We start from the raw sequence: 105,202 nt of genomic DNA, 5'->3' as shown, positions 1-105,202 counted from the left end.
TTTATTTCCATTTGAAAGCTATTAGACTGTGTGTCCCCTCCCCCCCTTACATTATACTTGGAAACCATTATTTGTACTAAATAGTAAATTACTTATATTACACTTTTCTAATTTGTTACAGGTCCCAAAGTATTTAATAGTCAAAGTCCCATTCTCCCATTCACACACACATTTACACACTGATGGTGTGTGAACACACCAACACTGGCATCAACCTGTAACCAACAAGAGCAGTGTGGAGTTCAGCGTCTTGCCCTGGGACACGTCAACGCATGGGTATGCAGAGCATACAACATTCATGTGAATATATGTAGTGGTGCTAACTTGCCCCCTCAATAGGTCACACGTGTTTGCCGTGCGTGCATTTAAAGGGGTGACTGGATTTAAAGGAAGCTAAAGAAAAAGCCTTCCTGCTAGAAATGTTATAGCTTGTAAAATCCTTTGACCGGAGCTACTTAATGTTCGGATCTACAGATGTCATTGCCTCAACCTTTCCTCACCTACAATAATCCTCATCTGTCTGCCATTTTGAGGGATTTCTTCTTTGCTCATCTCCTTCCTACCTCTTCCCATCTCTTTTCCACTCCTTTACGTTTAGCATTTTTTTTTCTGTTTTTATCCCCTCTGACATGCAGTCCTTTTGCTCTCTTCTTTCATCTTCCCCTCGGTTTCTCTCATGTTTGCCCTCTTTTTACACTCTTATCAGCTATTTATTTGCCAGTTTCTTCTTTTTCTTCTCAGCCTGCATGTACTCACTCTCATAGCAGCTTTCCTTCATCGTCCCCCTCCTTCTCTTGCAAGTTTTCCTTTTCTACAGTTGGACAGACAAGAGAAGATAAAATGAAAAAGAAACCTGCTTTGACTTGTGAGGGCATCGCTATTTACAACCAAAGTGTCAGTGTAACCCTTGATGGTAAGCATGCATACACTCCAGAAAAGCAGCATATGTCAAAGAGGATTTATCGCTCTGCACTTTCTCAGCATTAAGACTCTGAAACAGCTGCTTAGCATTCTTGTGCATGTTGCTGCTGAAAGTCAAAAGTCCTTACACTGTTACGGTCCAGATAAACACAAACAAGAAGACCAGTCTGCGCAGAAAACACTTGCAAGTGTTTCATCACAAACTAAGAAAATCACGATCCTGCTCTAATTTACCCCGCTAAATGTGATGCATGGCTGGACACCCCATGAACGCCCCCACACGTTCATGTCTCAGTGGGACAATAGGACAGCACATCAAGCTCATCTGAATAATGTTCCCTCATTATGCTGTACTTCCTGTGTGTAACTTGCTAGAGTGGGTGGAAACAGCTGTAAAAATGATAAAAAGAAGAAAAAAAGCACTACGTCTCCTGACTCGCTTTCTTTCATAAAAGATGTAATATCCAGCCATTTTCATCTTTACAAGAGCAGCAGTGATCATAATGCAATTAAAAGCTCATTATGACAGTATCCTCATTAAATGTAAGGCTGTGAAAATCATAAAAACCAAGTGGGTAGAAAAGGCAAGCACGTGTTACTGCAGCGAAATGCCATACAGCACAGCAGCCGTCATCATTTATGTTTCATAGGTTTAGAACTCTTTGACCATCTAGCATAGCAAAAGACCCACTCTGATGACAATTGTGTTTTTGGTGTTTTTAACATCTCATGCAGGAGGACATAAATTTTAAGAAAATTAAAACTGCATTTATGAGTATTTCTTTATATAACAGACGTAAAATGCAGTTGGTGAAAGCTTGTGGCTGGGACGAAGAAGTAACTACGGCAAGCCGCAAGCTCCCTGCTCCGGTCCATTTGGATGCATCTTCTGGCAGGCAAATAGATGTACGTCTTTGTTTTCTTCGCCTGAACTGGAATTTGACTCCAAACTGGACAGCTGGATAGCTCTGACATTGCTCGCAATTTTTGTTGCTACGGTAATGTTAGGTTGGGAATGAGCTCTGCTGCAGAGGATAAGTTCATCCGAGTCACCAGCCTCAGAAATCACAGGTCAACAGCAGCTTAGATTAGAGAGCAGGTCAATGGCACACAGAGTTCTAGCAGCAGACACATCTCTACAACAACTGTTAAAAGGAGACGGTGTGAATCAGACCTTCATGGTAGAATATCTGCTAGTAAACCACTGCTAAAGAAAGGCAACAAGCAGAAGAGACTTGTTTGGGCTAAAGAACACAAGGAATGGACATTAGACCAGTGGAAATCTGGGCTTTGGTCTGATGAGCCCAAATTTTAGATTTTTGGTTCAAACCACCGTGTCTTTGTGCCAAGCAGAAAAGGTTAACGGATGGACTCTACATGCCTGGTCCCCACCATGAAGCATGGAGGAGGAGGTGTGATAGTGTGGGGGTGCTTTACTGGTGACAATGTTGGGGATTTATTCCAAATTGAAGGCATACTGAACCAGCATGGCTACCACAGCATCTTGCAGCGGCATGCTATTCCATCTGGTTTGCGTTTAGTTGGACCATCATTTATTTTTCAACAGGACAATGACCCCAAACACACCTGCAGGCTGTGTAAGAGCTATTTGACCAAGAAGGAGAGTGATGGGGTGCTGTGCCAGATGACCTGGCCTCCACAGTCACCGGACCTGAACCCAATGGAGATGGTTTGAAGTGAGCTGGACCGCAGAGTGAAGGCAAGAGGGCCAACAAGTGCCTAGCATCTCTGGGAACTCCTTCAAGACTGTTGGAAGACCATTTCAGGTGACTACCTGTTGAAGCTCATCAAGAGAATGCCAAGAGTGTGCAAAGCAGTAATCAAAGCAAAAGGTGGCTACTTTGAAGAACCTAGAATAGGACATGTTTTCAGTTGTTTATCACTTTCATGTTATGTATGTAATTCCACATGTGTTAATTCATAGTTCTGATGCCTTCAGTGTGAATGTACAATTTTCATAGTCATGAAAATAAAGAAAACTCTTTGAATGAGAAGGTGTGTCCAAACCCTTGGTCTTTACTGTATGTTCTAACACAAGGTTTTTTCTGCCTAAAAACAGCAAAATCATCATTAAAAGACCACTGGCAAGGCTTCCACTATAAAGTAAAAGATGTTTCTGAATCTGTTTCAATGTTTGAGTCTGTCTTAGCATTTACATGTCTCTCCTCAGTCATTTTTTTCCTGTTCAGTTCCACAGCTGACATGTTACCAGCTTGCATCTGTAGCTATGGGCACATGTGACTTAATCACCTTCTTCCCCGCTTCATTAGCTGGTACTTTGCTCATCCGATTAAATCAGAAACCTATTTCCTGTAAACCCGACGGCAGTTAAAAACCTTTCAGGTAACAAAAGTAACGCATAAGATCAACCGGTGACAGGCTGAAATGGTTACCTGTTGTCTCTCAAAGGGGAAAATAGGAGCATAAAAATGAAGCACAAACAGATTAAAAAAAATGGATAGATTTTTGCTGTAATCCCACTGCAATACAGTAAAAATTAGCATGTTAACATTAAGAATCTTAATATATGCTTTGTTTTTCGTTGTCATCTGTAGAGGCGTTTCCATTATCTATAGAAATGCGCAAATTGGATTTGCGATAAGAAATTTGCTTAATAGGAACACAACAATTTTGAAAAAAAAACTCACATTTTTCGAAAAAAGTTTTTTTCCGCTTTGAGTAGGTGGTTTTTACAACGCAGTTTTAGGGCCACCAAAAAAAAAAAGTACAATTAAGAGATTTTAAGTCGTAAATTAATGAGAAAAAAAACTCTAAATTTACGAGATTACAGTGGAAGTGAGCATACAGTACAGCAGCAAGTGAACGCCGCGCAGCAGCAGAGCAGACCAACTAAACTCAATTGAACAGGTGAGCTGAATGTTTATTGATAACATTACAAATGTTTGGAAGCTCATTTGTCTGATTTACGATTTATTAAGGTTTTATTTATTGATGGTTGGTTTGCAAGATCTCTGCAGCCCAGTGAAGCCATCGGTATGCCTGCAGGCAGCTGTCCACTTCAATCCTTTCTTCTTCCATGAAAGACAAGATCTCTAAGTCTGTGGAGGAGTAGTTTTTGGCATTTTCAACGTTCTAATGCTATTATAACAGACTATTTTCATTCCTATTTATTGTTTTATGTTGAAACAGGACGTTTCATCTGGAGGAGGGGGGCGTATGTAACACTGTTTACTTCCGCATTGGTGTTTGGATGACAGGTTCATGACGTAAGGTGACAGATGGACTTCAGGGTGTGTGAATGAAAGGAAAAATAAAGGCTGCAACGGTCCTCTACACCCAAACGTGTCTCTGAGCTCCTTATTTTTCATATGAAACTCCGCTTTACCGACACCGAACCCCAGAAAGCCGGCTACACTGACAATAATCGGATTTTGAGTCACAAAAAGGTTCAGAATCTCTTTGTTTATTAAACATATCCAAAAATAAAGCTTCACAAAAAGGCTCCACATATTTCATCTTCACGCTAGGCTCCGATAAACGGAAAACTTTGGTGTTTTTTCCTCGTTAATCTAAGAATTTTTCCTCGTAAATTTACGAGATTTTAAATTGTAAATTAATGAGATATAATCTCGTAAATTTACGAGATAAAATCTCATAATTTAACAGTTATGACTTTGTTTCTCGTAAATTTACGACTTAAAAGTCGTAATTAAAAAAAAAATTTTTTTGGGTAAACTGGCCCTAAAATTTCGTCGTAGGTTTTTGGGGTGTCTCGAAATGGACAAAACTGCAGTGGAGGCATTTTTATTGAATTAAATGGCAGGAGCTGGTTGCCCTGAACCCCGCACAGCGGGCGCCACAAGAGGTTTCACAGCATCACACAGCTCAAAGCTGCGTGTCATGCGGAATTGTTGGAACCACAACTCCTCTGTAAAATCACCAACCATGATTTCCCAAAATGACTTCATCTGTAGCCACTCCCTCATGTAAGGAGCTTGCCGCTCCATGGCCTAAATAAGACGCTGACGTCTCCTTTGGTAGATGATCATGAGCGCTAGTGCCGTGGCAGAACGTTTATTTTTTAATACCGCTGAACAGGCTTCTCACATGCTTCTCTATATATAGAGACCGCCAATGGTCTAGCACGCATGATACTGCTGTGATGTCACCCAAATGCTCCTTTCTGGGATTTAACTTGAATACTTGTTCTCATCCATCCCAATGGTTTAGAATGACCTATCAGCGAGTTGGTTTGTGTTTATTCGCACATTTAGGATTGAATAGAAACAGTATAAATGCAAAATTGTGTTTTTCCAACATTTCTAGAGTTTAAAAAAGGTTTTGGGTATATATGTAATGGAAACACTGCTTTTTTCTTTTCACCACTAGGAGGCACTGGTTTGGAGGTAAACCTTATGCAGGGGTTCTTAACCCTTGTGTTATTCTATGGGGTCCAGATGACCCCACCCTTACATGTACGTGTTCTCCCTACCATGACAAAGGCGGATAAAGGTGGAGAGGATTTCATGTAATCCATGGACACCAGTGAAGATCACAAATCATTGAAGAAAAAAGGTTCAGAGCACTGTCTAGTGGGTCTAGATGACCCCACTCCCAATGTTAAAGTGCCTTGGATAGCACAAGGGTTAACCTGAGACTCCAGAGCCACAGATGGTTTTTTAACCCCTCTATTGTGGCTCTCTGGCTGAAGAAAAATCAACTGGTGGGAATAAAAATTAAAAATGCATTAGTGAGTTGGCCGTAATTATGTTATAATTAGATTTATGATTTTCCTTATAACAGTAATATTAAACTGTGTAAAAGCCTTTGACATCACTGCTGACATTACGCTAAATCAAGAGGCCTTTGTAAAAAACATGGTCTTCTAAGCTCTGTTTTGCTTTTGTGTGCCCCTTTATTTCTCTATTCAACATGTAACTTTTTAACATGAAGAACAAATGTTGCTTTTATATAAATCTTCAAGTTTTAAAGTGTTTTTTGTACAAACATGAAAACAATATAGTTTTCTTTTCGTTTTGAATTAATCAAGAAGGAATTTCATTACTTCTATACATTTCTTTAAGGGTAGCATTTTTTATTTTAAATAGATTTTTTTAACCAAAGGTTTTGGGAGGACACCACATTTCAGTAAAGCGGGAAGCAAACACTAATATTCTTGTGACTGAGCTGCACGTGGAGCAGTGGTTAGCACTCTAGCATTACACAAAATCCCTCCCTTTGTGTGGGAGGGTTTGTGTGCCCTGTTGTTCGACTGGCAACCTGTCCAGTGTGCACCCCACCTTCGCCCAACAGCAGCGGTAACTCCGTGACCCCAAATGAGACATAGCAGGTTGAGAAAATGGATGGATTTTTGCGTCATCCTAAAACCTTTGGTTAAAAAATTTTACTTAGAATCAAAAACATTTGGGTTTGCTTTTTTTCCGCAACGAAAGATAAGAGTTCTCTAGGACACAAGCCTTAGAACTCACAGTTACAGTTTTTATTTTTACAAATAAAAGCCTTAAAACACATTTAGGATTTTGTCAGGAAACTTTCCCTTGAGAGAACTTGCTCTGGAAGAGTAAAATAATCCTGAATTTCAAACGTTTTGTTTGATTTTTCAATACGGTGTCCCCTAAGAAAGAAGAATACGACGTTTTCTATCACCACAGCTTGATAGAAGTACCTGCAATGACAGCAACTAAAAGAAAAAAAGGGGGTTAACCTTACTCGTGTGTTTTCAAAAGCACATGAAGCTCTGTTTACATATTTTAGGGTAGCTATGCATACATGAGATTGCTGGAAGGTGAAATAGTCTGTAAACACACTGCAGTCCTGGCTTCTTTGATTGTACTCTAATTACCATGAATCAAATTTGTTGCAAACGTTTTTTCTAATCCTGGTATTTTTAAATTGATTTTAGAGTCTGACTAACTCAGGGTTTAGTACTTTTATGGTAAATGGCGTATACTTATATAGCGCTTTCTACCCTCTTTCAAAGGCCCAAAGCGCTTTACAGTTACAGACCCATTCAGTCACACACACATTCACACACTGATGGCGGCTCCGCAGCCGAACACTGGCACCAACCTCCCACCATGTTATCTCAGGGTTTATTAGAGATTTTTTTTACATATTTTTCCCTTCAAATGTTTTCAAGTGCATGGATTGACCCACTGCTCATTATTTGAGTTACCTAAAACTTCGCACAACATTGGTTGAAACACAATACATTTCTTTTGCAGATTACAAGTTTAAAAACATGTAGTTTGGAGGTGGAGCTGTGTTATCTGGCCTTTGTGCAATTCATCTTACTATTTCATTTGAGTTATGGCAGCTGCTCCCTGTAAGTGAGCTAGTAATTGCACCACAGAGAACATTTAAAGAAGAGTGTGGCTCCTACAACAATAACTGCTAAGTGTTCGTCCACAGGTAACATGTGAGTTCCCCGGAGACGTGTGACGGGCCTTCCGTGTGTTAAACTTTATGACAATAAATCTTAGTTGTCGTGGACACTAAAACTACACTAGAAACGCCAAGATGAGAACTAAAGCGTGTGACAAATGTAAATTTGATTTATGGTGATTATGTTGCAATCAGGCAGTCGGGGCTGCAGCGTGGATGCCGGCAAATTCAACCTGGAAACAAGCTCATGCATACAAATGAAGCCATCTTATATAAACAAAGATTTCCTCACCATTGAAACTGATGAGGCAATATTGCAATTGTGTGTGTGTGCTTAAAGTCAATTATGTGAATACATACATACACTCTCACTTGGAATATATTGCATGTCTATATTAAACCACAATTACAACTATGAGTTTAAACAGCTCACAAGATAACTTCATTCTCTCAAAGCATTATGGGAGAAATCATGCAGTAGAGTCGGGATTTAATTATTTTAAAAATGACTTGGCATAAAAATTTGTGTAAGCCAAAAAAAGCTATCTCATTTGTGGTCATGTAGATGCATGTGCAAACCATAGATGTGTGTGGATAGATTACTTTTCAAATCCAGCCAAAAGAAGGAAACTATGAGATGAAAACAAGTTGTAAACATCAAATGAACGCATTGTAGCAGGAGATCCTTACAGTGGTGCGCTTTAATCAGAGTGCATTTTGTTTTCTCTCAAATCTCCTTCATGACCAGCACGGTTCTAATTCATCTTCATAAGAAAGCAGAGGAAGAAGAGCCAGCTTCCTTAATAGCACACTGATTTACATGATGAGTGTTTAGTCCCATAGAAAATCCTTGAAATAGGGTTAAAAAAACCACCTTTTGTTTGCTTTCTTTAACACACATGCAGGATTTTGATTTGTTTTGATATTCTGTAAAACAAAAAAACGAATACACAAGCACCCCCAAACACAAAGAACAAACAATGTAGACCTTGCAATAAACCCATGAGTTAGCACTCACACTGCTCCTTGCTTGTTTAGCGTGTAACTCAATTTGAAATGCTAACACTGCCCTGCGCTCAGGGGTGTGCAGCAGCGAGCCTGCCCACTTTCTTGTAATTTAACACCACTCTTTCAAAACAATGCCGCTGAGCGGCGGCCAGATATTTTACACACAGTGCATAAAATTAATTGGGAATTGCTGGGCACACCTCATTTTCATGCTTGACTCACTTTGAATCGTAGATGAAGAGCGGGAAGATGGCAGGTTGTTGTAATGTGCCGCGGCATATTGTCTGAGATGGATACATGTTTGTAAATGTGCTGTAAGTGAATGATAATGACCTGTAGCGCCATCATTAGAATTCATTATCAGTCAGAGATGCGCTAGGTTTGGAGAGCAGGTGATAATGAAAGGGATGAAGCACAAGAAGAATGGCGCACATGAAATCAGAGCAGACGTGTTACGAAAACTGGATAAACACATTGAAATGCCAGCATGTTATTATGTAGATCATGCATATGCTTGTATTAAAGGATGGTATGTGTTATAACTTCAGAAAACTATTCACATGACTAATTTCTGGAATACACGTTACTAAGTACTTCAGTGCTCTAAAGCTATTCAACCAATTTATTAGGAGAGCTTGGAGATGCAATTAGTGATTGCTCCACAGGAATTCTCGATTCAATTAAAAGAAGGAAGTTCTGCAGGGCCGACAACTGCGCATTTAGGTTTGCTGGCTGTTGACAATAACAGGTGGAACTCACAGCGAAGGCTGCAATTAAAATTTAGAATTAACCTGCCTGGTTATAATTGCTTTTCCAACTCCACATTATGCGTGCTCGTCTGTGAAGTTGGTGCTAAATATAATGACATCTAATCTCAACAGATTGTTAAGGCAATTAAACGAGTTACCTGCAATCACTCTGTTAATCGAGTTTGATATAATTTTAGGTGATCTTTACAGCTGTGCAATAGCACACAGACTAAGGGCCTACCTACAGCACACCATTTGGGTTGTGCTGTGTTGACAGTGACGCCGGGGGGTTGTTTCCTTACGAGCTCAACTGATCAGTTGGATCAGTATTAATGACTGTGTATAATGGAACTGGGCTGAGTGAGTGTGACATCACCTCCAAACGAAGGTGAGAGCTCCAACCAAATGAAGTCAGTTCAGTCGCCTTTTTTTCCATGTTGGAACCAGAAATCATCAGGAAGCAGTGATTGGTCCGAGTTTACATTTGTATGACAAACACTCTCACCAATCAGGAGTGAGCTTGTTGGAATTACACACCCCTTCAACTGAAAGCAGTCTATGCAAGATCTCTCAATCAAACGTTTTGAATGTTGGACGTGGGGGCCAGCAGGCACCACCTACTTTTATTGAGGCACCGGATTGGCCAGTTTTGAACTTGAGTACACAAAAATGTGCTAACAAGGTAACAGAGCAATAATGGTTATTCTGAAAAATAGAATGCCTAAAAGCTGTTTATTTCTTAATAGAAGTCTATGGGATTTTGGCATCTTGGAACCAGTCCAGTTCTCATAAAGTTCTCATCAGTGCCCAGGCATGGCTAAAACGTATGCCTATAGGGTGCCGTGGTTGGTTATCAGAGACATCACAGCTCACATTCTTTAAGGGCTGATGCTGTAGCACACCTAGGCGAAGAAGGCACCAGAGCAAACGGAGCTACCAAAAGAGCCTTTGGGCCCATACGGACTATGGCACGCCCCAACAGCTGCATTGTAATTGGGCCCCGACTGCGGTTCCTATTTCTGTGAGTGCAAGCTCATGGGAAAACATGTCTTATTTCTAGGATACTTTGTGCTGCCGCAGAGATTAGATTGAGTTCCCAGACCCATCAATATCTATGACTCCTGTATTCCTCACAAACTCGCATAAACACAATGATGGAGTGAGAGGAACAGACCTGACACTCTCACTCACTGGTGAGTAGCTGCTCTGATGGACTGAGGCTATTTAGAGTCTCACACACGCACACTCAGATGCTGATGAAGTGAAGCCTTTCCCTCTCCTCACCTCATGCCCAGTAACTGGCTGAGAGCCCAGTCAAGATCTGCCAATTGGTCCTTCTACCGAAGCCGCCCCACAAACTTTCCTGACAAGCTCAATGCAGTACACACCAATTCTCTTTCAGCCACTTTCCCTGAGAGCTTAGAGCTGGCTTTATTGATTCTTTCACCCGGAGAGACAGAGTTCGCACCTGTTATACAGTTCACACTTCCCAAGTTGGTTGTTTATAAGATGTTCAGTTCTTTGTCATTTTACTTGTCCGTGGGCTAACACATTTCCTCTCCTATCTACATTTATCATTTTCATCCTCCTTCAAGAGCTATTCTGCAGATTAGTGGTACATCATTCCTCTGATGCGCATTTGATGTCATTCATTTTTCATTTAACTACAAGAAACGCTGCTTGTCATTTTTTCTTTACCACATGAAATCAGAATGTAGTGAATCAAAAAAGGCTCCAGATTATCAATTAAATATTCATGCAAACATGAGAAATACAAGACTTTGTTTGTTTGGTATGTGAACAGTGATATGAGAGAATTCCGTAATACAAGTCCAAGAACGGTCTCAACGTTTTAAAACTCATGTTTCAATGAATGTTTTATTTACACATTTTTATTACAGGACTTTAAAACCACCGGTGGGGAAACAGAAACAGGCATGTACTGTGTCACACTACAGCAATAAAAAATCAAGAAGCAATTCAAAGCAATTCGTTCATCTTTGCACGATTTAAACCCTGAGGATTCATCTTTGCCTTTAAAGAAGAAAAATATTTGATTAGAGACAACTTCTCAGCAAAGCACCCATGCTGTTCAAGTTTACTTTACAAAAGCCTTTGATGGAAAAAATTAAAAAAATAAAAACCATTTAAAACTTTAAGACCAAAGCTGTCACTGGTGTCATTTAACACAACCTTTAACTTTCCATAACTCTTTGACAGAAAACGTGAACAATGAAGCAAAGGACAGAAAAAGCCCAAATGCAACTTTATCTTTGTGTTTTATTTTACCTTTTATTTGCACCATTCTTTTTAAAATATGGCTCTTCATTTTAATTTTTAATGGGATTTTGCTCTTCAAAACAATTGTTTTACAATTCGTAATTCCTATTTTTACAGCTCAAGCTGTTATTTTGTTTGTCTTAAGGCTTTGTCCTAACTGGAAGCTAATTTTTATTCCCTTCCCTGAATCTAATTAATTTGTTTCATATTTTTCTTCCATAAATCTAGTTCATTGGTCCTACTGTAAAGCTAAATCCTATTTTTCTGCCCTAAATCTAATTATTTTGTCCTACTAGAAAGCTAAATTTATTTACTTTTTAATTATCCTTTTTTGTCTAAATGCAGCCACACATGTGAAGACCTCTGTGTGCGACGGGGGTTGTGGGCAGAAATGTGAAGCTGTTCCCCAATATGCTGCATGCAGTTGGCCCTTATTCTGTGCTGTGTGTTTGGTCAAACTTGGCAGAAAGTGCGTTTTTGGAAGTGTTTTTGGACTTGCCATGTGTGTGTTTTGGTTGTCCAGAACGCCAAAGTTTCTTGCCTTGGGGAAAGAAATGTCTTCTGCCTTTCTATGTCTTTTTTCAAGCAAAGGGATTTTGTCTTGTGTTTCCTTCCTGGGGTAGATACAAGGAAAACGACTCCCCAAAGGCAGAGGGTTTACATTTTCATGACTCTGCTTTATGAATAGAGTGTCCTTTGTCACTTTCCCTTTAATAGGACCTCTACTTTCAGTGGCTGGGTCAGATATGTTCTGATAATCTGGACCTCGTCTCTCAAGGAGTTTTATCCGTCTTTGAAGCAGAAGATGCTTGTCCTGGTCCAGCTGTTTTTCAACCTGTTGGCAGAATCTTTTGTCTTCCGCCTTTATTGTCGCTTCTTCTGCACATTTGTGGGAGACCTGTTTGAAATTATATTCATTGACAAACCTTTGCCGTTCCCTTCGGTCCCTCTTTTGTTGAGTCATGTCTTGAAGATGCTCTTCTGACTCTTTGAGCAGGCGCTTGGTTTCTTGGTAAGACAACTGCTTACTTCTTTCCCTTTCCTTAGCTTTCCTTTCAATTTCGGAATGATTTATTTTTTTTACTGACCAAACTGCAGCCATTTGTTTTTCCCTGAGGTCATTTTCTAATTTCAGTTGCTTGGCCTCATCCTCCTTAGCCTTTTGAAGAATCCGCTCATTTTCTATGCGTTCCCTCTCTTGAGCTATTCTCATGTTGCCTGCAACGTATTGACCAACTGATTCGAGGTGACGTATGCGATTTTCCATCCTTTTTTTCTTTTCCCTTTCCATTTGATCAGCCAGTTGCTGTTTTTCTTTGCTGATCTGTTTCGCTTCCAATTCAGTCAACTCGTTCAATCTGAGCCTCATTTCTCTGGCTTCTCTTTTTTCTTGGATGCCATCAAGTTGACTTTTTCGAAGCTCTATTTTGTGGATGGCTTGTCTCTCCCTCTCATCACACAAGTCTTGCTTGTACTGTTCATGGAGGTCGTCTAAGTGTTGCTTATATCTTAGGTCCTCCACTTTAGCTCTTCTTTTCCTTTCCTGTTTCGCTGTGATCATTTCATCATTCACTTGATTCACAGAAAGAGCTTTTTCCCGTTTTCTCCTCACAAGACAAGCCATCTCTTTTTTGTAAAGGCGGAGATTTTGGTCGTCACGTTCCCCCTCCAAAACTTTCTGGTGTCTCTGCAGCTCTTTCTTTTCCGCTTTGGCTTCAATCATTGCATTGATGGATGGCAAAATTTCTTTTTGATGCCATGCTTGCCTAAAGCGGCTTCTTTGAATTAAAGAACTGTCCCAGTCCATCTTTACTGAAAATTTCACTAACACCTCAAGACGCTTGAGCTGAGTTACGAGGGTATATTTATAAACTTTTTCTTTTGCAGTTGAAGATGCCATATGAAGTCATGTGAAAATATTTTCCATCAAATGACAGCTTTTGATGTCATATTGAATCACAATACATTATGCATGACTAAATATGACATCATCTTATGTGGAGAACAGCAGCTAGAGATGATGTCATATGAAGTCATCTGAAAATATTTTCCATTAAATGACAGCTGTAGATATCATATTGAGTCATAATACATTATGCATGACTAAATATGACATCATCTTATGTGGAGAACAGCAGCTTGAGATGATGTCATATTTAGTCATGCAAAATGTGTGCTGACTGCACAGTAATTGACAAATTGTTTCGATGTATTTATTATTTTTTATTTTTTAAATTAAAACCACTAAAACTGGTACTGTCCCATCACTTTTTAAAATGGCAGCTGTTAAACCCATCCTGAAAAAACCTGGTTCAGATCTCAACTTATACAATAATCTCCGTCCAATTTCCAACCTTCCTTTCGTTTAAAAAATTCTAGAGAAAATAGTCGCCTCTCAACTTTATGATCATCTGAAACACAATAATCTTCTGGAACCTTTTCAGTCCGGATTCCGCCCAGATTCCGAAACTGATCTGCTCAAGATCACCAATGATCTTCTCATTGCAGCTGATTCTGGCCTCCTCACTATCATCCTCCTGGACCTGAGTGCAGCCTTTGATACCATTTCTCACTCCATCCTCCTCCAAAGGCTCTCCTCCCTCGGTATCACCTCCACCCCCCTCCGTTGGTTTCAATCCTACCTCGGATTTAAATCTCAGCCTCCCTTTGTCTCTCCTGGTGTCCACCAAGGTTCTGTCCTTGGTCCTCTTCTTTTCATTACTGGACTACTCGAAATTAAACAAACAAAACGAATGTGTTACACAGAACTAAACACAAGTTTGGTTAACAGTTTTTCTGGAGTCTACAGAATGGTGGTCAATGTGCTTAAAGCACCAATTTCACATTTGTCAGGACAAAGAGGCCACAATGCACTCAAACCAAGAGAGATGTTTTTAATCACAGACATGATGAGCAGTGGACATCCTGTGTGGCAACCCCAGTCGGGGCGACAGTGGCTCAGGTGGTTGAGCGGGTCGTCCAATGACCGAAGGGTTGGCAGTTCGATCCCCGCTCCCACCAGCCAAAAATGTCATTGTGTCCTTGGGCAAGACACTTCACCCTCCTTGCCTCCAGTGTGGCTACACTGGTGTGTGAATGTGCATGAATGGTCCCGGTGATGGTCAGAGGGGCCGTAGGCGCGAAATGGCAGCTACGCCTCTGTCAGTCTGCCCCAGGGCAGCTGTGGCTACAACCGTAGCTTACTGTCACCAAGTATGAATGAGGAGTGAATGAATAATGCACACAATGTAAGCGCTTTGAGTGTCTTGAAAAGCACAGATAAATCCAATCCATTATTATTATTAGTACTTATCTTCTTCCCCTTGGCATTATCTTCCGTAAATTGAATGTTAATTTTCACTGTTTTGCGGATGACACCCAGCTCTATGTATCAAGCAAACCTGACTCCTCCTCCCTCCACTCCTGTCTATCTGAAATCAAAAACTGGTTCACCTTAAACCTTCTCAAACTCAATAGTGATAAAACCGAGCTACTTCTGGTCGGTTCCAAATCCACCCTCTCCAAAGCCACAAGTCTTACTCTTTCCATTGATTCATCTTCTGTCTCCCTCTCCCCTCAGGTGAAGAGTCTGGGTGTCATCCTAGAAAGCTCCTTATCTTTTCAGTCCCATATCAATAACATTACTCGGTCAGCCCATTTCCATCTACGTAACATTAATCGTCTACGCCCCTCCCTCACTGTCCCCTCTGCTTCTATCCTGGTTCACAGTCTGTTCACTTCCCGTTTAGATTACTGTAATTCTCTCCTCTTTGGCCTCCCCCAAGAAAACCTCAATAAGCTCCAACTGGTCCAGAACTCAGCTGCCCGCATCATCTCCAGAACCCCCTCCTTCAGTCATATCACACCGGTTCTCCACCAGCTGCACTGGCTTCCAATAAACTCCAGAATCCAATTCAAACTCCTCCTGTTCACCTTTAACGCCCTCCATATCTCTCTGACCTCATCCATATTAAAACCCCTTCTCTGTCATGATCAGCTAAGCATGGAGGACCCAGATGCTGGAACCCAGAGAACGAGACAGGTAAGTGGCGGGTAAGAATGAGGGAGGTCCGGTAGTCCGAGGTGTATCCAGCGACTGTGACTGGTGGCGTGGCGGGAGGTACAAACGCGGTCTTCGTAGGATGAAGTCTCCGGAGGTTTTCCGTTAAGCGGTTCCTGAGTTCCACTGACGTCACTCGTGGCGAAGGTTTCCTGAGGCAGGAGAGCAAGGTAAGTCAAGGGCGAGAAACAAGACAGAGAACTTGACATAACCAGACTTGAGACCAGGCATAGTCACCATAAGGGGTAACGAACTGGCGTTGAACTGATGGAAGAGGTCTCTTTATAAACGGCAGCATTGATGAGGTTGAGTGACAACAGCTGGTGGAGGTTAGGAGAGGAGCAGCTGGAGGAGGGGGAGGAAACTGAACCAGGCACCATGACAGTACCCCCCCCCCCTTAACGACCAGCACGTGATGCTGTAGTATCGCGAGAGCCGACGAGAGGAGTGTGGTGAGTTTACTTGGCGGCGCGTAAGTTGTGAACAAACATTTTTGATTTATTTAATTACACCGCCATATTTAAATAATCCAGAAAGTTTAAAAAATAAAAATCTGAAAAAGTTTGTCAAGCATTTGCCAGCCTGGATGACCTGGAGGACCTGGAGGATCTGGAGAATTACATCGACGAGTGTTTCAATACCTGCCTCATGAAGAAATCCAACACCGCCACTCCGTCCACCAAACGCAACCGTCCCGAAGACTCCCCGGGGGCTGCCTCCTCCCCAGGCAGCAACATGAGTGATATCCTGGATTCAATTGATAAAAGGCTCTCCAGCCTTGATTGCCGTTTAAATCTGCTGGAGATCCTCCATAAGGAATTCCAAGGTCTGCGAGAGTCTCTGGAGTTCAGCCAACAGCAGGTGCAGGAGCTCGCAGCGGAGAACCAGGCCCTCAGAGAGACCGTGAAGATCTTGGGCCACGACACCGCCCGTCTCTCTGAGGAAAACCGATCCATCAAGGAAACCCTCCTGGATCTTCAGGCGAGGAGCATGAGGGACAATCTAGTGTTCGCAGGGATTCCAGAAGAGGCAGGGGAAGTCCCGGAGAACATTGTTAAGTCCTTTATAGAGGTCCACCTGAAACTCCCCAAGGAAGAAGTCCAGAAGATCTCCTTCCACAGGGTTCACCGGCTCGGAGGAAAAAGGCCGGACAATCAGCGTCCCCGTCCTATTGTTGCTAAATTTGAACATTATAAACAAAAGATGCAGGTAAAAAGCAGAGGGCGCGAGCTGAAAGACACACATTATAGCGTGAATGATCAGTTTCCAGGCGAGATCCTCCGCCGTCGGAAAATCCTCTTCCCGCTGAGGAGGAAGCACCTGTCTGCTGGAGCACGCGCGGTGGTTGCCGTTGATAAACTTTTTGTGAATGGCAAGCTGTTCCGGGACCCAGAGGTAACACCCTGGCTGTGCTGAAGGCTTTCAGAGGCGCACTGACATCTGCGCTGCCCAGAAGAAACCCGCAAACTTATTTAACTAGGAAATAATCGGATCATCAATAATCCACACCTCTCAGGAAAAGTGTTTTTTCTTTCTCTCACATTCATGTTTCTGTTGTTGTTTCGTTGTTTTTGTTTTTTGTTCTTTCTCTTTCCCTCTCTCTTTTCTCTTGTCCCCCCCCCTTCCCATGTCCTCATATGTGAATCAGGTAAAGTCAACGCAACCACGGTGAGTATTTATTTATGCACGGAACGGGCGCGCGCGCATACTAGCGCGCATAAGAGCATGCACACGCGATCCCGCACACACACGTTGATAAACTGCAAAAACCTCACTTAGGCTCACACAGGACGCACGTAACATGCAGCTCATAGCCAAGACACGTTCACCCACAACGCATAGCGCTTGTCAGTGTAGCAGGTACGCACAGCGGGCACGCGCACACGGACGGGCACACGCACTATTTAGCCTTGCACTCTCCCGGTTAGAACAGCTATGAGCAGTCTTAACATCGTTAGCTGGAATGTGCGTGGACTTGGTTCTGGGCCAAAGAGATTGAAAGTGTTAAATCACCTGAATGATCTTAAAGCAGATATAGCTCTGCTGCAGGAGACCCATTTATCTTTATCAGCTGGTCATCTCCTGTGCTGTTCCCAGTATCCAGCTATGTATTCTGCCAGTTTCAACTCCAAACAAAGAGGGGTTGCAGTTTTGATTAATAAAAATGTTACATTTACTCATAAGGATACATTTACTGACCCAGAAGGCAGATTTGTAATCATTAATATATCCATTCAGAATAAAGACTTTTGCATCGCCAGCATCTATGGCCCGAATGTTGACGACTCTTCCTTCTTTCACAGATTCTTCACCTCACTCTCAGTTCACTCTGACTCCACAATCATTATAGGAGGAGACGTAAACCTTGTTTTGGACCCTGAACTTGACAGACTCAGCACAGCAGCAAACCAGCGTACATGGCAGTCTGCAAGTATTCTAAAGCAGTACATGAATGATCTGGGTCTCTGCGACGCTTGGCGCTCATGTCATCCAAGCACTAAGGGGTTCACCTTTTTTTCTCCAGTTCACCATTCACAATCTCGTTTAGATTATTTATTAGTCAGTAACTCCCTTTTGAAAGAAATTAAAAGTTCCAACATTCATCCAATTATTATCAGTGACCATGCACCAGTTTCTGTTACTATTTCAAGGGAAGTACCCAGACCCTCGGGTTCAACCTGGAGGTTTAATACGTCTCTGTTAAAAGACCAGGAATTTATTGAATTCTTTAAAAAAGAGTGGGCAACCTTCTTAGAATTCAACGATACTTCTGAAATATCACCAAGTATTCTTTGGGAAGCAGCAAAAGCAGTCATGAGAGGGAAAATCATCTCTTATTCAACGCATAAAAAACGCAAGGAGAAAGCAGATTTATTAGAATTAGGAAATAAAATAAAAACTCTGGAGACTGCTTATGCTGCTTCTGCACAGGAACACATACTGGGCGACCTGAAAAATTTAAAACTGCAGTTAAATGACATCATCAATAAACAAACACAATTCCAGATACAAAGGCTTCGACTGGAAAGATATGAAAACTCAAATAAATCTGGCAAATTTCTAGCTAATCAGCTTAAAATTAATAAAGAAAAATCAACAATCACTTCGATTATGGACCAAACAGGGAATGTCACCCATGACCCGGTAAAAATTAATAATGCGTTTAAAGACTTTTATCAAAACTTATACACTCCACAGATCAATCCATCAGAACAAAGCATCAACTCATTTCTCAACAATATAAACCTGCCCAAGTTAAACGAAGATCAAATCACAAATTTAGACTCTCCGCTCTCGTTGTCTGAGCTTCATGAAGCTCTGTTACTTATGCCTAATGGTAAAGCACCAGGACCTGACGGCTTTCCTGCAGAGTTTTATAAGGAATTCTGGGAACAACTGGCACCAACGTTTTATAAAACGGTAAAATTTATCAATGAAAGCCAATCTCTACCACCTAACATGAACTCTGCCAACATTATCCTTCTTCTAAAACCAGACAAAGACCCCACGAGTCCTTCAAGCTATCGCCCCATTTCTTTAATTAATGCAGATGTAAAAATTATCTGCAAAGCACTAGCACAGAGAATAGAAAAAGTCACTCCTCACATAATTGACTTTGATCAAACTGGATTCATCAAAGGCAGACACTCGGATGACAATGTCCGCAGACTCGTTAACATAATAGACTTTGCCACCATCAAAAACCAGGAAATGACTATACTATCACTGGATGCTGAAAAAGCCTTTGATAGAGTAAATTGGAAGTTCCTCATTGCTGCCCTCCATAAGTTTGGGTTTGGAGAATCATTCATCAATTGGATCAAAATATTATATCACAACCCCAATGCATCAGTTAGAACTAATAAACAGACTTCCAACAGGTTTTTTCTTGGAAGAGGAACTAGACAGGGTTGCCCACTCTCCCCCTCGCTTTTTGCAATATTTATCGAGCCTCTAGCTGCAGCAATAAGACAGAATGAGAGTATTAAAGGAATTAAAACCAAACACAGCCATCATAAAATTAGTCTCTATGCAGATGACATATTACTGTTTTTAAGTAATATACATTCTGTAAATGAAACGGCAACAATCATTAATGAATTCTCTTCTATATCAGACTATTCCATTAATTGGAATAAATCTGTTTTATTACCACTGAACAGTAATGCGGAGCAAGGACTCACAATACCAGTTAAATCAGGCAATATAAAATATCTAGGTATTTATTTTTCCCCCAAAATATCAGAACTGGTGCTGCTAAACTACACCCCATTACTGAAAAACATACAGGACGACCTAACACGCTGGACCAACCTGCCTTTGTCCCTTATGGGCAAGGTAGCCACGGTTAAAATGAAAATCTTACCCAAAGTTAATTATCTCTTCTCAATGATTCCCACACAACCGCCATTAAAATGGTTCAAAACATTAGACTCATCCATATCAAGCTTTCTATGGAACAATAAACCTGCAAGAATTAGTCTAAAAACTTTATAATCTGCAAAAAGCTGTGGAGGATTAGAATTACCTAACTTCCACAATTACTTTCTTGCAAATAGATTACAATACATCTTAAAATGGTTAAAAAATAATCCAGAAACCAACTCATGGTTAGACTTGGAACAGGCGTTATGTGGAAAGATCAACCTGTCAGATCTTCCATTTATTAGTCAAATAGTTAAAAAACAGGATTGTTTCAAAAGTATTAATATAAATGCCACTTTAACAGCCTGGTGGGAATTTCTCAAAATATCAAAATCATCAATTCAACCGTGCAAAATGACACCCATCTGGAACAACCCAGACATCCTCATAAACAAAAAAATTATCCACTTCCCAGCTTGGCAAGCAGGGGGCATAAAACAACTAGAGCACATAATTATTGATAGAAGATTCATAACTCCCCAGGAACTTCAAGACAAACATGGAATATATAACTTCTTGGAATATCAGCAACTTAAATCAATTATTACTAAAAAGTTTAAATACAGAGACAACGATTTAAAGCTACCAGATGTAGTTACCACTCTGATCAATTTCTCAATGAATAAAACTCTCTCCAAAATATACAAACTTTTATGTAATTTAGATAACAATATTTCACTTCCGACAACAAAATGGGATGCGGATTTGAGCATCAGCACAGATGAAAGTTTTTGGTCAGAACTTTGTCTAAACACCTTTAAAATGACAAAAAATCCAAATCTGCAGCTAATCCATTTCAAAACTCTTCACAGAATTTACTACACTGGACAGAGGATGTTCAAGATGGGTCTCAGTAACTCAGACATTTGTCAGCACTGTGACAGTAATCTACCCGACAATTACATGCATGCACTATGGTTCTGCACGCCTGTCCAGGCTCTCTGGCAGCAGGTATGTGCCGATCTATCAGTCTGGCTTAAGGTTTCAATCACAGCTTCACCGTCACTTTGTGTGCTTGGTGACATGAGTGCCATCGATGTAGAAGGAGGATTAGGCTCTATCATTTTCATAACTCTTTGCATTGCTAAAAAAACTATTTTAATAAATTGGAAAAGCAAAAAAAATATAAATATAAGTCAGCACAGAAATCTGCTGCTTGATCATATCAGCTTGGAAAAAATGTCAGCCCAAAGTTCAAGTAACTTTGAAAGAATTCGGTCTCTCTGGTCTCCCATAGCTAACTCCGTGACTTAGGGGGTGGGGGGGGCATGGTCGTCGCTGCTCCTTGCCCTTCTGCCGTGGGCCGGGGTGGGGGTCGGGGCCTCCGGTGCCTGGCCGGGGGTGGTGGGGGCTCCGTTGGTCGGGGGGTCGGGTCCGGCGCCTGGGTGGGGCGGCCTGGGGCGCTGCGTGGTCCTCTGGGCTTGGGTGTGGGGGTGCGTGGTGGGGGGGGTGGGGTGGTGGTCTGGCTTGGCTTGGGGGGGTGGTCCCTTTGCCTGTGCTGGGGGGGGTTGGCGGGGGGCGCTGCTCGGGGGGGGGGGCCCAGCGGCGCTGGATGGGCTTCCCGTCTACACCTGGGGCTGGGATCGGCCCTTCCCTGGCTCTGGGGCGGGACGAGACAACCCTCTTGGGGCCCCCGGTCGCTCTGGGTGTCATCCGCTTCGGCTGCGGGGTCTGGGGGTGGGGTGGGGTGGGGGTCTTGTCGGCCCTGTCCTGTGGGGGGGCATTCTGGGGGAGGGGGGGGCCACTATTGGTACGGGGCAGGGGGGGTTGACGGGTCGGGGTCTCCGCTGAGGCCATCGGCGGTTTCCCCGGCCGGTTGGCTGCCTCGGTCCCGTCGAGGCCTGACCAGAGCTCTTCTAGGGCCGGCGTTTGGGGGTGGGGGCCTGGGCTTGCTCCGGGGGGGGCCGGCGCTTTCTGGCTCCCCTCTCTCTGTGTGGGGGTGGTGGTGCTGGGCCTGGGGTGTCTGCGCCTCCGGGGGTGGGGCCCCGGGGCTGGGTGGGCCTGGCCCCCTTGCTGGGGGGGGGGGGGGGCGGGGGACGGCTGTTTGACCACCGGGGGACAGTCTATCATCTGTCCCCAACTTACCCCCTTCCTCATATAACCTCATAATAGGGTGAGGGGGTGGGGGGCTTAGCCTGCGATGAGCCTTGGGGGGGGGGGGTTTACTAGGCAGTGACCCCCCTCCTGTGGTTGCCGTATGGAGTGGGCCCCCCCTCTTTCGGTTTTATTTGCACCTTAGACATGTAGGGCCCTTGGTAGGGGGGGTGCTTGGACATCACTGCCAGCAAGCAGCGGATGTCCTCCTAGCACCCTACCCGCCAATTTTAACCGCACCTTAGACATTTAGGGCCCCTTGGTGGGGAGGGTGAGGGGACGTCACTGTGAGTAATCAGGAGACGTCCCCTTAGTGCCCTACCCGCCAATTTTAACCGCACCCCCCTTAGTACACACACCCCTCCCCCCTCAATATATACATCCCAACATAAACACACACACATGCACACACACACTCTCTCAAACACACATACACGCACACACATTTTGCAAGGAAGGTGGGACCTAGGACCATCTGTCCCCTGCCTCTTCCCTGGTGGGGGGTACGGGCCCCTTTGCAACGGCGGCTGTGTCCCCGGGGGGCTGGCTTCCTGGGCCCGGCGGTGCTCTCTCCGCGCGGTGGGGGGGTTCACATTACATCTGAGCCGGGGGTGTTCGTGTCCCTGGGGGGTGGGTTCTGGTCCTTGCTCCTGAGTGCTGGGCCCCGCCAAATTTCCAACTGTGGCCGAGCCTGGTCGGGCCATATTTACAACACCCCTTGTGGGCCCTCTTTTTTCCCCGGGGTTCCCCCCTCCTGGGCGGGGGCGGCGGGCCCCTGCCTCGCTCCTCCCTGGACCAACCGTTGGCCGGGCGGATGGCTGCCTGGAGTGCGGAGTGGGTCTCCCTTGGGGGGTCCTGGCCCGTACCTGGGGTTGGGGCGGGGGGATGCCCGGAACTCCTGGGTGGTGGTGGGGTGCTCGTCTGGGGCTGTGGGCGTCCTTCTCCGGTGGGGCCCTGCGTTGGGTTCTCCCGGCGCGGCGGGGGGGCTGCTCTCCTGGTTGGGCTGGGGCGGCGCCCTCTTTCCCTCCGTGCCTCCCTGCTCTCTGGCTCTGGGGGCCTTGCGGCGGCCCTGCTGGCCCTGGCCTGGGTGGCGGGCTTGGTCGCCCGGGCGGCGGTTGTTCCCTGCCGGTTCCCGTGTGGTGTTGGGGGGAATCCGGCTGCCGCTGCTGGTGCGGTGGGGGTCTTGGGGTGGGGATGGCTGGGCACTCTCCCTCCTTCTTTTCACGTTCCACCATCCATTTTAGAAGAACATAAACACTCACCTGAGCACAGGTGTCAGCTCAACAGACTGAATGACTGAAATATTTCACACTAGTTGGTTTTAAGGCATAAGTATGCGTGTGAACACTATCTGTTTTGTGTACATGTCGACAGGTGGACATTTTTGCAACTAACAGGTGTGTTTATAACATTTGAGTGTGTGTGTGGACAGGCTCCGCCCTTTTTTTTTTTGTTTTTTTTTTTTTTTACATTTGAACCTTACCATAATGATTAACAACCAGTAAACTTGTTGCTTTATGCTGCTTCATGGTCTTATCCCCCTTCCCCTCCTATTATCACCCCCTACCCCCCCTCTCTCTAACGTCCCTCTTTCTTCTTCCCCTCTTTCCTTTTCCGTCCGGTCCAACACCAAAGATTTTCAGACATGTTTGAAATTAATAAAGTTTGGCCTCAATTACAAAAGGGGTTTATTCAGACATACCTTTGGTTTGTCTGAAGATTAATAACCCCTCTTGTTAAAGTAAAATATGTCCAACCCAAGAGGCCCTCAGCTCTCATCTGTCTGCCTAGCTGTTGGACAGGACAAGTTAAAAAAAAAAAAAAAAAAAAAAAAAAAAAAAAAAGGTTTCCTGAGGCAGGAGAGCAAGGTAATTCAAGGGCGAGAAACAAGACAGAGAACTTGACATAACCAGACTTGAGACCAGGCATAGTCACCATAAGGGGTAACGAACTGGCGTTGAACTGATGGAAGAGGTCTCTTTATAAACGGCAGCATTGATGAGGTTGAGTGACAACAGCTGGTGGAGGTTAGGAGAGGAGCAGCTGGAGGAGGGGGAGGAAACTGAACCAGGCACCATGACAGTACCCCCCCCCCCCTTAACGACCACCTCCTGGCGGTCCAGGACGCCGATCCGTGTGGGCGAGAAAGAAGTCACAGAGGAGTGTACGGTCCAATATCAGGGAGCGGGAGACCCAGGACCGCTCCTCTGGACTGTAACCCTCCCAGTCCACCAAATACTGATGGCCACGACCCCGGCGTCGAATGTTTAAAACATGACCGACCGTGTAGGTGGGAGCGCCGTCGATGAGCCGGGCGGGTGGCGGGGAAGCAGAAGGCGGGCAAAGCACGCTGTCCATGACAGGCTTGATCTGGGAAATGTGGAAGGTAGGGTGGACCTTCAGGGCCGCTGGGAGCCAAAGACGGATGCATGTGGGATTAAGGATTTTGTCAATGACATACGGTCCAATATAACGGTGGGCTTGTTTACGTGAGGTAGCCTGAATAGGAATATGCCGCGAGGAAAGCCATACCCTCTGACCTGGTTGATAGCTGGGACCCACCACCCTGTGGCGATTGGCGGATCGGCAATTCCTCTCCTTGGTTCGAAGGAGTGCAGCCTTGGTTTGCTGCCAAATGTCCTGGCACCACCGGAGATGATCCTGCACGGAGGGCACAGCCAGATCCAGCTCCTGAGATGGGAACAAGGGTGGTGGGTACCCGAGGGCAGCCTCAAACGGTGCGTTTCAGCAGAGGAGGGATGCGTGTTATGCGCATATTCTGCCCAAACCAGAAACTTGGACCAGTCAGAGGAATTACGATCCGCTAGGCAGCGAAGGGAGGACTCCAGTTCTTGATTGGCCCTTTCAGCCTGCCCGTTAGATTGTGGGTGGTACCCGGAGGTGAGACTGACCGAGGTCGGAAACGATGTCAGACGGGATTCCGTGATGTACCCAGCTGTACATAGCTATGTCTCCCGATGACACAAGACCAATAGAAGCACTTTTTAACTGTATTTTAGATGTGAAATTATGGATGGCAAATAATTTTCTGCAGCTCAACCAGGAAAAAACTGAAATTTTAGTTATCGGTCCTGAGGCCAAGAGAAACAGTTTCTGAAGCTACAGGAACTTTCATTAAGTCATTCAGAGACAGTCAGAAACCTGGGCGTTATTTTTGACTCTAAGCTGACTTTTATCCCCCACATAAAACAGGTGGTTAAAACTGTTTTTTATCATCTTAGAAATCTGGCTAGAGTCCGCCCACTACTCTCTCTTGCTAATATGGAGATGCTAATGCATGCTTTTATCATGAGTAAGATTGATTATTGTAACGCCCTGCTTGCTGGTCTTCCAAAAAACAACATTAGGAACCTTCAGCTGCTCCAAAATTCTGCTGCACGAGTTCTCACCGAGACCAGGAGGTGGGCTCACATCACCCCAATTTTAAAATCCCTGCATTGGCTTCCCATATGCTTCAGGATTGATTTTAAGATACTTCTAAAAGTTTTTAAATGTCTTAACGGTCTTGCGCCTTCTTATCTATCAGATCTTTTAGTAAAGTATGAACCCTCGCGGACCCTGAGATCCTCTGGCACTGGTCTGTTAACCATCCCGACTGTAAAAACCAAAACCTATGGAGAGGCTGCGTTTCAGCACTATGGCCCCCGTTTATGGAACAGTCTGCCAGAGGACCTGAGGGCAGCTGAGAGCATTAATGCTTTTAAGAAAAGGCTCAAGACCCATCTTTTTAATTTAGCTTTTAGCTAATTTTATTTTTATATTTATTTATTTTTACTCCTTTTATTTATCTATTTATTCAGTTATTTATTTATATGTATTAACTTATTTTTATTTATTTATTGATCCATTTTGTTTTGTTTTATGAACTTGCAATAGATTTTTAAAGCGTAATTTTAATTTACCTTATTTCAATTTTTTTATTGTTTTTATCAATATGTTTACTTTTTGATTCTCACTTTTATTTATTTTTCTTTCCAGTGCTTCCTCAGCTGGAACCTCTCCCTCTGGGTCGGCTGCTGTTCAGCCACTGCAGCTCTGGATGGGGACCTGCATCACCGCTTAGCTGTGGTGGAGCGGTCCCCACCTGTGATACTGCATCTGGCTGACTATGCGGCTGTTCACGGAGGGGGAGGTTCCGATTATCAGCGTTTGCAGCATCTTGTTCTTGTGCTCAGCCTATTTCTAATTGTCTTTCCCCATCAGTTTAAGGGTGGGAGGTGTGAAAGGAGTGGGGGGCTAGGTACAGGGATGGGGGCACTATTTATTTATTTATTTATTTATTTAGTAATCATCATGATTTTTTTTTTATATTTTGTTGTGCTTTAATGTAAAGCACTTTTTGTTATATTTTTATATGAAAAGTGCTTTATAAATAAAGTTTGATTTTATTTGATTTGATTTGATTTGATGCCGGAAGACATATTGGACCAGGACCTCTGCAGTTTCTGAGACGGATGGGAGCTTAGACAGGGGAATGAAGTGCACAAACTTGGTGAAACGATCGATGACCGTGAGTATTGCGGAATTACCCTGAGACATTGGCAGTCCGGTGACGAAGTCGACGGCGATGTGCGACCAGGGACGACTAGGAGTGGGCAGAGGATTGAGCCGACCTGAGGGCGGAGAACTGGACGAATTGGAGCAAGCGCAGGTGGAACAGGCAGCTACATACTTCTTAACATCTTTGCCCATGGAGGGCCAGAAGAACCGCCAGCGAAGGAGGTTAAGGGTCCTGGTGACACCCCCGTGGCAGTCAATACGGGAAGCGTGGGCCCAGGTTATGGCTTCGGACCTAAGGGATTCAGGAACATGGTACCAACGGGAGGATTAGGATGGTTAGGTTCCTCACCTTGGGCCTGTATGACCTTGGTCTCAATATCCCAAGTTAGGTTACCAATGATGCAGGTGTCGGGGATGATATTAGCGTCAGTGATGTCATGATCGTCTGTGGAGGAGTACATCCTGGAGAGGGCGTCCGGCTTGACATTGCAACTACCTGGACAGTATGTGATGATGAAGTTGAATCGGTCGAAGAACAGACACCAACGAGCCTGGCGAGAATTTAATCTTTTGGCTGAACGTAGGTAAGCAAGGTTTTTGTGATCTGTCCAGACGACAAAAGGATGGACCGCTCCCTCCAGCCAATGACGCCACCTCCTTAATAGCTAGTTTGATCGCTAGTAGTTCCTGGTTCCCGTCATCATAATTAAGCTCGGCTGGGGTGAGCTTCTTAGAAAAGAAGGCACAGGGTTTTAGTTTGCCTGTCTTTTCTCCACGTTGCGTGAGGACAGCCCCTACACCTGAGTCCGAAGTGTCCACTTCGAGCACCAATTGTCTAGTGGGATCAGGTTGTATGAGGATGGGGGCAGATATAAAAAGTCTTTTGAGAGTTTCGAAAGCGTCCTGAGCAGCGTAGTTCCAAACATAGGACTTGAGTGTAAACGTGAGTTGGGCTCTCTGTTTCTCCGGCCGACTCGTCACCATGGGAAGCCGAGCGTTCAGCTGCTCGGCTCCCAAACTCTGGAGTTCCCTCCCTCCTGATCTCCGTAACATAGACTCTCTGCCTACTTTCAGATCTAAACTCAAAATCCATCTGTTCATTTCTGCCTTCCCATCTTGATTCACTTTTTCATTTTATCTATTATTATGGCCCGCAGCAGCAGTCACTGACTGCAAGGACCATATTGTTTTCGCAGTTGGAACGACGACTTCGCCGCCTTTTTAGCGAGAATTTGACCCCCGCCGCATGCTCGAAAAGTCACCAAAACGTGCACACACCTGGGATAAATTGCAAATGAATTTTCCACAAAGTCAACGTCACCCCCCCCAAGACGATGACATCACGGCCAGCGATCCCGTCAAAAAAATGAATGGGCCGAAAATCGCGTATGGGGCCGAACAAAATGTACTTCAAAATACGGCCGCGAAACCAAGACACACGTGTCGGGGATATCCCAAAGATGTTTTGAAAGCATTATGGGACGGCCACATGACCTACGGCTTGGCGGGCATTTTGTGGCGAACTCTGAGAATTGGCGATTTTCGTGTTTTCCCACAATATGGGGAAAAGACACTTTTGTTTGAACGATTTTGACGCAATTGCACACACTTGCTGCCAGCTCCAGTCTACAAACATCCCAGAAGTGTCGTTGACCTTTGACCTTGGGAAAAGGCCGCCATCTGGAATTTTCTCAAAAAAGCACCTTTAGCACCAGATACAAACGAAAACTCGTCGTTGGAATTTTCATCAATCGTCTCATAACTTTTCGGGCACAAACGGTCAGCTACTCTGGACAAAATGTTGGAATTAGAAGTTGTAGATTTTGAACGGCGTGCGCGTGGCGAGCTAGCAACCGTTGCCATCTTGGCTAGCTCGCACATTTTTCATCGGAATGTCGTGAAGAGGAAATATGCGATTCCTTGGCCCGCGCTGAACAAAACGATGCTACGCACGACAAGATCGATAAAGGAATGTGGGCGTGGTAAGCAAAAAACCGTCGCAAAAAAATGTGCCGACTCGGCAAAAACGAAAAAATTCGGAACTTTTTTTTTGAGAATCGACTAACGAAACCAATATACCCTTGTCGGCGATATCCAAAGGACGTTTTGAAATCATTACGGGATGGTGACACGACCTACGGTTTGGCGGCCATTTTGTGCCAAAATCTGCCATTTTGCGTTTTTCGCGTGTTTCCACAATATGGAAAAATGAACTTTTTTTCGAGCGATTTTCACGAAATTTGACTCACATGTTGCTAGAGCAAGTCCACAACTACCTCTGGAGTTTCGTCCACCTTTGACCTCGGGAAAAGGCCGACATCTTGAATTTTCTATAAAAAACACCTTTATCACCAGATTCAAACGTAAACTTGTCATTGGAATTTTCATCGATTGTCTCGAAACTTTTTGGGCATCAATGGCAGGCTACTGTGGAAAAAATTTTGGAATTAGAAGTTGTAGATTTTGGACGGTGTGCGCGTGGCAAACTAGTAAAGTGGCGCACTGTTATAACTCCCTCGCATTTCAATACAATACAGTGAAAATTGAATGCATGCATTCATGCCTGAAACAGAATACATTGAAAAACACTGGATATGGACGTTTAAGGAATGTGGGCGTGGTTAGCATAAAACCACTGTTGCTAAGGACAACAAAAAGTTTACTTTTACCGATTTGTTTGAAACTGACATCAATCTGTTCGTCCTCCCGAGGGGACCAAAACATAAAATGGTTGCTATGGAGATAAAATCAACAGAAAAGCCGCCATTTTGGAAAAAGTGGGTTTTTTTTATCAACTTATGACATATAGCTCTCACCAATGGAGGAATGTGTTTTACAGAGTTGATTGATGATGCTGATCGCTATGCTAGCACTTTTGGCCAAATTAGCATAGTTAGCATAATAAGCAAAATCAGCCTTGACTAGCTTTTAATTTGTGGGCGGTGAGGGCGGTGAGGGCGGCGGTGGTGCGTAGAGTTCTGCGTAGAAGGCGGGTTGCATCTGCGGGCCATACAACGCCGCTTGCAGCTTTAATTTTTATTGTGCTTTTAATGTCTATTTTTAAACTTTGTTTTGTAAAGTGTCCTTGGGTTTCTTGAAAGGCGCTTTAAATAAAATGGATTGTTATTATTATTATTATGAAAACGTGACAGTGTAAATCCCTGATGGAAGTGCCACTAAATCAAAAAAATTTAAGCCCATTTGGAGTTTAAAAACCTTGTCAACTTTTGTTTAGCAGGAAAAAAGCCTATTGCAATTTGTTGGTACATTGTTGACAACTTTTTTTTTTTCTGTTTTACACCCATTCTTTGTTTCATATTCAACAAACACCTGGAATCTTTGAAACCTTAACCCTTGTGCTATCTTAGATGACCCCACCCTTACTTTGACGTGTTCTCCCTACCATGACAAAGGTGGATAAAGGTGGAAAGATTTCATGTAATCCATGGACACCAGTGAGGTTCACAAATCATTGAAGAAAAAAGGTTCAGCGCACTGTCTAGTGGGCCTAGATGACCCATCTCCAAATGGTAAAGTGCCTAGGATAGCACACAAGGGTTACAGACCCACTCCAATGACAATAATGTTTTTGATGTTTTTATGTCTTTGTGTAGCATTTGTCTCACAATGTAGATAAACATAGATAAAATAATTTGAGATTAGAACTGCATATTCATTCGCAAGATGGCCGACAGTGCAGCAGGTCTGACGTGAGCTCCGATAAAATCTTAGTCTGGTGCTTATAATTACGTGCTTATCTGCTCAACACTTACTTGGGCTGCATACATGCTTGGCTGATTCTTTTTGAATTTGTCTATTGACATTGTGCATTTTGACCACAAGGATTTGGATATGGGTCAACCTGTGACAAACAAAACCTTGGTAGAGACTCGACAGAAGTTTAAGAATGAGATGTTGGTTGTTTATAAGATGTTCAGTTCTTTGTCATTTTACTTGTCCGTGGGCTAACACATTTCCTCTCCTATCTACATTTATCACTTTCATCCTCCTTCAAGAGCTATTCTGCAGATTAGTGGTACATCATTCCTCTGATATGCATTTGATGTCATTCATTTTTCATTTAACTACAAGAAACGCTGCTTGTCATTTTTTCTTAACCACATGAAATCAGAATGTATTCATTCATTAATTCATCCATTTTCTATTCCGTTTTTCCCTTTCGGGGTCACGGGGCTGCCGGAGCCTATCCCGGCCACTTGTGGGCGAAGGCAGGGGACACCCTGAACAGTTTGCCAGTCTGTCGCAGGGTAGAATGTCCTCACACACCCATTCACTCTCACACTCACAACTTGGGACAATTTAGATTAACCAATTAACCCATGAAGCATGTTTTTGGACGGTGGGAGGAAGCCGGAGACCCCGGAGAGAACCCACGCATGCACGGGGAGAACATGCAAACTCCACACAGAAAGGTCCCCCATTGATGTTCTGTTTCAGGTCCCCCAGCCAGGACTTGAACCAGGGGCCTTCTTGCTGTGAGGCAAGAGCGCGGTGGTTTGTTCACTACATTCTTTGTTTCAGAATGTAGTGAAACAAAAAAGGCTCCAGATTATCAATTAAATATTCATACAAACATGAGAAATACAAGACTTTGTTTGTTTGGTATGTGAACAGTGATATGAGAGAATTCCGTAATACAAGTCCAAGAACGGTCTCAACGTTTTAAAACTCATGTTTCAATGAATGTTTTATTTACACATTTTTATTACAGGACTTTAAAACCACCGGTGGGGAAACAGAAACAGGCATGTACTGTGTCACACTACAGCAATAAAAAATCAAGAAGCAATTCAAAGCAATTCGTTCATCTTTGCACGATTTAAACTCTAAAGATTCATCTTTGCCTTTAAAGAAGAAAAATATTTGATTAGAGACACCTTCTCAGCAAAGCACCCATGCTGTTCAAGTTTACTTTACAAATGCCATTGATGGAAAAAATTAAAAAAATAAAAACCATTTAAAACTTTAAGACCAAAGCTGTCACTGGTGTCACTTAACACAACCTTTAACTTTCCATAACTCTTTGACAGAAAACGTGAACAATGAAGCAAAGGACAGAAAAAGCCCAAATGCGACTTTATCTTTGTGTTTTATTTTACCTTTTATTTGCACCATTCTTTTTAAAATATGGCTCTTCATTTTAATTTTTAATGGGATTTTGCTCTTCAAAACAATTGTTTTACAATTCATAATTCCTATTTTTACAGCTCAAGCTGTTATTTTGTTTGTCTTAAGGCTTTGTCCTAACTGGAAGCTAATTTTTATTCCCTTCCCTGAATCTAATTAATTTGTTTCATATTTTTCTTCCATAAATCTAGTTCATTGGTCCTACTGTAAAGCTAAATCCTATTTTTCTGCCCTAAATCTAATTATTTTGTCCTACTAGAAAGCTAAATTTATTTACTTTTTAATTATCCTTTTTTGTCTAAATGCAGCCACACATGTGAAGACCTCTGTGTGCGACGGGGGTTGTGGGCAGAAATGTGAAGCTGTTCCCCAATATGCTGCATGCAGTTGGCCCTTATTCTGTGCTGTGTGTTTGGTCAAACTTGGCAGAAAGTGCGTTTTTGGAAGTGTTTTTGGACTTGCCATGTGTGTGTTTTGGTTGTCCAGAACGCCAAAGTTTCTTGCCTTGGGGAAAGAAATGTCTTCTGCCTTTCTATGTCTTTTTTCAAGCAAAGGGATTTTGTCTTGTGTTTCCTTCCTGGGGTAGATACAAGGAAAACGACTCCCCAAAGGCAGAGGGTTTACATTTTCATGACTCTGCTTTATGAATAGAGTGTCCTTTGTCACTTTCCCTTTAATAGGACCTCTACTTTCAGTGGCTGGGTCAGATATGTTCTGATAATCTGGACCTCGTCTCTCAAGGAGTTTTATCCGTCTTTGAAGCAGAAGATGCTTGTCCTGGTCCAGCTGTTTTTCAACCTGTTGGCAGAATCGTTTGTCTTCCGCCTTTATTGTCGCTTCTTCTGCACATTTGTGGGAGACCTGTTTGAAATTATATTCATTGACAAACCTTTGCCGTTCCCTTCGGTCCCTCTTTTGTTGAGTCATGTCTTGAAGATGCTCTTCTGACTCTTTGAGCAGGCGCTTGGTTTCTTGGTAAGACAACTGCTTACTTCTTTCCCTTTCCTTAGCTTTCCTTTCAATTTCGGAATGATTTATTTTTTTTACTGACCAAACTGCAGCCATTTGTTTTTCCCTGAGGTCATTTTCTAATTTCAGTTGCTTGGCCTCATCCTCCTTAGCCTTTTGAAGAATCCGCTCATTTTCTTTGCGTTCCCTCTCTTGAGCTATTCTCATGTTGCCTGCAACGTATTGACCAACTGATTCGAGGTGACGTATGCGATTTTCCATCCTTTTTTTCTTTTCCCTTTCCATTTGATCAGCCAGTTGCTGTTTTTCTTTGCTGATCTGTTTCGCTTCCAATTCAGTCAACTCGTTCAATCTGAGCCTCATTTCTCTGGCTTCTCTTTTTTCTTGGATGCCATCAAGTTGACTTTTTCGAAGCTCTATTTTGTGGATGGCTTGTCTCTCCCTCTCATCACACAAGTCTTGCTTGTACTGTTCATGGAGGTCGTCTAAGTGTTGCTTAAATCTTATGTCCTCCACTTTAGCTCTTCTTTTCCTTTCCTGTTTTGCTGTGATCATTTCATCATTCACTTGATTCACAGAAAGAGCTTTTTCCCGTTTTCTCCTCACTAGACAAGCCATCTCTTTTTTGTAAAGGCGGAGATTTTGGTCGTCACGTTCCCCCTCCAAAACTTTCTGGTGTCTCTGCAGCTCTTTCTTTTCCGCTTTGGCTTCAATCATTGCATTGATGGATGGCAAAATTTCTTTTTGATGCCATGCTTGCCTAAAGCGGCTTCTTTGAATTAAAGAACTGTCCCAGTCCATCTTTACTGAAAATTTCACTAACACCTCAAGACGCTTGAGCTGAGTTACGAGGGTATATTTATAAACTTTTTCTTTTGCAGTTGAAGATGTCATATGAAGTCATGTGAAAATATTTTCCATCAAATGACAGCTTTTGATGTCATATTGAATCACAATACATTATGCATGACTAAATATGACATCATCCTATGTGGAGAACAGCAGCTTGAGATGATGTCATATTTATTCTAGCAAAATGTGTGCTGACTACACAGTTAATTGCTTTGATGTATTTATTTATTATTTTTTATTTTTGGTTGGTTGTTAGAGATGTGGGGTTGCAAACTTTGCTCAACTCTCCTATCAAGTAAGTCTAAATTATTGGGACAAAGGTTTATGTAATTGCCACCTCTGGACCTGGCAAATTTTCTTTTCTGAAAAGGATTTCCCCTTTTTTAGGTTTTTCAGGTTCTCATCAGTGTGTCTCCAAGCCTGAGCACTTCTCATAGTCCAGGCTCTGCTTTAATGGCTTCAACAACATCTGTCCAGGGCTAAACATCCTCATCACAAAATGTATGTAAAGACAGCTTGCCACTAAAAAGTGACAGCATAAATTCCTGATGGAAGTGGCACTAAATCAAAAGAATTTTAAGCCCATTTGGAGTTTAAAAGCCTTGTTAACTTTTGTTTAGCAGGAAAAAAGCCTATTGCAATTTGTTGGTACATTGTTGACAACTTTTTTTTTTTTTCTGTTTTACACCCAGTCTTTTTTCTATATTCAACAAACACCTGGAATCTTTTCAACCTTAAAGACCCACTCCAATGAAAATCATGTTTTTGATGTTTTTATGTGTTTGTTTGGCATTTTTCTCACAATATAGATCAACATAGATAAAATAATTTGAGATTAAACCTGCATATGAGTATTTGTTTATTCAAATTATTCAAATGAATTCGCTTGTGATGTAGAAACTGCAAAAGGGGGGCCATGAGCTCCATTCTGATGTTGACTTACTGTCAGATAGAGACTTTCATGTCTCTTTATTTTCTTCGTCTGAGCTGGCATCTGGCTCAAGTGTCAGAATCTAAGCCTGGATTCTGACACTCCAAAAATATGGCTGCTCTTCCACACCTTTCCTTTCATTCTTGCAGACACTTTTTATGTCCCACATCACAACTGAAACCTTCCTCCACCCTTTCAAGCTATCCTACATCTTTTCACCACTGATGGAAAGCTGTCAATACGGCACAAGTAGTAGAATAATGACAATCCACTTCAGTCAGTGATTGCATTTGAGTTTGATGTAAATGTTGAGACTCAAAGATCAAACAAAGAACTAAAAGCAAAAGGCCATAAGAAGGATCCATAGAGATGTTGACCATATAGCTTGAAATTACTTTGTTCTTGTCAGACTCATCATTGACCCTCAGAGTCATCATTTCAGCCTGTTGCATTAGTTTTTAAAAACATACTACCTGTATTAGTTCAGGAGAGAACTTCTTAAACCCTGCTTTCACATGGAACTTTTAATTGAGCCAATCAGATTTAAGGTCTAAATTTAACATTAAATGTATTCACCTGTCCTTAAACAGACAACAGAACCATCATTCCATCAGTAAAAGCCATTACACTCTCATGAAATTTAGGTAGCAAAGTATCAAAGTATTTACCAATCCCACAATGTTGCTGAATTATGCCAGGCAGCTACTTAAAGGACTTTAACGGCTTGAAAATCTGTCCCCAGCTCCCATCTGTGTCAACTTAAATTTTCCAACTTTCCCCGCTTTCCATGTAATGCACAAAATATATACATGGAAACTGTGTGCATCTCTGTTTGTGCTCATCAAATAAGGCAGGAATCTCATCAAATGCTTCAGCAGTCTAACAGCAGAAGTTAATGAGATGTGTGAGGGGCTGCATTGGTTTGGGAAGGCGAGTATATGAGAACACGACGAGGTGTAAAGTTTATGACAGTCTGGGGCTCCTGCATTATTCATGCGGCCGAGCGCCAGCATCTGTATTTCAAGAGACTTTTATTATGCACTGCTGAGATGGACAGGTCGTAGATGAAAGGAATCTGCATGATCTCCACAACTTTAAGATGCAGATGAATTAATCGGCCTCATAAGGTTCAAAAGTTCCCTGATGCACAGATCCGTGATGACGTTGATGACATGTGGAGTACACACCACGGTGCACTAAATGATAAACATACATTCCTTTTAAAACTTTGTCTGTTTACCAACTAGAGACACAGCATTGAACACAAAGATTTTCGCTACATTTTCCCAAAACCCAGGAACGAAAAGATTTATAGTTTCATTTTTGAAATTCTAAATCAGATGTTGGGATGCTGAACTTTCTTTTGCAAAAACAAAAACACTCACTAATATTTATTTAATTTGCAGGTTATCAAGTGGCCAATGGTGGCGGTGGGGTCATGGTATGGGCAGGCAAATGAAGGAAGAACACAGGTGAGTTTTATAGATGCCATTTTGAATCCACAGAGATGCAATGATCCTGTGACCCATTAATGTCCCATACATTCAAGAACATTACCTCATGTTGAAGCATGATAATACACAGCTCCATGTTGCATCTGCACACAATTCTTGGAAACTGAAAAAAATTTAGTTCTTGCATGGCCAGCATTATCAGCCAGCATGTTTGGTATGTTCTGGATCTGCGTATACAACAGCATGTTCCAATATCCAGCAACTGTGCACAGCTGTTGATGAGGGGTGGCCCAACATTCCACAGGCCACAATCCACAACCTCATCAACTCTGTGGGCTTTTATTGTCACCAGTCTAAGGCACACCTGTGCTATAATCATGTTGTCTATTCAGCACCTGTGGTATTATCTCAAAGAAGAAGTGCTCACAATCTCAGATTTGTGAACAATATTTGAGAGAAATGGTTATTTAGTGTATGTAGAAAAAGTTTCATATCTTTGAGTTCATCTCATGACAAATGAGAGCAAAACAAAAGTGTTGCGTTTATATTTGTGTTCAGTGTGTGTTTCTTCTACTTTTAGAGAGTTCTTTATCGCTGTAACACAAGGTTTTCTGTGGTTGTCCTGACCGTTTTCTGGACCAAATCATGTGGGCAATGGCTAAATCAGTGAGGCTTAGGATTGAACCAACAACCCACTTCTTGGCATAGAGAGACATTTTGTAACTTAGCACCTGTTGACCCCTTTCTTGTTGCTGATAATATCAACCACTGCCAAGATAGGGGAAGTTGTGTTCCTCCACTTCGTCAGTGCAATCTTGAACATTGTTTGTGTGATTACCTCTTTTTAACCCTTGTGCTATCTTAGATGACCCCACCTTTACATTGATGTGTTCTCCCTACCATGACAAAGGTGGAAAGATGTCATGTAATCCATGGACACCAGTGAAGATCACAAATCATTAATGAAAAAAGGTTCAGCGCACTGTCTAGTGGGTCTAGATGACCCACTCCCAATGTTAAAGTGCCTAGGATAGCACAAGGGTTAAAAAAACAAAAAGTCATATATCATATTATTCTATTTGAGAAATGGCTTTGATCTACAATTGGCCATCAGTCCTAGTTGGAATGTGTCCACACATTCCGCTTTACAGTTAGTTATGTGCAGAGGATTAATCCAATAGAGGGAAAAGCTCAACTAAGACTGTGACTGGAAGAGGTGTGTGTGTGTACACGCATCCTTGTGTGTGTTTGTTTGTGCGAGATGGTATTCTGTTTGAGACAAGTCAAGCATAACTTTGTCAAGACTCTGAATATGAATGAGCAGGCTTCAGTCCCACATCAAACAAATGTTTCTGCTGCTGCTTGAGACACAAACGGCCACACGTATGCAAACATAACTAAAACAAGAGAGAGCACATACAGACCTCCTGAGCATATCAGAGTATAAGAGCCCAAACAAAACTTTAAATTGACTTTTGTCATCAGTGGCCACAGCGCCTCCACTGCTTTCACTTGGCTGCACTGACATGTTAGTTGGTGCCACATGTGATTTGATGTGAAATCAGAAATGCTGCAACCCTGAGGAGACATGCTGCCAGGTCAAACTAATGTACAAGTTGGCTTCACTCCAGTTACTATGCTTGAATTAGACCAGCAAGTGAAGTTACTGTGTTCTTAACCCTTGTGCTATCCTAAGAACCCACCTTTACATTGATGTGTTCTCCCTACCATGACAAAGGTGGAAAAATTTCATGTAAACCCATGGACACCAGTGAAGATCACAAATCATTGAAGAAAAAAGGTTCAGAGCACTGTCTAGTGGGTCTAGATGACCCAACTCCCAATGTTAAAGTGCCTAGGATAGCACCAGGGTTAAATTCAACAATTTTTCCTTGACTGCCAAGTCAAAAAGTCAGATTTCATATCAAAATAATTGTGTCAAAAATGTTCTTCATATTTTTGGCATTTTTTTTTTTTTAGTTGGCCCCTGTCAGTCCCTCCAGGTCCATGTTAATTATCATCCATACATCTTCTACCGTTTTATCCCTTTCGGGGTCACGAAAGGCAGGGGACACCCTGGACAGTTCCTGGGTATAGGGGCGAAAGACTAATCGAACCATCTAGTAGCTGGTTCCCTCCCTCAGGATAGCTGGCGCTCGAAGTCTCACAGTTTTATCTGGTAAAGCAAATGATTAGAGGCCTTGGGGGGAAACGATCTCAACCTATTCTCAAACTTTAAATGGGTATGAAAGTTTGCAATCAGGGTTGCCAATTGAAACCAGAGACTGGATGGGGAGAACATGCAAAGTCCACACAGAAAGGTCCCCCATTGATGTTCTGTTTCAGGTCCCCCAGCTGGAACTTGAACCGGGGTCCTTCTTGCTGTGAGGCAAGAGTGCTAACCACTGCCCCACTGTGCAGCCATCCACAGCTGGCTAACATGTCAGTGCAGCCAAGTTTCACTTCTGCTAATTGTCTTGTGATCAGTTCTTCAATGTCAGGCCATCTGCTCTGTCACGCTTGTTGCTCTCTTGGTTTCATCATGTTTAAGTTTATTTATTCAATCTTTAAGTCTCTGCTACCAAGCCCGGTCTCCCACATATTGGGTCCTACTCCGCCACCAGTTCCTGACAGCTCACTGCTTTATTATTGACAATTCTGGTGGAGGAAGGTGGATTCTTTTTTATTCATTAGTTTATGTTATCCTTCCACTCCCTTTCAAGTAATCTTTGATTTAATGTCTACTTATCCTAAGTTTGATACGTCTTTGTACAAATGTATAACTGATGATTGAATTGTTTTGTGCATTGTCTTTGCTTTGATTGCTTGAAATAAACCATTTCAAATAAAATCAAAATAAAATTAATTTATTTTGACTTCATAAGAGTTCAAATTTGTGCACGTTATGAGCCCAGTTGTTTGATTACCTCCTTCCCACTTTAACCCTTGTGCTATCTTAGATGACCCTACCCTTACATTGACGTGTTCTCCCTACCATGACAAAGGTGGATAAAGGTGGAAAGATTTCATGTAATCCATGGACACCAGTGAAGATCACAAATCATTGGAGAAAAAAGGTTCAGCGCACTGTCTAGTGGGTCTAGATGACCCAACTCCTAATGTTAAAGTGCCTAGGAGAGCACAAGGGTTAAAGTTAACAATCCAACAGCTTCCGTCGGAGATCAGTTGTCCGGTGTAAACATGTCTACCTTCAATACCAACAAAGAAGTAGTACTACTAACAAAAATCCTGCAGAGTGTTATTTGAAATAAGTTATTTATTTTTTTACAAATCTGTTTAAACTATTTTTCAAATATGCACAACCTGTAAAATGAAAGTGATACTTATTCCACTTCTTACAACCCATTGCAAAAAACAAAAGCTAAAAATGACAGGGCCCTGCAACAGTTTGGGGACCTGTCCAGAACGTCCCCTGCCTTTGCCCACAAGTTGCCTGTAACTGTGATGAAAGCGTGCATCAGTTCATCAGCTCATCCAAAATCTGTATCTAGCTAAATCAAATGGAGCTGCTTTTTTAAAATTTGAGTTCTGCTGACCCTGAAGACCATGTGCTTTGTTTTAAAACTGGTAGAAGTTACAGTTTTTAGAAATAGTTCCTGCAATCTGTCATTGTGTTGCCCTCAGCAGTCATCTCAGAGGTTAGTCTGCTGTGGAGAGTTGTAGGAATCTGAACTTTAACATTGGGTTTAGCTTACATGTGCAACAAAAATCTGAAACATGTGTGCCAGTGAAAAAACTTCACAAACTAAAGAACCAACTCGGGATACATGGGATGCAGCTTTTGTTGTTTGATGTTAAAAGATTTGGACCAGTGACTGAGATACTAGCAGTGCAACAACCTTTAGCAGAAAAATCTTAACATAAAGAGCTTTAAAAGGACTTGGTAACACTAAAATGCTGCCTTGGAGAAAAGAATAATAAAACCCAAATTCAAATTATTAGTTGAACTTTTGCTTTATTACCAAAAAAATTAGGACACCTTAGGCCTGATTTCCACTGGTCTGTCTGCTGTGCGTCTCTGTTGCGTTGACAAAAAAAAGAGCGTTCTTTAATCAATCAGAATGTTTAAATCGCCTCCATCACGTCTTTGCTGGAGTTCGTCTCTCTGCAACAAAAGCTTTGTGCAGGCATTCCATTTCCTATTTACACTTCGTCGACAGTTCGTCGATTTTGAGGCTTCAAGCCAGAGAAATGGGAAGCAGGTCCAGGTTTTAAAATGAAAACGTCCGTGGTACTTTCAAAATACTATTTTTTCAATTTTAATACACGTTAACACTGCAATTAACACCAACATCCATTTTTGGCATGGACAAAAGAGGTTTAATTCTAAAGGTGCAAAAGCTAAACATGCGTTTTACAAGCACTCAGTGAGGGAGGATAGGGCATGAGGACCACAAGCAAAGAAAGCGGGACAAACAAAGGGGGGTGAAGAGACAACAGAGACAATGTAAACTAACTGACAGTCGTGAGACAGACTCCCCACACAACACAAGAGAGACGCACTGCAGACAGACCAGGGGAAATCAGCGGTTAGCCCCTCTTTACAGACATTTGTGAGATGGTTGGTGTGGGTATCAGGCAAACTTTAGGCATGTACACAAATTCCAGAGATAAATTAGATTACAGCAGATGATCTAGAAACAGAGAAGAAGGATGGCTCCATCAGCCAGAGGCTCCAAGTGTTTCTTCGTTTTAATAAGCGCCTGAGTCATTTTTGAAATCTGCTCTGATTTTCAAAGTGTGAATAACTTCCCCGATCATTTCTCCAGCTCACGCATTTCTTGCACTCTCTTTATTCTGTATTATTTAAGAGATGACAAAAGGAATACCCTGGCAGAGGATCAGGGAAATCTTTCCTCCAAGCCTTCTCTGTCTCTGCAGTTCTTGCCCACAATGAGAAGAATGTGTTTGGAAGAGTTTAGACTGATTTGAGAAAAAAGTTACAGCACAGAGAATTTAAACTTCCCTCCATCAGCTTTCAGTTATGTTTTCTGTTTATGGATCTAAATTCTATTCCACTAAAAATGTTTCTACACACAATACCTCATGTTTTCATGTATCGGTATACACTAAAGCAGTGTTTTTAACCTTTTTTGAGCCACGGCACACTTTGACCTTGACAAAAATCCCGCGGCACACCAGCATCAAAAAATAAAAAGAGGAGAAACTCATAGTTTGAATTGATCTACAGTCCCTCCACAATCTCACATACGTTTTTATGATAATTGTGGCAGAAAAAGCTGGAAGTTGAAGCTGTTTTCTCTAAAAGATGTAATAATTTTGATGTGTGTTCATTGTGGTTTCAAGACGTTTAACAACGAAGACTTATTGTGCGCTGAGACGCTGTCACTTTAACCCAGTGCATCATGGGAAATGTGCAAACAGCCGCCGAACGTTGACAAATTAGCAAATTAGCATCTCTGAGCTTCATTGTTTTGTTCACTTTTTCCACGGTCTGATACCGGATTTTGTGGAAAGCTACACCGCTAAAGACGAGCTTTAGCTGGTATTTTTCTTAGAACTGAGAGACTTAATGAGCTAAACGGAACAAGGAAGTGAATACTTTAACCACTTCTGATTGGTCAGACTGATGACATGTGATTAAGACTCCAAGAATGATTGGTGGAGACAGTTAAAGGGGCGGCGGGACTTTTGGCTGCAGCTAAATCGCTGTACCGTCGTTCTAATCAAAATGTCTTTAATAGAATCAAATAAACACAAAGAAAAAAGTATTTTACGATCTTTCATATTCCTAACTACTCAGTGTTCTATCAGGGCCTGTTTGGATGAACAAAGAGCTGATATCCTGGAGATGGAAAATGTTTTTAGATCAGTTAATGAGGGCAATTTCCCACGGCACATGACCCTCTCCCACGGCACACGAGTGTGCCGCGGCACACTGGTTGAAAAACACTGCACTAGAGACACCAATATTCTCAATTTAAAATCGAACAATATGTTAAAAATCTTGGGAAAACTGAATTGTTGCATTTCTATTGCAATCCCAGAATGGTTACATTGAAAGTGTCAAACAATTGTGCTAAATTTAAGAAGCATTTAGTATTTATTGTTTTATTACACAACACCAAGTGTAGTATTAGCCAATTAAAAGCTTTTTTCTCCGTTGTTCCTCGCTTATCAGCAAATTAAAAAAAGAAATGAAAAATGTCTAGTTTTTAGTTGTTTTTTAATACACAAATCATCACCCAAAAATTGAGGTTGTAACCAAGTTCTGAGGAAAGTGATTGTTGCATCCCTAGTATAGAATATACATAACTGAAACTGCTTATTGTGTCGATTAAAAAATAAAACCTCAACAAAATAATGACCAGAGTATGTTTTTCCTTCTCCGTGTCCTTCCTCTGCATCATTCCTGTCATGTTTGCATCTTCATTAGTGTATTGGTGAGTCTTGGGTCACTGGGTTCATGTACAATATACCATCAACAAAATGCATTCATCCCAAAGGCACCGAAATACTCTGCAAACACATTTAACTGGATCCTTTTGATCAGAACAGAGAAGTTAATTAAAAGAATCTCAGGACTCACATGTTCGAGATGTCTTTCTTTGAGTCATGATGGCGCTCACGTGGGAATTTCCATACTTTTTGAAGGAAAGGTTGCCCATTTCAAATACATTTGATTGTCTTTTTTTCCATTGATGTGGTTGTCAGTATGTTTTTTGAGAGCGTACATTTTATTTGAATTTATGTTGCCCTGTTGCAATCATGTCAGTGGTGGAGCCTGAAACAAACCATATGGAATAAACAAAAAAAACCCATTCTATTGTGAATAATAAAACACAGTCATATTTCCCAGTTTGCAATCATGAAATTGAAAAACCTTTAGAAAAAATATGATGACGAAGAATATTGTACTTATTCACAAAAGGTAGTTCAAAGCTGTTGTTAAACTGCATAATGATTTCCTTTTGGGGGTGGTATAAATATATAAAAATGTGATTTTCATCGTCATAAGAGTGCCCCAAGCACACCTGCAAAGTGTCTTCTTCTCTAAACTGTATTCATTGGACTTCCCTTTTTTTTCTGTGTATTTTTATGAAGGTTACTGAAATGAAATAATGATGCTCCTCAGCTCTAAACCAGGAAGTCTATAGCTCTCAGTGGGACGTACATATTTCCTGGACCGTTTGAGCTGCAGTAGGCAGGAAGACGGAATTGTGCAGTGCATCTGTGACACAGCTCTGTTCGGACCACAACGAGGACTTGGCGGAGGTAAAGAAACAGGAATTTTAAATAAGTGATAAAAGTCATCATGACACGATTTCCTTTCACTGCTGCTGATCTGTCGTCTCACTTCTCTTTACCTCTGACACACACCTCAGATGAACGTGGGTGTTTGGGCAGAAGTGAAATTGCAGGGACCCAATCACAGTCATCTCTTCATTAACTCTAACAAAACATGTAACATTACGATTTGTCACGGTTTGTTTTTAAAAGGTTTTGAGCAGGATTTATTCCAAAAGTTAGAATAAATATGATGGAAATTTCTGGCATACACTGTGGCGTCCTTGAAGTCATGGGAACATGACTGCTTTGCAAAAGAAAGAGTGCTGTAAGTCCGTGGCTGTGAGCCGCAGAGTTCAGCTCAGTGGGTGTGAAATGATGATGATGAGCACGTGCAAAGGGAGTATCCAAGAAATGCGCACACACATCCACGAAGACTGACACAAATCCATGAGGTTGTGATAGTAAAGCAAATGTAAACCCCCTGGAGCGTTCTGACTTGTTACGGTCCAGATGTCTGTTTGGCTTTGAGATGTTGGCAACCAGACACAGCAGGAGAGGACAGATAGGAACACACACATAAATTCAGCCTTCTAACTTAGCGAGGATGTTTAATGGCAAACAAATACATCACTAAACTTAGCCTTCATCCTAGAACTTAAACAGGAGTTTTTTGAACGCGCTGTGTACCAAGGGCCACAGGTTGACGACTCCCACATCTCCATTATCTTGACTTCATTTAAAATTTACAGCATTGCTTAGTTATCAGAGTTAAATTTTAAAAAATAAAGGTAAAAAAACTCAGGCAAGAGCTGATAGGCGGGCGCCTGTGTTTGGCAGCGGAGCGACCACCAGTGTGTGACTGTGTGTGTGAATGTGTGTGTGACTGGGTGAATGGGTCTGTGACTGTAAAGCGCTTTGTCCTTGTAGGAAGAAAGGCGCTATATAAGTATACGCCATTTACCATTTACCATCCACCCTCATTCCAGTCCAATGTGTGGAAACACTTTGAATTTAGCAAAGTCATGGGACCACACAGTGTGTTAGAAGGTTCTAAGAAGGTTCCCTTAGGATTATTTTGATGTGGAACAACAACAGTGGACTGTACTTCAGGAAACTAAAATGTGAAGAGATTTGCCAAAAAGAAAGGTTTGCCTGTTTGTTTCTACACATTTTTAATCTAAACTTGATTACCTTTTAAGAAACAGAAAGAATCTGTCTCTGAGTCACACTGGTTGGATTTTTGGCTAAAGTTGTCTTGGATCCATTTCAGGTCAGTGAATCGGATCGTTCAAAATGAACCAAAATCGACTATGAATTGTTACAGCAACCACAAATTATAAAATGAATCGAATCAATCTATTGTTTTGATGCTTCTCTCCAACAACAGGACCTGGGAGATTTCCACAGCCTGACCCAGGCCAGCTTTCATCCTGTGAAGACTGTGGCCCTTAATGACGCACATGAAGCCCTTAAAGCGCTGAAAACATGAAACTCAGCCCAAAACCAAATGTGACTCTTCTCATGACAACACAGGTCGGTTTACAACGGGCGTTTATTTGTACTTCTGCAGGTCATCACACTTCTTGTGGGACATTGCGTGCCTTCGCTTTCATTGCGCCTTCATTACGCCTTCATTACGCCGTGAAAACTATAACAAAACATTATACATGTTTGAGGAGAAAATAAACAATACAAAATAACACAAAACAAGCATAACAAATACCTCGTTTCCGCTTGTCAAGTAAAAGAGTCTCTTTGAGTCCAAGGTATTTCTTTTTGCAGCTCTTTCTCCCAGCTTGAACTCCTAATTGTTGCAACCTCGTGAGCAAAAGACGTGCTCACCTGCGGCCAACATAAAAGGCTCAAATTCTCGCGAGAATAATCCTATTCTTCTGAACAAAATCAAACAAAATTCACTGTACACTCCAAAGGAATAAAAATTAAATCACCAACTATTAAACGTTTCACAACCCATGAACTTCAATAAAATATATAAATTTCAGCTGCATTTACACCAAACATTCACAAAATGTTATTTTATTTCAGTGGCTGTTTCATACAGCATGTGTTAGTGTTATTTGTATCCTGTTATAATGTCAGGGCTTCCTTTTCTTACCCAGAAAATATTTAAAATAGTATTGTTTGCTGTCTGTAAATCATTAGTGTTTCATTATTTAGAGAGAAACAAAAACTTTTTTTTTCCATATATTATTGTGACACAATAATTTACTGTGACATCTCTGTTAATATCTCTCACTGTCTCAGACCAATTTCTCACGATGACGCCTTTATGCCCGTGTTTGTGGTATTTAACAAAGAAACACTGATTGGCTCAATGGGACTGTTGCAATTAAAAGGTCAAAATTTTAATTCCTGAATGGTATTAACGGCTACACCACGGGTTCAGTGTTGATGAAAATTGGAGAGATGATGCTTCTTGTTGCTAATTGGCCCAAGGGGGAGGGGGGGCAGCCTGAGGATTAAATGTGTGGCAGCCTCAGATGACGGCGTTGGTGTCTGCCTGATGCTGTGTGCACAGGCACAGAACATGCATGGATGCACTCTCACAAGAGCTCATGGGGTCAGAGAGCCGATGTGGCTGATTATACTGATTGGTTGGAAAATGCGTAATTACTGCATTTATTAGTAAAGCCTGGATTCTTTAGGCGGCACTGACATCTGAAAGGAAAAAAATAAAACAAAAAAATCACTTGAACGCTCAGACCAAGTGAACCTGAACCCCAGAGAACAAAAAGTGCTGCAAACATTGTATCTGCACAGAAACAAAACTGGATGACAGGAATGCTGCTGGTTAGGAAACGTGGCATGTTATGTGCATATTTGAGCCATGATTGTGGTTAGTTACACAGTTTATAAATAAAATCAAGATAAAGTTGAGTGAAACATGGGTGGAAATAGGCTGTGTGTGGGCGAAACAAGGGCAGACTTGTAGGGGACACACAGGTGGCGTGCATGAAAGCCCAAAGAGCGAGATGAAAAATGTCTACGGACACGCTGTGAGCAACATATTGTAGCGAACACTTATGCAACAGGGTAATCAAGGGTGACGTAGGTGAGACTCAAGTGTGTTGTGCAGATTTTTCATTTTTTCGATCCTGCTTACATGCATTTTTGCAGCCCGACTGTTACAAATGACCAATTTTATCGTCAGATTGCACAACAATGGTAGGTCCCATTTTTGACCTCCCTCAAGGTGACGGGATTCAGGGGTACTCCAAGACACACCATTGCACCCTTCTCTAAAACCCTCCACAGGCTCAGGTAAGCCTAAAGCCCACAGCAGCCAGACTGGTATACCCCATGTATTTTTCTTTTTCTGGTATTTCACAGCATCTTCATTTCAAATTTGACTCTCATTGCTTCTTTAAAGAAAAACATTCAGACAACAAAATAGCTTTATTTTCTAAGCTATGGACATTTTTGAAAAGTATGGCATTTCAATAGCTTAGGGCAGGGGTCACCAACCTTTTTGAGACTGAGGGCTATTTTATGGGCCAACATTAAACAATTTTTTTTAAAGCATGAACAAATTACACTTATTTATGAGCTTTGTATTAGGAGAATCGAGAGACATACTATGTTTAAACTGTAGCTTCTTTTTAAACAAAATGAATCCAAGATTGGTGCATTAATAAATCAGAAAGGCCTCCCACTTTTGTACCAGAAACTTCACTTAGTAGGAAATATTATATCTTTTCTGTCTTAATTGACACAAAAATTGAGTTTTTTGGAGGGCACTCCAGCTTTCTCCCACAGTCGAAAAACATACTTCATAAGGTTGTTTTTTTTCAGTTATATTCAACCTTACTTGTCATAAAACTTTATGTGGGTAAAAGTTAAACACCGACAATAAATACAATGCTGCACTTTGACAGATTAGCACTGCTCTTCACTGAAACAATCTCTGCTTTTTTTGCAGAGGTCCGGCTGTCCTCTTTGTTGTTGCTTCTCGGGTTCTTTGGAAAACGCATTTGTTCCCCTTGAAAATGATTTGGTTGCTATGAATGTCTTTCAGCTGCAATCCAAAGCATCATCACATGGTACAGCTTTACAGTTCTTTTAACTTAAGATTCAAAATATTTCATAGTCTTCTCATGTGATTTACTTGTTGGCTTCTTCCCCCTCTGCTTTGTGCTGCAGTAAACAACGCTACCGCTGCGTTGCCGTGGCAACCTTTCAGCAGTTTGAGCTTTGGCCCTGCCTGAGCCTGCTAGTGGATCACAGAGGAGGAAGACCTGCTGCTGACCTGCTACAGAGAAGAAATATCAAAACAACGAGAGCTTCCTCAAATGAATAATACCAGGAGAAACTGCAGATTTTTGTTTTTTCAACAGCTCAAAGATCTGCAGCTGAAGCTGCAACTGGACAGGAAAGACAATCCTCAGTTTTAAAGAGGAGGGCTGCACAGTGATGTAGTGGTCAGCACTCTGTCTTCACAGTGAGAAGGCAGTGGTTCAAATCCTGGCTGGAGTTTGCATCTTCTCTTCGTGCATGACTGGGTTGTTGTTGTTTTTTTTTACATTTTATCATTTGTTTTTTTCTGCATAGCACTTGCTGCTACTTTTTGAACAAAAACCATTTTGTAGATGGTTTGTTGGTGAGAGCTTGGTATAATCAGGACAAATCTATTGACCTCTATTCTTGTCTACACAGACTTTTGCGCAGCGCAGAATTCAGAGTGTGTCCATAGGTCATGGTCCTCTTCTCCTCCTCTGTGCCCTCCAGCAGGAGGAGACGACTGTTGAATGAAAGGAGGAGGTGCTGGCGCTCTTCTCTGAGAAACAGGAGCGTGTGGGTGTCCTCTTGCACCTTTGGAAACACACCAGCTACACGCTGCACACACAGCTGACTGGACACGTCCCACAGACACAGAACCTGGATTAAAAATGACATGAATCCACGAAGGGAGATCCAAATGATAGCTTAACCTAAATCACCAGATAACTTAAACAAAACAGTCAAACACAAATATCTTAACTCCAAAACAAATCATACAAGAAGGTTTTTTTGCAGCTGCTGCTATGCTAAATATTAGTGAAACTTAATTGCAAAAGCCCTGGCATATTGCTTCACTGCAGATAAGACACTGTTTGAGAAACTCCGTCAGAAAATTTTGAGGTAAAGCCTTGAGAGTTTTTTGCTTTGGCAGATGGTGTCTAAGCAGAGGACAGATGGAGCCAAAACCAGCATTCCAATATTTTTTTTTTTTTAAAGAGTCATGGAGAAGCATGCAGAGCATGAAAGCAGGGAGAAGAGTGGCGTTCTCTCTGCGACGAGACGACAAGCCAAGTCTGATAAAACAACAGCTCTTTTGACGGCAACAGAGTGAAACAGGTCACCACTTATCTGTCACCGTCCCTTCATTCATTTGTCAATTACAATCCAAAAAATGAAACATGAAAACCACATTTAGGGGTTCTTAATCTGTACAATGCTCAGGTGCATTACCTTGTCTTTGGAGAAGCTGAGCAGTTGATCCTTGGTCTGCATGAAGCGAACTGCAGTTACCTCATTCAAGTGTCCAGCGAGAGCGCACACCGGCTCAGAGGTCACATAAGGGTTCCACAGTAAGACCTGGTCATCCAAACCTGCTGTAGCTGCAACCAGCAAACAGATCTCAGGTCAACATTCATTTATTGGAAAAAGAGAAAGAGAACCAGGTCATTGGGATCCTTAAGTTGAACTTAAGTGGCACTGAGTTGATCTGGACTTTTAAAGTTAATTTTCTACATACAGTTTCACATGTGTTGAGCTGTTTTTGTTTGTTTTTTTCCATTGCAGTGGTCTCTCACTATATTGCAATACACCTTTTACAGTTTTACTGTTTTTTTTCACAGCAATTATGTTTTTTTCAAGAGCACTCTGTGTTCTGTGGCCTGATTGGCTGTAGACCTTGTCAATCAATCTCCTCTGTGCCTTTACTCTTACACGTGTTCAGTTGGCCAAATCTGCATAATTTTTGCGAACTGATCTTTGTTTTCCATTCTAAAATTCAAAACTTATTTTTTGAAGGTTTGAACTTTAAGGGTTCAAACAAGAGAGAAAAGTGTGAAAATGTCCATGTCTATCTGAGAAAAGTGTAGAAAGTGTGTAGTGAGGAGTTTTACAGGCTTAAAACATCTACCATCCTACCCGCAGATTTCACTTATCACAGGTTATTTTTCAGAACGTAACTCCCTTGATAAACAAGGGGACACTAGAATCTGTAAAGAACGCAGCCATTTGGTCCAGTTTCAACAGTTTTCTGTTCAATCTCTCAGGTATCTTAAGAATAGTCACTATCAAAAGTCCTTCTGAAGTGAAACCTCAGCAAATTTTATAAAAATATGTCCAAATTACAAACTTTTTTTTCTTTTTTTAATGTCTGTATTCAGTAAAATTTGATTGGAGAATTCTGCCCACCTATCAGATTCCATTGACGGTGGTAATCTATGTCCCAAACGCCTTTTCTTGTGACGTATGATGTAATTCGCATCTTTCCAGCGCCCTCGTCTCTCCAGCCAATCACCATGCTGCTCTGCGGCCTGGTGCTGCATGACGCAAAAGCTCTGAGCGATGACAGGTAAAGCACTGTGGGAGGCAGCAGAGTCAAAAAGGAGCTGAGAGAAAAGAGGCATGGGATGGAAAAAGGTAACGCTTGTTGCAAATCATGCAGCATTGATTTTGGGACTCAGCCAATCGTGTACAGTACAGACCAAAGGTTTGGACACACCTTCCCATTCAGTTGAATGGGAAGGTGTGTCAAACTTTTGGTCTGTACTGTATGTTGATGTTCTCATGGTTACCATAAATTCCATACTACATGGTGAACTTAAAAGCCTAGTTTTTTGTTTGTTTTAAAAAAAAAACAACAGTGCAACTTATAATTCAACGTGCCTTCTTCATAGATTATCCTGGTTGTGCTCACTGATGTCAAAGGAATTTTGAGACGAACACAACGCTCTGTCAAAATGTTTGGTTGGGGGTTATTGTGAATATGTTAATTTGGCTCACATGAAGCAGAATCTGACTATTTTTTTGCGTGTTTCTAATACGGTTGGGGGGTAACGTAGTCACAGTAATGTTTATTTTAGCAGTTATCAGGCTATAGGTTGAAAGATACTGGTATTGTGAATGTGGCCAACGCTTGTAATGTGGCTAAAACTTAAATGACAAAATGTAACCAACAAACCCCCTATTGATACACAATAATACACATATCTGGCTACTTTGACGCTTCAAGTAAAAACTATTGATGAAACATTTTAACACAAGAACAATTTTAACAAAAAGAAAAACTCAAAAAGATCTGACATTGACCCATATTTCTTTTTGTTTTTCTTGCATAAACAGAAGAGACTGGTCACTCAAATATGTTAAACTTTCTTTTTATTGAATCACACACAGCAGGAGTCAACTACAAATTAAACATTTTTCTGCCTTAAACTTTTAAGTGTTGGATTGTCCTAGTTTATGAGTCGACATCGAGAGGAACATACCAGACAAACACATAACGTTATAATCCCAAAACAATAAGCAAAAAGCTAAACATGTACATGTTAAAAATTAAATGCTTAAATTAAATGTTCCTGTTGGAGTAATCTGAAAGTTTTCTTTTTTTTCACAGTTATACTTCAAATATCTGGATCATCTGTGTGATGTCAGTCATTTTACGAGATGCTGCTGTTACTGTAGCATCTCTGAATCCTGTCCTTGTACCTCAGTAAAAGAAAATAACATCAATGAAAATACTGGGAAAATGTAAATATTTTTAACATCAAAATTCACAACAAATAATTAAAGATATTAACGTGAAGACATGTTGAAAATAATTGAATCGAATTACTGGAATTAATAAAAAGTATCACCATATTTATATTCATATATTTTATTTTCATTCTTTTAGTACTTACCGGTAAAAAGATAACAGAGGACTCCCAAAGAGCGTGTTAGAACAGTTTAGCAGCGTGCACTGATTTGTTTCCTACAGATTTCATTGAGCTGCATGCCACTTTATGTGGAGAAAAGTATTAAACAAAAACTATTTCAGTTATTATTTGTTATTGGTTTGGACTGAAATGTAACCCCATACTATGATAGTAGCACAAGAAATGAAAAGGGGTGTGATGACACAGTCGTTGAGGAAGGGCGAGCAGATATGCCTCGATCATCTGGAACTTCTTGCAGTCTGTCACAAGAACAGGCAGACGGCTGGATCCAAATGCAGCAGGTTTATTAGCTCAGCTAAAAGTCCACAAAGCTAAATCAGGGTCAGGCAGACAGGCTTCAATGACAGGCATGGGAGCATCAGCGGAGAGACAGGGGTAGTCAGAATCCAGGTGAGAGTCAGGGCAGGCGGTATAGGCGGCAGGAAACAGAAGATCAGGTCCAACTACAACACTCGGTGAGGAAGGCAGAATGGCACAAACAATATTTCTGCTTTAGTGCTTAAGTATGCTGTGGTTGATTGAGGGAATGAGAGTCAGGGGGGTGGCATCCAGGATGTGTGTTCTGGGGATGCCGGGAGCTGCAGTGTGGCTGGAACTCAGGACGAGGGGGTGGTTAGTGGCTCAGGTGGTTGAGCATGTTGCCCAATGATTGAAGGGGTTGGCGGTTTGATCCCCGCTGCCCCCAGTCATCTGTTGTTGTGTCCTTGGGCAAGACACTTCACCCTCCCTGCCTCCAGTGTGCCTCCACTGGTGTGTGAATGTGCATGAATGATCCTGGTGATGGTCAGAGGGGCTGTAGGTGCGTACTGGCAGCTCTATCAGTCTGCCCCAGGGTAGCTGTGGCCACATCAGTAGCTTACCATCACCAAGTATTAAGGAGGAGTGAATGAAGAATGGACACACATTGTAAGCGCTTTGAGGGTCTGGAAAAGTGCAGTTAAATCCAATCCTTTTTTTTATTTATTTTTTTAAAGAACTCAGGACACAGTTCCTGCCAGTGACCACAGGGGGAGACAGAGCTTACTTCTTACTTCTTACTAATTCTGACACAGACAGGTATGGTAGGTCAACCATTTAGTTACAGGTGTTGATTAGTAAGTAAGGTAATGTGGCCAAAAACAGAAAAAAACCTTTACTTTGTATCAATCTGTAATAGCATAATATCCCAAACTACTTTAAAAAATACTTTTAATGTTTTACAAGTTTCATTCAGGGTATATTTGAAATAAGTTCAGTAAGGTACTAACATGCTAAAATGTATTTAATAGTGAGTACATATATACATGTTGATCTTGTACATGTCTTTTGTTATTGTCATCCTAATCAGCGGAAAGCTACTTTGATGAATGAACAGTATAATTTTCCTTATGTATATTTGGTCTTATTTGTAAAGGTGAATTTTTGTGACATTGTTTTGCTACCAAATTAGTAGTAAAATCCAATTCATATGTATAATTAAGCAAAATAAAAATTCAGTGTTATAAACTCAATGTCAAAAGAATTTGGACTCTGATGAGACTACATTTCCTCCATAGTGTCGCCATATTTGTGCTTTACAATGAAGATGGAAGGATGTCAGGTTTGTATGTAACCTAATTGAATATGTAAATGTATTTTATCTTGGAGTTATTCTTACACGGATTACTAAATGTTTCCATGCAGGCATAATAAATATGTTTGTAAAAACAATTCAATTCAATTCAATTTTATTTGTATAGCCCAAAATCACAACAACAGTCGTCTCGATGGGCTTCGAAGTAAAACATGAAATCAAAAGGATCATGAATACAAAGAGTTCAATAGAAAAATACTAAAATGAACTAACAAACTAACTAAGCTATACTGGCATCCCTGCCCTTAGACCCCCCTTCGCGGTAAGGAAAAACTCCCAAAAAAAACGGATTCCGGAAAAAACGAAGAAACCTCAGGGGTGCCCACATGAAGGAGGGATCCTCCCCCAGGACGGACAGGCGATTTACCAGAACTCTTAGAGAAGAATTAACTTATCTAAATCTACAACTACATATATAAAAGTCTAGCAGACGAGCTTCATCCAGCCGTGGTTGTGGGGACAGTCAAAGGCGCGAGTCGAGCCGGAGAAAGGAACCACATCCAGGTGTAGGAGCAGGAGCAGAGACGAGGTACTCGGTCAGGTACAGAGCAGAGACGAGCCAGAGATGAGCCAGAGGCAGGATCCACAGCCAGGCATTTGTGTTTTTCCATCACTAGTTGTTACCTGTTTGAATTTATTCGTCATTTACATGACACCAAAGTGAATAAAATGGGCAACAATTTGCTTCAGTTCATCAAAAGGAGCTTCATGAGAAGAGTTTCTGAAAACAAGCAAAGTCTGTTTTTTTGTTGTGAAAAAGATTGCAACACCTTGCTTTTTTGTTGCTTTGTAGATAATCAGGTGTAGAAGGATGTGGAAAATCTATTTGAAGATCTAAAAACTGGAAAACCTTTTTTACACTCAGTTTATAAAACTTAGTGAAAATGTAGAAATTTAAATGAAATAAAAGCCCACTTTGAAGAAAGTACACAGCAGAAATGACTGGAAACAAACTTGAACTTCTTTCCGATTGAAACATGTCTATCCGTTTTGACACGGCATTGTTTCCACATTCGCTTCTTTTGATTAAAAATCCTTAATCCCTGCCGAGGCTAAAATCAAAGCATTAAAGGAAGGAAGGGTAGTGACTGCAGCGCTGCTGCAGAATGAAGCAGCCATTTCACAGGCGCTCAGCACAGCATAGAATTAGTATGTTTTCATTTGCTCACTGGCATTACAGAAAACGTAATAGATCTTGCATCACCATCTATCTCAATTAACAAGCTGATTGAGGAGAGCTAAGTTGGATGGCACGTGTCTCCATTAGAAGCTGCTTAACCTTCAAAGACTGCACAAATAGGGGCTGCATGTGAGCTGGCATGTGACAGTCACAGGTCAAAGATCAGCCGCAAAGCCAGGGAAAATAATTACATGTGATTACACTTCATACACCCCATTTTTTCCCCCTCTCCTCCAATCAAAAGATGGCGGTTTTTCAGACACAGTCAGTAATGAGATTTTCCTTGTCTCACTCAAGTACACAAATCAGACTGTTTATAATGCAGAGACAGATACAGAACATCTGCTCAAGCCACTTTCAGGCAGTTTTGAGGTTAATCAGGCTTTTAGTTAAAACAGGAGCTGCAGAAGACTCCGGATCTTCTCTGATTCCGCGGCACTTTCTTTTTCTACATATTTAGTTGTCCATTGGTGTCAAAAACATGTTCACAGACACTTTTCCACACGTCCCCGTGCATGTCCTTCCACGCTCTTCCTGATTTCCTCTCAATTTCCTTCAGTTTTTTTCCTCTCTAACCCCTCCCCTCCCCTCTCTGGTGGCCTGAGAGCCCCAAGGTTTGGCGGTCTGCATTACCAGCCATGTCTAATGGCGCGCAGCACATTCATACTACAGGGTAAGAAACTTCAAAGGAGCAGCACCAGCACCCCGGAGGTATGCAAACACACATCCTTTTCCTCCTCACACTAACAAAACCCCGCACAGAAAACCTGAACGATAACATTTTACATCCACACACAGCGTATAGGATTTTATTCACCCCATGTCTCCCGCCGTCTCCTCCCCGGTAACGTATTTTTCTTGTTCCCGCATTTGTTGTGGTTATTTTACAGACTGTGCGCTTTTTGAATTAGTATTGTTTTCCCTTTTGAGCCGAGCCGACTCTGCTGAGTCATTATCAAACAGCCCGATAACTCTTCAGAGACACTGCTTGAATGATGCAATCGAGATAAAACTAAGTGTCCTTTTTGTTACCCTCGCTGAGCTGAAGTGGAAAATCTCGGCGGGCCAGGCATCGGACCTCTGATGTTCCGCCGGCAGTCAAAAATCTGGCTGTAAAGCAAACGACTCAGGACTTGCGCCAGTGACACACCCCCCCACCCCCCCCCCCCAACACATTTACAGCATGTTGCATAAGCAAACTTGGTGCTCATTGCAGGTGTCAAGGTGAAAAGTGTGTGGGTGTCATCTTAGCCGCTCCTTTTGTGTCATTTGCTTTCACTTTGTTCCAGAGATCAAAACCCACTTTGGACCCCAGGCTCTGGGGGAATACATTCATGTGAAGGAAGCTGCACCCATTAGCCAATCAGAAAGTCTGGCGGCTCTTCAGCCTCTGATTACCAGAATGATTACCGATGTTAACTCATCCTGCTGGGTCTCTCAGCTCTACACATCATCATCCTCAGCTGCCATTATAAGATGTATTCAAATGATGACAACAAATATTCCTCCACTGATCTGAGCTATGAACACATTTTCGGTGTGATTTAAATATTCTCAATCATTTTTATCATCAAAATTGCTGAATTTTGCATATTTCCTATTCAAATATAGTGTAGTTGCGATCGACACATCCCGGTTTTGTTCAGTCTACCTAGGGCTGAGTTTAACAAAAAATAAATAAATAATTCTGCCCACTTTTAAACCATGTGGGGCCCACTTGGGCTTGCTGGCTGGGATGTAGCTGCTTTGTGTCTTGAACGGAGGCTAATTGAGATTTAAAGCACAATCGGTAGTTGGAAAACATTGGAAGTATATATTTGCAAAACTAACTCTGTAAAGCCCATGACCCCAAAAGGGACAAAACGGGTTTAGAAGATGAATGAATGAACTCTGAAAGGGTCAGTGCCTCACCAGACACAAACTTCACCGCACATCACTTGAACACATGTGTGAGCATTGAAAATTGCAGAGGGACTTGACCACAAGGAAGGAGTCAGGATATCTAAAAAGTGCATTCAAGCTTATGAGAGCATTATGCAGTCATCGGGGATTCACCAAATGGCAGGTTTGTGGCTGTTGTTGTGTGTGAAGCACCTTTTCTGACCCAGGCGGGGGCGTGGGCTTTGTGAGTCTCCATGCGGCAGCAGGAATGTCTGCCTTTGACAAGCTGATCCCAGGAAACCACTTTTGCTGAGTCAGAGTCCAGCTGCAGACAGCGGCTCTCAAACAAGGAGGTTTGAGCCGAGGTGAAATGCAATGCACTGACCTGATAAAAAGAGGCGAGTAAAGTTGAATTCATTGTTGCATACATAATTTTTTTAAAAGAATGATGTGAATCACCTGTCCTCCAGTGTCCCCTATGGTCAGGACAGCCTGGTCAGCATCACAGGGATCCATCCAGTAGTCCAGACACCAGGGAGCAAACCTCAAACCCTGCACACATTCACAAAGGGATGCAGAAATGTATGAGAGGCCGCCTGAGAGATAATTCAAACTTCATACTCACAGATACCATCATACTCTCACACACATACCACTATAGTCTTACTCACACAACAGTATACTTTCATATGCACAATCATACTCTCATACAAACACTACTATACTCTCATACAGAGGGTAGTGTTTGAGCTGCAAATCAAATTCATGCATGCGCACAACTATTCTTTGTTACAAATACAATTGTTTTTACTTACAAATTATATTATACTCTTGTGCATATTCCATAGTTTTCTAAATAGAGCTAGGGTGTTTAAAAGACTATAATTGTCTCAATAAAATACAATGATTTACAAAAGTTTGGTGTATGTTGTTGGTGTATATGTGAGGGGATAGTACTATATGTGGGAGAGCATGACTGAAAAGGAAGTTGCTTTGATCAAACAGGAAGGAATCTTAAATGCTCATTACCTTATTGGTTAATATGTTTAAAAACAACTTCTCCACTATCTAACTTTACAGCTTTATCCGACCAGTGATAAACAACTATGGCATACTTACTTCTTTTTCTTCTTTTTCTTCTTCACGGGCAGGTTTTTTTGGGGGTAATGAAGCTGACATTACTATATTTTTTACTCATGCACTAAGATGTGTTCAGGAAATTATGAGAGAAACTGACAATGTTGGACATAACAGCATGCTAATGAACAGATTATTCTTCGAGCTTACTGGATATGCACGGACAATTTCTATATTTCTCTCAATTAGTCCGCAACTTGAAGGGGGTAACAATCCAAGTTTATGTGTTCTGGATGAGCTGCTTGAATGTTTTTCTTCCATAATAAATTCCTATGAAAGTTTTATTTCATAGTTTTGTTTTATTGATTTTTTTTATTTAAGTTTTATTTTATTTTGATTTCGAGGTCCATCTCCCGAAATGCTGATACCGTGGTGAGGTCACATGGTTGACGCGGAGTCCAGCTTCGGAGGACATGCTGCTGGCGCTCCCTGATGCACCTGCTCTAAAAATCCGCCGCATTTCTTGCTGAACTGCCTCATTAGAAAAAGCCCCTGTGGATGGCGGCTGCCGACTTTGTTCCAACATTTCAGACATTGTAGAGGCAACAGTTGTGGTGTTTAGGATATTATTTAGCAGTCCTATAGCCTCACTAAGACGTTCCCGATCCGCCATTCTCCAATTTTTCAAAGAAGGGTGTGTCAGGTCCATCATTTCGCGCCGCTTGAAAAATAACCAATAGCAAGCTGAGAATTTAGTTCTATGTCCGTTTTAATCAAAATAACTTCGGTTTCAATCAAACTCTCTTACATGTTCTTCTTGTCATACCATATCATGTTGTTTTGCATTCACATTTATTTTGTCACTTTGTTACACAAGTATGTTTGTATGTGCAAAATGATACTGTGGAACATGTCAAAGTATTGAAGTCTCTGTGAGCATGTATGAATGTAAATACAAGAAGATATGACTGTGCTTATAAGACAGTATATAAATACTTATGAGAGAGTACACCAATATTTATATAAGAGTATGATTAGGCGAGCAAGAGAGTATGGAAGTATATGAGAGAGAGTATACTGTTGTGTGAGTAAGACTGTAGTGGTATGTGTGTGAGAGTATGATGGTATATGTGAGTATGAAGTTTGAATTATCTCTCAGGCGGCCTCTCATAGAAATGAATGCATATGGAAACTCCTCATTGCATGGAGTGCTTTTGATAAATGCTTAAAATACAGAGTAATAATTAAAAACATTCTAATAAACTCAAAATATATATATATATTTTTTAAAAGTACTGTGCAGACTTCAGCAGAGTATTCTGAGGTGCAAACATGTTACCTGAAGTTTATACTTGCATGGAAAGTCTTGTTTGGATCTCAAATCATAGAAGCAAACCTCCTCACATGTGAAAGACACAGCAATCTGAGAATGACAGACAAGTTCAGTGAAAACAGCTCGCTCCATGAAGGGATTTGAAGATTATCTAGTAATTTACAGGCCTTGTAATTAAAGTGTAATGTGTTTGAGTTTCCTGGTGTCTGCTGTTTAAGAGAAAATGAAAAGAGATCACAGAGCTGCAGATCAGAAAGCTTCCAATTAAGGACAATTTATAGTAAAACTGGAAGCAAAACACAACGGCTTCAAGTCTTCAGTGCAATCAAGCAGATCCCATGATCAATAATTAATTAACTAGGGAGGGGGGGCTGTGAGGGTATCCCTCTGAGAATCCCAATATCTGCTCTAAAAACTTTTTTTTTTTTTTTTTTCCAAATTTGATTTTTCAGTAGAAATTCAACATATTATCGAATGACAGCAGGTAAATGGGCATAAATGTGTCAAAACACTCATGCACTGCAGCAATAACAGATATGAAAAGTCAGCTTGGGCAAAATTCCGAAGGAAACCTTTTGCACGTTTTGCAGGAGAACCACATCTGTGACCCATAGGTCCCTGGATGCAACTGTGCTGTTTTGCAGACGACAGGTGGAAAGAACGGACAGGTCCACTTCTTGCCACAGGACCACCTTTCCTCCTTTGCTAACAGTCAGATACTGATCTGAACTCTGCAGGTACAACACCTGAGGAGAATAACACAGAGGAGAAATAAGGATTGAAGTTTTTACAAGCCTGGGACGTTTTTCCAACATGCTTCTTTTAACTTTTTATTTTAAACTGTGTTTTCTATTGTTGCTGGTAACATTGTACTAATAAAACCAAAGTCCATTAAACAAGAGTTTCTCTCTAAATCTTTGGCTTATTGGCTGCAAGTGAGTAAAATGGAGCAGACCGCATTATGTGCTGCAGCCAATAAAACAAGTAGGAATCAATGACTTGCAGAATTTTATTAGCTGAACTGCAGGAACAAAACTGGGATCTGGAAAACAGTGATGCATCTGCATACATGATGAAAGAGAGGCTGTCATTGGCATCAAGGTCAGAATTGAAGCTCCTCCTGCCATGTGTTAAGTCGTCTTCTAAAACATTCAAATTTCCTGATTAAATAAAGCAGCTGAGTCACAGATCCAACATGTTTGCAGGAGGTATTTTAAAGACAAATAAAGCCCACCATGATTTAAAGAACCCTGATACCAAATCGGTGTTCTCAGCAACTTTTCTCTGTTTACAATGAAGCACGATGGACAGTTTCATGCAGCTTAACTTCTAATAGATCCACATGAGCTTTATCAAATGGTCAACTTCTTAAAGCAGACAAAGAAGTGTGCGACCATAAGCCACATGTGGGCTGTTTGTTTCAATGGAGCTAAGACTGCAACTCCATGATTGCCATGATTGATTTGGAATGTCTACGAGTGAAAAATAGGGCAATCTTGTATGGGGCATGCAGGTGGCCCGCACTGAATAGCAAGATTGTAGCCAGTAAAGCAAACATTTCTTCTACAGGCATGCTGCGGGATGTCGCAGCGAAGACTTGAACAACACGGACGGGTAGTGTGAAGTAGGTGCGTTGCAGGCGTCCTGTGGACTGCCCAATAAGCCTTTTAGTGCTGTACATGTGATAAGTATGCGCTTCTTGTAGCCTTTTGTTAAAAATGAGGAAAATGATAGTACAGAAGTTTGTATTGGCATCCTAGGGGTGTCCTTTGGACAGCTACGAATCCCCTGCACATCCCCTGCGTGCGTCATTTGTGGACGGTCAGTAAGGAGCCAGCACTCACCCCTAACTATCGAATAAAATGGGCACAGTACGACAGCATCCCCCATACATCATTAGTGTGTGCAACTTGTAGTAACCTCCTGAATACTTGAAGATTCAACTACCACACACGATAATTGCACATTCCATTGTCATGGCGTCACTTGAAGTGGCCACAAGAGCCAAAAAGACACTAAAAGAAACCTGCGCTTTGCTTAAGATTCGGCCATTCCTGTCAACAATGTGACTAAGGCTTAGCTGCGTTGCATGCGATCACTGTCAGATGCTTTGGCGAATCACAGCTGTTGTAGCAGGTGAAGGCACAGCAGTGGTCACAACATCCTGGTTCTTTAGGGTTTGTGCAATGCCAGAGTGGAAGGAACGGATCGGAAGATGTAAGCTATTGCTTAACCCATTAAAACCCACTGTGACACCAGTGTAAAGATCAGAAATATGTGGTATACCACTTGGTCTGTGGGACGTTTCAAAGAAGCGCTCGGATCTTAAAAAGTTAAAGAAAATTGGGTTCTTATGGGTTAAGGTTTTGACAACATTGCTGGTAGATCATTAACCAGTTAATGGTGTCATCAAAATACAAAAAGTGATCATCTGTATTTTTGTGTGCTATTTCCAATTAAATTTCAATAAATAAAACCTTTTTTTTAAATAAGCGGCGTTGGCTATTGTGTCCCCGATTGAGTTTATCTCCTTTCAAAGGTCAAAACCTTCTAGCCATGAGCAAAACAACTGACAAAACATTCTAACACTTGGACATTCTTTGAGTTGAAAGATTAAAGCGGAGAGTTTTCCATTTATCCGTAGCAGTCGGCACTTTACGGTAACTCCTGCATTTGCATATTAATTGATAGATGTTAAAGCGGTCCAGAGTCATTTATCTGGAAGGAGGTGCGCCATTTTGATGACCGAGACTCTAATACTTTTCAGCGTTTTGCAGTGTGTTTAATAACACCGATTTGCCTTCAGTCAGCAGAGTTTTTGGATCTTCAGTCGGTGAATGTGAGAAAGCTTTCAGATAAAATGCTGCTGTGGGTCACAGGTTTAAAATGAGAAACGTGTCCAGACCACCAAGTCCCTGCAAGGTCACAGATCTTTTACCTTCTGCACAGAGTCTCGGTGTGGACAGGTCAGGGTGCGCCGCGGTTTCCATAGAGGCACGTTAAAGTCTTTGGTTTGGTTAAGTTTCCTCCAAGTCTCCTCCAGCAGAAAAGAGCACAGTGCTCCCCAGTCGACGTGGCCCTCTTTCTTCACCTCATCACTGCTGTGGAGGAGGCTGCTGCTCTTCTGAGTGACCACAACGCTGTCGAACAGGAGGCCATACTCCTGTTTGGATCCACGGTCTGCTGATCTCCAAGCAAGATGGATGAATTCCGTTCTGGACAAGGAGCGGGGTTTTCCTGAACAGTCCTGCATGTGAGATAATCAGGAGTAAGTCAAAGCACAGGCTTTTGTTAAATGCAACTCTTCCCAGCAGGAGTGTTTAATTGCACTATTAGAAGTGCAAATGAAAGCACTTCTATCTAACAGTGTCTCTTTAAAGCAAAGTGTTCAATAAAGATTTAAAACATTGTGGTAAAAATTTGACTTACAACAAAAATGCTCTGCAAATGCATATAATCCTTAGCGTTCATGCGGCTTTCAAGCTGCCCCACCTCCACCGCCGTTCCCATGGTTACAGCTCAGGCCTGCCTGCCAATCAATCATCAACAGACCAGACAAAGTCAGAGACATGAAGTACGCTTGCCGTTTCTTCTGGAAATCCCCGTCATGTAAAAAGTCTCTTACATTTCCTGTTGTTAGATTTCAAAACAGCATGTTCTTGGCTTGAGCGATCCCTTAGTAACCTTTAAAATCTATTTCACGACGGGTTGTCATGGCACAGTGGTCATAAAGCCAGATCACAACGGTAGAGGGTTGTTGTTATTTTTGTTGGCTCTTTCACTCAATCCAAACGGGCTTGTGTGGAACAGCATGCAAAGGTCTTTCATTTGCACCCGGCTCGATGGCTTTTGAAGGTGAGTGAATAGGCCTCTATAAATCAGGCCTCGGGAATGGTTCAAGCACGCCGCGGGTTGCCAAGGCCTCGCCAGTCTCCTCTTTTTGTCAGCCTGCGTCATAGAAAAGCAGTCAGAACGTTGACAAGCAGCGTGAACAAAAGCTGGGATTTGGTAAATTAGGCTGTGCTGCAATTAAGATGACAATTGAAGTCTGTGAGAGAGATGTGCAGCGATGAGATTTCTTTTCAACATTGTTAGACACTTCAAAAAGCAGCAGAGCGAGCCTGATACCCAACGTTTATGAGACAAACTCATCGAGTGAGGCTGGAGATGTAGATGAAAGGCGTGTAATGAAAGCAGAAATCAATGCTTTGCTGCAGTTAATATTGTTTTTTTTACGAGCCTGATTAACCACACTGTGATATTGACATGATACTTTAGGCCACCTCTGATTTGCATCCTGCACAACGATGTGTCTCTGCAGCTCCAGGAAACAGGGGGAATGGTGGGATTTGCTGCACTGTTTGTCCACGTTTTGTTTATGAGTGTGATCACTTTTAATCAACCACATCCTGGCTGTTTCCAAGCAAACTACTGGCACCAGTCTGGGATGTGACGAGACAGATGCAGTCGTAAAGGGGTGCTACGTCCTGTTTGACTAAAAATAAGACCTTTATCATCATGAAGAAAGAAAAAAACATCATAAATTAGCACAAACCTGCATGTTAGTCAGGAATCTCATATATTGAAGCTGATGCAGTTTAAGAAAAGGTGATTTTAGCTCAAGGTTATAAAAAAATTGCTTCTACCCACACAATCTCACACGATTATGCCAACATTTCTAAACATAAAGGTAAGATAGAGTTGAAATAAAGGTTCTTCGCTAATAGGAAATCCAAACCTTCCAAAATGGGTCGTTTCATCTTCTCAGCTCCGAGCAAACTGTCCCTGAGTCGTCGTGCTCTGAGGTGCTGATGCACACGTGTGACATTTCAAATAAATCCTAATCCTCCGGTTGGTCCATCTTTGTCTTGTCAGAAAGAAATTCAGCCGATTACAGCCTGAGCTTTGTGTCCACAAAGACGTTCATGCGAGAGGCAATCAACGGTCGCCCCGTCTGCCGCGCTCACACACCGACAGTGTTAACCAGCTGAAGCCCAGACAGTATCGAGGGCCGCACACACAGTCCTCACTCTGAAAGACTCTGCTGAAGTTTCCAGGCAACCAAGTATTCAGAAAGAGTTGATTTCGCGAGCTATTGTCTGCATGGAGCATTAAGAAGCATGCAGGTTTATTATTGTGGTCTTTCTGCTCCCATTCTGGGCTCAAAAGGGAACACACACTGTTTTACATAAGGCTCAATAGTAGCCAACGGTGTCTTCCTTTCACAAACCTTTCTTTGGAAAACAATAAAGAAAAAAACGACTTCCTAAACTTGAAACAAATAAACCGTCCGCTTGGATGCCCACAAACTATGCATTCAACGTGGATTTTCACGTTTCCTTCCCATCATTCCTGCCTCAGTGACCATATCCAATCCGCGTGAGCCTTAATGGTCTGGAATAACTTGAATGGGACGATTATGGCAGTCGTCAACAGTGACAGGATCAGAAAATTAGGTCTCAGCAATTTCAATAATAAAGCTTTAAAAATTAACACTATCACAATTGGATTACAGCAACATAGGAGCCAGTGCAGAACTCAAAATAGCTCAGCACAAATCCACCATGGAAAATCCACTATTATACAGGGAGAAGAATGAAGTTGCTGGAATGGGGAAAAATTGGTACAGATCGGAGCGCTAGAGGAGGTGCCATCGAAGAAAAAGAAGGCAAGGGCAACTGAGCGGAAATGAAGCACTTTGGCTCAACAATGCAAATCTGACGGGAGACCCACTTTTGGAAATCCCTCTCAGAACTCCTTCATTTATAGTTTAAAAAAAAAAAAGAAAAAAGAAACGGCTTTTCGTCTTTGTGACTCTGGAAGTTTCAAGGAATTCCAACACTTTATTTATTTATCTGTCGTCTTTAGTAAGTATCAGAAAAAGTTGAATGCATTATGGAAACACTAGTACAATAACATATTAATAGGTAGAAATTGCACTTTCGGTTGAAAAGAAGTCTTTATTATAGCTGTTTATTGTTCACATTTTATTGAATTAGTGTATTTCAAACGAGAAAGATAAAAAATACACAAGTATAATGTTGAACAACAACATTCACAGTTCAAAAAGGCCTTTAAATGAAGTTCTTGATCTTTTTTCTTTTTCTATTTTAACTTCATCCAAACTCAAAATTAAATTGAAATAGAATGCAAAAAACCTGGGTTTACTTTATAGCAAAACAATCAGGGGACACATCCACCTACTTTGATTTAGTATCTGGTCTGAACAGAGTGTGCATCATTTTGTATCCAAACATTGATGCTTTTTCTGAGCCAGAAATACTTTGTTGTTATGCTGTTAATATAATAGATGGAGCAATATTTCTAAAAATAAAAAAACAAAAAATGTCCTACATTTCTTAAAAAAAACCTTAAAAACTAAATCATTCCCAATTTTGAATAGACTACAAACAAATAAGCAAACTAAATAATGTGATTTCTTTCTAAAAACATCAGAAAGATTGATCAGAACTCCAAATGTCTTTGGCAGTTTTTGATGCTCATGGTATGACCTTTTAGGGGCTTTTACATCTGTTAGACCAGAGGGTCCCGGCCTACATTTTTTTTTCTCATTTATCATCTAAAATTTAATTTTTTGGAAAACTACTGGATTTTGTCCACCACATCCGACTCATTCTTGACACACGTTTTCTGCTACTTTCTTAAAGCGGCAGCGTCGACCGCTAGATTGAAGCCTCCAAACTAGCAAAGTTAACAAAAAAGAAAGTTTATTTTTGCAGAAAATAGTCAGTGAGGTAACAGAAGAAGAGTCTTTGACTTCAAAATAGAAGAAATCTGCATCTAACAGACAAACAATTATGGATTTATGACAATAGTTCTTCCCACACACCATAATAATAATGCATAATATTCAGCAGCCAGCTGTCTAATGTTACAAGGATGCTGCTAATAAAGCTGTTGTAATGGTGGATACACGTTTATTTAGAAAAGACCAGTTTGTCTGTTTTCATCTGTTGTACCTTATTAGTCGGACGAGGTCGAAGATGGCCTCTGAATTTTTTTGCTTCCAGTTTGACAGTTATGGGTCAAGGGAAAAATCTTTATCACATTTTTAATTGGTGCCTACACGAACCTTTAAAATTTTAAAGCAGCTACAGATATTTTACGGAGAATGAAGCTGAACTTTACCTCCGAAAGTTGAAGGGAAATTTGAAGCTTTAAAAAAAAATTTTTAAATGTATGCGGACGCCCCTCTAAAAACTGCAGCAAAAAAAGAAACTTTAAAATAAAGATTGACTGTCAGCATGACATTTTCTGGATTTTCACCAACTTGATCTTTCCAGAAAATATGCAGCCTCAGAAAATCCTTGTTTTCCGGTTTCTCCTCTTAGAAGGGCTCGCGCTGGTTTCAGGGAGAGACTGCACGATCGCAGGCTGCTGCAGCCTTGACGCCTTGCAGTCTCACGTTGGTCTGTTGGGCGAGCCGAGGTTGGCAAAAACATTTATCACTTTGGAAACAAGCGTGACAGAGAGAAAAGGACACGCGTGTCTATCACACAGCAACCAATCCATGGCAACAATATTAGGATTGATCCAGGAAACACTTTGATCTGGCTGGAATGGAGAATGTCAGGCTTCAGAGAATACAAGCCAGCATGAATTCACAGGAAATGGGTCAAGGGAATTATTCGGCGCTGGTGGATTTGATGGAAGTGGGACTGTGATCAAACAAACGCCATTTACATGGTGCTGACGCTCAGCGTGTGTGTGGGTGTACAACCATTAAGTGTGTGGGTGGATACAGAAAAAGAGAAGGCCGAGACGGAAGAAACAACTAAAATAGGGGAATTGTACAGTTTTCGACTATGAAGTGGGTATTGAGGGCATCCCTGAACTTTTTTGAGTATTTCACAAACTGTTGCAGCCCAGCCAATAAATGCAGACAGATTTTCAGCTCCGTTCATTTCCTTCTTTTTTCCTCCTAATGTATTTGCTCGCGTGTCTGCTCTTATCCTGGAATTTCTTGAAGACTGTGTTAAGTGTGCAGCAGCTCTGTGATGGCTCCAGCAGTGTGTCTGTGGAAACGCAAACTTGTGACAGCGAGAGCAAGATCTCACAGTCTGTCTGTTTGTATCTGCGGTCTTCTGAAACAACGCTCCTTTGATCGCACCAGTTGTCTCCGTTCATTTCAGACTTTTTACAGACTCACCTTCAACTTCCTTCGTCTTCGTGTGAGCTGGAAATCTCTGGTTTTCTAACTTTCATTTCCTTCCGTGGCGCTCGTTTTATTTCTAAGCCCTTTGCTGAGTAAGTAACTCAAGCAGTGGCTCGCCAGAAGTATTGAATTCAATCTAAATAATGGCAAAGTGGGCCAAGTCTCACATTTTTCCGGATGTGCACTCCTGTGCGCATGGACAGGAATTCGCCCAAATGTCTGCTGCCATTCACAAACTATTCAATCATGCAAGTGTGGTTAAGGTGCATATTTTAGTGTTTAAATTCCCTCTTTGGTCATCTTTTGATCTATTGTAAAATAGCTCCTAGTGGTCTTTTAGTTTATAAATATGCAGTTTTTAGCCAAAATGAGAGAGTGTAGTTTTCCAGGACATCATTTCTGCAGAGTAGCAGTAGTTCTGATCTGAACTTCTTCATCCACTAAATCGTCTTCAAATGGACACGCCATGCTGCTTCACCTCTCTGAAAACCAATTAAGCTTCATCTAAACTTGCTCCAGACCAGGTTATGTTCAGAGCATGAGTTGCCATGGCAACTTGACCTACCCTGAAACATACGTCTCTTTCTGGAACCGAAAGCTGAGGCTATCAACTTCCTTAGCCTCAAACTTATCGTGGGAGCTAGCATAACCTGCTTCCTGGAATACCCCCCAGCTCTTACGGTGTGACCATGACTGTGGAGTAAATAAATGGGTTGGAATACCCCATCATAGTCCATCAGTTACTATCATTGAGTCCATCGTCTGAATCAAGTCCAGCTGGAATGCATGCAAACTTTTGGTTGACAGTCAAATAAATTATTATTAAATTATTGTTGTTTCAACAATGTCAGGACCTTTACTACTGCAAACAAATCTCAGCAGCTATGAGGCAAAATCCACAACAAAATGAAATGAACTAATGTTCACAGAGCAGACTGCTTAGATAAAAACATTGTGTTTAAAAAGGGCAATTTTTTGGGCTCAAGAGGAAATGAATCGCTCCTGGGGTAGCTCATGGGGTAGCTAGAAAGGCAACCCCACCCCCACCCCCCTCGGCTTCGATTACAAATGACCTAAAGGAAGAATTGCAGACGCTGAAATGTGATTAATATTAATTAAAAACGTATTACAGTACACTAAATGCTTTATTTTTACCCGAATCCAACTCAAGCAGATTAATATTTTCGTTAATAATGGAATAAAAGCTTTCACGTTTGAAATACGAGCAGGACAAACAATAACAACAAAAGTTTCAACTCTATTTAAGCCCATTTTTGACATAAATTTAAGTGTCTGCTGCAGATTTTAACGTAGCTTGGAAAAGTCATCCTTTCTTTTCAGAACAATTGGAAGACACACACCCTTGGAGATTATAGTTGCGTCCGAAATTGAGTAGTTGGAATCCACAATTCCAAAAGCCAGTGCCCTGGACATTCTCCAAAAGTCTGCACGTGCATCAATGCTCACTAGATCAGCGAATACACACCACATTGCATTGAGGGGTGCATTCAGATATATAGCCTACATGTGAGTTCCTGGAGTTTTGGAAATTAGCCTCCTTTTAGCACAATAGGCAGATGCGGCCATCTTCATGTTTATTCTTTATAAATGAAGAGCCTGGTCTCCAGGCCAAATCAACAACCGGACTCTCCCAGAAAAAGCTAGACTGTTTGCATTATCCTCACAGCAAACATTCTAAACCTCACCAAATGCATGTGTCTGAATATGATTCAAACCTTCTCCGTATATTTAATTAAAGCTGTGATGGGTTTACAGATCATATCTCAAAATAATAATAATAATAATAATGGTAGAAAATACACAGTTTCAATAAGCCCAGAAAATTAGCAGATGAAACTGGAGTATAGAAAAACATTTCTGCCAGCCAAACATTTGGAAAATCCCATTAAATACACAAGGCTTTCCCTGAAACAGACATTATCCAGAGGGGAACATGTACTCTAAAACTATAGTTTTCTGTATTTACAGATCTTTGGAGACAATGCAAGCTGTCTTTCTTTTGCAGCCTCACAGACCTCCATACCATCAAAAATACTTTTGAACTCCATTCTGGCAACACCCCATAAGTTGTCCCTTCTCTGCAGTCTGGACACATTTGAAACAGTTTATTTTCCTGACATTTGCAAGGTCTTTGTGATTTGATGATGAGAGAATGGGTTTCTACAGTTTCACACATTTCTTTTCGCATATTTTACAGGTTGGAGAACCTCTACCCATCTCAAAGCCTGAAAGACATTAATTTTATGGCTAATCATATTACAGACCAGAATGCATCAACTCCAGCAATCATTTCACATTTTTATGGGGTTTTTTTTAGGCATCTTTCCCCTTTTGTCAATTTCTTTGGGTTCTGTAGCTGACATAACATTTTTTACAGAACTTTTGGGCAGTTTAATTTGGAGTATTTTAGTTTTTATACTTCAAAACTGAACAAGTTTCACATCAGAAAGTTGCAGGTAAACAGTTAAATGTGTTTTACTAATTTCATGAAAAATATGTTGTAATAAGTTCTCTATTTGAATCTTTAGATTATTTGAGTTTTTTTTTTTTTTTTTTTTTTAGCTTTTATTTCCGTTTCCAGCCAGTGGCTTTCAGCTATACCTCCTGCAGAGCCGTCCTAAAACCGTACTGACAGCTAAATGGCTTGTAACTGAGCTAATTGACAACAGCATGCGCTGCTGCTGTTGCTGCTAGAAAAGTATGTAACTCCGGAGAAAAATGAAGGCAGTATTTTAGGGAAGAGAGCTTTTTTCAAACTGTTAACCACACTGGTGGATCTCATGTTTCAGGCTCATGCCACAGGCAGCCTTTTTTCACCACGTTGATGATCAATCCTGCAGCTTTTGGAACCAAAACAGTCTCTGTGAATCTCAGTCTCTGTGAAAAGAAAGAAGGCTACATCATCTACTGCAAACTTTCTTCTTTATATTGCTTTAAAGTGGTGGCTGACTAATTTCTCTATAAGTAATCTACAACAGAAAGCATGTTGCTGTCATAAACACCCAGGAGAAATTTTAAACGGGATCCATGGCAGATACAAAACAGTCATACCATTTCTTACTTCTTGGTCTCCAGCAGGCCTGTCTTGTCATTGATCTCATCTGCTATCGGGCTGATGATGAGTTTCAGAGCTGAGGGTAACTCAGCGCCTCATCTGTCAGTCACAAGCGCTGAAAGAACCAAGAGGAAGCCAATAATACTTCTCTGAAACTCCTTGGAGATGAGCTCGTCAGCGCACATGCAAATGGCTCTGTGGGATGCTGAAACAGAAGCAATCAATATCTGTGGCAGAAAAACAAAAGTCCTCATCACAAATGTAAAAACTGCACAAAAGATCAAGGAAAGAAGGAGTGTGTGTGTTTGTGTGTGTGAGCATGCACACTTTAAAGTAGGTGTTGAGTTTGTTAAGGGAAAGTAAGATTAAGGTAAAACTCGGGATTTGCCGCGTTAGAGATATATTTAAAATTCACCCAAACTGTGTGTGTGTGTGTGTGTGTGCGTGCATGTGTGTGAATTCATTACTGCCATCAATCACTGTACTGGCCAAATGGAATTCAATTACTGACAGAAACGGGGGACTGGATGAAAAAAAAATAAAGAAAAAGCACCTAGTTAATTTGTGGAGAAACATCTCCCCCTGGTGGACAATCACGTTTGTGCAACACAAAGCCCTGCAAGACCAGAATGCTGGTCTACACTTCTACAGGTTTCTTTCTGATGTTCATTAATGCCGTTGTTGATGTTTGTTATTCAGACTCTATATTCCTCTCTCTTGCTTTTGAATTCACTCAGCTTCCACCTTATTTGCTGCCTTAAAAAGCACGTTCAGACTTTGGATTTTTCCCCATTCAGAACAACTTTGCTTCTCCCTCCCTTCCTTGCGATAAACAAACACACAGCCTTGTTGAAGGATTGCCGTCAGATTTTGGCATTTTATGGCACCTCGTACCACTGCTGCAACCCACTGAGCTGCTTCTGTCGATAATTCAAGAAAGTAGAAAGGTGAGAGCAGAGTTATTACACCAGAGATGGCAGCTTACACAAAATCGAAACAAACAGACAAAAAGAAATCAGCCCCTCACAAAGGCTGTTCTCCAGGTGTGTGCTACAGATAAATTCAATCTGCCCAGCCGCAAAGCTCTGACACAAAGACACACAAGCATGCGGCAGTAGAGCGAGCAGCACAGCTTACCTTGTCATGCTCTTTAATCTCACTGCAAAAGATCAGAGAAACCAAACTTTGCTCACCAACATACTGGAAAAGTTGTGAAGTGTACATGTGACGTACAAGTTATGAGTTTCTAAGAGTAAATGCTGCAAATGAGGGGTTATAGCAAACATTTATGCAACCGCCCAAGGGTAACTTAAGGCAGTGTTTTTCAACCAGTGTGCCGCGGCACACTAGTGTGCCGTGGGAGATGGTCAAGTGTGCCGTGAGAAATTGCCCTCATTAACTGATCTAAAAGCAATTACCATCTCCAGGAAATCAGCTCTTTGTTCATCCAAACAGGCCCTGATAAAACACTGAGAAGTTAAGAATATGAAATATCATAAAATTATTTTTTCTTTGTGTTTATATGATTCTATTAAAGACATTTTGATAAGAATAACGGGATACCGCGATTTAGCTGCAGCTATAACTGTGCAAGGAAAAGTCCCGCCCCTTTAACCGTCTCCACCAATCATTCTTGAAGGCTTAATCACATGTCATCAGTCTGACCAATCAGAAGTGGTTAAAGTATTCACTTCCTTGTTACGATTTAGCGCAAAAAAGTCTCTCTGTTCTAACAAAAATACCAGCTAAAGCTCGTCTTTAGCGGTGTAGCTTTACACAGAATCTGGAATCAGACTGGAACAAGTGAACAAAACGATGAAGCTCAAAGACGCTGGTCTTTCTGCTGTCGGCGGATTACGGGCACTACATCTCCCATGATGCCGTAAAGTGACTGTCTTAGCGCACAATGAGTCTCTTCTCTTAACGTCTTAAAACTACGAACGCACATCAAACAGTTTTTGAATCTTTTGACTTAATTTTTAATACATCTTTTAGAAAAAACAGCTGCAGCTTCCAGCTTTTTCTGCAACAATTATCACAAAAATGCATGTGAGATTGCAGAGCGGCTGTAGATCAATACAGACTGAGCTTTTTCTTTTTTTTAATTTATCTATTTTTTTGGATGCTGGTGTGCCGCGGGATTTTTGTCAAGGTTAAAGTGTGCCGTGGCTCAAAAAAGGTTGAAAAACACTGACTTAAGGGTGCAGTATGTAAAACACAGGCATGTCACGCAGATTCCCAATTCTTTTAACTCTTCCCTCCAAATCTCGTCATGAGGAAATCAAACAATCAGTGTGTAGTTTTTTGTCAGTATCCTATGGGCATTTATGAATCACGTGCACACTCTGTGCATGCAGTCATTAAGGGGCCACATCGCACCTTACTGTATATTACAGAGGGGCGTAAGGGCAGCGTACCATAGGATCACCCATACGTCAGAAGTGCATGGAACTTACATCATAGTTACTTCAAGATGCAATTACCACATGCACAACAATGGTGTGTTCCATATCCATGGCCATACGAGCCATAACCATTGTGCTATCCTAGGCACTTTACCATTGGGAGTTGGGTCATCTAGACCCACTAGACAGTGCTCTGAACCTTTTTTCTTCAATGATTTGTGATCTTCACTGGTGTCCATGGATGACATGAAATCTTTCCACCTTTATCCACCTTTGTCATGGTAGGGAGAACACGTCAATGTAAGGGTGGGGTCATCTAAGATAACTCAAGGGTTAAGGGAACTGCAAGACACCTGAACTCCCCTTAAGATGTAGCCGCTCCTATCTATGACCCTCCTTGGGCAAAGAAACACAAAAATCTGCAGCATCCGTATGAGAGGTCTACAGGTTTATGTGACTAGGTTTAAGGTAGTACTTCACAAGTACGTTCAAAAGTCTAGAGCAAGACAGGGACAAGATGTGAACAAGAGAGGATCCTGGAGACGCTGACAGCTGAAGACACAGACAGATGCTTCGGCGCTCTTTGAAAGCAAACTCTTCAGCAAGGCCAGTTCCAAAACTGCATAGCTGCATGCCTCAACTAAAGCTGAATAGGATTTAAAGGGAACTAAAAAAGCTGAGAGCTGCACTGCATCAGAAACAGACACGATTCTCAATGGAAATCAGTGGACAGAATATTTCTGAGAACCAATGTCGGTGAAAACAGTTAGCGGCTGCAACCGCAAATGAAAGTTATAACTGGGATATGTAAAAAACATATAAATGAGCTCCCTAAGTGCTGCTGCCGTCTCCAGGTCCAAAAGTAATTTAAAATAGACCGAGGCAAAAACAAAACCGACGTTGGTTCTGATGAATAACAATATGAACTCTTTGTAGAAATGATGAACACTGACCCCCTGTGGGTAAAGAGGTGTGGATCTATCTTTTACGACAACGTGTGGTGTATGAGTCATGCATGACAAGTGCACGTGGGAAAGCATGATCATGACCCTTTGACATTTGACACATCCTTTTTTAGGAAACTAATAACTTATGTTCTAAAAGGTCAGTGTACCATGTTACAGTGTTAAAATATGATTGAAAAGCAAACAAAGTAGATGTTTATAGTTCCAATGAACGTTGTTTGTGGTGTTTTTAACATGTTTTTGTGGCATTTTTCTGATGATGGAGGACATTTGTAAAGAAAGTTGAGCTTATATTTAGATTTCTGAGTATTTCTTTATTTGAATTGTTGTGAATTAGGAAAAAAATCTGTTTTAAAAAAAGAGCGTATACGTTGGGCGGATCCAAGCTCCCTGCTCTGCTCTATTCTGATGCATTCACTTGCAGACAAATAGATCCATGTATGTCTTTGTTTTCCTTGTCTGAGCTGGAATCTGGATCAAAACTGGACGGCTGGATAGCTGCAATATTGCACGCCATTTTTGTTGCACCGGTAATGTTAGGTTGGGGGGTATGAGGGGCTGGAAGCTAACAGGAGAGTGTGTAAACAGAGAGCTCTCAGCAACAGGGAGGAGAAGAGAGGGTGGGACTGGTCTGCGCCAACGGTCGAATCCACAATTCAGAGGCACACTTTAATGAACTACTGCTGCTCTGCAGAAGCTATGTCCTAGAATACAAGACAGATTTTTTGCTTTTGTCTAAAAACTTTAAAACATACCGTAATTAAAAGACCACTGGGAACGCTTTGAGAATGTATCAAAAGATGATCAGAGTGGGACTTTAAGGAAATGTCAAGGACACCAAAAGATTGAGGACTCCACAAAAAGGCTTCTGAGGGTTAAACCAATAATAACTCTAATTAAAGACCTCAAAAATAGGAAATTCAGTAAAATTGTAGTTTGAATAAAGAATAAATAAATAATGAAGTATTTCAACAATATAGAACAGGACAGGTTCTGAGAAACAGTATTGCAACATATATGGTTTTTCTACAACTGGAATTGAGTTTTCTAAATGCAGTGACATTGTTCGTGGTATGATGTAAATCTGTGCGTTTGTCATTCAAGGATTGCAATTCAGCCTTAATAAAAGTATTTTGTCCACCCGACAAAACATTTTTAATTTTTATCACTCATTTGAAAAAGTACGCCCAGGAGTAAACACACCACTGATTTGTTGCAAGTAAAAAAACAAAATCAAATGCAAGTCCTTCAAACAAAGCAAAGAAATACATTATTGAACATTCTATTAAAAGGAAACAAAGACTTGGCAAAAGAAGCAGTAGAGCAAACCCATCCCCCTTCCCCTTCCCCTTCCCCTACCTGTTGCTGAGAGCTCTCTGTTTACATAATCTCCCGCTAGCCTACAGCCCCTTATAACCCCAAGCTAACATCACCAGTGTAACAAAAATGGTGTGCAATATTGGAGCTATCCAGCTGTACAGTTTTAATCCAGATTCCAGCTCAGACGAGGAAAACAAAGACGTCCATGGATCTATTTGTCTACATGTGGAAGCATTGGAATGGAGGGCAGCAGGGAGCTTGTGGCCTGCAGTAGTAACTTGTATGTCACACTGAAAACTTTCTCCAACGGCAGTGTGTGTTCGTCCTATTATACAGATTTTATCACACCAAATAACTCATAAGGAATGACAGAATCACAGAGGAAGATCGGGAAAAGACAGATCAACACTAGAAAGCAAGCAGGGTGAACCCACAGAAGAAGGGATTCTCTAAAAAGTAAAACAATCTAATGCAGTAGATTTACATGGGAATGCTGCCAACTCATTAAATATTCTTATTTTGAAAATGGTCAGAAGTTCTTTCTGCTTGTTTTATGAAAATGTTAAATAAAAACGCTGTTTTTTCCCGGACATAATTTACTCGAATCTAATCTAATCAAACTAGATTTATAAAACACTTTTATAATAAAGGAAGTGCTTTACAGAGTTCAAACTTATTTCAGACTTAATTTCAAAAAAGAAAACCAAAAACCTTTACCTTAAAAAAGCATAAAGACAATATTTCTTTCCATTATAGAACAGCCACACTAGCATCAAATTTGTGTTCACTGCTACTCTCCGAGACAAAAAACTACCAAACTATAAATCTATAAAACTGCAGCTCAAATGAAGCTTTCAGGCCGATAAACAGAGAACACAAACCTTAATGTGTGTCTGCTTTTAAAGCCCAGCCTTTTCAAGGTAAAACACTCAATATGGGCTAAAACAAAAAAGATACAGTTAAGTAACTTTTAAAAGACGTTTTTTTTTAATCTGTTTATGTTAGAAGTCAGCCAGTAGAAAAAAAATATATGCCTCCCTGTTACACCACTGTTTGGTGTGGCTTCAATGATCTTTTTCTATGGTAAGGTCATCGATGCTTTTATGATGTCCTAGCACCGGGGACCAGCTTGTTCCTGCTTGTTTCACCCTTTGGGGAAATTTAATACTGCTTTTTATTTATTGTACTGTTACTTGTATACAAAAAAATATGAATTATATTTCTTTTCTGGCATGAATAAAAAAAAATTGAAAGAAAAAGTAGCATTTTTCCAAATATGTATTCTTTTTTTTTTTTTTTTTTAAAGAGGCCTATAAGACTTCTCTTTAAAATAAAATACTTTACACATGAAATGTCCAATGAAATGTTGAAAACTCCAGGAGACTAATTCTACAGATTATGTGGCAGATGTTTTAAAAAAAATGTTTTCAAGTAACTGAATAAGGTATGGGATAATCAATGATTGAATGATGATGTTTGTCAATCACATCATCCAATCAACGATGTCCTTTAGTGCCTACCTCTTTTGTTTGTTTGTTTTTATTGTGTTTCATTGTTTTCCATTTCATTTTGATTTCTGGAAATTCCTTTTGTTTTCTGTAACGTTTTATTTTTATTTTGTTTCTTTTGTATGTATTTTTTATTTTATTTTTTGCAATTGTGTTTTGTTTATTGGTGTTTTGATTTCAAAAATGTAACTTTTTTTCTATTAGTATTAATATTATTATTTGTTTTGCTTTTTTTAATTGGCCTTGTGATTTTTATGTTTTGCGTTCAGTGGTGGGATTTGCCTTTTAGGGCCACCATACTCTTGAGGTCAGCAGAGATGAATGCCATACATTTATAAACTTAACTAATTTAAACTAAATCAATGCTAATTAAGGAGCCCTTACTTCTAAAAACTATTATCATTGTATTTTTCTCTTTAGCCAGAGCGCCACTATGGAGGGGGAAAAGAGCCTCATGTGACTCTCGAACCTCAGATCACAGAACCATTGCTAGCGTAAAGTGCAACCAGGACAACACAAACTGTTCCTACCTCTAAAATAGGATTCCAATCGTTACAAAAATCTTCCTTTGCCGCGTTTCCTCGTGTGTCACATCTAACTTGGTTTCTTGAAAGTGGCATTAAACTGTAAACTCTGGGTGGAGGTAAACCGAACAGGAGCAAAACGAAGCGGGGTGACGCAGCAGTGAGACATCTCATCCCACGTCTTCCCTCTTTGATCCCCTTCGTTTTGACCAATCACAGTGAGGAGGGCGTGGCCTGCGGTAAATTAAGCAGTAAACTGCGGATGGGAGAAGCAGAGAGAAACCGCACTTCTTCATCCATCCGTGCAGCTTTACCTTTCGCCTTCATCAGTAAGAAACCTTTGATACATTTATATGATTAAGAATGTCTCTTTTGATTCATACAGTGAGAGAGAAATAAAATACATTTTTTCCTGTAGAATTCTGAGAAACTGAATTTTAGGAAGGTATAACGTGAGTAGGTGATAGGGCTTTTAATGAATTACAATTAAGAGATTACGATATTGTAATCAGCATGTGTGGGCTGCGATTGGGGTAACAAGTGGGGATGCAGAGCAGCAGTCACGTTAATCAGAGCCCATGTGTTCTCAGCAGCCACCGCCGATGGATTCTGATGATCGGGGATTGATGATGATGATGATGCTTCTGTTGTTTTTCACCGAGTCCTGTCCTTGACATGATGAAGGCATTAAGGGAATGTGCGGGCCGCTTTAATCCTTAACCTTCCTTACATCATAATGACAGGAGTTTAGTGCTCAGATATCCAGACAAACACCTTTGCAGACCAACAGACTAGTATTTGTTGAGGAGTTTTTCATGATGAAACATGCTTTTCTGATTTATTGACATGTCTCAAACAGGTGTTTGTATGTTAAAAGAAATCATTTTCGAATCACATATTAATTACATTTTTTAATATCATTTATTTATTTATTTTATCTAAAAAAAATCTCATGATCTCAGTTTGCTTCTCATCTGTTCATCTTTGCCACCAAAACGATAATCTCCTAAATCCTCATTTAGGTTTATGGTTGCTGTTAGAGTTGGCTCAACCTTTTAAATCCTAATCCCAATGAATTAATCCCATATGCAGCCAAATCTCTTCATCTCTGTTGATAGCTTGTTCTTTCTGGTGCCTTCAGGTTGAGAGCATGTTTATGTGTGAGTGTGTGAGTGTGTGTGTGTGTGTGTGAGCTTTCTCCAGGGACCGGCAATCATTGCATTCAGTAATTAGTTAGTAGATCATGCACTTGAGCACTGGATACGTTTTTATTTTTTACTGATTTGACCGAAGAAGAAAAAAACAGGGATTAGCACAGGTATGGATCCTAAATAAGCTTTTCACACAACGCAGAGATGCTAAAAGGGATAATCTTAGCCCCAATATTTAACACATGAAATACTGATATTTTATTCTGAACAAACCAAATCCTTTTTACTCACCTGCTCCACAGTCAAGCTACTTGTTTTTTTTCACATTTTACTCCAATGCTGCAATATTACACCTTTTTTTTATATCTAAAAAAGGATCATGGAGAAAACCATAAAATAAGGTTGTAGAAAGAAAAGGAAAAAAACTCAACAGTTGGGGAGAAAAAAGTCGGATCTGGAATTAAAAAAAACTAAGTGCAAACAAACTTATAAGTGTTCATAGTTCCTAGAATGGGATCATTTCTATATTTCGATAGCCAAAATGCAAAACCTCCGATCAGCACATTTTTTGATTTTGAATTTTTATGTTAAATTGTAAGAACAAGGCTAACTCCTCATTTTAAGTAAATATACAACATAAAAAACTGCCCTTTTAATGGCAAAGGTCACAAGATGAAAACCTCCATGAACTGGAATATTTGAAACCTTTTTCTTGTTTCCTGAATAGGGATTTTTTTCTTTTAAGATGGGAAGTTTTGTATTTTGCAGCTCCTCCCTGTGCAGCTAAAGGGAGGAGTTTTGTTGCCTGCTGGGATAATTTGCACCTCCATGAGGTACTAATCAGGAAAAAAGGAAACATTTTATTTAGAAAGCTCCAATGGGAATATAGTGAGTACACAAAAGTTTTTTTTTTTCAAACAATGCAGGCAAATGCAAATTAGCATTTTATCCAGAGAAAAAGCAGAGTGACTTTTCTCTGCATGACCTCTGGCTTTAACAACTTCCATTCTTTCCCTGCTTCCTATAAAGTCCTCATGATGGTCATTTTTCTTTCAGCTCCATCCTGCGTTCCAGTTTGCTTCCTACTGGTGTCTGTGTTTTGTCTGAAAGGGGAAAATACTTATTTTTTAAATTTATTTTCAAAAAGTAGTGATAGAGCCAGTTTTGAGTCAATTTTTAGGTCTGGATGAATGAAGAAATTAACGTTTTTTTTGTCAGATTGATTGTTTTAAAATAGAAATTAAATACGTTACCTTAAAGGACCTATATCATGCTTCTACTTAAACTTTTCAGAATAAACTATATTTATATGTATGATGGCATATTCCTTTGGCACACTAAAGAAAGATTTTTTTTAACATAAAATGAGTTGTTTTCGCAGCTCATTTTCCTACTTCGATCTCTGAGGCATCGGCTTTCGCTCCATGTGGGTGCCGCCCATTTCATGACATCATCCTAGAACCGGCCTCGGCAACACGAAAACAAACAACATACGGACATATGCAAAGATGGATGTTCATATACTGTGCACATTAAAGGAAAGCGTTTTTCTGATCACTGCTAGGTCTGTGGAGAAAGTGTGTGCGTGTGTGTTAGCCTAGGGGCGCTGCTGGCAGTGCAGACTCTTCCTAGAAGGAGCTGTTCTCACTTATCTACGTCACAATGTGAGAAGCCGCTCGTTTTTCGTGAATAGGGAGGGGCTTTTATATACTCAGAATACTCTGAAACATGGGAACGGATCAAAATACCACTTTTGGGATGTTTTTATTGAGGAATGAACATAGTGGGCGGCCGTGGTGCAGCGGTAGGGCGGTCAACCCATGATCGTAAGATTGCAGGTTCGATTCCCGCCTTGCACGCCCATGTGTCAAAGTGTCTTTGGGCAAGACACTGAACCCCACCTTGCCTCTGGTGGGAGGTTGGCGCCAGTGTTTGGCAGCGGAGCCGCCATCAGTGTGTGGATGTGTGTGTGGATGTGTGTGTGTGCATGGGTGAATGGGACTGTGACTGTAAAGCGCTTTGGGCCTTCGAAAGAAGGTAGAAAGTGCTATATAAGTATACGCCATTTACCATTTATAATACACTTAAAAGTTTAAAAAGGATAGCATAGAAACTTTAAGAATAACTTGTGAGTAAATGATGGAACTCAGACTATTACAGAGGCTTAAACTGCTTACTGCTCCATTTTTTTTTTATTTCTTCATTTCGGACAAACTTCAATCCTGACCGAGACGTTAAACACTTGTTTCAATGCTTAAAATGTACCCTGGATTTGTATCTTTATGGCCACATTTCTTTGTTTTTTTTGGATACAACTGTAAAAAAATGGAAGTTGTGTGCCACAAGAAATACTTTGTAAGTCACCAATGAAAACTCTAAGTTAGGTTAGCTCAATAAATCGCAAAGTTATTGTCATCGCAATATGTATATTGCAAAAGCGAGTGCAAATTTCAATAAATGGTTACCTGAAATGTCCTCAGCCAATCTTATGGCACATTGAAGTATTTAACAAATCAAATAAATCAATGTATGCATTTGACCAATCAGATGGACCCTTTTATGTCAGATGTTCGCCTATTAGGGAGACAAAGGTCATTTGTAGTCTAACTTAAGTTCTGTTGACTCTTATTTAAATTAAACTGTTGTAGTGTAATATAAATTATGCATTTAATTGTTTTGCTATTTTTTCATGTATCGCAAGTTATATCCTCAACGCAATATTGATCACTAATATCGCAAATTGCGAGTCTTGATACCATCACCAACAATATTTTAATACATTTTAATATGAAAATAACATAATCATCAAACAAATTAAACCAATATATATGGAGAGAAATTAGACTCAGTCGGATTTGTGCGTGCGCAATTCTTCATTTGTGCGTAAATTAGGATTTGTGTATGCATATTCTTGCTTTGTGCGAGCGTAAATTAGGATTTGTGATAAATTTGGATTTGTGCGTGATTTGTTACTCACATAATACGTTTTGTGTATAAATTAGAAAAATATAAAATGAAAAAATACAAAATGCAATTTACGTATGCACAAATTAAGATTACAACAGTTTGAAACTACTTACACACACACATCTTTAAAAAACACGCACGAATCCCTTGTTACGCACACACGAAGCCAAAGTTACGCACAGAACTACCGTGAGACTGTTTTCTCGTCTCACAAATTTGTCCGTAAGTGCTGCGTTTAAATACCAAAGGAATGCTCGGTCATTAGAATTTTCGCTATCAGCCTTCCCTTCTAAACGTATCCAGACAATGACTCAATCAATACATGAAGACAGTAAATGTTAGTGTTGAACATAGAGGCTACTTACTTCGGGGCGATGACCACCGAGATGGGCCGCCATTCTTCCCGTGACTCTCTCAGTCTGACTGCCTTTGATTTTTCCGGAAGGAAAAATTTACGCACGCACAAAGCAAGAATATGCATACACAAATCCTAATTTACGCACAAATCAAGAATTACGCACGCACAAATCCGACTGAGTCTAATTTCTCTCCATAAATATAGCATACAGTAAGTTAGCTTGATTTATTTATAGAAAGTGAAAGAATTACATCCATTTTATTGCGCTCTGTTGGAAAAATTTCCAGCCACCACAGGGGCTCACCTCTTCCTTTTTTGCCTGTTTTGCAATGCTATTAAAGTTTGATATAGAAATATATATTTGACTGTATCTGTATTGGCGTGCAAACAGAAAGCTGCAAATTGTTCACTGCTACAACATAACTTGTGAACAGAAGTCTTTAATGGGGGAAGACTTAAAAGCTTATGAAAATAAAAAGGTGCTGCTAATCACCGTGCATCACCCGGATCCTTGCAAAAGACGAGTACGACTGCAGAGGGCTTTAACCGCACTCAGAGACAGGAGGGATTTAAGGCCGATAATGTAGGTTTTATGCAAGTTTAATCATCTTCAGTAGGGATGTGCGTGTGTTCCTTTCATATTTGACTCAGTTCAAATCCAAATTAAGAATGGCCTCTATGGTTCTTCTAAGGGAAAACTCATGAATGATAATCAGAATCCATTATCCCTGTGCCGCAAAGCCCCTGGTAAGTCAAACGCATTCACAGTCATGCCGAGATTCCCTTCCTTCTGTAAGAGCACCCGTTTGCAAAAAAAGAAAAAAACACATCCGAGGCCAGATATTATCATGAGCATCAGTCCCTGGAGGTTTTTCTTAGAGGGAAAAAACCATGGCGAAGTAGCATTTTCACAGAATTTTTCGAACTTTAGGAAGTGCTCAAGAGTGTAAGAGGGGCAGTGAGGGAGTTTGCTTTTGGCCTGGAAGCATTCTTTCATCTGCCTGTTTTTCCATAGAGATTAAAGCGTTTTGACTCGTCGTGAGATACCCGCCTGCACGATATGAGGGAAACCTGCAATGTGTGATTTTAGTGATCAATATGACTTGCGATTCATGAAAAAAATGGCAAAACAAAAAATAATCATCAGGCAAAAGTAGGCGATCACCTGGGGCCCCGAGCTGAACACTGAATAAAAATGTCTAAAATAAAATTTACTCCACTCATTATTTAACTCTGTCATGAAATTTTATCTTTAAAAGCTTAGAGGTAATTTCCTGAAAGTATTGGGGTATGTTTTGATGGGTACAAAGTATCATTGCTGCCACAGTAACACTGCTTTTGTACACCTGTATAGAACATGAAAGAGTTTGCTCTTGGTGCGTAAATGAAGGGGGCTTCTAATGCCGGCCGTCTCAAGGTGTCCAGTTTAAATGGCAGTAAGGATTAGCTGTGTGTAGCGGCATTGGATGACATCATGTTTTGACTATCAAAATGTCAACTGCTAATCTGCTGCGTTTCGCAATCAAGGCTATGAAAGGCTGCCTTTTGAGGCCAATGAGTTTAAAGTAATCAAACTGTCAGGATTAAAAATGACGTGACTTCAACAACAGGAGATCTTCTGACAAGTTCTGTCCTTTTGGGGCATTTCATAGTTGGGTTTTGGGTTCCTTGGGTACCTGCAAGGTATTCTGGGAGGAATTCTGAGCAGACCTCAGGTTTTTCGCATAGTTATTAACCGGCCCCTTGCTGACGTTGCACCACAAATACAAATACAAAGGAAAAGCCAGCCGGCCATGATGCTGCAGTCTGTCTACACCTGCTTGCACACATGGAAATGTGGAACTCTGCTCACTGGGTCTTTTCTTACAGAAAACAGGGCTGGCTGTCTTTAAAAAGTTCAGCTCCCACAAAAAGGTCAGAAACATTACCTGTGTTTACATGGCTGCAAGGCGCCTTCTTCTTTCTCTTGGCTGTGTTGTCTTTCCCTCTTTATCCCACATCTGACCAGCAGCTTGACATATAAGGACATCCAGGCATGTCTGACTACATGTAGATGGTTACTGATGCACCCGCTTTTATAAAACCTGTAAAAAGTAGTTCAGGTTTTTTGCCACATTTTGATCTGGTATGTTTGGTATATCCGTGAAACCCGGGTTCGACTCCGGGCTGCTCCCTGTTCCCTTCTCTACCTCTGCCGGTTCCAAGCCCGGTTTGAGAAGGTTGCGTCAGGAAGGGCATCCGGCGTAAAACATTGCCAAATTTACCATGCGACTTGTTCGCTGTGGCGACCCCTGATGGGAGAAGCCGAAAGTGGAAGAAGATGTTTGGTATATCCAACATAACTATGTGCATATTCATTTTTCTACTAAAACCCTTAAAAGGCCCACTCCAATGAAATGGTGTTTGATACGTGTTCTTGTGGCATTTTTCTGACGATAGAGGACAGGTATGAAGAAAATCAAGCATAAAATTGCATTTCTGAGTACTTCTTATTCAAATTGCTAGCAAGAGAATGCATAACATATTGACATGTTTTTATTTTCTGCTTTGTTTGATTTTTTTTTTCCACTACTAAAAATGTCATTGTCCAAGTGGGCAAGGAAAATAAAGGCATATCCATCAATCAACCAATTCATCAATGAATCTAATTTATTCTCTAGAGCAGTGTTTTTCAACCAGTGTGCCGCGGCACACTAGTGTGCCGTGGGAGATGGTCAAGTGTGCCGTGAGAAATTGCCCTCATTAACTGATCTAAAAGCAATTACCATCTCCAGAAAATCAGCTCTTTGTTCATCCAAACAGGCCCTGATAAAACACTGAGAAGTTAAGAATATGAAATATCATAAAATTATTTTTTCTTTGTGTTTATATGATTCTATTTAAGACATTTTGATAAGAATAACGGGATACCGCGATTTAGCTGCAGCTATAACTGTGTAAGGAAAAGTCCCGCCCCTTTAACTTTCTCCACCAATCATTCTTGAAGGCTTAATCACATGTCATCAGTCTGACCAATCAGAAGTGGTTAAAGTATTCACTTCCTTGTTTCGATTTAGCGCAAAAAAGTCTCTCTGTTCCAACAGAAATACCAGCTAAAGCTCGTCTTTAGCGGTGTAGCTTTACACAGAATCTGGTATCAGACTGGAACAAGTAAACAAAACCATGAAGCTCAAAGACGCTGGTCTTTCTGCTGTCGGCGGATTACGGGCACTACATCTCCCATGATGCAGTAAAGTGACTGTCTTAGCGCACAATGAGTCTCTTCTCTTAACGTCTTAAAACAACGAACACACATCAAACAGTTTTTTGAATCTTTTGACTTAATTTTTAATACATATACTGTCATTTACATATACTGTCACAAATACTTTTAGAAAAAACAGCCACAGCTTCCAGCGTTTTCTGCAACAATTATCACAAAAATGCATGTGAGATTGCAGAGCGGCTGTAGATCAATACAGACTGAGCTTTTTCTTTTTTTTTATTTATCAATTTTTTTGGATGCTGGTGTGCCGCGGGATTTTTGTCAACGTTAAAGTGTGCCGTGGCTCAAAAAAGGTTGAAAAACACTGCTCTAGAGTGACAGCAAAGGGAAGGGGGAGGCGGGCTTACTCAGTCCAGCCCACAACTCAGAAACAAATTGTAATTTAAAACTGGAATAACTTGAAAAAAGGTCTAAAGAGGATCAAAGTGGGTCTTTAAGGTTTGAATCAAATCGGAGCTTTTGCAGACAATGTTCTTCTCTGGCATGCTTGCAGTCATTGGATCTTCAGTCACATACTACTGGATTTCTTGGATCCTAAAATGTATTCAAAATACTTTAATTTTTGAAACAAACTAACAACAAACACCATATGTATGAGTGGTGATTGTGCTTACTGACCTGGAATTTGCCGTGGTTCACAGCACTCAAGAATCTGTGAAAACATTTTAGTACAACTATGGTAAACTATGAAGCTGCACCACTTGATGGATTATTGTAGTGTTATGGGTACCGTAGTAGTCAGCAGCCTGCCAGAATAATACATACTGTGCTGTTACTTCATGAATGGAAAAAGTAGAAGTATGGTTACAGTGTGGTTAACTAGCAAAACTTCCCATTAGCCGCTCTGACCAATCACCTGCCCCTTGACTCCTCTAGGTATTATGGGTAGTGTGGTCATACCATATTTTATGACTGTGTTGTTTCCTTAATTCTGCCCTATAACCCAATGTGCCTTATGGTCAGATAAATATACTATTGATTGCAACATATTTGCAGTGGATTCCAAGTGCAGCACCAATGCACTGTAAACCACTGATGGGTTTTTAATCCAGGGGGGGTCTGAAGCTCACAGGACTAATCTGTACCAGGCATTGAAAACACTCGCAATGGATCTTAATAAAAAGCCTTTGCATGGGACATATTGACAATAAGGGAAATGATGCATCATTTTTAGAAATGACACGTCCCCTGAAATGCACCGAGCTGAGCCCGTTCTGTGTGGGAAGAGATTTTGTTCTCCACACAACAGAGAAAATGACAGCACGCTGATTTTTCTGGCCGCTGCCCATTGTTGTCCACAGTACAGTCACCTGCCATCTCACACATCCCATTAGCCAGCAGATTCCAGCGCGCTGTGGGACTGATAATTGGATCATTTTACAGGCTTTAATGCCAGCAGCGCAGTGGCAAAAAACAAACAAATGTGTTGGGTTACTCATTCATCAACATCTTTCTCTGTATTTGTATCATATATCACTGTTTTTTCTTTTCTTTATGATTATCATCCCCCCCCTCCCCCATAACAATGTTGCAGCAGTCACAGGTTTCGAAGGGTTGCAGGTTCATTGTTAGGTAAGAATGAGGCGTCTAACACATAGACAACAAGGAAAAGTTAATGACAAGAACATTTGAAATATTATCAGTTTTTTGATCATCTTTCTTGTTTGTTTTTTAATATTAGAATGCCTGAATGGCAAAAGGAAACTTTCTGAAACATTTTGAGAGATGACCAAGTCAGTATTTGTAGGGTGTAGAAGATTCTTCTCAAAACCCATTTCTCTTGGTGCAGAGAGGTCAAAGGTTGAAACAAACTTTTGAAAAGCTGTTTATGAGAAACTCCTTCATGTTAACATGCAGTCATGCCCTTCCGTTTTATCCTTAAGAACTGAATCTGTAAGACCATTAATAATTTTATGCAACGTTCTTTTCATCTGTATTCCTACTTTCTCACTTTCTTTTTTGTTTAGCCTCTTTGTTCTTATTTTCTTCTTCTCTCTACACATCTTTTCCTTTCATTTGGCCTGCTCTTCATCCATCTGTTTTCCTGCCCGTCCCCCGCTCACATTATCCACTTTCCTGAAGCCTCCACCTCATCTATCCATCTTTCCAACTTTTATCTTTTCCCTGTTCTCTTTATATATATATTTCTTTTACATTTCAGCTCTTCTAAAATGTTGAGGTTGGACGTTCTGGCCCCGCTTCTCCTCCTCTCCATCCTGTTGCCGGGCTACGGTTGCCGGGCGGCGGACATTCCAGAGGACACTACATCAGAGTTCTCCTTCAGACTGTACCACCAACTGCAGGCGGAGGGGGGTCAGGAAAACATCATTTTTTCGCCTCTGAGTGTGGCGCTTTCCCTGGGCATGGTGGAGCTGGGAGCCAGAGGGGCCTCACTGGAAGAGATACGACAGACTGTGGGATTCAGCAGCCTGCTTCCTGGTAGGAAGAACATATAGATTTGCAAACATCAGAGAGAAGTGTCTGAAGAAGGAAGCAACAACAACAGCAGCATGATACTTGATTATAGCTGCATTGAGCTATGTAGCTCAGACTTCCAATTTTTCCTTCATATCACTTTTCTTGCCCTTTTTCTTGTTTAAAAATGTGTGAAAACTATTTTTAAATCTATTTTGTTCATAATTTTTTTCACACAATATTCAAGAAATGACCATCAAGCAGATGTCATTTTAATGAATTAGCTGATGTATTTTTGTTCTTACTTTTGTTGGTGTTGTTTACATTGATCTAATGGTAAATAGATAAAAAAAATCTTCATATTTTATTGGAAAAGTAAAGAAATGCAAACGTTGCAGTTGTTTACTTAAGGGTTATCAGTGAATGTTGTGCTGTTCTCCAGGCGTGGAGTTCTCTCTGCTCCAGAACCTCACAGCAGCTCTTCTGGATGACGACACCCACCACGTGATCCGATGCGCAAACAGCCTCTTCCTGCAGGAAGGCGTCTCCTTTAACCCGGAGTTCCTGCACCTGGTGAAGAAATACTTCCGAGCCGAGGCGGAGACGGTGGACTTCAGCGACTCCACGGCAGTTGCCGATCAGATCAACAGCTGGGTGGAAAACCACACAGAGAGTGAGTCAGAGAGGTGGGCAAATGGGAGGAGAGCAGGGAATGAACAAACTCACCAGCAGTCTCGCCTTCCAGGTAAAATCAGGTCTCTGCTGTCAGCCGAGGACTTCAGCAGCGTGACGCGCCTGACGCTGGTGAACGCCATTTACTTTCGGGGCTCCTGGAAGAACCAGTTCAGACCAGAGAACACCAGGACCTTCTCCTTCAGCAGAGATGACGGCTCTGAAGTTCAGACCCTCATGATGTATCAGCAGGGAGATTTCTACTACGGTCAGTCTGTGAATGAAGGCTCTTTTATCTGAAAATACTTCTCAAAGTTATTCTGGTTTTATTTGTTAACTTTTAACACAAAATGTTCAGATTTAATCATTTTTTAATGTGTTCATTTCAAATCTATTTTTAATTCTTTGTGTAAAGGTTTTTGTTAAGTTAAGTTGTAAACAGCTTTTTGAACTAAATTAAGTTACTTTCCCACCAAACAGGATTCACCCATCAGTCCATTTTCAATATTGAGTCAATGTACAGACGTGATCGAAGGTTCTGTGGCAGGTTTTGAGGGTGGGGCGCGCACTGCTGTCTGGCAGCAGCCTGTTTTGAGTGTTGTGGTGCGATGTTTTCAGAGTTCAAATATGTAAATTTTGGCAAAGATGTGACGTCAACCAATCAGGGACTCAGCTTTGGCGCATAGCGTGTTGATGACAGGATCAACGGATGGAGTCCAAAACCAACATGGACGAGAAACTGATGTTTCTCCTCCTAAACTTAGGAGGAGAAATAATAAAACGACGATAATAAAACGTTCTCTAATTTTATTTTTTTATTTTTTTCTTCCTCGGTTGACAGCAAGTCATCAAACTGGGTCTCAGAAAGAAGGAAGTAGCGCTGAAAGTGACCATCATTCAGATGCAGCTCCTGCAGTAGACAGTGAAGCTCACCATACTGGGAGAATCTCAAAATGATCCAATGAACCCAGACATGGAGACGTGGTTACAAATGCTTTTATAGAACTCTTTATAATAAATAAGCAGCATCTCCACAGCATCATCCATGACTTCTATGCTTTGTAAATGGGATACAGATATACAGTCACTGCTTCCATGTAGAGATGAGGCTAAAAGCGTTTGACAATAGCTCCTCCCACACGCATCAGCATTGTCAATTTTGTAAACACATTTTTGGACGAGCATGACATTTGACGCACATCAGATGAAAGATGGAGAACACGGATTTAACGCTTGAATTGAGTTTGGTGTGAACTTAGCAATAAACCTATAGCAAAAATACTTTTAAAGTTAGTTACGCTGCACGTCTACACCGTCTGTGAAGTCAATATGAATTCCCCCTGTGCTCGGTCGGTCTTTGTTTACGTGTGTGTGTGTGTTCTGCAGCTGCAACACACAGCTTATGTGTGTTTTTCCCTGGTCACTCTTTCATATTCCTGCCTGCGATCAAGGACTGAGACATGTGTACATGTGTGCGTTTGTGCGGCGAGCACAGCCGGTGCATGTGTGGACCTTTGTGGTAGAGAACTGCGAAACGGGGACAGGTCCGTTGGGGTTGGGGGGGGGGGTTCCTCTCTGATTCCTGAAGCACAGTCATGCTTTGCTAAAAGGCAGCTTGTGGAGCTTCATCAGCTCTTTTTTGATGGAGCTGCTACAGTTCCCACTAAATGCTCCATCTTTTCCTGCTAACTTATCTTTCATTAGCCGCTATTACAGAACAATCCAATGCTGTGTGATCCTTAAGATGTCTTCTTTGTTCTGGTAAAGCATTGTCATTCATTCATCTTTTCATGGATTATTTCTATATCTTAAAATATAGCAGTAAAAACAGCGAACAATATTTTTTTACATTTTAAAAAAAAATAAAAGGTCAGTTTACAACTGACATTGTCTTAATCACCGAAACACATCAGTCAGAGCTGCATGAATTAGGATGGTCACAGGGGGTGGCACAGTGGTGTATCGGTTAGCACTTTACATGAAGAAGGGCTGGGTTTGAATCCAAGTTGAGATTTTTCTGTGTGGAGTTTTCATGTTCTCCTGGTGTTTCTTGGGTTTTCTCCTGGCACTGCGGTTACCTCCCGCAAAAACATGGTTCACAGGTCAATTGGTGACTCCATTCTCTTCCATAAAGGAGTTTGTGTTAGAATAGAAGTTGGATCGATGTTGTAATCCAAATAAATCCTGATAATTCCAGTAAAACCAGATTATCGACTATGACTATTATTGACTACTAATGACCTAGTATATAATTGATCAACACAATTAAATGACTCTTTTTCTGCATGTATGTTTAATGCTTGAGGTATTAAATAAAAAAATCGTAACTGGCCACAATGCATGATGAAAATAGTGTTTTAAGCATTTTTTGTGGCATTTTTCTGATGTTGGAGGACACATATGAACAACATTTAGCTCAAAATTGCATTTCTGCGTATTTCTTTATTCAAATTGTGAATAGGGAACAGATGAAAAATTGCAGTTTGTAAAAGAGATCTTATTTGGGATGTAGAAAATACTTGGGGGCGGACCACAAGCTCCCTGCCCCATGCTCTCAGCAACAGGGAGGGGAAGGGGGGGGGGGGGTGTCTCCGTGCCAACTGTCCAGCCTACAACCCAGAGATACATTTCTAATGAACTGTGTCCCTAGACAAACTACACATTTTTTTATTTGGGCAAAAAACGGCATAATCACGACCACCACTGGGAACGCTTTTACAACAGATCAAAAGTGGATCGGAGTGGGACTTTAAAGCCTTTTTGGCAGCAGAAAGTTGCCAAGTTAAAAAGGCTAATGAGTTATGTTGTTGTAGCCATGCTCTTTAATCCATTTAACAAGGATACATTTGTGCACATTGAAAACTTTAAGAGGAAATAAAGCAGGACTTCCTGCAGACAGGAGAAACTATTAAACGTGGCTGCTGCCACCAAGGGGACAGGAGGTGCAAAACGCATGAAAAACATGAGACATTTGGGGGGTTTTGTAAGTCAAAATGCAGGCACAATCTTTACAAAACTAAAAAATAAACTCCAAATCACCATAAAGATAAATCTAAAAGGGACAGGTTTTCTGCTGTAACACGTTCTTGTCTACCAGCAAAAAACAGTCAGTTGTTCTTGACTGTTCAACAAAAATCAAAACCAAAAAAAAAACAGATGGGTAAGGCAACAACCAAAATAATTCGTAGTTGCAGATCTCAAAGAAATGCAAGTAAACATCCAAAGTGGTGAAGAAAGTATCTGAAGAAATAAAATATCTGAAGGATTCAGATAGTTCAATCATTCCTGTTTCTTGCAGCTCATGAGTTTGTGTTGCTCCCTGAATAAAATATAATTACATTCATGAATAGATGCTGCAGTTGTCAGTCTTCTTTTTAATTGAACTCTTTTCAAGTTGCTGATGGATCTTGTCGCGCGAAAACATCAAATAACGGCAGTTTTGCTTGTTAAGCTTTTGGTGAACTCCGCCAGAGCGCAGTGAGGATGAGGAGGCATAAGGGCAGGAATCAGTCACAGAGCACACTGTGTTCCTCTGTCAGTGATGAGAAATGTAAAAAAAAAAAGCGATGTTTCAGTTCATATGAGTAAAGAATTAAAGGATGGAAAAATATTGAATATTTATGATCATCTGGGGTTTAAGTGTAGTTACATGTTTTCATTTGTTTAGACAGAAGCTTGTTAAAGATCCAGCTAAAGGTTGTAGACAGCATAGCGTGCCAAAACCTAGAACCAAAATGTGGATTTTACACAGAGTAAATTCTTTTTTTTTTGCTCTACTTCTAACCAAATCCTTTAATGTTAAACCAAGTGATGTTTAACTGAGGCCCCAGGTTAGTGGTTCATCAATAGATAAACCAAAACCCCCATCCTCACCCATTTGAGCACGTTTCTCCTCACCTTTTAATGCAGCGGTGCGCGTGTGATCTCTCTCAGGTGAGTTCAGCGATGGCTCGCAGGAAGCTGGTGGTGTGTACCAAGTCTTGGAAATGCCCTATGAAGGAGAGGACATGTCCATGATGATTGTGCTGCCACGCCAGGAGGTGCCACTGGCCTCGCTGGAGCCCATCATCAAGGCTCCTCTGCTGGAGGAATGGGCTAACAATGTCAAGCCACAGAAGGTGGAAATCTACTTACCCAGGTGGGAGGACACATTAAAACAGGTGGTCTGCTTTGCCCCATGCTTTATTTTTACCATGAAAAAAATAGAAATACACTTTATCTTATATCCTTTATCTGGTAGAAAAAGAAAAAGAAACCTTCCGTGCATGATTTATCTGCATTAGATCATTTACTGTCAGTTTCTGCATCTCAAATGCTTCTAAAATGTTACGGTTTTTGGTTTTTTGCATTACTTAAGATGATGGAAGCAAAAATAGGTTTTTGGATATTTCTGGCAGGAATGTGTCTCCCGTGCTTTTGTTTAACAAGCACCATAAGTTGATCGTAAAACCGCTAATCACACTTAAAACACAGCAGCTATTGAACAGAATTGCCTTGATTGTCGATGCAACGAATCTGAGTACAATGAAATTGCTCTTCTTTAAGGATTGTAGGCAACATATGCAGGACTACATGTCATAGTTACCGACCTTGGATCATTTAACTTGCTTCCTGCAACTACAACGTTCTCTCAATATACCAATTGTCTCTCAATTGGTACATTAGAAACCCTCCCCACACTCACCCCGAGATGTTCATGTCAATCAAAAATACAGCTTACTGTTTATAGGTTGCCCGTTTTAGGTCATATGCCAAACCTTTTAAATTTTAGACTGTTCCAAAAACGGTAGAAAGCATCAGCCTCACAGCGTTTGAGCTGTCTTTACACGTTCTCCAAAATGCACTGTTGCATGAGAAGCAGTTTTCATTCCAGAGGGGTTACTGCGCTGGAAAGTTTATAATTCATTTTTTTTTCTTCCTGTCTTTTAGTTTATCCTTTAAAAAGCTCTCTTAGCAAGATCTTACTGTAGACATTCAAACATTTCCGGGCTTTGAAATAGTGTCATGCTTAATCTAGCCTTGCGTCTGCTGAGAGTTTGTGTAATTTAATCACGAGGTGCTTTAGAAACGACAGTTGTGTGTCATTTAGTCTAAAGCTAAGTTCACACCGCCCCGGCAACACGCGTTCATGCGGCCACTTCTAATGAAAACTCTATGTAAACACACGTAAATGCGAGATTACGGCTTCCGCATTCAAAACTCTCCCGTTTGAAAGAAAAAGCCTGGAGCAAGATTCACCAGATCCCAACTGTAGGTGGCTGACATGCGCTAGTCAGTAGAAAAAGAAGCCCCTCCCTGCTTGTCCACTGTGAACACCACGGCCTTCATGTATGTTCAAGGGCCTGCTTTTAGCGCGTGCTTGAACATGCATCGCATGTCCAGTGTGTCTGTAGCCTAGCAGCCAGTAAACGGGGAGACTTTGATGGAGATGCAGGGAAAATGCAGGACCGGATGAATCCTTGACGCTAAAACAGAGTTAGCAAAGCAGTGCAAGCTGACTTTAAGATGAACTAGCAGTTAAAGAACTTTGAGGCAAATTAAAGATGTAGAGGTTTTTGGTTTATTGCAGTAGATGTGGACAGATTTGCGGAAAGCTTTCAGATGGCCTGATAATTCATTGATGACGGGTTGGCATGCAGCAGCAGCAGCCAGGTGCAACCCATCTTCAATCATGAACACAAACACCCAGCAGCTCACTCCATGGAGAAATGCATGCAGGAGGAAGGAAGTTCACTAAATCAGTCCAAAAGCAGATATTTTTGCTTCCAGCTTTTAGAATGAACTGCTCATTTTTTAGGAGATTAGCTCTTTCAGATTCAGGGACATTTGGCAAGCTGGGGGAGCAACGCATTTACGAGACAGGCCTCTTTTTCCCCAGTTGGTTTCTTAAAAGACAGAAAGGAAAAGATTAGTTCAAACATAAAAAAGGCAACTTTTTCAGTGATGCAGTCCTTTTTGAGTTAACTGTAGGGAAAGTAGCAAAAGAGATTAAATGTTGTTTAGCTTTCCACATTCCTATACATCTAAATTTAGTTGGATTTTTTTTTGCATTTTACTTTAAACATTTGTGGCATCATTTAGCTTCAGGAGATTTTCGTGTGACTGCCTGTGCAATGCCTTAACGCTGTCTACGTTAATGTTGGTGATGACCTTTGATTGATCGGAGTTCACCGAAGTTAAATGTTTGTTATGATCGAAAATCGTGATCTGCTACATGATCTTTGCTTTGTCTCAACTACACGATCCTCCTTAAGGTTTAAGGTGGACCAGAAGATGGATCTGAGGGACACTCTGCAGGAGCTGGGAATCAAGAGTATTTTCACCACTGATGCTGATCTCTCCGCCATGACAGGTGAGACGGATCCCTACAGGTCCTAACACAAGTGGGAACGCTTGACGTTTGCCAGATAATAGACCAATATAAGCATGTATAAATAGAAAAGAAAAACCTGTACAGCACTTAATTCTCTTCTTGGCAGCAAGCAGTAGCTTTCAGTACCTTCTGAGGTAACCAAGGTAACTGGCACTGTGTGGGCAGGTCGGAGCTGTCACATCATCCTTTAAAAATAGTTCCAGAGAAAGACACCTGAGAACTGTGAAAATACAGTGCGACCAAAATAAAATGGAATAATTAAGATCCAAAGCAAGAAGTGTGTACAAAAAAAAATTAAACATTAACAAGAATTATTTCAGTGAAATGACCCTCTACAAGTAGAAAAAATGCCGATTTAAGATGGTTCTCTCTATGAAAAGATTGTGTAAACAGATATGTCCGAACAATGTCCTGTTGAGGACATCAGTGTTTGGTTTGGGGAGCACTTTTGCAGTCTGACATTTGTTAATCCATTTAAATCAATCCTCTCACTCTGGGGCAGATCTAATCTTGTACATGGCTATAACAGACAGAGTGAAGTAATGGGGGTCTTTAATTCCCATGTGGAGGATTGATGTAGTACGTGTTGTAGTAGTACAGCGGAAAGCATGTTTCAACCTACTGTGATGGCGCTGTAGCAGGAAATCAAAACGTCGCAATTTCTGGAAGGCACACTCGGCAGTGTTTTACAGGTTACTCATAGGGCGGTTCAGTCAATTAACTCACCTGCTCAGCGTCCTATTTAAGCCCAGGTGCGCAGTTGTTCATTCTCTTTCTTACCTTCAGCGCTCATTCGTCGCCCCTCCCTCCTCCCCGGCTTCCACCTGTGGGCTCCGTTAAGGGGGTTTTGTTACCCGAAAGTTTTATGGAAAATTATATTATGGAATTGAACGGAGCCTTATGCCAAAACGAAAGATGTCAATGCCAACTTAAAGAATGTGAATATTAAGTATGTGGAAATAAATATTTCTTACTGCAAGAGTTGTCTGACAGAAATACAACTATTTCTGTCAAGACACCAAAAGCCATTTCTTTGTATCTACCAAATATTCAAATGAAATGTTTTTTTTTAAATAAAAAGTGACAGTATAGTGTTCATTTCCAGATGGGAAGGACCTGTACATCGGAAAGGCTGTGCAGAAAGCTTATCTGGAGGTGACCGAGGAGGGGGCAGAGGGAGCTGTTGGCTCAGGTGCTTCACTTTTCCTAAAAAATAAAAATAAAACTCTGATTTTTCTCTTTTCATGAGAACTTATCAGAATTGTCTTTTGCATTTTCTATGACCAGGAATGATTGCCCTGACCAGGACTTTGGTGTTATACCCACAAGTCATGGCCGATCACCCGTTCTTCTTTGTCATCAGGAACAGAAGGACAGGTAAGCCAGTTTTGGTTCCTGGAAAAAAACAGATTTAACCCTTGTGCTATCTTAGATGACCCCACCCTTACATTGACGTGTTCTCCCTACCATGACAAAGGTGGATAAAGGTGGAAAGATTTCATGTAATCCATGGACACCAGTGAAGATCACAAATCATTGAAGAAAAAAGGTTCAGCCCACTGTCTAGTGGTTCCAGATGACCCAACTCCCAATGCTAGAATGCCTAGGATAGCACAAGGGTTAAGTGTCTCACCTGACTGTGCCTCTTACCCTGTGTGTCACCTTCAATGTGTAAACGTGTCTGTGCATGTCTCTCCAGGCTCGGTCCTCTTCATGGGCAGAGTGATGACCCCTGAGGTCGTGGAGCCCTATGACAGCTACTTTGACTCCATTTAACCCAATGACCAGGGCGCTCCCTGTCAGCCAATTAGATCCTGGCATCACAAAAGCTACCTATTCTCTACCACCATCTCTAACTGTGTTTTATACTCTTGACAAGATGATATAACCAAATATTATATGATGAATTAAATATAAACATCTTTGTAATTACAATATATTGCCAAAGGTGTTCGATCCTCCATCCAGGTGTTTGATTCAGGTGTTCCAATCACTTCACAGGTGCACAAAATCATGGAAATTTCCACTATGACAATGTTCTACAATCAACCATCAGCCAGAATATAACCAAGTGATGTTAACCCACAGAGCAGTAGATTCTGAGCCACGTTGCAAGCAGAGGTTGCCATTCTTTCTATCCGAGTCGATTCCTGCAGAGCTTTTTGTCTGCAGGCGCCTGGAGAGCTTGGTGGAATTGGTGATCACCAAATTAAGGCGATGTGTTCTGATATGCAAAGCATGTCACCCCTGAACTCTAGAGCTTTGGAGAGGCTTTCTCTGCCCAAATCTAGTCCTCAAGGTCTACCACCCTGCCTGCACACCTTTCTGCTGATTACGTGGATCAGGTGTTAAATCAGTCAGAATTTTGGAGGACTGCAACCCCTCCAAAAGTGTCACTTAATCAGTACAGTTTTACAATTTTTCTCAGTCACTTTAGTACAATTCTCAGATCAGAATTGAAGTTTGCAAATATGTGTGTGCATTTCTCATAACAATTTGTACAAACAGCAAAACACTATGGATTTCTTGCAAAAGCCTGTAACTTGCTCAAAATCTTTAGTTCATCTCTGAAAACTAAGTCTTTATGTCATTGAACATGTCAGTGCCATCAGAATGTCAAGTCCTTGTGTCATTGTCTACGAACAAGACAGTCAAATGACTTAGTCATGTTGTCAAAATAACTGTACTTTAGCGGGAGGTTCTGATGTAAACTATAGCTAAAGTTTTGATGACAATTATTGTAAAATATAAGTTACACCTTTTTTGTTTGATTGCAATAGACTGGACAAGATTCACATTTACACTTTTATTGTTCATATTGTAATTTGTTGACAGATCATGTCATACCAACATAGAAAAAACCCACTGCAAACAGTAACACAAAGGGAAAAAAAAGGACAATATTCTGTACAACAGTCCAGGCAGTGCAGTAGGAATTGGTGTGGTCTTCCTACACCTCTTGTCGTTCCTGTATGTTAGGACACAAATTCTCATCCACATCACAGCGAATATCCTCTCTTGAAATGCAGCGAAATATGTTTGTCACATTATGACAACTTGGTCAACTAATTTGCCGTTAATGACTTATACGATGAACTAATGACTAGGAGTTTTGAGGAGTAAGACTATTGCACAGTGAACTATATAATACATTTTGATCAACATGACATAAACAATTGATAATGTAGCAAAGAGCAGAGAATTGTACATAATCATTTGCATGGATGTACCAAAGCAATTGCAACTTGTTCAAAGAAGTGAGAAACTGCTTATATGATGTGCACAAGTGACATCATGACGTGAAGAATGAACAAATAGTTTTGAGAATTTCATTCTGATCTGAGAATTGTACTAAAGCGACTGAGAAAAACTGTAATTTTGGTTAGAGTGTATACATTTATGACTGAGGTACTTGTATAACAGTAAAATAAGCGGTGTAAAGTTTTATACACCACTGCTGGCATTACACTAAACCAATGGGCTTTCTGCAAACAACCAGCAGATTTCTGTAGAATGAAAGGTAGAATGTTCGATCTTCTGTAAGCTTTGTTTAGGATTGGAAAAAGCTGACCACACATATTCAGGTTAGCAGTGGTAGAACGAGGATAAAGATACATCAAGGAAACGAAAGGTATAACAAGAGAAAAGGACATTTTAGGCTTGTGAAAGGGATGCTTAATTTGAAAAATAATTAATATGGCCCTTTTTCAAAGTAAAGTATTTCACTTTTAGCAAAAATATACATTTTTTTAGAGGGTAGGTAAGACTGTGGGGCTCAGGTTGGGTTTTGGTGAGGAACAAATAGTCCCAAATGGCTCTTTTGGTGTTGAGTCTGCTAATCAGTAGAAAGCAGCGAAAGCAAGCAGGGTGGTAGATTTCAAGGACCGGGATTGGGCAGCCCTGCTCTAGAAGGTCCAGTTTTCTACTTCATTATCCGGCAATCTGATGGATAAGTGTTGGGTTTGGCAGCTAGACAGTCTGACGTTGAGGGTATGGATTTAATGTTAAAAAGGCTTCACATAGGGGACGGTCCCTTCCTGTTCCAACGTGACTTCATTCTGGTGTACAGTCCATGAAAAGGCATGGAGCAAGACTGCGATCCAAACCTTTTCATCTAATATTAGTCAGCGCAACCCAAGACCATGGAAGTCAGGAAAGTTCATATGTGTGTAGAGTAAACAAACACTTTTGGCAACATAGCCTTTGTGTGTGTATAAGTTTCAGTTTTTTTATACTGTAAGCTTTAAATTCTTGGATACAGATGCCCACAGAGAAAGTTGTAAATATTCTCTAGTAAATGCTTTGAATTAGCAAAAGGGACCTGAGGTTCCAAATCCACACACTGCACCTTTCTGTTCAGCTGCTTTACTGTTGTGAAAACGAAGCCTCTTTTTTTTTTCTTTTCTCAAAGGAGTTACTGTTTCTCCTGCAAACACAGTTTCTTTCTTTCGTCTGGTGCAATTGCAGTTTACGGTCGCACTCTTATTATATATGCTCACTATTTTATTGCAGAAAAACACACACCTTTCCTACATGGAATAAATCTTAGTAAGACATCTCATCGAGACAGTATTGAGACATTTTTACACACACATAGAATTTATTCACTGCAGATGAATTGTTATGCCTTATCATATTTGGCTGGTTGATTAAGCTCCATCTGGGACTTTTACAGGTGAGCAGAGGGGGATGATGTAACTAGGGCAAGTTACCATAGCTATAGACGTGGAGCATAAAGGAGCGCTAAAAAAGATCTGCAGCACTGTTGTGAATGTACATACGAGGAGAAGCAGTAACACCATCTGTATGGATTCTTTCAACATAAAAGCCTTTCCATTAAAATATATATATTCTGTGTGTTTGTTAAAGGTATCTTTGCTTTTTTTTTTAGACATTGCAGCTTTAATACAACAGGATTATTAAAGGGAATTTTTAAGGTTTTGGGATGATGTCAGCCATGTAGCACAGGAGCATGGCAGGAAATGTCTTTTCAGTTACAGCTTGTTTTTGTTTTTTTGTTTTTTTTTTCCTGTGCTGATAGTGTCCTGCCAAAGATTCTTGGAACAAATTCAGGCTAGCTTCCGCATGCGCTCACATTCAAATTCCCACAAACCAAAAGAATTTCTTCCCGGGTTCATGGCAGGACAGCCTGCCAGTATTTTTAAACTGTATTTTCTTTTGACTCAGTAAGTGTAAAGAAACTGTTAACAAAGTGTTAATTGGATTGCAATATTTCTGCAAATTGGTGTAAGATGATGCAGATTGCTTCAAATAACACACTCTACACAATAAATCAACCGAGAACACATCAAAAGGAGACATTTCAGTTTTTCCATTTATATTTACTAAATATTTTCTATTTTTTTTCTCTTAGACAAACTTAGAAAAGCTCCAGCACATCCAAAACTGCGCTGCTAGGGTCCTGACGCAAATATGACCACATCACTCCTGTCCTTCAGTCACTTCACTGGTTACCCATTCGTTCCAGAATTCAATAGAAACTCTGTCTCCTCACCTACCAATGTGTCCATGGAACTGCCCCTGCCTACCTAGGTGAGCTCCTTTTCCCGCAAGCCACTTCACGACTCCTCCGTTCCAATTTCACACACTGCTTTCATCAGCCAAGGACCAGGCTAACCACTATGGGAGACATAGCCTTTCAGGCTGCTGCCCCTCGACTCTGGTACAATCTTCCACAATCCCTCAGAGCCCCACAAAGCCTTGGCACATTTAAAAAAGGCCTAAAAACTTTCCTTTTTAATAATGCTTTTTAGTACTTTCATTGTTGTTTTTATTTTTGTCTGACTTTGTTCTTATTGTAAACCATTTTTATTTCTGCCTCCATTGTAGCGCTTTGAGATTTTAACTATTATGTAAAGCGCATTCTAAATAAAATTTATTATTATTATTATTATTATTATCTAAATAACTGTTGACCGGGAGGAATTGTAGAATTTATTGTTCTCATTTTTTAACAACCTTTTCTTGTGAGATGAAAACATTTTAGAAGTTTAATTTAGAACTAAAATGACCTTGTGAAAAATGTAAAACATTATCAACCAAATGCGTTCCGCTTTATAAAATCCAAAAATTAGAAATGTTTACGGTTTACTTTATTTTATTTATTTATTTATTTATTTTCGGGTCCCTTCTCTACTTCTGTGCCGGTCCCAAGCCCGGTTGCTTTGAAAGGGTTGCGTCAGGAAGGGCATCCGGCGTAAAACATTGCCAAGTTTACCATCCGACTCGTTCGCTGTGGCGACCCCTGATGGGAAAAGCCGAAAGAGAAACAAATGTATTTATTTTCGGGGTTCGTGCAGGGCAAATCTGTACGTGCATTACTAACTTGCATTAGTCTGGAGGTAAAAACAGCCTTTTTGGATGAGGGAAAGTGTTGTTCTGCACAAAAATTCACAAACTTTAAATACAGTTTTTCACATTTGGAAGATCTGATTCTGAGCTGATAGCATAACAAAGTTGACATATTTAAGTTATCTATGCTGAAAAAGAATATTAATTCTATCATAAAAGAAGAAAATATTGCTAGGATTCGGATTATCTGGTAAAATCCCTTACATGAAACAATTTACACTTTATGTCTTCATGAAAACGTTTCAGCTCTTAAAAAGGGCTGTTCCTTATAATCTCATTCATTCATCATCTAAACTCATTTTGTCCCCTTTGGGGTCACGGGGCCGCCGGAGTCTATCCTGGTCACTCGTGGGCGAAGGCACAAATCACACACCCACGCACACTCACATTCACACCTAGAGACAATTTAGAGTAACCAATGATCTTATGAAGCATGTTTTTGGATGGTGAGTCCGGCTTTCTCCCTTTAGTCTATTATGTTTAAAATAAAGAGGCATGGGTGTTACTGAGGATTTTAAAAGTAAAAAAATAGAATAGAATAGAACTTTATTGTGATTTATTTATCACAAAGGGGAAATTGTTACCTTGTAGAAAAATTCTAGATCTTTTAAATCTGCACCAATTTTGTTAAAATGCAAATAATTTCATTTAACTGAGATTAAATTTTAAAAAGTTATTTGATCATTTGTATTTTATTTATTTGTTTGTTTGTTTTTTAATATACTGTAGTAAAACTTTGTATAATGTTAAAAGTCGGTCGTGCAGGAAACTCGTAAAGCGGTAACTGTACACCCGGACGGCGTTGCTAGGCAACCAGCGTCCCTCAGACGGCCTATATCATGCAGCCCCGTCTGGTGAGGCTCTGCAGCCCTCTCCACCAGCGGCCCGCGGCGGAGTCCATACCGCGGGATACAGCTGCAGGACGACAGAGCTACAGCGAGCCGTTCACAATGTGTTGATGACCGGGAGAACCGGTCACGACGCTTTGAGGACATGTCAGAAAGGTGAGCTGAAACTTCTTCAGCTGTTTCTTATTTTCCTCATCACTTTGTATACTGGACCTGTCACGGTCCAAATTCTCTATTTTCCAGTGACTTTTAATGACCATTAGTGGCTGATCAAGTGTCCGCTGTTGCCACGGCAACGTTTCCTAATCCGCCACGTCAGACCCAGTTTGCTGTAACGCAAACCCCCCGGTCGCTGGTCATGGTGTCAGCACGCGGACAGGGTTTAGGTTTCGAAACCGGCAGGTCCAGGCAGGGGCGTGGCTCAGCGCCGCGCGCTCACCTCCTCATTCCTCCGTCTCAGCTCCTCAGGTGTGAACAGCGGCAGTTTCCCCAAATCCCACTCCTCCCCGGATTCAGAGCTCGGAGTGACCGCCACACCCCTCTCCGTGGACCACAGTCCCGACTCTGGGCTGGTATCTACGCCTGTGAGTGCCACACATTCACACAGGCACATGGGTCAGGTCCATTCACTGTATAGGAGAACTGGACTGAGGGTCCCCTCCCCTCTGTTGTTTTAAACCGGAAGTACCCTCTGGCTCCAAGAAGCTAAAATCTCACAGACTACTATAGAGAAATAAACAGCTATTCCTCAGTCTTGCCAAAGGTCAGAATTACCATTCTTGCTCTGAATTTTTTTTACATATGTTCTTGATACTCATTTTTCCCCATGACAGTATTCATGTTGTAAAACTGGCCAATCAGATGCCTTAATAAAAGCATTTGGTGTCTGCTGGCCCCCACTTTTTAATGTTTAGAATGTGTGATTGACAGACTCTCCTGAGCTCACTCATAAACGGCTACAGTAGTTGCCATAAAAATGTTGATTCAGACCAATCCCTGCTTAGCAACGTCATCTGGCTCCAAATGTCGACATCCGTATCGCAGAAAAATGGCGACTGAATTTGCTTCATTCCGCTGGAGCCAGCATCAATAATTCAATCAATTCTTTAAGGGTGCCGTCACACGTGTTCGGTCCAGTTCTCCTATAGATTCAATGATACGTTCATTGATGCTGTTCACCATAATGGTTGCTTCTTGTTCTGGCTTCATCTCTCAATTATTTCATTTATTTCACAGATGCTAAGCTAAATTTCAAATTAAGCATAAACCCAGGTTCCTACATTTATGCGACAAATGTTGGAACTTGGATTGTTGTTATAATAATAGAACAAAACCCAAAGTTCTTACATTTGCCTGTAACACATGTAAGATCTCGGGTTTATGTTTTATTTTGAAACTTGCATATGTGATATAAGTAGAAACTTTATTTTTGTTTTATTTTGAAATTTAGCTCATGTAAGAACAAAAAAATCAGCTTCCTATTTTTATCAGATGAATGTAGGAACTTGAGTTTATGTTTTATTTTGAAATTAGGCTCAAACTAATACAAAAAAACATCTTTCTGCATTTGTTACATATAATTATGAATTTGTACTTGAACTTTTTTTTCTTTTTCTTTTTTGTGGAAATTTAGTTTAAAAAACTTTCTAGATTTGTGACATAAATGTAGAAACTTAGGTTTTGGTTTCAAAATAAATCAAAAGCCTAAGTTCCATTTTCCATACAAATTTAAGAACTTACCTTAAGTTAATGCTATATTTTGACATTTAGCTCAGAATACAAAATAAAAACTACATAAATAAATACATAAATATAAGAGCTTTAGATTTTGTTTTTATTTTGAAACCTCCAAATGTAGAAACTTGGATTTATATTTTATTTTGAAATTTAGTTAAAAAAAACAACTTCTTACATTTGTGGCATATATAGGAACTTAGAATTTTGGTTTTTCTTTCAGCCAAATTTCGAAATAAAACAAAAACCAGAGTTTCTACATTTATCACGTGAAGAGAAAGATTTATATTTTTTACAATAGAAGCTAGTTTAAAAAACATAAGTGCAGGATGAAATTGACTTTCAACTCCTAGTTTGTGTCCTGCTGAGCATTCTTTTTTCATCCTCCTTACTCTCAGAACTAGTACAGAGGAATAAAGGTCTCTCACTTGGTCTTTGATCCTTCCTCAGCTGTCACTCAAAGAAGAAAAATGTTGGGTGGTGGGCTTGAAGTGCCGTTCCACATCTGTAAACCTGACAGATGACAGCCAAATACGGCTGCTAACATCCTAATTCCTCCCGTAAATGGTAGATTTGGAGTGCTGTGCTGTGATGGAACAGTAGTGGACAGCTGGTGGGTGTGGAGTGACTCAGGCAGAGGAAGGAGAACAGACTGACTGGGTTCAAAAGGTCAAGGACAAAGAACCCAATCCTGCTTTTTTAAGACGAGAAATATCTCAAAATTAAACTTTAATTTGCAGCTGTTTTATTTTTTAGTAGCATAGTTTACTTATTTACAGTAGACCTGCAGTTTGGTCAATAAAGGACCACCAAACTAGGGTAAGGAAAGGAGCTCAGTGCTCTAAAGATTCTTTGCTAAGAAAACCTCTTTGCGTTGACTTTGATGCATTTGTAAACAAAAGCTTTCCTCTTCCTCTTAGGTTCCATCGAGTCGCTTCAGGTTTTTGTCATGGCATCGTCTGGAGCAGTGTGACGTCACAGGTGACCAGCTGGCCTGTCCTCGTGTTAGAGAAGGTGGAAAACCCCACATTCCTATGTGCTTCACTTTAAGTGCAAACTGTAGGATTGTTAAATGTTTCCTTTTGGACAACCTGCAAAGGGCCGTCACAAGAGGAGCTACATCTAGCAGAGGATGTCGATGTCTTACTGGAGAGAGGGAGGAGGAGGAGGAGGAGGAAGGAAGAAGGACAGAGGTGGGAGGAGAGGCTGCAGGAGAACTGGGAAAACTGCCTCGTAAGTCAACTTTTTGTGTGTTTTATGTTGGTGGACTGGGCAGAAAAAGAGAATTGGTTCGCTTCCCCAGGAGTTAAACTTGTCCTACCAAGACTTGGGAGACCCCTACCAGCTGGAGAACTTTTTGCGGATCCTCCGTCGGTTGATCCGTGTGGAAAAACTACAACTGATCGACAATTCTCTCATGAACCTGAGTTCTGTGCGTCTGCCAAGGTAGAAGCTTATTGTTACATTATTATGACATTTTGCTCTTTCTTCAGGTATTTTTTGATGGTTGTTTTTCTATTGCAGGTGCCGAATGCTAAACCTGCACCGTAACCACCTGGTGTATCTACATCAGCTGCCAAAGCTCCCGGCGGTAGAGCACCTTTGTCTGTCGGAGAACGCCATCGCCTCCCTGGGTGGACTGGGATCTCTGGGGCACAGCCGGCTTCGCTCCCTCAACCTGACCCGCAACCCAGTGGCCTTTACTCAGGACTACCGCGCACGGTGACGGCATTCACGTTGCAGAGACGTTTTGCCAGCGTTTGCGGCCGTTGGTTGGCATCGCCTTCATTCCCCTTTTCTTTGTGTACAGGGTTTTCTCCTGTTTGCCAAACCTGGAGGTGTTGGACGGGATTCCAAAGCTGCCAGCAGACGCGCTGCCTTTCAGAATAAGAGCCCCTGAAACCACAAGGATCTGTAACATTTTGTGACACTCCTAAAGTTGGATACTTAGAGACTCAACAGAAAGTTCTGCTTAGATGACACTAATATATTTTATTTAAGGGCACAGGGACTTGAAATAATTTTTTTTATACTTTAACATTGTATAACTTGACACCAATATTTTAATAAGTCTTTTGTAAAATTCTTTCAAAGGTATTTTTATAATAAAACAAAAGTGTTCAACTTGTTTTCGCCTCCCTTCCCTGCACACAGCTTTTTGAATGGATTCTGGAGAAACTTGATCCACATTCAATGGCTGAGATGAACTTGTGCTCCCGGCATCTCACAGGTGGGAGGTAATTCCCCTTCGTCTGCTGCAGAAATGCGATGTTCACGCTTGAGTCTTTTATGGGGATCGCTCAACCACAGAGCAGTTTCATAGGAGAGTTTGTCCCCCCACCCCCCAGCTGTTTCACAGCGAACACTCACAGCTGCATCTGCTGTGTATGAGAAAAGTAACAGGACGTCCGCTTTGAACTCATCAAATATTTACCGTCCACACTCTTTTGTGTCCTCCCACTGACTGGGTAATGATCCGCTGAGCTTCATGCAGAGTCATCCAAAGCAATCACACTTTTAGAATCTAGGAGAGATGTGCACATTCTGTGTGAAAGTAAACACACTTCACCTGGTTCATCAGAAGCTTCACTCTGTGCACTAAAGATGAGTTATTTTCATATTTGGAGGGGTTATGCAACCTGCTTCCGTCCTGATTTATTCATATGCTGCAGCGCAGTACTCTTCTTTAATAATGGTTTCACTTTCCCCATTCACCTGCAGCAAAAACACACAAGGCCACTTGACACTTTAAAGTGAGCCTACAAGTAATTGTCGGCACACACATGTAAATACAGTGTAGCATACGTGCACAGCACTCCTGTTTTTCCCCACATTATTGCAGAGAAGAACCCAATTTAAGCAGCAGTGAGAAAGCGCATCCTGTCTGTTAGATGCTTCTTTGGGGACTTGGTTTCCTGTCTAGTTGATAAATGAGCGAAGCTGCATAGACAGGATAATGAGCTCAGCGGC

At 41.0% G+C, this 105,202-nt stretch overlaps 3 protein-coding genes and 1 long non-coding RNA gene across 7 annotated transcripts; 2 read left to right on the top strand and 2 right to left on the bottom strand.

Annotated features, from left to right (window-relative positions):
- Positions 1–44,605: 44,605 nt before the first annotated feature.
- Positions 44,606–44,914, bottom strand: LOC144981521 (uncharacterized). Its single transcript, XR_013647138.1, has 2 exons — positions 44,795–44,914; positions 44,606–44,719 (listed from the first exon to the last, which is right to left on the bottom strand). It is a non-coding gene; the product is annotated as an uncharacterized LOC144981521 (long non-coding RNA).
- Positions 44,915–45,285: 371 nt separating this feature from the next.
- On the bottom strand, positions 45,286–76,239 carry LOC101165086 (cilia- and flagella-associated protein 337). Of its 4 annotated transcripts, XM_020708424.3 has the most exons (11): positions 62,842–63,049; positions 61,729–62,051; positions 61,533–61,632; positions 61,042–61,350; positions 58,676–58,849; positions 58,110–58,193; positions 56,153–56,245; positions 55,907–56,078; positions 49,495–49,662; positions 48,541–48,689; positions 45,286–47,967 (listed from the first exon to the last, which is right to left on the bottom strand). In XM_020708424.3, exons 3-11 carry the CDS (start codon positions 61,611–61,613, stop codon positions 47,728–47,730), a joined length of 1,470 nt encoding a protein of 489 aa, XP_020564083.1. In that variant the 5' UTR covers positions 61,614–61,632; positions 61,729–62,051; positions 62,842–63,049; the 3' UTR covers positions 45,286–47,727. The 4 variants fall into 4 exon arrangements, with proteins under 4 accessions (XP_020564083.1, XP_078785745.1, XP_004075929.2 ...); XM_078929619.1 differs by lacking the exons at positions 61,729–62,051; positions 62,842–63,049 and adding an exon at positions 76,084–76,239; XM_004075881.5 differs by lacking the exon at positions 61,729–62,051 and having other exon boundaries at positions 62,842–62,981.
- A 26-nt stretch (positions 76,240–76,265) lies between these two features.
- On the top strand, positions 76,266–98,592 carry serpini1 (serpin peptidase inhibitor, clade I (neuroserpin), member 1). The gene is made up of 9 exons (XM_011482849.3): positions 76,266–76,406; positions 85,980–86,257; positions 86,676–86,906; positions 86,979–87,173; positions 90,839–91,043; positions 93,160–93,257; positions 94,384–94,470; positions 94,566–94,655; positions 94,978–98,592. The coding sequence occupies exons 2-9, from the start codon at positions 85,990–85,992 to the stop codon at positions 95,052–95,054; spliced, it is 1,251 nt and encodes a 416-aa protein (XP_011481151.1). The 5' UTR covers positions 76,266–76,406; positions 85,980–85,989; the 3' UTR covers positions 95,055–98,592.
- A 1,883-nt stretch (positions 98,593–100,475) lies between these two features.
- On the top strand, positions 100,476–104,358 carry LOC105355514 (uncharacterized). The gene is made up of 7 exons (XM_020708425.3): positions 100,476–100,654; positions 100,959–101,082; positions 103,153–103,246; positions 103,332–103,465; positions 103,536–103,678; positions 103,757–103,954; positions 104,043–104,358. The coding sequence occupies exons 1-7, from the start codon at positions 100,644–100,646 to the stop codon at positions 104,158–104,160; spliced, it is 822 nt and encodes a 273-aa protein (XP_020564084.1). The 5' UTR covers positions 100,476–100,643; the 3' UTR covers positions 104,161–104,358.
- Positions 104,359–105,202: the final 844 nt, after the last annotated feature.

This window comes from Oryzias latipes, chromosome 13 (genome assembly GCF_053564925.1).
Source record: "Oryzias latipes strain Hd-rR chromosome 13, Olatipes_Hd-rR_3.1".
NCBI lineage: Eukaryota > Metazoa > Chordata > Actinopteri > Beloniformes > Adrianichthyidae > Oryzias > Oryzias latipes.
This window is presented reverse-complemented; position numbering and strand designations above follow the sequence as displayed.

Bases quoted from the DNA above. Each gene is read 5' to 3' on its own strand.
- LOC105355514 (XM_020708425.3), top strand. The intron at 103,679-103,756 runs GTAGAAGCTTAT...TTTCTATTGCAG, and splicing joins AGTTCTGTGCGTCTGCCAAG to GTGCCGAATGCTAAACCTGC. The intron at 103,955-104,042 runs GTGACGGCATTC...CTTTGTGTACAG, and splicing joins ACTCAGGACTACCGCGCACG to GGTTTTCTCCTGTTTGCCAA.
- serpini1 (XM_011482849.3), top strand. From the start codon at position 85,990: ATGTTGAGGTTGGACGTTCTGGCCCCGCTTCTCCTCCTCTCCATCCTG. The intron at 86,258-86,675 runs GTAGGAAGAACA...GCTGTTCTCCAG, and splicing joins ATTCAGCAGCCTGCTTCCTG to GCGTGGAGTTCTCTCTGCTC. The intron at 91,044-93,159 runs GTGGGAGGACAC...ATCCTCCTTAAG, and splicing joins GTGGAAATCTACTTACCCAG to GTTTAAGGTGGACCAGAAGA.
- LOC101165086 (XM_078929619.1), bottom strand. From the start codon at position 61,613: ATGGGAACGGCGGTGGAGGTGGGGCAGCTTGAAAGCCGCATGAACGCT. The intron at 48,690-49,494 runs GTGGGCAGAATT...TGCTGGTTGCAG, and splicing joins CCGTCAATGGAATCTGATAG to CTACAGCAGGTTTGGATGAC. The intron at 47,968-48,540 runs GTAATGCACCTG...TTTTTAATCCAG, and splicing joins TCAGCTTCTCCAAAGACAAG to GTTCTGTGTCTGTGGGACGT.